This window comes from Leptodactylus fuscus, chromosome 5, assembly GCF_031893055.1.
Source record: "Leptodactylus fuscus isolate aLepFus1 chromosome 5, aLepFus1.hap2, whole genome shotgun sequence".
NCBI lineage: Eukaryota > Metazoa > Chordata > Amphibia > Anura > Leptodactylidae > Leptodactylus > Leptodactylus fuscus.
In genome coordinates, this window is record NC_134269.1 from 43553200 (window position 1) to 43697378 (window position 144179).

The following is a 144179-nucleotide window of genomic DNA, read 5'->3' on the forward strand; positions in this document are numbered from 1 at the left end:
ATGACGTCGTACGTTCTTCCCCCTATTCCACTCTCTAGGAGTTTTAGGAGCAGGCCTGGGTCCCATACTGAGTCGAATGCCTTCTTGAAGTCCACGAAGCAGGTGAATATCTTGCCTCTTCTGGTGTTGTGGACGTGCGTCTTGATGAGGTTGTGCAGGGTGTAGATATGGTCTGTGGTGCGGTGGTTTGGCATGAACCCTGCTTGGCTCTTGCTGAGGACCCCGTGTTGTGTGAGGAAGGTGAGGATTCTGTTATTGATGATGCTGTTGAACAGTTTCCCCAGCGTGCTGCTGACGAAGATCCCTCTGTAGTTGTTGGGGTCATATTGGTCTCCATTCTTATAGATGGGGGTTATGAGGCCTTTGATGCAGTCTTGTGGGAAGTGTCCTGCATTGAGGATGAGGGCTTTGCCAGTGCCGCGTGTATTGCTGGAGGGCTGTATTTGATTATCTCTGGTAGGATGCCGTCAGGGCCACTGGCCTTTTTGCCTTTCAGCAGGACAATTCTTTCCTGTATATCTTTTATGGTGATTGGTGAGTCCAGAGGGTTCTGGAAGTCTTTGATGGCTTTCTCCATGTCCCTCAGTTTGGTGATTATCTGTTGCTGTTCTGGAGTTAGGTCTTCTTCAGGGATATTTTTGTAGAGACCTCTGAAATAGTTGAGCCAGATGTTGCCATTTTGGATGTGGAGGGAGTTTTTCTTGGGCTTTGTGCCCATGTGGTGCCAGGTCTCCCAGAATGAGCTGTCCTGGAGGGAGTCCTCGAGTTGCTCTATTTTGTGGGAGAGGTACCTCTGTTTCTTCTCTTTGAGGGTGCCCTTGTATCGCTTGCGCAGATTGTTGTAGGCTTCCCTCGCCTCCTTGTTGTTGGGCTCTCTGTGTTTTTGGTTGGAGGTTGTTCTTAGGGTACTGCGTAATGCTCTGCAGTCGCTGTCGAACCATTTGTGGGACTGTTTGTTGGTTTGTCTTATTGGTTTGGTTCGTTTCAGGCCTGCTAGTTCTGCTGTGGTCTGTAGGATGTACTTGAGATCCTTCACAGCTCTGGTGACTCCCTGTTGGTCTGGCTGATACGTGTTTGTAGGGAAGTTTGTGAGCAGTGTCTTGATTTCGGGTCGTTCGTTGCGTTGGTATATTCCATGGCCTGGTGGTTGGCCCATTTGAAATGTCTTGGTAGGTTGTAGAGGCCGGTCTGTTGGGGCTCCCGTGGGGTGTTTTGTTCATGTGTCTCATGTAGAGCAGGATCTGGTTGTGGTCTGATAGGTGAGAGTCAGGGGCGATTGTGAACTCTTCAATGTCTGACAGGTCGGCGTCTGTAATGGCGTAGTCCACTACGCTGTTGCCCACTTGGGAGTTTAGTGTGAAGCGTCCTATGGAGTCGCCTCGTATCAACATCCGTTCATTATGTATAGACCTAGGCTGCGGCACATGTTCAGCAGTTGTCTCCCACTCTTGTTGACAATTCTGTCCTGGCTGTTTCTTCTTGTCTGTGTGGGTTCTAGGTGGTGGATCTCACTTATGTGGGTTGTCGCCAGGGGGCAGGTAGTCTATCTCTGTGCCTGTTCTTGCATTGAGGTCTCCGCATATCAGTACTCTGCCTTTGGGTTGGAATTGGGCCGCTTCCCTTTGTAGGACCTCGTAGGTGTTGGGGTCATGGTAGGGGGACCCTGGTGGGGGGATATATACTGCAGAGATAGATGTCTTGTTGGCCGCTGAGGATGGAGCTGCTTATTTTTATCCATATGTGATTGGTTCCACGTTTGGTAGCTTGTACGTGTTCTTTGAGCTCCTCCTTAAATCATATTAGTATGCCTCCTGAGTGGCGGCCTTATTTGGTGGACTTATTTTTCTGGATGGGTATGGAAAATTTCTTGTAGCCCTTTGGCATTAGGGACTCGTCTTCTGGTGTCTATCATAATCGTCATTATGATAGACACCATGATAGTACTTAAGGGTTAAAGTATGTGTGTTGTATACTGTGTGAGTGCTGTACGTTTGTATACAGGTATGTCTGAGTATATACAGTATGCTAGAATGTATATATGTGAGTATATATAGTATTCATACAAGTATATATATATATATATATATATATATATATATATATATGGCTTATATATAGTATATAAATGTGTGTGTTTGTATATATGTGTGTGTGTGAGTATATATGAATGTGTGTATATATGAGTGTGTAGGTACTGTATATAGTATGTACAATCCCATCCACCCATTGCATTGCAGTGGACACAGTGCAATTTCCAAAACTGTTGCGGTTTTGGAGATCGCAGCATGTCACTTATACCTACAGAATCACCTACATTGTCCCTATAGGTATAAAGGAAGCAGAAAGTCCTCAGAGGAATCCTCTGCGGAATTTCTGCAAAAAGTGTTGGGGGAAAAACTGATGTGTTGCCGTCGGGGGTTTTCCTTCAGCGCTTTATTGCTGCAGGACGCTGTGTTAGGCCTTGTCCTTATAGTGTAATGTACAGTATATTGAGATGTTAAAGATGACCCCTCACCTCTGGCCGGTAAGCAACGCCCCCTCTCACAGTACAGCGCTATAGACCCCGCTGTGACTGTCAGAAACGCCCTTCTGGCACTGATAGCTTTTCACCGGGGGCACAGAACGGTAAAGCCGACAGTGCGCTGAATTCAGCGCACTGTCGGCTTTCTAGCGGTATATTAAACTGCATGTGCCCCAGATGGGGAAAGGTCCTCTTTTAGGATTAGGCACAACAGCAAGATGCAGCTAAAAACACTGTGGAAAAAAAAAAATAGCGGTGAAACACAATGTATTTTTTCCACAGTGTTTTTATTGAGTTTTTGTCCCCAGCAACCCGCTGTCCCCGGCCCGTGTCTGTTCAGTCTCATGGTGGTGCCTCATTTCTGGAAATCCTGTATCTAATTGGTTTCAGTGGTCCCATGAGGTGCAGGACTCCCAGCAAGGAGGCGCTGGCACGAGACTAAATGGACACTGGCGGCGGACAACGGAGCAACGGGGACAGGTGAATGCGCTTTTTATTTATTTATTTATTTATTTATTATTTTACACCTCCCTCCCAGCACATGTTTTGCTCCAATTCCTGGACAAATCTTTAAAGGATTTATCCATCTTTGTAATATTGATGGTCTGTCCTTAGGATAGGCCATCAATATTCCATCTGTGATGATACAACAGCCAGGACCTCTGCAGATCAGCTCTTCCAGGACAGCGTGGCTACAGGTAATGGTAACATTTCTAGGAGCCGCGTTGTTCACTTTCCATACAGTGTGTAGCAGTGGGTTTAGGTAGTGCAGTGGTGCACATCGTATGGCGGATAAGCAGCATGGCTCCCGAGATATTACCTTTAGCCGCCCTGTCTCTGTATCGCTGGTCTGCAGGAGTCCTGATGGTGAGGCCCCTAGAAACAATTCCACTGGTGGGCCCTAGACACCCCAGTCCGACACTGGCCGGGACTTTGGCTGAATGGCGCAGATGGCACATGGGTGATATCCGCCTCAACTAACCCATTCATTTGCTTCGGTGAGTCCAACTGCAAATGGACAGGTATAGGATCTGTCCTGAATTTTTTCCTGGGTTCATGGCTCATGATATTACACAGGCATATGTATGGGGCCATTAGGATATAATGGGTGATGTTAGGGTGCATTCACACTGAGTAAACGCGCATCCCATGATGGTACAAACACAGGTGTATGTATGGGGCCATTATAATGGGTCAGTATGAAAAACATGGCTAGCACACTGAATGCACACATTCATGTCCATGGAGCTTCATGTTAGATGTACGCAAGTGTGTGCATGTAGTGGTTCATGAGAAAAAAATCATGGATGGCACATTGATGATATCTTGGTGCTGCCTGTTCCCTACACAGATCCATTCAATTTGCTAATGAGCCAGGCCGCAAAATGGAAAGGAATAAGACCTGTCCTGAGTTTTGCCCCCAGACTCACAGACCCATGATAATACATGGTCGAGTGTATGCGGCCATAAGAAAAAAAATGTAGCCTAATTTGGTCACCAAGTTGAATATGGCTCCCACTTTACAATATCTCCCTCATTGTGGTCCCTACATTATAATATCCCAATCAATTTACCCCCCACAGTATGATGTCCCACTTAATATGACCCTCACGGTATAACATCCTACAATGTGCCTCTTAATAAGACCCCCCCATTATAATGGCCCGCTTCTGGTATAATGTATCAAACATAACAAATAAAACTTCGATTCACCTCACCCCATTCTCTCACTGTCCACTCCTGTCTCTGCTGCTGGTGGCTTCGGATGTAATAATGACACTATGTTACTCCTGCTTACTTCTCAGCTACTGGGAGCAGAAATGGGACAAATTGTGAGGCAAGGATCAGAACCTGAGGACCGCAATGATGGACAGCAGCTGATCCCGAGGGACCCCACTGCCTATTACAGAGTCTATCAGGTGTCTGTTATTTCTTTTACAGACGTCACCAGGTGAAAATTCGACTTGCAGAACTTTTTCGTCCAAGATTTCTGCTGGACTCTGTGCCAGAGGTTCTTAACAGAGACTCTAACGCAGATGTGAATGTAGGTTTAATATAGTGTTATGCTTTGGGTTTTCACCATGTTATTCTTCCCTGCGGAGGTTGAAAGCAGGGGTATACTTGCTGTGGTTACAGTGTGGATCTAGTCTAAAAGAGGGACGCAGTGTGCCAGGGGGAAGGAAAGGTACGTCAAGTAGACTGGAGAGGAGGTCGCATGGAAAAAAATGGGTGACATTTGGACATTAAAAAAAATAGACACATGGAACAATGGACAGTTATACAGCTGAAAATTGTCCCGTCTTTTCCAGCATCCCCACTAATTGGCTGATACACAGGGAATAGAGCAGGCAACTCTGTTCTCTGTCTAATGACCAGACCAGGATTCTGCATATTAGTTTCCATTTACTTGAATGGGGCTACAGTAACTCCGGTTCAGCCACTACATAGAGAACAGAGCGGTCAGCTTCTTGCTATATTCTCTGTATATCAGCTGCTGAGAACTGCCGATATATGAGGATGCTGAGTGTCGGACATCCATCAGTATTATATTGGTCGTCTATCCATAGGGATAGGTCATCAATATTTTTAGCCTGGGAACATGCTTTAAAGAGATCAGGCTGACACTGTATACCTAATCCAACTGAGACAGGGATTGACTGCCGTGAGTGCTATGGGTAACTTTACAGGCAAAGTATCTAGCTGTTGTTGTCCTTTGATATTACAGTTTATGCATATGTCATAATAACAATGAAATCTATATATATATTCTATAATAATAATAATTTTTTTTTTTTTTTTTTTTTTTTTTTTCAGGGAACCAGTTCCTTAGATTTATTGCTGACCATTATTTCAGGCAAGCACCAAAAACCTGTAATGGAGAGAACTATATAAACCTATTAAGCATAAATAAGGGATTTTCCTTACCATTTTGGAAGAGTATATTCACATATATATTTATAAGAGAACCTATGGCAGGTATCCAGTGTTGACCATTGAATTTCTACTGCATATGTACCAGCAAATGCATAAAAGGATCAGCTATGGCCCCACATTGCAGAAATGCAGCATTTTTGGCTGGTCCGGAATGATTTTGGTTAATCTCATCCACACATTGCGGAAAAAAATGCTTTAGGGTAAGTTCACATGGGGTTTTTGTACCTGAACCTGAGGTGGAGGCCGCCTCAGGTTCCGGTCCAAAAGACGGGTAGCCGGTCCAGATTAGGCCCAAATGAATGGGCCTAGTTGGGAGAAGGGAGTGTCGGGTGAAACGGCCTGAAGAATGAGCATCTCGCTTCTTTTTCCAGGGAGCCATCTTTTTGGTCAGGATTTTGAGGCGAAAGTTTTGTCAGTGTTGGGTTATTTTATGGCCCTGGACGCCAATAGTATTTAGACTTCATGGCAGTATAGCACAGTGTGATGTTATTTGTGCCTGCATGTATGGCATGATCAAACACTATAGTAATATTAGGGATGTGTGCTTGTCTTTTGCTCTGATATTATTCAGGTGTGTACGGTATGGTAACATTTTAAACATTATACATTTAATCATTGTATGCTATTAGTAATATAACATTTCATGCTGTACAAGGTATGGCAGTATGACTTGGGGCATTTGTGGCTTTATTAAATAGGTTAGGCCCCGTTACTTTTTGCACTATATTGTATAGTCAGCACTTTGCTGCTATAGTGTTATCTGGGCACTGTATAGCTTTGTTAGTGCCATATACAATTATTTGGGTTTTCTGTGAGGAAGTATAGTTTTTTGAAGAATTATATAGTGAAATTATTTAGCCAGGAATTCTTAATTTATGGCCTATCCTACATGTGATCATGAAGGGATCGACAGACAACCCTCCACAAGGATCTGGTGTTTGGGCCACTTCTGACACCCAAATTTGCACAGAGCTGGAAACAGATTGCTCCATGCCCTGAATAGTGGCCAGAAACTGGTACTGCAGCTCAGCTGCCACTGAATTTACTAGAGTATGAGCTGCAGTCACACAGTCACTATACAGGGCTCCTATTCAGTCACTATTCAGGCTCCTGCAGTGTATAGTATGGGTGTTGGAAGTAGCCTGAAAAGCTGACTTGTGCTAGTCCTCACACTGATCAGATATTTATGGGCTATCCTAAAGCCCATAAATATCTGATGGGCCATAAATAAAAATTCCTGGACAAAGGAGTTGGCTCATTAAAGTCCTCCAATTCACTATGCACAGGATAGGGGATACGTGTCACACCGCTGGGGCTCCAACCAACAGGTCCTCCATTGCTGAGCAGAGCGGTAACAGAAAGTTCCCCACGTCTCCTCCATACAAATGAAGCTCCCATGTATTTGTATGACTGGTGCTCCATTGACTGTGTCTTTAACCGGTTAAGGACCGCTGGCCGTAAAATTACGGCCAGTGATCCTGGTACCTAAAGACCGGCCGATTGTAAAAATACGGCCGGTCTTTAGACTCCATTTTAGAGGGGATCGCGCGTCCCCCCGGCGACAGTCCCGCCCCCACTACCGGCGCGGGACTTGGTGAACATGCCGGGGACTGATCTGATTGGTCCCCGGTCACGTGATCGCTGTGACAGCAAGTCACAGCGATCCGTTCTATTTACAGTAGTGACGGCTGCTTCTAAGTCTCCTCCTTCTCCTCTTCTTCTTACACTTAGTTTCTTTTGTGAGGAGAAGAGAAGAAGAAGCGATATCTTAGAGCAGCAGCTGTCACAAAGCACTATACTTTGTTTCCACTGCCCAAAAACCCATCGATCACCCCATCCACTGCCCCAAAACCCCTAATTCCCACCCCATATCACCTTATACATAGATCATATATATATATATATATATATATATATATATATATATATATATATATATAAAAAAATAAATATATATATATATATATATATATATATCTCTGTATATCAGATCTAGATAGGGAGATATATATATATATATACCCGCCATATAGGTGTATATATATATATATATATCTGTCCCCTGTATAGCGCTAACATATTCTGCGGCGCTTTACAGCCACTGTGTCAAAGAGGGCTAGCAATAATCAGCTCTCTAGCTAAATACATATATATATATATCTACCGTATAAAATATATATATATATACCCGCCATATAGGTATATATATATATCTGTCCCCTGTATAGCGCTAACATATTCTGTGGCGCTTTACAGACATTGTCAGCCAAAGTGTCAAAGAGGGCTCGCAATAATCAGCTCTCTAGCTAAATACATATATATATATATCTACCGTATAAAATATATATATATATATATATATATATATATATATATACCCGCCATATAGGTATATATCTGTCCCCTGTATAGCGCTAACATATTCTGTGGCGCTTTACAGACATTGTCAGCCAAAGTGTCAAAGAGGGCTCGCAATAATCAGCTCTCTAGCTAAATACATATATATATATCTACCGTATAAAATATATATTATATAAATTACCCACCATATAGGTATATATATATATCTGTCCCCTGTATAGCGATTATGGCGAGGAGGTTTTATACTAGTGAGGAGGCATACGCCATTCTTTGGTCAGATGCATCTGACACTGAAACATTTGCAGACAATGAAAATGACAATATAAGTGTCAATTCCGATATGTCTTCAGGGGACGTTCTCCCTGATGACATTGACTCTTCAGATGGTGAAGGTGCAGGAACTAGCAGTGCGGCAGCAGACAGTGACACTTTCCCACTAATTGATGTGCGTTCCCTCCAGTGGGCACCTGCTCCATCTTTTGCCCCTAGAGTCCACCCATTTACTGCATCTCCTGGCATAACAGTGGATGATTCCCAATTTACCCACATGAATTATTTTAGTTTATTTATAAGCGACGACCTCCTCAATGAAATTGTCCTTCAAACGAATTTATATGCCACCCAGTACATAACCCAAAAACCTTCCTCTGCCCATGCCAAAGATTGGACACCCACAGATCTAGTGGAAATGAAAAAATTTTGGGGCCTCACCCTAAATATGGGTATTGTAAAAAAGCCCTCAATTAGATCATATTGGTCAAAAAGTCCCGCACAGTCAACCCCAATATATTCGGCAGTCATGTCCAGGCTTCGCTATGAGCGAATAATGAGGTTCCTTCACTTCAGTGATAATTCACAGGCCCCCCCAAGTGATGATCCAAACCGTGATCGGTTATTCAAACTGAGACCCCTCATAAATTATTTGAACCACTCCTTTTTACAACATTACACCCCAGAGCAAAACGTCAGTGTGGACGAATCCCTCCTTAGTTTTCACGGCAGACTGAGCTTTCACCAATATCTCCCTTCCAAACGGGCAAGATATGGCATAAAGCTATATAAGCTTTGCGAAAGCAGTTCTGGCTACACCGCCGCCTTCAGAATATATGAGGGACGAGATAAAAAAATTAATTCCCCAGGATGCCCCCCAAATTTTCCCATCAGTAGTAAAATAGTGGTGGAGATAATGCAGCCCCTGCTACACAAAGGGTACCACTTGTATTGTGACAACTTCTATTCAGGTGTGGCCCTATTTAGACACTTGCATTGTGCAAACACAGGAGCATGTGGAACCATGCGCAAAAACCGAATTGGTTTTCCGCAGCAGCTAGTGGGGAAGGGCATACAAAAGGGGGAGTCCTGTTCTTATTCTTGTGAGGAGCTGTTGGCGGTGAAATACAGAGATAGGAGAGATGTATATGTGTTGAGCACAATACACCCCACAGGAACAGTGGCAGTGAGGGAAAGAGGGGCAACAGCAGACAAGCATAAGCCAATAAGTGTGTCCGAGTATAACAAACACATGGGGGGGGTGGATTTAAGTGATCAAATCTTACAGCCCTATTTGATAAAAAGGAAAACCAAAACCTGGTACAAAAAAGTGGCCATCTACCTAATACAAATTGGAATTCACAATGCCTTTTTACTTTATAAAAAGAAGGGAGGCACCGACAAATATCTGGATTTCCAGGAGGAAATAATTCACAACCTCCTTTTTGACCCTCAGGACCCCATAGAGAACCCCCAGTCTGAAAATGTCAAACGACTCACTGAAAGGCATTTTATCAGTCTAATTCCCTCCACAACAACACGAGCTAACGTGCAGAAAAAATGCCGTGTCTGCGCCAAAAATGGGCGACGCAGAGATACCCGTTACTTTTGTCCCTCATGCCCCTCACAACCAGGCCTGTGTATTTCTTGTTTCGAGAGATACCACACTGTTCTTCATTATTACAGCTCTTCCCCAGAAAATATTCCACCTCTAATTTTGTGGTTGCCACCAAGCCCCATTTTTTGCATAAACCTGCAGTATTCCTATTGTTATAAACTCTAAATTCCCTAAATTATACCCCTAGATGAATACATTGGGGAACAAAAATACTAATTACATTTTTTGCATCTTTTTCAACATTTCACAAAAAATCTGGATACTCTAAGAAGATGCTAAAGCACTTATTGAATACCTGCAAACTATTCTAGCAAAATCTGGCCTACAAAATCCAATTAGCGCTCCATCCGTTCGTACATTAGATTACCAGCACATATGGGGTATTGTCACGTTCGGGATGAATTGGGTAACAAAATGTGGGGTGCAATTTCTCCTTTAACCCCTTGTGGAAATGCAAAATTTGGGGTTAAAACAACATTTTATAGCAAAAAATGTCATTTTCCAATTTGCTGGGCCAATTCTGTGAAACTCCTGTAGGGTCAAAGTGCTCACTATACCCCTTGATAAATTCCTTGAGGGGTCTAGTTTCCAAAATGGGGTCATTTTGGGGATGTTTCTACTGTTCTGGCACTTCAAGGGCTCTCCAAATGCAACATGGTGCCTGAAAGATATTCCAGCTAAATTTGCCTGCCAAAATCCCAACAGCGCTCTTTCTGTTCTGGACCTTACAGTGTGCCCATACATCACTTTACAGCCACATGTGGGGCATTTCTGTAGTTGGGGGAAAATGCGTAACAAATTGTGGGGTGCATTTTCTCCTTTAACCCCTTGTGGAAATGCAAAATTTTGGGTTAAAGCAACATTTTATAGCAAAAAATGTAATTTTCCAATTTGCTGGGCCAATTCTGTGAAACTCCTGTAGGGTCAAAGTGCTCACTATACCCCTTGATAAATTCCTTGAAGGGTCTAGTTTCCAAAATGGGGTCACATTTTGGGGGTTTCCACTATTTTGGCACCTTGGGAGCTCTGCAAATGGGACATGGTGCCTGCAAACTATTTTATCAAAATCTGGCCTACAAAATCCAATTAGCGCTCCATCCGTTCTGAGAGCGACCGTGTGCCCGTACATTAGGGTAACAGCACATATGTGGTATTGTCGTGTTCGGGAGAAATTGTGTAACAAAATATGGGGTGCAGTTTCTCCTTTAACCCCTTGTAAAGATGAAAAATTTGGGGCTACAGTAACATTTTATTACGAAAAAAGTAATTTTTCATTTTCACGTCTCAATGGTAAAAAAATCTGTGAGACACCTGTAGGGTCAAAGAGCTCACTATACCCCTTGATAAATTCCTTGAAGGGTCTAGTTTCCAAAATGGGGTCACATTTTGGGGGTTTCCACTATTTTGGCACCTTGGGAGCTCTGCAAATGGGACATGGTGCCTGCAAACTATTTTATCAAAATCTGGCCTACAAAATCCAATTAGCGCTCCATCTGTTCTGAGAGTGACCGTGTGCCCGTACATTAGGGTAACAGCACATATGTGGTATTGTCGTGTTCGGAAGAAATTGTGCAACAAAATGTGGGGTGCATTTCCTCTTTTAACCCTTAGTAAATGTGTAAATTCTAGGGCTAAATGAATATATTAGTGATAGAAATTGAAAAATGTAAATTTGACCTCCATTTTGTTTTAATTGCTGTGAAATGCTGAAAGGGTTAAAAACTTTCTACCTGCTGTTTTGGATTCTTTCAGGAGTGCAGTTTTTAGAATGGGGTGACTTATGGGGGGTTTTATTACAGAGGCCTTTCAAGTTCCCTTCTGAACTGAACTGGTCCCTTGAAAATTGTGTTTTGGAAATATTCTTGAAAATTTGGAAAATTACTGCTTGACTTGTAAGCCTTATAATATCTGAAAAAATTTAAAGAGTGATTAAAATTTGATTGCTACATAAATGAAAGACATGGTTAATTATATTTATGAAAAAATTTGGTTGGTATGACTTTCTATTTGGAAGACTTGCAATTTCAAAGTTTGAAAACTGCATTTTTTTCGAAATTTTCGCCAAATTTCATATTTTTTAATAATCAAAGACATAACATACCGACCAAAATTTACTATTGACATGAAGTACAATGTGTTACGAAAAAACAATCTCAGAATCACTTGTCTATGTTAAAGCGTCTCAAGCTTATTGCCATTTAAAGTGACACATGTCAGTTTTGAAAAAAAAGGCCTGGTCTTTAACATACTTTTGGGCCCGGTCCTTAACCGGTTAAGGCATGGGCAGCATAATCTAACATAAGAAGGAAATAAAGATGACGTACAAGTTGCACATCCCACTGTGAATTGAGTTTATTTTGCAGGTACAGCAGTAAAGAGAGGCTCCAGTGGATGAACACAGCGAGAAAGGCCCGTGCAGTAAAAGAGAGATTATGTACATTGTCTTTTGATATCACAATAACAAGGTTATGTCATCTGTGGAGGTTTATATACATAGAGGAGCGAGACACTAAAGAACACCATTGTTACGATTGTCAGACAAGTGGAATACAAGACACAATAATAGCCTATTGGGGCCCATTCAGGCAAAAAGCAAAATATTCAGCGAGGCGCTCAGCAAGTACTGAGGACAGAGGAAGTGAATGGCGGCTGAGCAAGTTGTACCAGCGTCTTATAAGTAAGGCAGAACTAGACTAGTAAACCCCCCTGAGACATAGTCCTAGTACACAGGCTTATGGTAAAGTATACACTTCTTTCCTACATACAGGGGACCGGTCACTTATATGCCCAACTCAATATCAATTTGGTGATTGGCAATGACCACGCCATTGTACCTAAAGCAAATGAAGGCTTCCCACAAGGCCATATGTTGGCAAGGGGAAGGCAGGTTCTACAGAACGGTTGCCTGGATTCCCTTTAGATAACGTGATACTAGTGGGAATTGAGTGCCCATGTTGGAAGCGTGGCCATGTTGCGATTTCTCATTTGGCCGTCCCTATACGCCCTTTTTATGGCTTCCACTGTATACACCTAAAAACCTTTCAGAATATAGTATAGCCATCATTACCCAAATAGTGACACTTGCTTCTCTCAGTAAATACAGGTTTTAATAAGAAATTGCGAGCAAATATCCATGTTTTGCAATGTGGAAAAGCCTGTGTTGTACAAGTCAGACAGTCACTTTATTCCATGCATGTCTCTGCCTACATAGAGCAGAAATATGTGATGTCAACTTTTTCTACAAAAACAAGTGCGTGCAAAACACTTTCGGTTTGGTCCCAAAAGTTACAAGTTGAGAGATACAAAGTGTGTAAACAGAGCAGAATAATCTGGATTATTGAGATTTCTCCTTCATATGCACCATACTTACTCCTCCTTGTTCCCATGTGTTTCTACATACATACATGCATGCATGCATATACATAGGCAGCCACTTAGAATGTATGTGGATATGTTTTATATTATTGTCAGAGTGAAGATATTGGATCAAAGTGACAGTGACATTAATAGATCCCCCACAATGGTGATGTACATAGGGGATCGATAACAGAAGTCAAAATGGAACTGCGTTTTGTCACACAGGATAGAAGGGCCTGCTTGGTTTCCCATCCAAGTTCTTCAGACAATTCGACATCATCTTGTTTGGTAACAATACAGTCTCCCTGGTGAGGCGAGCCCTGCACACATACCCTTGAGAAATAGGACCGACTAAAACTAGCCCCTTTATTTTTAAAGAGGATCTTTCACCATATCCAGCTCTTCATATCCTTCAATAGGCATTGCTTCATTAAGGAATGGTGGGTGCTAGAGAAAAAATTCTAGCTGCATTGGAATCAGTGGAGCTGCGCCTATTGAAGGATATAAGGAGTTGGAGTTCATGGATGTGGTAAAAGGTCTTCTTTAAGGGTAAATTCACACAGGGTTTTTTGGTCAGGATTTTGAGGCCGTATCTGCCTCAAAATTCTGACCAAAAAGATGTCTCCCATTGATTTCAGTTCTTTTTTTCAGGAGTCATTTATTCCGGCTCCCAGAAAAAGAAGTGACATTCTCATTCTTTCAGGCAGATTCGCCTCGCGACATCTGCCTGAAGACACTCCCTACCGACCAGGCCCATTCATTTGGGCCTAAGCCGGAGTGGAGTACGCGACTGGATGTCAATGCAGTGCATCGGCATCCAGTCGCAGCTACCCGTATTTTGGACCGGAACCCGAGGCGGCCTCCGCCTCAGGTTCAGGTCCAAAAATCCCCGTGTGAACGTACCCTAAGGCTGCCATAGTAGGAATATGGTCTGCCTCTATGGTATGTAGCGCTTTCTTAAAGGGATTCTCCACTTTGTACAATTCCTACTTGTTAGAAGGGTCTCTCATAAGCAGATCACGAAATGACCCCTTGAAATCAGCTGTAGGCTGTGGAGAAACACGGCAGAAAGTTTAGGGAAAAAGAAGAAAAAACTCTAGCACTCCTGAGATCTTCATAAAACAGAGCCTTTCTGCAAGTCTTTTAAGACTACATGTATATAGCCAGTCAGTAGATAGGCTCGTTTTCTTGAGGAGTGCTGGATTTTTTCTTCATTTACAGGTGGCCTGTGGTGAGCTAGATGTGGGCGGGACCAGATAAAGTTTTGTATAATGAATACAAGTATTTACTAAAAGTAAGTCTGTCAGCAGAAGCCAGCATGTCAACCCAACCCCACAAATAGATAGGATAGGGTCACCTAAATCAAACAGTCTTGTCCCTTGTGAATCGCTGCCTCTGTGGCCCAGATGTCGCTGTTTTTGTCAATATGCAAATGAGCTTATTTGTGCGACAAAAGTGTTGCTGCTTAGCTCTTTGAAAGAACGGTAAAGCCCTCATCGCTCTGAAGACCTAATATGCATATTAACAAAAACAGTGATATCTGGACAACAGGTCTCAAGGGTATAAAATTGTTTGATTCAAGTGAACCAAATCTATCTTTTTTTTCTCCTCCATCTTTAGAGTGTGGGAGGAAACCCACACAGAAACCATGCAAACTCCTTGCAGACTTTGTCTTTGGCAGGAGTCAAACCCAGGACTCTAGCACCGCAAGGCTGCCCTCCTAACTTATTTATTTGCAGGGTTGGGTTGATATGCTGGGTTCTGCTGATAGACTCCCTTTAATAAGTTGACTGCATAATGCAAGACAGGACAGGTCCTCCACAATGAGAGACACTCTTTATAACCTGACTTTACTCTGGCAACATGATGAAGATCTTAATCTTTTAAGTAAGTATTGTCCAGTGGGATATAAATAAAATACATTTTTTAAAGGGATTCTACCATTAAAACCTCTTTTTTTGTGGATAAGATGTCGGAATAGCCTTTAGAAAGGCTATTCGTCTCTCACCTTTAGACGTGGTCTCCGCCGCGCCATTCCTTAGAAATACCGGTTTTTACCGGTATGCAAATTAGTTCTCTGGCAGCGATGGGGGCGGGCCCCAGGTCTGAAAATGCGATGAGGGCGTCCCCACTGCTGCTCGAGAACACAATCCTGCGACGCTTCTATCTTCGGCTGGATCCTCCCCTTCTCTGTCGTCTTTCTCCTGCGTCACCTCCAACTTCTGCGCAGTTGGCTCTGCCAGTGAGACACCAGCAGAGCCGAGTGTGAATGCCGGCCGGCGGCCATTTTTGGGAGGCCACTCCTGCATTGAACTACAAGAGCAAGAGCGGCCTCCCAAAATTGGCCGCCGGCCGGCATGCGCAGTCAGCTCTACTAGTGACTCACTGGCAGAGCCAACTGCACAGGCGTCGGAGGTGAGGCAGGAGGAATATGACAGAGAAAGGTATTTCTAAGGAACGGCGCGGCGGAGATCACATCTAAAGGTAAGAGATGAATAGCCTTTCTAAAAGCTATTCCGACGTCTTATCCACAAAAAAAGAGGTTTTAATGGTAGGATCCCTTTAAACTAGACAATCCATTAAAGGACCTTCTATCCTCAAGTTGGTTCATCAGCTCTACATGCATTGAACTAGGTTGTGGGGAAAAATTGGTGACTACATCTTAAATGGATTCTTACAGAATTGGGTTATTTCAAGCAGAAGTTGGTTATGGTACGTTCTACTGTTGGGATCCTCTTATCCATCATTTGTTAGCGGGACCTACAGGGGTTTTGTCTGTTATTTTTCTGACACATAAAAGCGAATCCTAGTCCAGGGGGCTATAGGCCTCATATTCATTTTACTATGGCGCTCTTCTTCATGTAAACTCTACATGCCACCTCTATTAAGGAATCTAGGGATCTATTTTCGTATAGCCATAATGTGTAGTAGAAAGCAATATTACCATACACATCTTACGTAAAGTATATATATGAAAAAATAAGTATCACAGGTTACAAAATGGGTGAGTTATGGAATATGATCTTGGAATATTTTACATATATATGTAAATGATGATTGTCTAATGAAATATCTTTGTAGGAAAGCTAGATTACCTCTTCTGGCAAGATGGTGTTACTGGGCATGACGTGTTGGTAAAAAGGAGATTTGTGAAGATGATTCCTCCTCCTGCTCCTTCTGAATATACAGCAACATGGGAAAGGCCCATCAGGTTTGCAGGACTGTCTTATTTTCACCTATTACTTAAGTAAATGTTACCTCCATCTCTGCTTAAAGGGATTGTATACAGCAAAAAGATAAAATTTGATATAACAGTTTTTGCCCTGTAAATATCTGGTGAATAAAAGAGTAATTGCCTCTCCTCCTTCCAATCTTCTGACCAAGGAAGTGTTTGCTGATGGCTCCGGCTGATGTGAGAAGTGAAAACTAGCACTGCAGAAGTTTTAAAGGGGGTGCCAAAATAACCCTGGGCGCTTGAGCCAGAGCAGACCCAATAGGTCTCTATCCCATATCAGAAGACAGTACTATAAATGGTACATGGTAATTGAGGGACCCTGTTACAGATTTTGCGTTGGGTCCCAAGATTCTACATTGCGCCCCTATGGGTTTTCCATAGCAGGGATAAGCTTTGTTTACATGCACTTGATTGGCTAAGTGAGACTCAGCTAATGATTGGTTCATCAGATCATGCTGTGACTTCCCACTGGGTAAAGGATGGAGAGAGCTGCGTCATTCAGTTTCTGGCTGCAGAAAACACACACATATGAACTGCTGATAAATGAAAGAAAACCTGACACATTTCCATGGGGTTCAGATTCGTCATCACATACATAGGGTTACCTTTTTATTTTAAAGGGGCATTTTGTCTTTATAACCCCTTTAAGTTAAGTTCCTGTATATCTAAGTGCTATAACCCAAGTAATCTATTGACATCACCATGAACAGAGAAAATATATAATAAACAATGCATTAAACAATAGGAATAAAATGGTAACTGCTGCCCTACTGAATTCATATAAGCATGTGGTAGTGACTTAATGATTCTTATTATTGCACCATTTTTTGTAAGGGCAGACCCTTGGCAGCCATGTTGTAACCTTCACCACTTTCACATGACTAAAATAAACATGTTGCACTCTTAAATACTCCAAAAATAAACTTTAAAAAAACTCACAAAACCAATAATGTTGTTGTCGATGGAGTCTGTAAAGAAGCCGACTAAGGTGTGGACGATTATAAAAATGTATTTTCTTTGAGAGCTAAGCGGGTATCTGTCCCAAGAGTTAGTGGACATGCTGTGCTGTATGGGCACAGGCAGTACAAATCCCCTATAAAATACACCTCAGGAATAAGCATCCCCTTTAACCACTTGAGTCCATACTTAGCAGTAGTAGATGTAGCTCCCTTTACTGCCCCAGCCTGGAGAGCAAAGGAGCCGGTATATACCTTATCTCACACAACAGTTTCATCAGTCAGAGATCAAGACTCTGCCTTCTCTTTTTCCTTCTTTTTTCCTTTCTTTAGGAAGGATGGGGTGCGGAACTTCTTTTTCTTTTTGGAAGGCGATTTAGTGGGGGAACCTTCTGGAGAGGCATTGGGCACTGTCTCGTTTTTCCCCTTGGGGGTTTCAGTGACTTTAGGCGGCGTCTCCTCCTGAGGAGGTTGATCTTCCTCCTTGCCATTTAGCACCACAGCTGGTTGGACTTTCTCTTCTGTGGCTTCAGTAGATTCCGGAACAGTCTCTTTTTTCTCTGTTTTATTTTAGGAAGACATAACATTGACATTGTATTAACATCATCCATTTCTGGTTATTCTAACATTTACAGGAAAAGTAAGATATCTTCAAAAAGCTAGGCAGCAACTAATATGGTGGCCATTACAGCTCTCATGGGAGTTGCCACCTTTACTTGCTTGGAATGGGAAATCTACCTTGTTATACAGCAGTACTGGAGTACCAGCAACTGTCTCTCTGCTGTCTCAAATATCATGTCCTCACTCTATCTGAAACTAAATCTCTCTAAGACTGAACTACTACTGTTTCCACCATCTAATAGATCTGTCCCTGATATATCCATTGTAGTCTCAGGCCTTACTATAACTCCTAGGTAGCAGGCCCGCTGCCTCGGGGTCATGTTTGACGCAGACCTTTCCTTCACTCCTCATATTGAATCACTTGCACGCTCATGTCACCTCCACCTCAAAAACATTTCCATAATACGCCCTTTCCTTACCAGAGATACATTAAAGACACTTATTGTCTCTCTGATTCATTCTCGCCTTGACTACTGTAACTTCTTACTAATCGGTCTTCCCCTCACTAAACTCTCCCCTCTACAATCTATTCTGAATGCAGCGGCCAGGCTCATCTATCAGGCTAGACGCTACAGTGATGCCTCTGGTCTGTGCCAGTCATTACATTGGCTGCCTATTCATTATAGAATAAAATATAAAGTTATCACCCTCATCCACAAGGCTCTCCATAATGCCGCACCTCCATACATTTCCTCCCTCATCTCTGTCTACCGCCCAACCCATGTTCTCCGCTCACTCAATGACCTAACACTTACATCCTCTATTATCAGAACCTCCCACGCTCGTATACAAGACTTCTCCCGAGCTGCACCACTTCTCTGGAATGCTCTACCCCGGACAATCAGATTAACTCCCAATTTCTACAGTTTCAAACGCAAACTAAAGACACATCTTTTCAGACAAGCCTATCACAATTTCTAACGTAAACCCTTAACCCTCCTCTGTCCCCGCTCCCACATTTCCCCACATGATATGATGTCATCTCATGCTAACTTCATAGGTCCAAGCTCCATCCACATGTTAAAGGACACGACTGTCGACGGCTCATAAAGTCTTATGTTTGTGTAATGGCAGTCACCTCTATTACAAAACTGTCCGACCTCTGCATAAGCAATGCCGCCCCTGCTACCTCTTGTGTCACCCCCTCTACCTCATAGATTGTGAGCTCTTGTGAGCAGGGCCCTCAGTCCCATTGTGTGATATGAATTTCTTTGTAATGTATCTTTCTGTCTGTATTTGAACCCTACAAATTGTACAACGCTGCGGAATATGTTGGCGCTATATAAATAAAATTTATTATCATTATTAGTATTATTATTATTATTACAGATGTATTATTACATGACAGATTTGCCCGGAAAGCAGTGTGACAACCCCTGTGGATTTTGAGCTGCCCATGCTAAGGAATATGTTCGTTAAAGGGAGTCTGTCACCGGTACCCAGCATATCAACCCGCAGTAGACAGGTTAGGGCCACATGAATCTTACAGTTTTTTTTCCCCTTGTGAATTGCTGCCTTTTTGGATCGAAGAGGGGGTTATTGCTTACCTCTTTGGAATATTTGCATAGTGACAAAAAAAGATGATATCTCAGCAACAGAGGCAGTGCACCGGCATCCAGTCGCGGCATTCCACTCCGGATTAAGCCCAAATGAATGGGCCTAGTCGGGAAGGAATGTCGTGAGGCGGACATCCGCTGCTGAATCAACTGCGGAATTCTCCTGAAGAAAGGGCAGGTTGCTTCCTTTTTCCGCGAGCGGGAAAAAACTGCTCGCGGAAAAAGAAAATGACCGGCTCCCATTGAAGTGAATTGGAGGCGTTTTTTTGAGCAGGATTTTGACGTGGATTCCGTGTAGATTCTGTCTGAAAAATATGCCTGTAAATAACTCAGTGTTAACGTATCCTAAAGCTGGGTTCACACGGGTTTTTTTGGACCGCATTTTGACACGGAGGCCCCCTCAGTATCCTGTCCAAAAAACAGCCGCGAATGGATGCCTGCGCAGTGCATACAGTGCACTGGCATCCAGTCGCGGCATTCCACTCCAGATTAGGCCCAAATGAATGTGCCTAGTCAGGAGGGAAGTGTCATACCACAGACTCTGCGGCGGATTCCGCTGTGGAATCCACCTCTTGAAAGAGCAGGTTCCTTCTTTTTTCCGCGAGCGGGCACAAACCGCTCGCAGAAAAAGGAACCCATTGAATTCAATGGGAGGCATTTTTTGAGCCGGGTTCTGACGCAGATTCCGCGTCAAAATCCTGATCAAAAAACCCAGTGTGAACCCGGCTTAAGGAAGAGTTAGGTGTATTGGACGCCATCCAACAATTGACTAAACATTGATCATAGCTTGCAGAAGAAACAGAAATCCTGTATGGAATATATTAGACACTGGGGCGGGGCTAACATTGATTTTTACAATAAAATCGTAAATTAATCCACTGATTAGTCCTATTGTGGGGGCATTTCACACTGTATTCAGCCCACTGAGCTGAAGGTATTGTAGACCAATAATATTAATTTATGACCCCTGATAATATTTTGCAGCTTTAATATTTCCATTTACTAGAACTAAGATGCCCAGCACTAACCAGGAAATACATCCATGACACATAATTCCTCCATCAGCCTTTATAGATGAAGAAGTGTCCTCCTGGTTTCTGCCAAACCAAGATCCAACCCATTGGTGAGCCAGATGATGAAGCATGGGACATTGCTCCGTATCATCTATTTCCAATACTCCAGGGCCAAATATGCTTTACATTACTCCAGCCCATGCTTGACATTCAGTGTTGTGATCTCACAGTTATGTGTTGGCTGGGGTAATCCAATTCATGACAGGGGGACGTCTGGAAATTGTGAGTTCTTTTATACTAGGAATTTTGGCATCCCCATGAGTTGTAAGGTCAGTACCAGTGAGGGAACGCTCACACTTGCGTCCCTGTACGCCCTGTGTCATTCCATGGGGTTTCTGTCCTAAGCCCTGGAGACACTGGTCACCAGTTTTAAAACCCATTCATATGAATGGGCTTTAAAAGCAAACCGCTGGTTTCCGTATGCAGCCTCTCTGTGGGGAACCCGTTTTTTTTTTTGGCTGGACACAAAGTCGTACATGCAGGACTTTGTATCCGCCCCAAAAAAAATGGTTTCCCCACGAAGAGGCTGCATATGGACACTGGTGGTTTGCTTTTAAAACCCATTCATATAAATGGGTTTTAAAACTGATTACCAGGAAGCCGTCCCCTGTCCAGTGTCTCCAGGGCTTAGGACAGAAACCCCATGGAATGACACAGGGTGAACACGGGCGCAAGTGTGAACACCCCCTAACTAAGTTAGGAAGCGTTCAGACTACTGTCAGTGTCCGACAGGTAGTGTCCGCTCCTAGTGTCCGTTCAAAATCTGGCACGGACATTAGGAGCGGACACTAGCTGTGTCCGTGACACTTGTCATTCACTTAAATGGTGATCGAGTGCGTTCTTTTGCACTCCGTGCCCTTCCTCCACTGTCCGTTTGTATAGATGTCCGACTTTTCAAGCGGACAGAAAAACCCGATATGTAGGTTTTTTCTGTCCCCTTGAAAAGTCGGAATCTTTACAAACGGACAATTAAGGACAGGCACGGAGTGCAAAAGAACGCACCCGATCGCCATTTAAATGAATCAAAAGTGTCTCGTACACAGCCAGTGCCCGCTCCTAATGTCTGTGTGAGATTTTGAACGGACACTAGGAGCGGACACTACCTGTCGGACAGTGACGGTAGTGTGAACGCCCCCTTACAGTTGACAAAATGTTGAGTTATAAAGGTGGCATCCTAAAATAGTGCTCGTTAAGAACTGTGAATCCTATAGGAGTCCAGGACTCCTTTATTTAGGAGGCCAATGGCACCACAACTCATAGACTCTATGTGTGACATGTTCGGAGTTTTAACAATGGTCATAGACTTTAAACACTAATATGGCCTGGGAGCTGAGATCTTATAATGTAATACATCAGGCGGATGTCAGGTGTAGGACATCGGACTATCTTACAGTATCTGGTATAAGCACTATAGGAGAAGTCATTGTGACTGCTGCTCTGGATATGCATATACATGACATTACTCATTATTAACCCTCTAGATGAACTACACCAACGTATTTATATAAAGTGTCCTACACATGTGAAGATACACTAAAAATATCCACAACATTTCAAGCTCCATTTTCAAAGCAAGCAGTGAGAAGTCTACACACCAGGACTCCGAGTTAATAAGTGTTATTGCTGCTCCGGCTGTTAGTTCAAAGGGAATGCATTAGTCATTTGTGCCTGTGGCAGAGACATCACATCATAACAACATGCATTTTAGGAGGGTCCTGTCTGAAGAAAATGTAATGCATTTACTCTCCTCCAATTTACAGTCAAAAGGAACTTCAGTATAGGCAGTGGAGGTGATGTGCTGTTACAGTAGGGGTGATATACTGAAAATGAATTTGGGTACCAGGCAATAAAAATCCTATACTGTACACAATGGAACCAATGCTGTTATTCAAGGATTGGATTTGATTCGCAAAGAAAAAATATAGATAGATAGATAGATAGATAGATAGATAGATAGATAGGAGTGAGATAGATAGATAGATATGTTTTAGATAGATGATAGATAGATAGATAGATAGATAGATAGATAGATAGATAGATAGATAGATATGAAGATAGATAGATAGGAGATAGATAGATAGATAGATAGATAGATATTAGTTAGATAGATAGATAATGTTTTAGATAGATAGATAGATAGATAGATAAGAGATAGATAGATAGATAGATAATGGTTTAGATAGATAGATAAGAGATAGATAAGAGAGAAAGTTAGATAGATGGATAGGCGATCGATAATAGATAGATGATAGTTATATAGAAATATAATATATAAAAATTGAAATAGATGATCGATAGATAAATAGATATATAGATTTATAGATAGATAGATAGATAGATAGATAGATAGATAAACAGATAGAAACGATAGATAGTAATATCACAGACAGATATAAAGTGAAAAAAAATCATCAATAGATAGGATACATAGATAGATGGATGGATGGATAGATAGATAGATGGGTAAAAGACTAATTATTAGATAAATAGATAATATCACAGACAGATAAAAAGTGAAATAGATCATAGATAGATAGATAGATAGATAGATAGATAGATAGATAGGAGATAGATAGATAGATAGATAGATAGATGATAGATAGATAGATAGATAGATAGATAGATAGATAGATAGGAGATAGATAGATAGATAGACAGGAGATAGATAGATAGATAGATAGATAGATAGATAGATAGACAGGAGATAGATAGATAGATAGATAGATAGATAGATAGATGATAGATAGATAGATAGATAGATAGATAGATAGGAGATAGATAGATAGATAGATAGATAGATAGAAGTAGGTTAAAGACACATTATTAAATATAGATAGATACAGGGGTGCACACAGCACCTATGGAAATGGTCCAGGGCCTTAGAGGTGCGGGGACCTAGCCAGAGAGCTGGATTATTGGGACAGGTTTATCTAGAAGAGATTTGCCTTGCATGGTAACCAAATGTTTTTAGTAGGTGATTGTTTGAGGAGCAGAAGCATAGGGGGTGAAAGATAACAAGCCAGGGCATCTATACTTACTACAGAGACAGGTATTCAGAGTCTGAGGTGACTCCTGCCATGAGACAGCACATGGAAAGAGAAGGGAAACATTGTGGCGACACACACACAACAACACAATGACAACGTATGATCACAATGAGTACAGATACAGCTGAGGGAGAAAGAAAAGGACAGGACAGAGGTAAAGATCGATCTCTAGGGAGTGACAGTAATATTCTGATACTAGGACCACATATTCCAGTGTGAGCCTACACACAAGCGTGTAAGGAGACCCGCACTAGAGTGGAAGGAGAAGCCACAGGTCGCCCAGACACTTATATCTGGAAACACTTACTAACATTAATATCTATTCCATTACTTTAGATACGGCAATAATCTCAGATCAGGCTTATTATTTCAGGTAGCATAAAATTGCTCCTTATGAGGTTGTATCCATATGTATAGCTCATACATATAAGAACTTACCTTCAGAGGACTTGGAAGGAGACACGATCAGAGTTGTGGTCTTTGTTGGGCTCCTTACAGGAGACGTAGGAGGTGTCACCAGTGATGGTTGAGTGTCCTCATCTACAGCTTCTTTATCTGGACACACAAACAGTGTATTAATGTAATAACAGAGGTGATAAGGCCCCATACACATGACTGAGTGCGCATCCAATGTGGGGCTGATTGTACAGTGGAATGTATAATGGATTACAGTCGGCCCCCATTGTATGCATGCTCAGTCAAGTGCATGGGGTCTAATACTTCTGCGGTACCTATATAGACATAATATAATATAATATTCATTATATTATATTATTATGCCTTTATTTAAATTTCTTTTCTTTTACAATTACTATAATGTATTATATGATTGTATTACCTAGCAACCAACTGTCGTGATCAATAGGCTGTTAGCCAGCATGGTGCACTACATCTATACGTGACTGGTATCCTATTGAAGCCTAAATCTATAGGCCTCCTGCAAATTACCGAGTGTGCAGGCTAAGGCTCTCCCAATTGGGGATCCGATTTTCTGTTCCTATGATTATACTACAGGTCCTATCCTGCTCTATAGCATTGAAACAGATCCCCCCATTGAAGTCAATGGGGGACAGGTGGCACTTGCATGTCATCTGAGGGTAAGTTCAGATGGGGTTTTTTGGACTGGAACCTGAGGCGCAGGTTCTGGACCAAAAACTGGGTAACCGCGACTGAAAGCCGATGCACTGCACCAGCATCCAGCCACACACTCCGCTCCGGATTAGGGCCAATGAATGGGCCTAGTCGGGAGGAGGGAGTGTCTATAGGCCGAAACGCGAGGCGAAACGGCCTGAAGAATGAGTATTTCATTTATTTTAAAAAAACTCTTGATCGGCTCCCATTGATTTAAAAAAAACACCATGTGAACTTACCCTGAGTGTATTCCACTATAAATTCCCCTCCCCCTTGTCCTACACACTCAGTCGTGTGCATGTAGCCTTATTCACATGTCAGCATTTCGCTCCTTCTTTGTCAGTATTTTCTGCCGACCGCACGTGGATGTTTTGACAAATGTATAAATCGATGTGTTTGTGTTCTATGCTTAAAAAATACACATACGAATAAAAAAGGGACATGTGAATAATGCTTTATCTATGTACAATTAGAAGGCTAAGTATCTGCCGCCCCCCTTATAGTTATAGTGTGAATGGATGTTCATTGGCTATTTTACATCTGTCCATCCTCCCTCATATAAAATGGCGCCTTGTCTGCATCCTGCTGGGAACTGAGTATTAAACCTGGCAATGGATTAGTAAGTAAGGCCTTTACAATGATATGGATGAATATCAGACCTAGTTACGTGTTTACCCACCGTCAATGGCGTGCTTCTTCCTTTCCACCTCTTTCTTATACTCCTCCAGCTCTTGGTCTGTCAGCTGACTAAAAGGATTAGGTGGCTCAGGCTCTGGCGGGACCTCTTCTACTGGCTGCTCCTTCAGTTCTGCCTCTGTTTTAGAAGCCAAATGACTATCCGCCGACTTAAAAGATCAATAGAAAAGTTTCTCATTTACTATACACTACCTTATATGTATAAAGCTCACCATTATAGCTGAGAAGGAAATGAGGAGCTCTAAGGGCCCGTTCACACAGAGTAAACGCGCGTTTATTTTGGCAAAATACATGTGTAAAAATAACTCTCATTGACTTCAATGACATTTTACCCGTGTATTTTGACGTGTTTTTTTACATGTGTAAAAAAAATGTCATTGAAGTCAATGGGAGTCTTATTTTTACATGTGTATTTTGCCAAAATACACGCGCGTTTACTCCGTGTGAACGGCCCTTAGTCATGGCTCGGATTTTGGAAATAGTTGAACACAGTTGCATTATGTTGCTTCTCTAACACAACTGAGCCTAGATTAGGCTTCCCACCATAGGTATTCCAAACCCTATAACTTTGTTATTTTTCCATTCACAGAGCCATATGAGGTCTTAATGTTTGCAGTAAAATTGTATTTTGTAATGGTTCCATTTAGTGCTCTGTACTGGGAAGCTGGCAAAAAATTCTGAATGGGGTGCAATTGGAGAAAAATTGCACTTGTGCAACTTTCTTATACTTATTTCACCCATGAAAGGGTTAAGTGACCATACCGCTTTAACTGCATAATACAATTTTCTCGAATATTATAATTGCATGCAAGGGGATTGTGTATATGAAGTCCATGACTCCATGACTGATGGATTGTAGCACCAGTGAGGGATCTATATACTGTACTGGTCAATATGCTTCTCTTGTACAGGGATCCTCTGCTCTCTGCATCAACCCTTGGGAAGATTGAGGAATCATTATAATAATAAAGGTGACATGTTATAGGACTCCTGTACATACCGGACTTCTGCTCTTATCCGTGATCACGCTGGCTAGTAACTGAGATTGAGGCCCTGCGGACTTCACGTCTTGGCGATTTTGCTCCCGAATCTGTTAAAGGTAAATTGACTATGATGAGTAAGGTCAGGAAAGGACGCAGTTTTGTACAGCTGGCATTCCTGATATTATTCATTTTTAAGGGATTTTACTGAAACAAGAAGAATTTTACTTAAAATTGACAATAAAATTTATAAATTATGTGTTGTGGGAGCAGCAGATGATAGCACCTCTGATGTATTTTTTTTGCAGATTTAGCCATAGTTAAGAGAAGCTTTAAAGCTTTCAGACAACTTAAAAGAGCAAAGAAAAGTGTCAAAGAGCATGTGATTCTGGAGACATTTATTGTATTTTAATTAAAATGTTGCTGTTTTCAGCTTCAAAACTTCTCTAAGGTCACTAGGAGTCTTCCTTCTAGCTAATTTGCTGTTCTCTCCTTGTTACTAAGGAAGGTCTGTCCTTAGATACCATCAAAAGCAAGAGGGATTCACAGTGAGTTAGTTGCACATGCCCTGTATTTTCAGTTCACTGTCCCTGAATCTCCTACATTATGGTCACTTGGGCTTTTTTCAGTTATTTGTTGCAATTTTTTCTAGTCAGAATTACATGTAAAGAAACATTTATCACCAGTAGTAGTTATAATGGATAGGGGAGGGGGGCAGACTGCTCCTTATTGTATACATCAGAAGCCTTAGTCAGAAATGGAAAATGGGCTTCAGCCATCATGAGGACTATTAGTAACTGAAAGATTGCTAGGACACCATGTATGAAGGCTTATTTAGCCAGAGAACAGACTGCCCAGCAAGACCCTGCACATATTTCAGCTTTCTATCCCCTGTTCTTCTGATAACTGGGGATTCCAGTGGTTCCTAGCAATCTGAAACATCCCCTATTCTGTGGGTGACTAAAACTTATGGCTTAGGGCTGCCTTCTCCAAAAGGGGTCATGGAAATGGTCTTAGGGTCATTAAAAAAAGAAACAAACAGAATGTTTTCTGATCTTGGATTGTAGATTCAGAATAACTAGGGATCCATTGCGAACTTTTCCCTGGGGCCTTCTTCCTTCTACATACACTACTGATAAGTGTAAGGTTGAATTCACATACAGCAGATTTGTTTAAGAACTTTCCTCAACTGAATGAGGGTTGCTGAAATCCTAATGTGTGCCACCAAAATCCAAATGATCGGAACCAAATGGAAATAAATCTTCCATATCCATAGAGGTAAAAGCACTAGTTACACCTTTGGAAGGACTATAGATGTGACAATAGTCCTATAAGGGCTCCATTAGAAATGTGCCAGCTTGTACCTGAAGTATGTGAACCTACCTTGTTCCTGGTCTCTAAAACCTCCCGAGGATCGGTGAAGAGTGGCACAAACTGGTTGGGGTTCTCTATACGGATTGGCATCCCGCTGCTGGGCTTTACCACTTCATCTGCTTTCATCCACTGAAAAATGGAGGACAGAAAGAACAGATTGGCCAAAATAGTGTCTATAGTCAGTAGATTGGTATGGTCCATATGTCACACATCAAGTCTGTAGGACTTTGGGGCCTCTCAATACAACTGGAAATCCTTCAGGAGACTGAGTGATGTTCTACCTTGTGTTAACCCTCAAAGTAGTACGCAAGTAAAAATCACATGGACCCATTATAGTGAATAGAACCAAGCACACTTTTTTATTTTTTCACAGACGAGAGACCCTGAGCAATAAATTATTGTTATATGATGGTGAAAATAAGACAGAATCTGTTTTTTTTTGTTTATTTTTTTTACAGATGCAAAAACAAAAAAGGAGGACATACAAATGGCACAGGGATCGGATATGGATCAAACATGTAAATACACTAGGATATACAATGTCTATTATGTCAATATCTCTCAAAATGGATCGTTCGTGTGAAAGCGGGCTTAACCCTCTGCACATGACCCGTGCATTGTCAGTGTGCTAGCACACTGACCCATTCATTTCTATGGCCGTATACACATGACTGTGTATTTTCATGGTCCCTTTTATGGATCATGAGCCCGGGGCAAAACTCGGGACAGGTCCTATTCCTGTCTTTTTTTGCAACCTGTATTCACTGACGTCAGTAAATGAACCCATGGAGGCACAGGTGGCACACGGATGTACATGTACCATCCATGCCGTTTAATCAGGGCCAGGCTACATGCACACAGTCATGTGCACACAACCTAACCCTGAGCACACCATGTTTCCGTGTTGCCCACAGTAGTACAATAACAACTATTATAGCAGTATTTATTATATAAGTACCGTATATCAACAAAAATGTCTTCCCCCATGTTAACTAGCTTTTTACCGTGGTCTTGCTCCTCTGGCTGCTGACGTTTTCCTCTGCCACATTGACCCTCAGGTAAGTGTTAGGTGTATTCAACCAGCGGGTCTTCTCCTTCTGCTGTTTCTGGGCGTGTTGGCGTAACGTTGAGATAGGGACAGCTTCTTCTTCAAAGACAAATGCAGTTACTGTGGCGGGTATCTCCACGTCACTCTTGTGTCTTGTCTTTTCTTGTACAAATGGGTGCCGGTATGTATAGCCTGTACGGTAGCCCTAGAGAACATAAGTCACATTTTATTAAATACTGTATATTGTAGGTGGCGTCCCATCATTATAAGGATGAAAAGCATGACTTTAATTTAGGCCATTATACTCCTACAGATTTCATTTTTGGTGACAATTACGGTAAGTATGTATACTATCCAGAATAAGAGACTTAGGCTACATTCACACAACCAAGGCGCATTATGACTGTGAAAAACGTCCACTTTTCATGGCCATCTTGCACCCAGGAGACAGTCATTTTCACGTATTACATTACAGTGTATGTCGGGATCCGAGAAAACGGACAAAAATAGAACATGCCCAGTATTTTGATGATTCTTAAAGCTACATTCGCACAACAGCGATTAATAGCCTACTGACGTCCTTTTTTATAATGACGTCACACGGCTGCATTGTATTCAATGTCATTGAAATGGAGCTATTCACATGACCCTTACTTTGATGGTCTGTTGTAACGGACCGGTAGAATATAGGTCATGTCCTATTTTTGGCCGTTTTCATGGATCGTACCAAACAGTCAAATGTATGAGGGATCCATAAAAACGGGTGCCCCTTGAGAGCAAAACGACCGTGTAAGATGGTCGTCTTGAAGAACGTTTGATCTATTGTTGGCTATAATTTTAGCACAATATTGTAAACTCACCAAATTATCCATCATTCTCATTAAAGCCTCAAACTCATGTTCACCCAGTCGGCTCTTCTGCATGGGTCCAAACATGCTCCCTGCCCAGCCGACAGTGCCCACTTCATGTGGACGATACTTTTCCCGATCTAGCAGGATGAGATTCTCTGGTCCTCCCGCGCTCGGCACAGCTGAGACCTAAAACATCAGGTTTACATTAACATTAAGATCTTCTAATTTCATTGAGTTGTTCAATGCTGTTTTCTAGGTAACGTCTTCATGACTCCCATGTGACTGGTTACTTGCATTGATTTTTATTGATGGACGCATTTGTCAATAGCAATGCTCTTCATGTATAAGACGCTGTGGGTATGTATGGATATGCTATCTTCGAAGGTGAAGGAGCCTTGGAATTTATCATGGATGCAGTTCAGAAACATTCCACTAATGGCACATAGAGGGCAGTAGTGTGGATCGTAGTACAAAGCCGTTTGGTGATCGAGAAGGATGGAGCTGAGATTGCTATCGCTATTGGACCCTGCGACCTCAGGGGGTCCAAAAGGTCCCTCTTGTCCATATGACAAGTATCTGGGCCATAAATTATGCATGATAGTTTAGGCTCTGGTAGAGATTTTGCTCTACAGCCAGAAAGCTTCAAGTTATACCTCTATAGGCCTCAATATATTTTGGCTAACATGGAGGCTGCACACTCTTGAGAACCTTTGTTTATTTAGACTGTAATGGATCCAAAGGTCAGAGACTATTCATTAAGACTTTAGAAGAGATATACAGAGACTATAACCTATATTTTTGGCACTTAGAGCTGAGATACACCATTTATACTACAATAATATATACTCTACCTGAATTTCACAGGCCGCCTGCAGGTGAAAAATTTTATAAAAAGCTTCTTCTACTGATTCGCCCAAAGCAACGACCCCATGATTCCTTAGGACAAGCACCTAGAATGTCAACAGAAAGCAAAACTTGTTAAAGGGGTTGTCCCATCACATGGATCCTATCTATACTGCTAATTTATGTGGATTTAAGGCTTTTCCTAAATGCATTGCTTTATCAAAACTGCTTTGTTTGGCTGCTATCTTAATTTATTCACTTCATTGTTTACACTCCATTTCTATGGCGCTTGGGATTATCTGCTCATTTGTCAAGTGATGTAGCTGCCTGCTCTCAGGGGGGGAGGGAGGGGCTGGGAGCAGCTCTGAGCTGTATGTGTCTTTTAAGTAGCTTTTTAGAGAGCTCCGGGATTTCTGAGCTGTTATCAGTCGGTTTAATTAAATTTGGCTGATAAGGGCTGAGATCGGGAGTCCGTTACCTCTGTATGTAATGCAAGCTGACTCAAATCCAGCTCTGCTACATCAGCTTCACACTGTGGTAATTCATTTACAACCAATACCGTGCAAGTAAAACCCCGCCCACCTATGTGCCGAGAAAAGCAGGAAGTGAAGAGAGCACAACAGCCTGCAGGTTAGAGAACAAGCGTCATGGGAATACCCCTTTAAGTCATTCCCTACAGTACATCAAAAATAAAGATTGTATTGAGAGAGATGCAAAAGTAGAGCTGACCATATATAATAGACCAATGTTGACCGAACCCACCAATAGTGGCAGGTTCGGTTTCCCATATAATGTGCATGAGGGTGTCTCAACTTTCTCCCATGGGAAGATGTTGGGAGAGAGAAGGATCCTTAGTAAGATGCAGCCAAAGATATCTGGCAGTGGTTTACTCTCCTTGTTCTATTGAGGACATATTCACTCTCGGCCAACAAGTGTATGGCCACGTAAGTAATGGGGAAAAGTAATGATCTGACCTTGCACGTTGGTCCCAAACACTTCTGAAGTTCAATCCTGTCCTTTTCTTCTTCCATGTCCCCATTGAAATCATAATATACCACTTCTCCTGCCAGCAGAGCATCATGTGAGATAGGTAGGAGACCACATTTCATTGCCGACACCTGCAATAAACCAGAACAGTTTCCTCCATCAGAAGATCTTTGTGACCACGAATGATTGATCCATCCCCATAAGGAAGGATGTATAAGTCTATTGATCTCACCGCGGTTGTAGCTGCTGTATGGAGCTGGATGATACATCTCACATCTGGTCGCGCTGAGTAGATAGCGGAGTGTAGGCTGAAGTCACTGGTGTCCACCTCAAAGCTGGAGCTACCGACCTCTACCATCTCACCCAAAATATTCACTTTTACCTGAGGATGACATTGTACAAGTCTAAATTGAATGAGATGATGGAGAGATGCTGAAGATACATCCTACATGCAGATTTTACTGACATCTGATTTTTTAAATAACATTAAGGCCGGGCCCCATGTAATGTAATGCTGTGATTTTTCTATGGCGGTAAAGCCACTGCAAAAACCGCATTGTTTTACAGTACCTGCACATTGGAGAAAAGTATCTGCAGTGGACATGCTGTGATTTCAAAAACTGTTGCGTTTTTGTAAATTGTAGCATGTCAATTATAGCTACGTAAACGCAGAAGCTTTCCTATAGGTACAATTGAAGCAAGTGACATAACTACCAGGGTAGCAGCTGCCACAGGGCCCGGGACATTAGGGATCCGGCGACAGCCGCTACTGCAGTGTTTTTGGTTTTCTTTTAATAGGCTATTACCAACTGGAGTTACTCTAGACGATAACAGGCCCTATTTACTTACCGATCCTGGCAGGATCGGTTACGATGGAGTGCTGGGGTCTTTGACATACATAATTTTACTATTTCAAATGTATTTTTTAACTATCAGTTTGCTTAAAAAAAAAATTAAAAAATTGGGTTATTTTAGCTGTATGGTGTCACCACTTAGGCCTGGTGCACATCTGTGTTCGGTATTTGTTTCAGGGTGTCCACTTGGGACCCCTGAACGGAATACCGAATGCATTGACAAGCGGTGAGCAGTGAAAGCACATAGACCCCATAGACTTTAATGGGGTCCGTGTGTTATCTGCACTGTGTCCGTACGAGTCCTGCAGACAGGAAAGTAGTTCATGAAGTACTTACAGTATAGTCTATGGGGTCCGTGTGCTTTCATTGCTCACCGCTTGTTAATATGTTCGGTATTCCGGTTGGGGGGTTCCCAAGCGGACTCCCCGAATAGAATACCAAACGCAGATGTAAGCCAGGCCTTAGGGTGCATTCACATAATGTAACGTGCTGTGTGATGTGGCACGTATACGGCGTGTGAGAGTTTGCGCACCGTAAACGCTCCCATTGATTTCAATGGGAGTTAGGATCGTATACGCCGCGTTATTTTGCGTCCGTGATTTTGCGGACGCAAAATAACGCGGCGTGTACGATCCTAACTCCCACTGAATTTAATGGGAGTGTTTACGGCGCGCAAACTCTCACACGCCGTATACGTGCCACATCACGCGGCACGTTACATTGTGTGAACGCACCCTTAGGCCGGGTTCATACAGAGTATTGTGGCTCGTCATTTGGTATGTACACGCCGCGGGATCTTTTGCGGGCCGTATACGCTCCCATTGTTTTCAATAGGAGCTGGTACTGTACATGCAGCGCTATTTTGCGGCCGTGATTTTGCGGCGGCCGCAAAATAGCGCCACGTGTACGGTACCAGCTCCCATTGAAAACAATGGGAGCGTATACGGCCCGCAAACGATCCCGCGGCGTGTACGTACCAAATGACGAGCCACAATACTCCGTGTGAACCCGGCCATAGACTGTAACCTTTTCCTCCAAACTACCCCCCTTGTTCGTGCAAGTCAAAAAAGTACCTAAAAAGTGTCTAAAACACTTGATAAATGTGGCGCACAGCACGATAAACAGTTATTTTAGGGCAAATTATGCCAGAATTCTAGCGCCTTTTACTTGATTTTACTTTGCGCTCTCTTTGTCACACCTTTGCAGTTTCCAAGATCTCTCCTTGCTGTCTTTCACTAGGAACCTTCATTGCTTACTACTTTAGAGATTGGTGGGTTTATGGGGTGTAATGGGAAAAGAAAACAAATGTCCATATGACATTATTAGGGGTTTTACCTTGGAGATGCAGGTTGGTCTGGCACAATCTACACCTAAATCCTGTTACTTCAAGATTATATCATGTGACCAATGGATAAGACAACATATTGATAGCTTTGACTGTAGTGTTATTGTTTCATACAACCATAGGTATTGTGTAGCAGAGACAGATGTGATAACAAGATGATATACATATACGGTGTGTATATGTATATAGATAGATAGATAGATAGATAGATAGATAGATAGATAGATAGATAGATAGATAGATAGATATTTTTTTTTACGTACACACACAGTGGGTAAATAACTTACTAGGATTGAGGCAGACACTTCATTACAAGCCACTCCTCGCGGGCTGATTAAGAAATGATCCTGTTCTTTATTAACTCTTATCTGAAAGTGGAAAGAAAAAATGTAAAAATAATAGAGAGTGCGACTATTGAAATGAGAAAGTTATCGTAATCCCTGTGAAATCTACATAAACATATTACCTGACTTTCAGGAAAAACGCAGGATCAAATCCTTTCCAACATTGGGATTTTATCACTTAAGGCTAAGGCACTACATTGCTGAAATACCATAGAAAAAATGCTGCATTTTAGAGAAGCAGCAAAGTGAATGAGAAAAACCGCAGAGAAAAATGCAGCAAAAGCACAATGAGAAATGCTGTGGAAAGACAATGCAATGAGTTTCCACTGCATTCTACAACATGGGGGCCTTAGCCTAAAGCAGTGGTCCCCAACCTTTTTTCCACCAGGGACCATTTTCAGCAAGACAATTTTTCTAAGGCCCGGTGGGGGCGGGAAGGGGTGTGGATGGGGGCGGGGAAGGGGTGTGGTTAGGGGCAGGGTTAAGCATGGGGGTATAGATTAGAATCATGTACATATGAAAACACAAGAGAAAGTGTAAACTGACGGACACTGCAGGTTATGAAGATGGCTACTGATGACGGACACTGCAGGTTATGAAGATGGCTACTGATGACAGACACTGTTATGAAGATGGCTACTGATGACGGATATCACTCCTAATGCTGCTATTAGCTTCACTACAGCCTCACTACAGCTATATTACATATCACAGGGACAAGTGACGTGTAATGTAGTTGCCCAAAGTTTGGTAGGTGAGTGCGGGGTGGAGCCAAGACCCGCTGCATGTCCTGCATAGTACTAGAATCCCGGACATACAGCGGGTCCCAGCTCAACCCCGCACTTTGCCCACCTTATCCCGACGAGCAACAACCAAGCGTCAGTGTTGTGGAGCCCGGGCACTCGACGGCTCCACAGCAGTTGCTGACTCCTCGCCTCCAGTACGCGGCCCCGCGGCCTGGTACTGGTCCGCGGACTGGCGGTTGGGGACCCCTGGCCTAAAGGAGTTCTCCCATAACTTATCTGCTGTCCACACAATAGGTGGCAATTGTCTGATTGCTATGGGGTCCAGTCACTGGGAACCCCACCAATCATGAGAATAGGACCCAAATTCCCTGTGTGAAGGGCTGTGAAGTATTAGTTAAAATCATGGTGTCACAATCGGCACCACTTTTGGTTGGAGTTGGAAAAAATTTCCTGACTCCAGCTTCAATATAGAATGAGTAATTACTTTAAATGTTATTATACAATTATGATCATACATTAGTCACCTATCGTGTAGGCTCAAAGGGGACGCAATGACACCTAGACGGGCGAACGGATTTGGCTGCAATTGCGCACATACATACCTTGGGTCCCAGATTTAATGATAGGCTACATGGAATTCCCGTACACCACCGCAATTCACTCCTGTGACCGATGCTTTTCACTTTTGAATTCGCTGCAGGACCTGGGACGCTGTAGGACCTGGGATGACGTCATCCCAGCCCCATCAGCAGCTCACCTGGATGGGTGCCGCTTCTCTATGTGGGCGGAGCTATCGGCCGGCCGGCGTCCACAAGAACATGGCGGCTCTCAGAGCATCCTGAACCAGCGCCCGTACTCTGGGGCAGTGAGAAGTGCGTACGCTGCCCTGCCTGTGTGGGCTTACCACAGGACCGCAGTGCTCTGCCACGGCCAGACAGGGGGTCGCCTGCGCCGCGGTCTGGAACACCGGTTCGGCCTGCTGTCCCGTGGTGGCTGTGGCCTCTGGACCCTGCATGTCCATCGGGGATGTCGCCGATGTCTGCTCAGGGCTATCTACAGTGTCATTCGGCCGCAGGAGAAGGGTTGTGACAACAGGCGAGTTAGGGGACTTTGAGAAGGGAGAGGGGTAGGGTGTTGGGAGTGAGGAGGTTGCCCATCCAGTGGGGACGCGGGAAGGGGGGGCCTGGGCAGGTAAACCCGGGGTCCCCTGGAAGGGGGACGGGGACAGGGCTGCCACAGCGCCCACAGATGGAATGGGGGCACATGGCTTGCCGCGGGAGGGGGGCCCTCATAGGCACCCCTGTAACATCGGTGCACGGGGAGACCGGGGTTTGGTGAGGCCGTGGGCACAGGTTGGTGGGGGGAAAGGTGACACGGGGGGGGGGGGTAAAGGGGTCACTGGGTAGGTAAGACAGGGAAGGGGGCATGGGGTGGTGGGAAAAAGGGGGCACTGGGTTGGGGTTGGGAGGGGACACGAGGCTAGGGGGGAAAAGGGGTATGGGGTAGGAGAAAGAAGCGAGCACATGAGGGAGTGGGTAGGAAAAAAGGGGGTTGGCGTGCGCCAGGGGGGAGATGAGGAAAAGGGAGCCGCTGTGCACACAAGGCAAAGGAAGAAGCCTGTGCGGCGCTACAGGTGGGTCGCGCAGGGGGTCAGGGTTCTGCGGACGAAGTCGCGGGTACTGCTAGTATATAAATAATTTCAGATATCAGCAACATTACTAATATCCTCAGGAGCACGAAAAAACAGACCAATGGATGAAAAAGAACTGCGCTTGCTCCAGATCCGTAAATTCAACACGTTCTTTATTATGGTTCTTAATACACGACGCAGCGGGCTGCGTTTCGGGGCTTCCCCTTTGTCAAGTGTATTACCACTGCACACACTTATCCTCACAGATGGATGACTATCCGAGTGAGCTGCAAGTGTTAACAGTAGCCAGATGTCTGGCTACTGTTAACACTTGCAGCTCACTCGGATAGTCATCCATCTGTGAGGATAAGTGTTTGCAGTGGTAATACACTTGACAAAGGGGAAGCCCCGAAACGCAGCCCGCTGCGTCGTGTAATTAAGAACCATAATAAAGAACGTGTTGAATTTACGGATCTGGAGCAAGCGCAGTTCTTTTTCATCCATTGGTCTGTTTTTTCGTGTTCACTTCACCTCTTGGAGGTATTGGATGTTGCTACTGCTGCTAAAAAGCTCCTACGTGCAAGATACCTGTTCTCCATTGAGAATTGAATCCTGGTGGTTTGCTCGGTGAATTTCCTCTATAATATCCTCAGGAGAGAACATATAAACATAGATTACTTACTGAAGCAAAAGTCCCACTGAGCTGGGCCCAGCCATAGAGGTCTATGAGTCTGTAGATACTGGCCAGTTTACATCTCATGAGTCTTTCACCCTTTGCCAAAGGTACGGGATCATTGCAGTGGAGGTCATTGATGGGCGCCACCATGGACGAGTCTGAAACATAAAGGTTATATTTTCAGAAGCTGTGACTCCTGGTTACCAACTATTTTGTACCAAATTTTTTCCTATATTATTGTCACGACCTGGATAATTGTAAATAATTTGTGTGGTTTTCTGGTGGGGTTTGGAGGGGGATTGATCTGGTGGTTTTCTTGCCATTGGGCCGTCTGTTGGTGTAATGAGTATTGGTCTTTAGAATATACTTGAGGTTCTTTGGATTGAGCCTCAGGTGTTGGCCATTACTAGAGATGAGCGAGTACTGTTCGGATCAGCCGATCCGAACAGCACGCACGCATTGAAATGAATGGATGCACCTGTTACTTCCGCTTTGATGCCGGCCGGCCACTTAACTCCCCGCGTGCCGGCTACGTCCATTCATTTCAATGCTTGCGTGCTGTTCGGATCGGCTGATCCAAACAGTACTCGCTCATCTCTAGTTATTACCATCATCCTATCGGACGGTTCTGGGGCCTTTATTAGGAGGAGGGCTGGCTTCACTAGTTGCCGGTTTTCGTTGTAGCCAACTAGAATTTGTGGCTCAGTGAGGAGGATTCTTTGTGGAATTACAACTGACTTGGAAGCGGTGTGAGTGTTACCTTGTGTGTGAGTTTGGTTTTCCCCTCCACACTTCTACTCTGCCCTGTCCTTCAGCTCTGGTTGCCTGACACGGTATTGGTATTTTTGAGGTTGTTTGGGTTCTAGTTTGTTTTGCCTCAGTCCTGTGTTAACCCTTTCCTCACCTCTCCACTGTCCCTCTCCTCATTCTCTTGTTACGTATTGTGTTGAACTGTGTGTCTGTTGTCCAGCACTTCCCATCCCGTTTGTTTTGTCTGCAGCTGCACCTTGGTTTCGGTAGGGGTGACCACATTAGTATCCCCAGTCCCTAACGCACTTTTAGCTCTTCCCCTATCTTTCGACTAGATCTTCGTGTTAGAGAGCCAGGAGTTGTCGGGGCCAAGGCTAGCTTGGAAACAGCTGACCACCACCCGCAGGCAGGGCCTAGCTAGCCGCTGTAGCGTCAGGGAAAGTCTCCCTCCCCTGTTCCCTTAGCGGTGCAGTCTGCAGTTTGTATTCTGTGTCTGGTCATAGACACAAACGTAACAATTATAGATCCCCATCCTGAATAACTCCTCTTGTCTCAGAGGAAACAACTTTATGTCCGACCCCATAGCACACGTACAAACAGGTTACATATCAGTCCTCTGTCAGATAGTGTAGAGAGAAGTTCTAGTGTGAACAGAGCCAGAGGATCCATGTATATATGCTTTAATAGTGATCCAGAGACGTGTATGGGGCTTCAACGGTACCACTATGTCTCCCTCATGCAGACGATTTTCTGCCACATTTTCCATGAATTTGGTGGAAAAAAAAAATAAATGATGTTATGCTTCCCAGAGGTATTCTACCCTAGAAGCATTGGTATCATTACACATATGGTGGCCTAAAAAACTGTATGGCAGCACATTGAGGTTTACCGCTATGTACTAGGGAGCCATATAGTCCTCATGCACTGCCTTATAGGCTTCACGCATTCTCGTCTACCATATACATATATCACTCGGCTCGTGCGTCGATGAAGAACGCAGCTAGCTGTGAGAATTAGTGTGAATTGCAGGACACATTGATCATCGACACTTCGAATGCACCTTGCGGCCCGGGTTCCTCCGGGGGCTATGCCTGTCTCAGGGTCGTTACCATATACATGAGCCTGCATTCAGATTACCTACTGCTTCCTTTACTTTGCCAGTGTGAACAGAGTCAGAGGACCTCATACCGTACGGGTTCCATGTATTCAGGTCTGTGCATGGGCCCTATAGAGACGTGGTGTGCTAAAGAGACCCTTATTAAGCTCTAGAGAATCCCAGATGTTTAGAGTAGCCTGAATTGGGGGAAACCCTGAATTCCCATGTACCTACTACTCTATGTGCCTGCTTTACCCTGTGCCTCCAGCAGAATACAACTCGGCTTCCTAATGTCCTTTAGAACAAGCAGTTCTGTACTTTACAGTACTAGAGGCACTAAATGTGATACATGTATTATACATATGAAAATCACAAGCAGCAACTTATTGATGGTTTCCAGGAAACTGCAGTTATTTTCTAATATAGGATAAAAAGGACAGTAATTGTAAGTAAAACTTTATGATTATTATTATTCTTATTAGCAATCCTTTAAAATCTGCAAAAACAATGTAATTTCTATGTGTTATTATTTGGAAGCATCCATATTGGTATTTAAACTGGACCCTTTGTGAGAATTCATTGTTATTAAGACAGAAATAGAATGACCACCCATATGCCATATATAATAATGGTATCTTCTTAGAGGAACCTATGTGCCCCTCCGGCTCTAGGACCCAAAGGTGACTGCTATCTGTGCCTCTGCTATAGCTGTGCCCCTATGAAAATCAGTGCAAAGAAGCAAACTGGTGTCTGCTGCAAAGGAGCGACCGCGAGAATATTATATCTGAGTGTGGAAATTTCCTGCAAAAGTTACATTACTTAAAATAATTTTCAGCAACGTCCTGACACTAGATCCCCCCTCCCAAGCCCAACTCCCTAGAGAGAAAGTGGAAGAACGTACTGACTGGACAGGTGGGGAAGACAGATGGTGCAGTGCTGGCCATGAAGTCAGCGATTTGCCTGAGAGCCCAGATATTGGAGGAGTTGTTCCCTTTCTTCATTTGCTCCTGAATTAAACTTTCCAGTTCCTCCCTAAAAGACTGAAAGTAAATGGAAGCAAATGTAACATTGAAGTGAGGAGACAGCAGAAGAAATATAACACAATCACATAATAGGATGCTACTATAGGGTCATTCCATGACCCTATACTGGATATTGGTATTGGCTTTTATTCTGATACAGAATTTATCATGAAAAACCTTGGGCAACACAGTGGCTCAGTGGTTAGCACTACTGCCTTGCAATGCTGGAGTCCTGGGTTCAAATCCTGGCAAGGACTCCATCTGCAAGGAGTTTGTATGTTCTCCCTGTGTTTGCATGGATTTCCTCCCATATTCCAAAGACATACTGATAGGGAAAAAATGTACATTGTGAGCCCAAACTAAATTGATATGGGGGCATTATAGTTATACTGTATGCATGTAGAGTCCCCAACTGTGACCATCTGGATTTATAGGAGATATGATCATTAGAAAGCACTCACGTGTGTAAAAATGGGGTTGTCTGGCCTCTACAAGAACGCATATAAAAGAGGAGACTATGACACTATGTTGGGACCCCTGTTCTGCTTATTTACTCTATTATGCTCACTTATACAGTATATCACCATCATATTCTTTACAAATATTGCCTGTACTGTCCCATATAGAGCTTACAATCTAAACTTCCTATCAGTATGTCTTTGGAGTGTGGGAAGAAACCTGGAGGACACCCATGTAGACATGTTGAGAACATAGAAACTCCTTGCGGTTGTTGTCCTTGACTGGTTTTAGACCTAGGACTCCAGTGCTAACCACCATGCTGTCCTGGTTGGTTACATACTGCTGGGTGGTAGTGGTGGGGAATAGACATGGAGAAATTAAAGACACAATGTCATTGCACGCTGAATGGGAAAATCAAGGACCATAATGGCAACCTATTTTGATTCTTTCTATGGGGCCCACTCTCTTCAATATACAGTCCTATGAAAAAGTTTGGGCACCCCTATTAATCTTAATCATTTTTTGTTCTAAATATTTTGGTGTTTGCAACAGCCATTTCAGTTTGATATATCTAATAACTGATGGACACAGTAATATTTCAGGATTGAAATGAGGTTTATTGTACTAACAGAAAATGTGCAATATGCATTAAACCAAAATTTGACCGGTGCAAAAGTATGGGCACCCTTATCATTTTATTGATTTGAATTCCCCTAACTACTTTTTACTGACTTACTGAAGCACAAAATTGGTTTTGTAACCTCAGTGAGCTTTGAACTTCATAGCCAGATGTATCCAATCATAAGAAAAGGTATTTAAGGTGGCCAATTGCAAGTTGTTCTCCTATTTGAATCTCCTCTGAAGAGTGGCATCATGGGCTACTCAAAACAACTCTCAAATGATCTGAAAACAAAGATTGTTCAACATAGTTGTTCAGGGGAAGGATACAAAAAGTTGTCTCAGAGATTTAACCTGTCAGTTTCCACTGTGAGGAACATAGTAAGGAAATGGAAGACCACAGGGACAGTTCTTGTTAAGCCCAGAAGTGGCAGGCCAAGAAAAATATCAGAAAGGCAGAGAAGAAGAATGGTGAGAACAGTCAAGGACAATCCACAGACCACCTCCAAAGAGCTGCAGCATCATCTTGCTGCAGATGGTGTCACTGTGCATCGGTCAACTATACAGCGCACTTTGCACAAATAGAAGCTGTATGGGAGAGTGATGAGAAAGAAGCCGTTTCTGCACGTACGCCACAAATAGAGTTGCCTGAGGTATGAAAAAGCACATTTGGACAAGGCAGCTTCATTTTGGAAACAAAAATTGAGTTGTTTGGTTATAAAAAAAAGGCGTTATGCATGGCGTCCAAAAAGAAACAGCATTCCAAGAAAAACACATGCTACCCACTGTAAAATTTGGTGGAGGTTCCATCATGCTTTGGGGCTGTGTGGTCAATGCCGGCATCGGGAATCTTGTTAGAGTTGAGAGTCGCATGGATTCCACTCAGTATCAGCAGATTCTTGAGAATAATGTTCAAGAATCAGTGACGAAGTTGAAGTTACGCCGGGGATGGATATTTCAGCAAGACAATGATCCAAAACACCGCTCCAAATCCTCAGGCATTCATGCAGAGGAACAATTACAATGTTCTGGAATGGCCATCCCAGTCCCCAGACCTGAATATCATTGAACATCTGTGGGATGATTTGAAGCGGGCTGTCCATGCTCGGCGACCATCTAACTTAACTGAACTTGAATTGTTTGTCCAAAATACCTTTATCCAGGATCCAGGAACTGATTAAAAGCTACAGGAAGCGACTAGAGGCTGTTATCTTTGCAAAAGGAGGATCTACTAAATATTAATGTCACTTTTCTGTTGAGGTGCCCATACTTTTGCACCGGTCAAATTTTGGTTTAATGCATATTGCGCATTTTCTGTTAGTACAATAAACCTCATTTCAATCCTGAAATATTACTGTGTCCATCAGTTATTAGATATATCAAACTGAAATGGCTGTTATAAACACCAAAATATTTAGAACTAAAAATGATTAAGATTAATAGGGGTGCCCAAACTTTTTCATAGGACTGTATATCACTGAAGGGCACAATCTGTGAGCATACTTTTGCTTGGGCCCTACTGATGTGAAGGAATTTCCTAATTCCTGTCTAAATATGTGAAGCTTCATGAAGGGCTCAGGGGCTCACACTACCAATTCATACCAGAAAATGTCTAATGACCACCCAATAGCTAGTATCAGCCAATATGTACATGTAAATCTTATTTTACACCGCCTAGGAATTGTGCTTTAGGCTAAGGCTCCTACAAGACAACCCACAGCTATAAAGCGCTGCGGAAAAAAAAGTGGCGGCAAAGCATCACGGTTCTTCCCGCAGTGCTTTAAACAGAAAGTTTGCAGAGTTTTCCTCCGCAGACCTTCTGTTACAATTATATCTATGGGAAAACCACTGGCATTTCTGTAGATATAATTGACATGCTGCAATTTCCAAAAATGTGCCGGTTTTAGAAATCACGGCGTGTCCACACCACAGTTTTTACTGCAAAGTGGGCATGGGATTTGCAAGATTCCCATCCACTTTGCCGTTACTGTAAAACGCTGCCATTTTTCCCGCGGCACTTCCGACCTGTGGGGCCCCGGCCATAGGTAGTAATAGTAATGTTGGTAATGGATATTTGGTACAACATGCACATCTTCTTTTCCCATTCCAGGTAACTACTCACTGGGCTCTGTAGGATCATGGTGACACGTTTCTTCTGCTCCATGACATTGAAATCCTGCCTTAGATCTGCCGCCATATTCCGAATTCGAAGATATTCTGGATCATTCTCTGTATATCGCTCAAAGTATCTTGGTTCTTCCGGGGGAGGCGAGGTCACAGCCTCAGGGGTGGTTTGTTCGCTCATCTTTGTGGGTTATCTCTGTCTCCACTGCACATGAGTCCTATGAGATACAAAAAAGATCAGTTAATATCTAATATCAGAAGCACCCACCATACTGATGTATATGGTGTGTAGTATGCTTTCAAGAGAAATTACTGCAGTTTTCTCCTACTACACTGAATTGTGATAGACAGTCTACAAACATGAGATATCCCTGCCATTATATTTTAAGTAGCTTTAATAAACTGTGGTTAAGATATCTAGCAATGGAAATAAACGGGATCAATACAAAATAGGTCCTTAAAGAGGACCTTTCATCACCTCCAACAAGCCCATTTCATTACATCAATTAATAGTTGCTGCATCACTGATTCTGGCACAGTTGGGATTTTTTCTCTAGCCCCCACCGTTCCCAAGTAATCAATGCTGTTAGTTCTGATGTACTATTTAGACTCTGTACTGTGAGGAGGGTGATGTCAGGCAGGAGCAGACGAGGGGTGTGGTTTTGAGCGCTGACACTGGCTGCCTCTGATTGGAGCTCTGAGTCACGCCCCCTGTCTGACACCGCCCTCCTGACATTACAGAGCCTATATAGCACATCAGACATCAAAACTATCTGTCCTTGTTGCTCAGGAATGGTGAGGGCTAAAAAAAAAAATTCCAACTGTGTTGGAATCAGTGGAGCAGAGCCTATTGCATTATGTAAAGAGTTGGACTTGTTGGAGGTGGTAAAAGGTCTTCTTTATGTGGACAGAAGATGGCCTTCATTGAAACCATGTCTCAATTGACTAGCATAATATATTCATCCTTTGTTCTCTGTGTTTGTTTGTATCTAAAATCCAGAAGGTTCATTTTTAAATATCAATTTTCAGTTCACATTTAAGCTACATAAAAGTTTGGTGTCTTTATAAATAACTGGATTAAATACGCACTGTAGTTACAACAAACTTTGAATAAAAGAATAGCACAGGCATAGAAACTTTGTAATATATTTTATCAGAGATAAATGCTGGTTTCTCCTCTTATTAGGATGTTTCTCCGCTCCCCACTCTGTTATACAGAGATTGACTTGGAAAATGCTGCTACATTGTACTGCAGATACAAAATATCTATAGAAGTCTATGGAGAGTGGGGGAGTGATCAGGAAGTGCTACAGATAAGAGAAAAAATACAGATCTGCCCTGATGTTCGAGCTAATTCCGAGCTTTGTATTGCAACCAGAACACACTACTCATATCAGTACAAGTCAGTACTTCTCCATATATGTCCTGTGTCATGTTAATATTCACATGGCTGAATTTGAAGCATATTCTGACTCCAAATTTCACCTGGAATCTTGAAATGAATGGGAGGCAGATTTTTTTCTTTAGTTGATAAGTGTCTCCAGGAAGATTTGGCCTGATAACCTGAAATTTCCCCATTGTGGGACTATTAAAGGATAATCTTATTAAATGGGAGGGGGAAAAATATCAAATGGCCGATACAGGATTTAGAAATTATGCAGTGTATTCCACAGTAGACTCTATAGTGGAATTTGTACAAGCTAAAAATTCAGCATTGGGAGTTGAAATGAAGGGAAGGCAGTTATCAGCAGAATTTGGAGATGAATTTGAGGTGGATCCAGATTCAGCTTTGTAAATATACCCAGAGCAGATTCTTCTTTACTTACTGTGCAGTAAGCTCAGAGAGAACTGCAAACTACAGATAAAGCGTACAGAAGGGGAAACTGCTAAAAATCTGCGGAATCTAAATCATATAATGGTCAGATGTAGCGTTACTCATCTCTCATGTACACACATAGCACATCCTGAGATACAAAGTCTGAATGTGTGTCTTTATATGTGTCATACACCTGCCTATACAATTACACCTAAACCTAAGTGACTATGTAGTAGCAATTTCTTGAAATACCGTAGGAAATTAAAGATTTTCCTAAACACATTTTATCATGGTGAGAAATACAATGCAGGGATCTTAAGTTAAACTTAAGATGAAATCTCCTCCTAATGCGGCGCTACAGCAAACAGTGGTGTATGTAAGACTATTAGCACAATAAGCTTGTGTAAGTCTGTTAAGTGATTGCGACTTTTAATCTAGATCCTGGGAACAGATACATAACATGAGGCTGAAGGTAATGCCGTGTCTTAGACATGGAGGTACGCTGCTGCCTGAGCAGGGACGAAGCCTAAGGACTCCTTCACACGACCGTACTTTTGATCTAGAATTGCAGATCCACAATTGCGGGTAAAAGTACGGACACATGCATTTCTATTGGCCTAGATACATAATCACATTTTTTGCAGTATACAAAGACCGCAAATTATGAAGCAAGGCCCATTTTTACCCAAATTTGCGACACATATAAGTGTAGGGGTTCATACAAGTCTTTTTGAGGATACATGATTGCAGATGACATACAGACATGTTTTTTGCAGATTGTGGATCAGTATTTGTGGACTGTAAAAAGCACTATGGTCATGTGAAGGAAGCCTTAATGGAGTCTAAGGGTAGGTTCACAAGTCATTTTTTGGTCAGCATTTTGAGGCCATATCCGCCTCAAAATCCTGACCAAAAAGACAACTCCCATTGAAATCAATGGGAGCCGGTCAGTTCTTTTTTTCCGGCAGCCGTTTGCTCCGACTCCCGGAAAAAGAAGCGACATGCTCATTCTTTCAGGCTGATTTGCCTTGTGACATCCGCCTAAAGACACTCCCTCCTCCGGACTAGGCTCATTCATTTGGGCCTAATCCAGAGCGGAGTGCGCAACTGGATGCCGGTTCACTGCACCGGCATCCAATCGCAGCTACCCGTATTTTGGTCTGGAAACTGAGTTGGCCTCTGCCTCAGGTTCCAGACCAAAAAACCCTGTGTGAACTTACCCTTAAGATTTACGTGTAGTGCTGTATCCACCAAAAGACATCACTCAACTGGGTATATCCACATCTCTCCCCCAGCATATAGTGTCAGGGGAAAAGAAGGGTAAGGCATGCTGAATTTCAATCTGTCCAATCCTTTGGAAATAAGCAATCTAGGTATATCTGGTACTAGTTTAATCCCTTGCATTTTTGTCATAAATGCCCTACTTTTTTTTTTCACCCCTATCAGTATGTCTTTGGAGTGTGGGAGGAAACCCACGCAAACACGAGGAGTACATACAAACTCCTTGCAAATGTTGTCCTTGGCAGGATTTGAACCCAGAACTCCAGTAGGGGTTATGTAGCGGTTTTTCTGTAAATGTGGTTAATAGTATCCCCTGCACTGCCTGTGATTTTCTATAGTGAGCCACCATGATGCCCAATCCTTAAAATTTTCATTGCAGAAAAGTAAGTGTCATAAACGCTGTGTTTTACAGTCCAAGCTAAGGGAGGCTAAGGCCCAACGTAGCGGGCTGCAGCAAAAAAAAAATCTCTTTTTGTTTTGTAGATTGTGAGCCCCATTTAGGGCGGGTTCACACGATGTATTTTGGTATGTAATGTGGCACGTAGACGCCGCGGGAGCTTTTGTGGGCTGTATACGCTCCCATTGATTTCACTGGGAGCCAGGACCGTATATGCGGCGCTATTTTGCGGCCGTGATTTTGCGGCGGCCGCAAAATAGCGCCGCGTATACGGTCCCGGCTCCCGACCTACATTAACCATACAGAATTTTTCTGAAATTTCCCCAATGTGGGACTATTAAAGGATTATCTTATCTTATCTTTTTGATGTTCAGCATCTCCTCAGTCCTAGATTTGGTGGATCTTTAGAATTTTACAAAATACTGAATTCTAGAAAATATAATTTAGCTTACAATCAGATTATCGGCATGACATTTGACATGCTGGCAGTTGCTCCTCAGCAGCACACGGCCGCCTTCCCAGCATGTGTTCACTATAACAAAGAGAGTCTGCTGTCAGATACTGATATACAGGGTCAGAATCTTAAATGTCAGGCAGCAAATCTCAAGCAAACTGCATAACCCTTTCACAGTCAGATGCTCCTGGGATCCCTTCTTATCTTATGTAGCAGATCAATGCCGGTGACATCATGGGTTTTAACGTCATGGGTTTCCATGACAATTGTTTAAATGCAGAATCGTCCTTCTTGTGTTTGGACTGTATAGCTATATATAGCGCCTGTTTTGGCCGCTACGCTTAGAACTTTTTGTGACAAGAGCTGATCCTGTTCTCTGTGTTTGCTGTATTTGCAGAACGAAACTGCTTTAGGCCGGGACCCCATGGGATGAAATGTCTTGATATGCCCATGGCGGAAACACATACCTCCCAACTTTTGAAGAACCGAAAGAGGGACAAAATGTGCGGCGCGCGTAGCGCGCTGCGGTAAATTTAGCCCCGCCCACTTTTGTGTTGACTCCGCCCACTCGTTAATTTTTCATGTGCCCGCACACAGTATATTCCTCCTACAGTCACCCGTAAATTATATGTCCCCCTTCTATCTCTCCCCCAGTTTCATATACACCCTTCATCTGCCCCCAGTTTCATGTCCCTCTTCCATCTCTGCCCCAGATTCATGTCCCCACATCTCTGCCCCCAGATTCATGTCCTCCATCTCTGCCCTCAGATTCATGTCCTCTCCATCTCTGCCCCCAGATTCATGTCCCCACATCTCTGCTCCCAAATTCATGTCCTCTCCATCTCTGCCCTCAGATTCATGTCCTCTCCATCTCTGCCCCCAGATTCATGTCCCCCATCTCTGCCCTCAGATTCATGTCCTCTCCATCTCTGCCCCCAGATTCATGTCCCCACATCTCTGCTCCCAAATTCATGTCCTCTCCATCTCTGCCCCCAGATTCATGTCCTCTCCATCTCTGCCCCAGATTCATGTCCCCCATCTCTGCCCCCAGATTCATGTCCTCCATCTCTGCCCCCAGATTCATGTCCCCACATCTCTGCCCCCAGATTCATGTCCCCACATCTCTGCCCCCAGATTCATGTCCCACATCTCTGCCCCCAGATTCATGTCCCTCCATCTCTGCCCCCAGATTCATGTCCTCTCCATCTCTGCCCCCAGATTCATGTCCCCCATCTCTGCCCCCAGATTCATGTCCCCCATCTCTGCCCTCAGATTCATGTCCTCTCCATCTCTGCCCCCAGATTCATGTCCCTCCATCTCTGCTCCCAAATTCATGTCCACTCCATCTCTGCCCCCAGATTCATGTCCCCCATCTCTGCCCCCAGATTCATGTCCTCTCCATCTCTGCCCCCAGATTCATGTCCCCCATCTCTGCCCCCAGATTCATGTCCTCTCCATCTCTGCCCCCAGTGTCATGCCGTCCTCTCCTTCATCTGACCCCAGATTCACGTTCCACCTCCACATTAAACTTACCTTCTCCTCCGCTCCCTCGCCGCTCTCTGCCCGCCTCTCTCGCTGACACATGCAGCTGAAGGAAGGAGCTGACACAGGTCAGCTCCTCGCTTCGCCGCTGCCCGCCACTCTCTCCCTGACACATGCGGCTGAAGCTGCTCGCGTGCTCGCTTCGCCGCTGTGTCTCTCTCTCGCTGACACATGCGGCTGAAGCGAGTAGCTGACCTGTGTCAGCTCCTCGATTCGCCGCTGCCACCGGCTCCTGGCTTGTACATCGCGTCTACAAACCAGGAGCCGGCGGCAGCAGCGAAGCGAGGAGCTGACACAGGTCAGCTCCTCGCTTCAGCCGCATGTGTCAGCGAGAGAGAGACGCAGCAGCGAAGCGAGCACGCGAGCAGCTTCAGCCGCATGTGTCAGGGAGAGAGGCGGGCAGCGGCGAAGCGAGGAGCTGACCTGTGTCAGCTCCTTGCTTCAGCCGCATATGTGTTCAACTCAGATCTGCGTCCTCTGGACGCAGATCTGAGTTGAAATCGGGACATACCTCCCTCCAACCGGGACCGTGGGACATGTCACCCAAATCGGGACTGTCCCGCGGAAATCGGGACGGTTGGGAGGTATGGGAAACAGCCTTGTTACAGTAAGGGAAAAGTGGATGGGATTCGCTAGAATACCATGCCCACATTGCGGAAAAAAAATGCAGTGTGGACACACCACGATTTACAAAACTGTCGCGGTTTTGGAAATCATAGCATGTCAATTATACCTATGGAAACGCCAACGATTTCCTCATAGGTATTATTGTAACAGAAAGTCCGCAGAGGAAAATTCCGCAAACTTTCTGTGTGACCCTTCGTTCACATCTGCGTTCGGTATTCCGTTCAGGGAGTCGGCATGAGGACCCCCCGGAACGGAATACCAAACGCAACTGCAAGCGGTGTGCTAGTGAAAGACTATAATGTGGTCCGTGTGCTTGCCCCGCTCTGCCCGCACGAATCATGCGGGCAGGAAAGTTGATTGTGAACTACTTTCCTGTCCGTATTACCCCTGCAGAGATCTGGCGGCAAGCACATGGATCCCATTATAGTCTATGGGGTCTGTGTGCTTTCACTGGCACACCGCTAGCGGTTGCGTTCGGTATTCCGCTCGGGGAGTCCTCATGCGGATTCCCCCAGATGGAATACCAATGCAGAAGTGAACAAGGCCTAAAGCGCTGCGGGAAAAAGTGTGATGCGTTTCCGCCGCATTTTTTTCCGCAGCGCTTTTTTGCTGCAGGACGTCTCATGGGGCCTTAGCTTTAGGCTGAGGCACCATGTTGCGGAAACGCAGCCAAAGCCAGGAGTGGATTGAGCAGAAGACAGAGGCATAAGAACTTCCGATATGTTCCCCATTGCTTCTGTAGCTATATTGTAGGGCCTCAGCCTAATATATTTCCATTCTAGGACTAAGTCATGGTCAGATTTCAACAAAGTGATTTTTTCTATGATATATTAGAAGAACAATTTGTGGATTTCCCCTTTAAGGATTATAGGGCCGCGCAGGAAAACCTAAAAGTAAATCCGGACTTGGCTATTAGTCATTAAACATGATGCGTTCCTAAGAGCCAGAATGTAACCACATTAGTCTTTCTCCCGGTACATTATATCTGCGTACATCACTCTGGCGCTTTCTGGTCCAAGCACTTAGCACAATGATGGTGATGAGCCTGTGAGTCCGGCCTCCCTGCTCCATCAGAATGGTCTGCGGAGAGGATTAAAGCTGTGAGATCAGCCTGTTGTCCCAGAACTGCACATTCACATGCCATTAAAATGCACGCCTCAGCACATCAAAATTATACTATAAATCTAACGTTGAGTAACTGGCACCAGGTTATGAGCTGTGCTGAATGTGCTGTCTGCACAGAGGACAGGGACTTAACTGTTTACATGCTGGAGGTTTGCAAATCTCTGCATATACAAGTCCTAACTATATAAGAGTCAGGAACAGTGAATGCATTTTATGATGTGTATGTCTATTTTAATCAGTGACTTATAAAATAAGCGTTAAGCACCTTTATAAGATGGTGACAATGTGTATTTAAAGGGTTAAAGAGCACCTGTTTTAATAAATATGGGTATTTTTTATAAAGTAATTCTTCTGCCGAATATTTTTCTCATAACGCTCCATTGTGCAGCTCCTCTATTATTATTCCTGGGCATTTACGAATAAATTGACAACTGGGTGGTACCATTTGGGGATGTGGTCTCTGTCCAATCAGTGCTGACCGTGCCAGACTAAGGGGGCATTGACAAGGAGTAAAGTGGCGCTGATTCTGCCATGATAACTCATGGCAGAATCAGCGCTGATAAAAAGTCTCCCATTGACTTCAATGTGTTCTGTGTGGAAAACGGAACCCATTGAAGTCAATGGGAGTCTTTTTATCAGCGCTGATTCTGCTGTGAGTTATGGCAGAATCAGCGCCACTTTACTCCGTGTGAATGCCCCCTAAGGGGGATGTTAATACCCAATTGTCTACTTATGCAAGAGTCCCACTAGTGCCAGGCTCTGTCCTTCGGTTCTGTCGGAGAACCTGAATAACAGAGAGTCAGACTGTTAAAACAGCGGTTATACATAGAGACCCCTTTGGCTATAATGGCGCCCGCTGTCTTAAAACTCCTGTTCCGTGCAGGACTTTTCTTTCTGCCAATTTTCTGCAGTTTCTGCGATGGACTCTGATGCAGCCGTGAACCCAGCCTTATTCAAAAATATTCAGGAGTAAGAACAGAGGAACAACATAATGCCGAGATAAGAAAAAAGGTGACCCAGAACTGTCATATCATAGGAAATACAAGTATGTACAAAAAAAACAACGTTAGGGTAACGTTCACACTACTATTGTGAACATCCAATGCTCTCGTCCATCATAGGACATGTCAATAGAATAATGGACACAGATGGACCAACCTGCATCCGTGTCCAGCCCCACTGACTCTAATGTAAACAATATGGCAGACACTTTCTCCCGTCATGTTGGCTTACTTTTGTAATGGAAGAAAAAGTATAAAAAAACTTAACGGAAGAAAACCTCTGTGTTTTCTTTTTTACATTAGAGTAAATGCAGACTGTAGATGGAGGGGGCTCCATTTACATCTGTTGTTTAATGGCCATTGCTCTCACCCTGTGCTGGATAAGAACAACGGATAATAATAACAGTAGTGTGTTCCCACCCTAAGAGAAGTGATGGGTCCTCTATAACTGAGTGAGCCCTATGGAATCCTCTACAGCACATCACTAAATTCAGAATTTGCAGGTACAATACGTGAATTTTATCTCCCAGATCTAGAGCAGTGTCCTTCAACCTCTTCAAGCGCTTGTAAAAAAAAAAAGTTCCAAAGTACCATCAATGGACACTGTGGTGTCCGTCATGTGACAGATCTGCTCCTAATCTCAGAAAATCCTTTGGCTTGTGGGGGCAACTGTGGCAAACAAACACTACATTTCTGAGGGTCTTAGCTTCCGCCCAGCTGTAGAGAAACATGGATCCCCTCAAATGCTGCACATAGGCACATTTTAATGTGACCACCATAGGTACCCACTACACTGGATCAGCTATCTCTGGCAGTCCCATTGAAATGAATGACCTGCCAATCCATTCAAACAAAGGTCCAAGACACTTGTTCTTGTGGTTGGACACGCACAAGTCAGCAGGTCACCCCCTGTCCTTTAGATTGGAGGCCAGTTCTTGTTACTGGAATTCTCCTTTAAATTTTTGTGCCCAAAGGCCATGGCTAACAGACAGTACATGTGTGAGCCATGCTACATAGACTGCACTATATCCCACCATTACTGTCCGAAGGCACAACCCAACAAAATGGCCTGTACGATCTTGTGGTGCTACCTTTGTGTCCAATTCATGTGGGCAGTTGATATGGTGCAATCATATCTGACTTGGGGTCTCTATAAACTTTTAGTGCCCACTTTGTTAACCCTCTATGAGCATCTCATTGGGGATCTGGTTTCCATTTGAGGCAGAAGTCTCAGGCAGCCTAAGGCTCTGGCCATTTTCCAAGGAAGAAGAAGGATGGACAAAATACATAGCTGGTATAGGCCGAGGTGTTTTTGTCTTTGAGGAACGATCCAGGACAGAGTTTGTCATCGTGAAATGTCTCCAGGACTATTTGTACTGTTTATTTAGTGACATTTATAGAAATTGGAACAATAAATCCAGCATCACGACTCCCATCTTGTGTAATGAGAAGATGTCAGATGACAAATCACCATATGAAGGCCTCAGCATGGCAGTGAATCAGTTACTTGCACACAATTCCCACCGCTCTGTCGCCTCCTCCTTTCCAGGATTGCAGCATCTCTGGAGTTGCTAGGACACAGACAGGCAATGGATGCTCGCACGGCTCCCCATATTACATGTATAAGCACAGCTGCTGCCAACCCAACACACCTATCACTGCCAAACCAAGGCGCACATGCCACCCCAGCTGAACCCAGCTGCTCCGCTGTACATGTCACAACTTCTGAGTGGCGGCCAATTTATTTGCAGATTTACAGACACGGCATTACAGGATGGAAGACATTACATGCACAGGATCACAAATATAAAAAGCTCTATAAAGGCAAATATACATGTATGCAATGCTCTGCAACCAATGCAGGACACATAATACACAGGGTCTAGAGGACTAGTAGAAAACACACACTCCTTTATAGAGGACAGTCTCATGGACACGGCCCTGTATTTCATCTGCATAGAGACAGTATGAACAAACATACAGAAACCCCACTGCCTGCTCAGCTGTCCCCAAGATAAGCCCCCAGAGGATTGCTCTATAGTAATGTATATTAGAAAACATGACCGCTCTAGTAATATTGTACTGATATTCATAAATCCTATATAACTCCTTTTAAGAATCAAGAACGTTGCGGAAAAAATGCTGCGCATGCTTTGAGAAATAGAAGGGTTAATAGTTTATTTTTATCAATTACTAAAATGAAGTGAATGAACAAAAGAGAAATGTAATCCCATCGATATTTGGTGTGACCTTTGCCCTTTAGAGGAGGAGTCCTGACAGTGATGATACGGCCCCCACAGAGCCCTGATCTCAACATCATCCAGTCTGTCTGGGATTACATGAAGAGACAGAAGGATTGGAGCAAGTCTATATCCACAGAAGATGCGTGCTTAGTTCTCTAAGATGGCGGGAACAACCTCCTTCCCTGGAGAGTTACTTCAAAAACTCAACACTAGAGACCTTTACAAAAAAGTCCAGCCTTCATAAATCTGTCAATTGTGTGGTCATAAAACAGACCCTAAAGTATTGGGAAATAACTTGGACACTGTCAAGCTATTGAAAGGTTAGCTGTAGAGATGACTGCAAAACTTAGTAAAGTTCCAAAAAACTCATACCAACACATCCTATACGGTAAACCAAAGAGGAAGGACGTGGAAGTAAGGTGGCACTTGCCAATAATATAGAGAAAGATCTATGCAACTTACTTAGTAAATATCAATACATATATCAATAACATAGAGTGATAAGATATTAATAATGATATGAAATAAAGAGATATTAGTAAGCATTTGGTGGAAAATGTAACAACATGTATAAAGTGCAAGAAAACAAATGTCATCATGGCAGTCTATGGATCCTGTCTAGTATGCCACTGAATAGGGTTTTGCATGTGGTGCACAAAGCAGATATTCCAGGGGCCACACAGTGGCTCAGTGGTTAGCATTGCAGCGCTGGAGTCCTGGTGTTCAAATCCTGCCAAGGGCATAAAACCATATGCAAGGAGTTTGAATGTTCTCCCTGTATTTGCATGGATTTCCATCCCATATTCCAAAGACATACTGATAGGGAAAAAATGGACATTGTGAGCTCTATGTGGGGCTCACAATCTACATTAAAAAAACAACAACAAATAAACAAAAAAAAAGGTCCCACATCGCAACCCGCAGCAAAAAAAGTGCTGCTGTGGTGGCAATACATCGTGGTTCTTGCCTCAGCACTTTGCAAAGAAAGTTTGCAGAGGTTTCTTCTGTGGACTTTCTGCTTCACTTATATCTATAGGGAAACCCCCGTCGTTTCCGTAGATATAATTGACATGCTGCGATTTCCAAATCTGCCACGGTTTTGGAAATCGCCACGTGTCCGCCCTGCGTATTTTACCACAAAGTGGGCATGGGATTTGCTAGAATCATATCCACTTTGCTGTGACTGTAAAATGCTGCGGCTTTTTCCGCCACATGGGGCCCCAGCCTAAAACGCAATTTTTCATCTTTTTAAACTGCATGTAAAAAACCCCATGCAGAGACTTCTATATATTCCTAATGCAAAATAATGCAAAGGGACCCCCACATATCATGTGCTATATATAATATTTATGCTTCTTATATTGAGGCCTTGGGGCCCCCACAAGCTCCAGGGCCAGGTAGTGATCTCTGGTTTTATTTTATTTTTGGTGGGTTTTTTTTTTTTTTTACTTTGTACAGTGCAATGGTTTAGGAGATAAAATAAAAATGCAATAAAAAAAACTCAACTGGAAAAACACTGAATACTTAGCAAAGTACTATGTGTGAATCCAGCCTATGGCAAAAAATAAAATGTGGTGTGAATGTGCCCTTACTGTGCTAGTTCTATTAATACAAGAATACAGATACGTAAAGCAGCACGCTACACCTACAGATTCATTGCAGAATGCCTACATATCTTATCATACACAACACATGGTTGGCAAAACATCTCCATGGCAAAGCTGCCACAACCATTGCACATATATATCATATATATATATATATATATATATATATATATATATATATATATTCCTTTTATTTGTTGTACACCACATCTGAAAGACATATAGCACTGTAGGACTCACCACAACATGAAACAAACACAAAAAACCCAAATGCCTTCTACCTACAAATAATAAGACTGGTGCCCGCCTGCAGTGTGTAGACAAGCATAGTCTGTGATGTATGCTGTATACACATTCCCCATATTCCCTAATGCCATTCACATGATTGATCAGTCATATGGTGCCCACGACATGAATTACTCACTCAGGGTATAAAATAACAGACAATTGGGGTCCGTCTAACGCAGACAACCTGTCCTGGGCTCAGATGGCTGTCCCATGGGGTGAAGTAATATGTATATTCTATGGAACATGCAGAATCACATGTGTCACACTTCTGCTGAGAATTTACTCTGTAATCTGTGACAGAGGGAGGACAGATGGCTGTTTTCAGGAGATAAACCCATTGCCTACTCCACCCACATTTTACCACCCCCTTCCAGAGAATCTTAAAAAGCAAAATCAAACAACACAGAAAAGGAAAGCAGTGAAGACAGTGAGAGTGATATTAGCTGGAGCTGACATATAAGTAGTAATGGGCTGCAGTACCAGGCGCAGCCACATTCTTATATATGGCAGTAAAGACAACAATGAGAGTGATATTAGCTGGAGCTGACATATACATAGTAATGAGCTGCAGTACCAGGCACAGCCACACTCATATGTATGGCAGTGGAGAAAACAATGAGAGTGATAAATGTATATTCAAATGAATGGGTTATAAAGCTAACCGCCAGGAAGACATCCTCTGTCCAGTTTCTTGGGGCTGAGGACAAAAATCCAGCGGGATGGCACAGGGCGGATACCAGTCGCAAGTATCAATGCCCCCTTACTCATACATCCTAATTTTCAAAGGACTGAAAGAGGGACAGAATAAGTGGTTCACTACACGCACCTCTGCAAATTTAGCCCCATCCACTTCCACCCATTTCTCTTTGTGCCCCCACAAAGTAAATTATATTGTCCCCCTCCAGTTGCCTTCACAGCCTAATGCTGCCCTCCAGCTATCCCCCTTTCAGTTGCCACCACAGTATAAATCCTCCTTCAGCTGCCCCACATTTTAATGCCTGCCCTGAACTACTCCCACAGTTTAATGTTGACTCCAACTGTCCCCATATTTTAATGTCCCCCTCTAACTGCCCTCACAGTTTTATGTCCTCTTCCATCTGACCCCACAGTATAAATTCCCCCTGTAGTTGCCCCACAGGATTATGTCCCTCTGCTGGTGCCCCCACAATATCAAACAAACACATAAAAACACTAATACTCACCACACCCGGTTCACTGCTGGAGTCTTCAGGGAGTAGATGGCGCAATGTAAGTGACATCACTAAAGTGACTTCTGCTTGTGGAGAAGAGACAGAGGCCAAATGGTAAAGCAGGGAGTTGATAGCTTCCTGCTCCACCACTGTTTTCAACAATGAAAGCTGGAACATACCTCCTGACAATTGGGACAGCACCCAGAATTCAGCACTGTCCCGCTAAATCCGGGAAGAATGGGAGATATATACTGAATCTTTTCCTACTAACCCATACATCAATCTGCTCAGCCCCTCCTGCTCTATAACATGCCATCTACTGAACAGACTTCACATTCAGCATAAAGAGAGACTAACACTGAGAACACTACACCTTGGGTAGACTCCTTAGGAGAAGGAGAAGGGCATCTTGACCCAGTTCTGCCTGTGCTCCAAGTTCTCATCATCATTCAGCAGTAGCATACAGCAGAGGGATTATCACATCCTTGTACCAGAGCCCAAATTTGCCAGGGATTATTTCAGATGCAGTTTTAAAAGGTTAAGCCCTCCTAGTTGATGCATGTAGACACATTAAAGCTTATGTATTAGTAAAAGTCACCCCTGATAAATATAATGCAACTTGTACCTGCAGGACTAGACTGTACAATCATCCCTAAAAGGTTCTTCATTGTCCAAGAATGAGGACAACGTCATTACACTCTCATCCCCCGCCACAGCATCCTCTAGTTTATGTGATACTATTTTAGTAGGCAGAAAGGTAGAAACATAACACAATGTCTCCTACCAAATATGAGCATTATGGCTGGCGGAGAGGATGTCATTTATCATTATTGCTAAATGTAATGGAATATGAGATATATCAGATACAGAAGCCTCATAATATGATGAAAGGACACAAAGAGAGACTTCCAAGTATCATTCGATTTAGTATACGAGGAGCCAACCATGTAACATACATTATACTATAGTCAGCCGAACCTGGCTGGGCCCTCCATTCTCAACTATAGAGACCAGTTCGATAAGGGGGACCCACCTGTTGTCCAGAAAATCCTGAATTAAATTCCAGCACTGAGCCCCAGAATAAAATGTTCCCGTTATGTCATGTGAACGGATAGGCAAGTCACATAGGCAAGATGGAACTCCATTCACTGTCTATGGGACTGCAGGAGAAAGTTACTTCTCAGCCATCTCTGGCAGTCCCATAGAGAATAAATGGATCAGTGGTGGACCTATCGCTTCATTCCTAAGAGGGATTGGGACCACCGTTTTTCATGAGATTACTAATGGAATTGGGATAGACCCATGTCCTGTATCCTCATCTATAGGGCACATGCGCATTACTGTAGTGGTTTTTACTGTCCACAAATACAGATTCATCTGCAATTACGGATCCGCAATAAGACTTGTATGATCCCCTACACCTGTATGTGCCACAAATGGGGCCAAGAATAGGAAACTGCTTCGTAATTTGCAGTCCATGTACACGACATGACCAACAGCTGTGTGTATGGTCCCATAGAAATGAATGGGTTTATCGTATGCATGAGGCCTAGAACTATATGCACAGGGGTGTAACTTGAGCATAAGCACTGGCATCAGTATTAAGATTGCAGCTTTCATCTGGTCCATAAACCAAGGAGACCCACGGATTACCGGAACCACACTAAGGGGGATTAAACTCCTTAACACCCATAACCATCACTATCAATAATTCACTATAAGTATGAGGTAGGGGGCCCCGGACAAAAGATTGCACCGGGGCCCACAAGACTTTAAGTTACGCCACTGTATATGCATATGACTGTAGGACCTGTAAACTAGCACATGCATTGGAATCTATGTGCTATCCCGGTTTTTATGGACCTATACACTTGAATGAATGGACTGAGTTGCAAAACAAGACAGGAATAAGACCTGCTCCATATTTTGTAGCTCATTTCTTCGGCCCGGACGCTGATGTATGAAAACTATGGATATGTGTATGGGGCTATAGAAATGTATGTGTCCATAGGTTATCCCTTTTTATGGCTCATGCGTACAGTTGTCGGCATGAAGCCTTAGAGTCTATTTGGGCACTTTATATTCCATAAACTTATAGTCAAAACACCATAGAATTGTATGCATAAAGCGAATAACCGCAATACGGGGAAATCACCGGATGAAAACCTCCAATTAAACTGTTCGGAGAAAATGTAAAGTACGGGGAGACGACAAAACAATGTTATTATGTGTAACCTTTCAGAATGCGGCACAGTCACACTCCTGACTATTCATTTAGTACGCCATATGGGGATTGTGTTGTCGCTCTTGTGCCTTAGGGTTGGGGCAGGTTATTTTCAGAGGGTAATTAATGGCTATTAAAGTGGCATAATACAAGAGAGACGCAGCGGGAAGGCTAGCGCCAGGCTGTACACTGTGCCCATGCTAGAATGCCAAGGCTGTTACCAAGGCAGAGACAATTGACTTGCAATGTTGCTAGGTAGAAGCAGCTCCCATTGGGGAAAGGTCTTCTCTCAGGGTTATAAAGTGGTCTGTCTATGACTTCATCCTGAATCCTCTTAAAAAAGATAAATGACTATTGGGGCGTCTCTATGCAGAGGCCTCGGGGGAGATCATAAGGATTTATGGCAGGATGATGGCCGCAGGGCGGATACGGACGTTGCTTACACAATCGTCTATTACACTAATGAATCCATTTACATTAGTTTTGGCACTTTTGTGGTTATTTACGCATGCAAGTAAATGGGGGGAGGTGCACAATGTTTACAAGTGAAACTGCAAAATACAGAGACAATAACAATGTCAAGGAAATGACAAAAATACACAATTAAAGGTCACCTGGGCAGTAACTAGTGGTCACTATGTAATGCCAATGCACATTTACTTAGAATTGCGCATTGTCCTCTGCCTTTGTTATGTCTCTTGGAAGAATAATGATTCAATGGGGTCACCCCAAAATTTATTTTCATTCATTTCCAGGAGGAATAGCAGAGGAATACTAGTAAACTATAAAATAATGAAAAGAAAGCTGTAGAAGGTTTATTATATGAGGAATTTAAAAAAAACACATCAAGAGTTCTGCTTATGTTGTCTGTGGTTATTGCAGATGATGGACCTGGCCACATCACAACCCACCGTGTCATGTGTCTCAAAGCGACATTCAGCGCCACAGGTCACTCCACATCCTCCCTCCTTTCTCGATCTCACAGGTAATTGTTTACCGGTGCTATAAGGATCTGACTATAGTAAAGCCAACCTCCATAGCACAGGTTATGACCTGTGAGACCAATGGAAGAGGGTGTGATGCAATCCAGAAGGCTGATCACTAATTCCGATCACATTACTCATGGGTCGTGCTGTGGTCCATCATCTGTAATAATCCTGGACAGTTTAGTAAATTACCAATCCCTGGACTAATTTTCCCCAATTTGAACATGAGCCTGAACCTATTACAATGACCTTGTCTTTGCTCCGCTGATGTATTTCTTGTATAAACAAGAGGTCAAACTCACAATGTAGGTCTTAGGTCCCATGTATAAGATTGAGTTTGCTGTCCAGGGGATGCTGATTTTGCAGCAGAATGCATTTGGAGGACACTCAGAGTAACCCATCCAAGTATCTGAGTGTCTTCCCTGATGTACTAACCTGTATGGGGCAGGGCGTAACTACCATAGAGGCAGTGGAGGCAGCTGCCACAGGGCCCAGGCCATTAGGGGGCCCGGTGACAGTCGCTACCGATGCTTTTTTTTTAAATTGGCCGTTACAGGCCCTATTTACTTGCTGATCCTGGACATAATACTGTGTGCAGGGGCCACTATTGGGTATAATACTGTGTGCAGGGGCCACTATGGGGGATAATACTGTGTGCAGGAGTCACTCAGGGGCATAATACTGTGTACAGGGGTGGCTATGGGACATAATACTGTGTGCAGGGGCCACTAATGGACATAATACTGTGTACAGGGCTTACTAAGGGACATAATAGAGTGCGGAGGAGGGGGTTGGTCGAGGTCTTCAACGTCAGTGTCGGTTGGGGGGGGGCCCATGTCAAAAGTTCGCCACGGGGCCCCGCCATTCCTAGATACGCCACTGGTATGGGGGCTTCTGATTTATTCTGTTCAGATGACACAGAGCGGGATAAGACTTGCTTTATGATCACTGAAATGGAAAGGAGCATCAGTTGCCCCCACAGGAGACCCTCAGCTCTGTGCATTAAGACTAAGGGAAGTTATATAGGGTTTCTAATAGATTTGCATTCTGGCCAGTTACACATTTCTATGATCTCATACTACATGAATCATAAAATTACATATATAATAGGGATATACAAGTCTTCTCAGCACTTCCATTATAGTAAAATTAGCTTGAGACAATAAGACACCCCAAAATGTCATCTTTGTCCAGTTATCGCCCCATTTCAGTTCTTCACTGGTGACTATGATTTGTCTTCCAACTTCTCAGTCAGCTTTTGACCAGCTACAATCTGGCTTCTGAACCAGTCACTTTACCGAAACCTCCCTAACCAAAGTTTCTGATGATCTGTTAGCTGCCAAAACCAAACAGTATTAGTATTTACTCCTTTCTATAAATCTTTCCCCTGCCTTTGACACAATTGACGACTCTCTCCTGTTACAAGCTGTCATCCCTTGGCATCACAGATTTGGCCCTCTCCCAGATCTCACCAACCATTCTTCCATTCACACACCGCTGTCTCACACTCTCTCGTCTTCTCCTTCCCAATTCCTACATTGATCCAGATCCAGAAAATTCAATTCAACACATTAACAATGACATACAAGGCTGTTGTGAACCTTTCCACTCCATTCATCTCTTGATACCTCACCATGTGTAGTCTCCGGTCCTCACAAGATCTCTTTCTCTGCTCTCTTGACTGCTATAAGATTTTTCTTGTACCTTCCTCATACTATGGAACTCACTATCCCAACACATCAGATGGTCTCCACAATTTAAATCTTCACACGCAAGTTGAAAACCCACCTATAACCCACACTAACCCTGCGGCCCAGGGGTGTACCAAATAACCATGGGGTCGCATAGCAAACTTATAATAGAGCCCCATAATACTATGATCACCTTAACCAGCTAGTTCAGAACTTGAAAAGTGAAGGATTATTTTGGAGTCATGATTTACATACATGAATATCATACATTGTAAAGTACATATAATGCACATAGTGATATCAGATTACCAGGATAATACACACAGTGATGTCACAGTGCAGGGATAATACACACAGTGATGTCACAGTACAGGGATAATACACACAGTGATGTCACAGTACAGGGATAATATACACAGTGATGTCACAGTACAGGGATAATACACACAGTAATGTCACAGTACAGGGATAATACAGACCGTGATGTCACAGTACAGGGATAATGCACACAGTGATGTCATTGTACAAAGATAATAAGCACAGTGATGTCACAGTACAGGATAATACACACAGTGATGTCACAGTACAGGGATACCCACTATGACATCATAACAAAAATATCACTGTGTACACTGTGACATCACAGCACATGAAGAAAGTAATTATAATGATGTCACTTGCAGAGATTATGTCCTAGTAAAATAATGGAGGCACATTCTGCTTTCCATATACTCTTCCATCAATCATAGTTATCACTAATTGCACCCTAGATCTCGGTGGAAATGGCCCCCCATAGTTGTTGGGTCCCATAGCATCTGGTATGCCGCCACCCCGTTACTTACAGCCACGCTGCTGCCTCTATGCTGTCATATGAGCAGCTTCTGCCCTGACCTACTGTCTCTGTCCTTCTTCCTTTGTGCGTCCTTGCTGGCACAGTCCTCTCCCTATTATTGTGCTTGTGTTTTGTCTCATGTTATATTTGTGAACTCTTTTCATATGCTCAGTATTCTGGAATGAATGGCACGAAAAAATAATAATAGTAATTTGAGATAGCTGTATAGATATATAGCCTTCAGGCATGAGCTAAGTAATGTGTAATACATATGAGCCAGGCCGATGTATACATTTATATATACATAGGCCTCTATATACATATGTATGAAGTTAATTAAGAGCATTGGAAGAGATGTAATTATAATCCCTCTGCTTTTAGCCATCCATGTTGCCTGCAGCGGTTGCAGAGCTCTTGAGGTAGAAATAATCCTTTTATGTTCCCTGGTTCGCTACCCGTCTGACAGCGACTTTTTCTGAGAATGTGAAATTCATGTTATAATAAGCAAACCAATAAAACAACACTGAGAGAACAAGTACTGTATGTAGTTACCATCCACAGTGCTAACAATATGCATCGCTGGGGAACCAACCAAACCCATACCACCCGCACCAATGCCAACATGAGACTTATTGCCAACCTGTCAGATAATTCTACCAACTAAAAAGTATATTGACCATAAAAACAGATTAAGGATGTAAAGATTAAGGGTTCAAAGGGGTATAAACTTTAGCAAGTAGTGCTTTAAATGGTAAAACTCTAAGTATGTTCCTGTGTATGTTTTCTACAAAAGGTGGATCTATACACCTGCTGCATGCTTAGTCTTTTGTGTATATGAAAAATCTATAGAACTGCTGCTATATGGTGGGTGTATGGACCTGCTGCCACATTCTTAGCCTGTGATATCTATATAGTGGATGTATGGACCTGCTGTTTCATGCTTAGCCTGTTAAATCTATATAGTGGATGTATGGACCTGCTGTTGCATGCTTAGCTTTCTATATTTATATGCTGTGTGTATAGACCTGCTGCTGCATAGTTAGCCTACTATATCTATGTGGTGGGTATATGGACCTGCTGTTGTTCTTGTTTAGCCTGTTATATCTATATAGTGGGTGTATGGACCTGCTGTTTAGCCTTCTATATGTATATGCTGGTTGTATAGACCTGCTGTTGCATAGTTAGCCTATTACATCTATGTGGTGCATGCACAGACCTGATACCTATACTTTTATATCTATATATTGACTATATGGACATTCTGCTGCATGTTTAGATCTCTACACCTATATGGTGGGTCTACAGAACTGTTGCAGGCATTTGCTTCTGTATCCATTTAGTGGATCTATAAAATGATATGAGCTTATGCTTCTGTGTCAATATGGTGGGTTTATTGGTTTAATGCACGGGTAGCCCTCTATGTCTATAAGGCTGGTGTACAGACCTGCTACATACTTAGCCTTCTCTATGTTGGGTCTATAGAAACACTGTATTCCTAGTGTATGCCTAGTCTTCACTTCCTTTTATAGTGAACCTAGGAACCTCATACATACATAGCCTTCTATGTCCATGACCTACACGTGCTTACTCTTCTACAGTCTATGCACACGGTATCTTTGTGTCTGATGTCTATGAGCTGAGCATTACTTATGGCGTTCACCATGAAGGTTACTTTTGTGTATTTGGAGAAAAGACCTCATTGCTAGTAGTGAGCTGTCCAGAGTGCTGAACTGAGAGGCCGAGCTCTCCCAAATCTTATAACCGGACATTATGGTCCATGTCTAGAGCTGTAACCTTGGGCTCTCCAGCTGTCATAAAACTAAATGTTCAGCATGTTGAGGGTTGTATTCCCCTTTGGCACACTTGTGGGCAGTTGCGTTACACAGTATATGGTAGAGAATACTGCTAATAAACCTGGATAGTTGTAGTATAGCAGCACAGAGGATGTTTGGGATATAAAACTCCCCTTTAAGGATCTTCATCTATTAACCAAAGCAGACAGTAATGTATCATTTACCCTGCGGGGAGCTACAGGGAAGCTGAGTGGAGTTGGAATGTTTTTACATTGTTCAGATTAAGACACACACCCCATTGCTACCTGGAAACTGTCAGCATGTAGAGTAATGACTGCGATACAGCTTGGCTTTGTTTTTATTCTAATAATGACTTGTGGGAATATCCCAGTGACCCATGATAATTCTTAAGGTGTGTTCACATATGTTTGCACCTGAGTAGTAAATGTTGACAGCGGTGTTGTTGGTCCAGTTGTTGTGGTGCCATATTTTCATCTGTTGTGTTCAGGTCATACATAAGACAACTGGTTGGACACAAACGGTAATTGGGATCCCCATTTTACTAAAGCTGCTCATGCACATAAAGTAATTGGCTGAAAAAGATGATTTTGATCATTTTCCCCAGAAATTGTTAATAAATTATATGCAAATGTTCATTGTCAGACTGTTGTGATATGTCCGGCTGTATGGTGAGTGATCCTTTGCCACTTTGTGCAAAATCATTGTGTTATACTTATCATAGCCAATGCCTGAGCTATTAATTTGGTCCAATATATTGGTGGTTGATGGTTCGTACGAAGAAGGACTGACGTACTGATCTGACATGCTGACTTTTCCTGCAGGTTGTGTTCCCTCCTCATATTTCGGTAGGTTGGATGATCCAGGACTTACTTCATCCCCCTGTTAATTGTAAATGATAGGAGCTTTTCTGCTATAATATCACGTGTTAGGCAGCAAGGCTGCAGGGTGTAACAATATGTTCTTGGGTCAGTCATAGCACAGACCATTCCCTACAGTACACCATGATGTTCTCAGGCTACACAGGACAGATTCATCATCAGTAACATCTTGTACAAATGTCACTGGGAAAGGCCATGACTATTGATCTGATGATATACGGAGATGTCTAAGTACTGGTTCCCAATTATTGCTGGCTGATATTTCCATGTATATTATATTACAGATATACAATTTCACAAAATCTAATCTGACATTTTAATAGGTGATATCATCTTCAGGAACAATAAATGTGCCCATCTACACAGAGACAAGGCTCGGTTCAGCACTACCATATAGTACAACAGATGCCGCCTGCGATCAGTGTATCTCACTCAGGCTATGTTCATATCTGTATTGGGACTCGCCACAGAAACTGCCGAAAATCAGCAGAGAGAAAAGTTCTGCACAAAGGACTTTCTCTCCATCAGTTTCGGTATAAAAATGGAGGACACCCGACAGACACCCGGTGGAGCCCATTATAGTCTGTTTTGGCGGTCTGGCTCTTCATCATTTGGTTTCTCTGACAGCCCTGGGTGACAGAGGGCCTAGCGCAGGTGTGAACCTAGCCTTACCTCTAATGGAGTCCATTGGGTTCCACTGTAGTTTCAATATCTGTTCAGTGGTAGTCTGTTACAGATCATCTGTTTAAGGTGACAGTGATGTCCGGGTGAGTCTATCAGTCCTATTCAAGTAAATGGGTCTGAGCTGGAACACCAAGCATAGCACCTGCGCAGTTTATGGCTATGTGCTTGGTGTTCAGAGAAAACATGCAGCGCTCATCTAAATCCTGTAGTCTCTACAAATAGCTGATCTGTGGAGGTCCCAGGCATCGCATCCCTTAATGATAGGTGATCAATATGCAAGGCCTGGGTCTTGGAGAACCCCTTTAAGGTTTTCACATGCCTAGGCCCTGTATGGCAGCAAACACTGTCCCTACAAGTTGGTATTACAGATCTGTAGATGTTCTGGGTTGCACCTTAGGCTGCCTCACACAAATTCAAAGACTCTAAATGAGTTTGATAGAAAAAAAATATCTGCGTGTCACCATATATACAATCAGAGACACACTGAGGTACAGTACAGGACCACAGCATAATATGGGCACCATACTACAGATCCTCACAACTGAGTCACTGGGACCAAGTAACCAGACTGAGCCAGGTCCTGGACGGGTTGCCCTGTTTAAACACATATACAGAGATATATATTCACATGTGGCAGCTTGGAAGAAGTTTGTAAGGGGGCGTTCACACTTGCGCCGCTGTCCGCCCTTTGTGTTTCTGCCAAAAAGCCAGGAAAAACAGATTGGGGACAGCTTCCCGGCGGTCAGTTTAAAAACCCATTCATTTCAATGGGTTTTTAAAGCAAACCACCGGTGTTCGTATACAGTGGCGAAATCACTTTTTTTTGCACAGACACAAAGTTGGAAATGCAGTTCCATCCACCTTGCAGGGTTGTAAAATAACACGGATTTTGCTGTGGCATTTGCACCCCTGCCAAACCATAGCACTTACACCACGTGGGGCCCCGACCGAATGGAGTTTTCCAGAATTGTAATTTATTTTTTTTTTCAGTCGACCGGGGAGCCTGGGCCGTGCGTTTCGTCTGGTTGGGCACATCGGAAGGTAAGATAGTTATTCGTGGGCTTGCCATGCTCGGATGCCGCCTCCCGTCATCGAAGCCCGTCGGCCAGGGCAGGGGGGTCGTCGAGCATGGGTGCTGAGTAAGCTTGGACAGTCTTACGGAGATGTGGAGGGCAACCTGAGCGCTTGGGCGCCAGGCCGGCTGAGGAGCCGAAACCAAGGGTCGGACGGCGAGCCCGGCTGGGTCGGATTCGGCGAAGAACCCTGGGCACCTCATTTCTGACGCTTCTCGTGACAGTTAAAAGGCAAACTATCACTTGTCCTCCTCGACAGTACGTGCCGCAGGCGTCTTCTGGCGAAACAGCCTTAAGATGCCGCTGGTACTCGCAGATCGTTACGCGCCTCCGGAGCTGAAGGGAAGGGTATAACCCATGCTGTAGCCGGCACGGACCCCCTGGACCCGGCTGAGCGAGGGTCCCTTCCCGTCGGGCCGGCGGTTGTCAGATCGATCGGTGTGCAGAATTGTAATACTAATCACCTATTGTTAGGAGAGGTCACAAATATCTGATCGGTGGGATCTGAAGACACTACAGCATTCAGGCAAGTCACGTGGCCTCCTCACAGTGCTGTACAATGCTTTAGGGATCTGCTTGGTATTGCAGCTCAGCCCCATTCACTTGAATGGGACTAAACTGCAAATAGGCCATGTGACAAATGAAAGTGACAAAAGGTTAAGAGGAATTTCCATTCTGTATGCAAGTATGCATGTAACCAACAGAAATAGCAAATTTACGGAATTGTTGGATATCGTCCTGACTTGCTAAACCCTTTTTGCAAACTGCTTACGTATCTTATTCCTTCTACTTGCTGACCTCTTCTCCTTTCTATGTTTATGTTTGCCTGCCAAGTCTGTAGCAGGCAATTACGAAGTTACGACGATACTAACTTACCGATGTACTTTATGGTTTAGCCTACATATGCTTGATTTAATACACGGAACTATTTTGTAAACTTATATATAATATAGCTCTATGTCAATACTTTATGATAATAATAATGATAAAAAATATGGAAACGGAAAGTGCCATGACCGGCCTGTGAAGCGTTTTCTTTCCCACAATGTGTGCATGGGATTTGCCAGAATCTCATTCACTTTGCAGCGTTTTTTTTCTACTATGTTTCTACAAAGTGCAATGTTCTTTGTGGTCTTCTGTGATGAGATATCAAGCTGTGACAGTTTAACCAATTACAGAAGTTTGGGTTAACTCAAATGTAACTTGGGTTACATCTGTACATCTAGAAATAAATGACATTCCACCCAAAACCTGCTCTACCTATTGCTTGGTAATTTATTTGATATTCATCCAACTATACTGAAAAAATGTATGTTTTTGCTTTTGAGCGGAGTCCCCCCCTATAGAAGCGTCAGAATGATCTAGATACATCTCTGTACCATTCCATTTGTCTCTTCCAGGGGGGGTCGGCTTCTTAAGTTGTGCCTATTAAATGAAAAATGTGATTACCCCAAAATGTGTTGACGAAACAAGGATATGGTGTAGACATATAATGATGGGCTTGGAACACAATCTCCATCTACACAATCGGTGATGAATGGGACGAGGAGGTTTGTGATGGAACCAAGTGGTAAATACAAATGAAAATTAATAATGCAGCAATCCCAGTTCCTGCTGACATCCTGCCAGACATTATAGCGGAGCAGACTTAACCCTGTCCTACCGGGATGGATGGTATATTTAGTAGGGGGACATGTAGCAAAGCTGTTTCTTTTATGGGCGTTGTTATCTATGCTGTATTCCTCAATTTCACAATGCATAATATTAAAGCAACCGTCCACCTTGCTAAGACTCCATATACTGAAAGGTCTGCTTTGTATCTGCCATGTTTTTCATGGCTAGCACATTGACCAGTCATATTCTATTGGAACCTTGCACATGCCCGTGTATTGTCCCAGGTCAATGTATGGGGCTCTCTGCCTGGCGCAAATGAATGGATATCATCCATGTGCCATCTGTGCAGTTTTACTATGGACCCGGGACATGCATTAGTCTGTGTGTATATAGCCTTAGGCTCTTTTGCCTCGGTATATGTTTCACTCTTACTGAATGGTCATTTCTTTCTCGCTGCTGGTTTAGCATCCTGTTTTTGCCATAGAAAACATGAACTCTTCCTGAAACCAATCTGCACAAAGTTCTAGTGTGGAGGGAGGGAACAGAAGCCTGAACCAATGATAAGGCAAGAGACGTGTCTTAGGCTACCTCGGCCTCCCTATAGGCACTGTAGGTATACTGTAGTCACAGATCGGAGCTCAGTCCTAATGGAGACGAGTATAAAGAACATGGAACAAAAGAAGGATTCCTAACTATTCACCTTCCATTGGTACTAATATACATCATTTTTGAGCTTCTGACTGAACAGTCACTTTAAACCTTTATCTATATAGACAGAGGGGGACAAAGTTATGTCCTATCACTATGACACCTAGGTCTAAACATCCCCCAAAGAAGGAATACACTAAAGTACAGCCGCTGTAGATACCTAAAAATGAAGCTATTATATTACATCATTGAGGAAAGCCGGATGTTTAGGATGAAATTATAATATATATAATGCCCAGATAGACTGTATCCACCTGATCAAGAACTCCTCTCTAATCGGGCCTATGGACATGATTCGTCTTCAAGACACAAACCTTTAATATGGTGCAACTTGCAAGGCTACTTCATTAGCCTTTCATAAAGGGTTAAAAAAGAAAAATGGAGTAAAACTACAAGAAGACATTGTTTTCATCACTAACCTTTCCATTTACTATCACTTTATCCATGTTTGATGATTTCATAAAAATGTATGAGGTCTATGTAATGAGACCTCAGGAGCCACGTGTGGAACAAGAGTGGTAACAATCACTACCGGGCCCCTTGAGCCTCAGGGGGCCCAAAGGCTTCTTTACAACATTAAAAGACACCGCAATATAGATAGCACATGATAAGTAGAGGCCCATTACATTTATTGTATTGGGGCCCAGGAGCTTCAATTGATATCTCTTCATAATATCCTTCCATATCTTAGGAAGAGAGGGAGCAAATATACTACAGCTCTCCATTGCATACCAAGATATAACATGCTTGTTTCAACTTTGTTCTTCAGTCACATGGTCACAATTCAATAGAGCCAAGGAGACTACAACTCCCAGCATGCTCTGCTATTCTTGGAACTCGAACAGAAATGAAGAAAAGAATGGAAGTTATTGAGCCCTGCTATAGGGTAACAACCTTCTACTCTTTAGTAAGTGCTCAGTTCCTACATTGAAATATTTGTTATCAGAAAGCACATAGTAGACGCTCCCATCTAATATTATGTATATGGAGCGAACCGCTGAGACACAAGCCGGGTTTGACCTGAATATGGCAAACTGTTTGGTTTTCCACAAATTGGGGATTCATCTCGAATAAACTAAAATGTCATGATATGACCAATCACAGGCCTCACCGGTGACCCCGGGTGCATTATGTCACCGAGACGACAGGACGCCGCAAGGAGGCACAAAAGGGTTGAGAGAAGGTGAGAATAAATGTTCTTTAATTTTTTACGCCTCCACCTATTATACTTTGGGATCTGAAGAGACACCACAGTATAATAATGTCACTTTCTAGTTCTATCTGAACCCGAAAGGAATAGGGAACCTGAGCCACCCAAACCCGAAAAAAAACTAAATTTGTGGGGGAGTTTGCTATTAATGTAAGGTCATAGTGTACAAAATACCACACCATACATTAAATATATATATCATGTCTATATAACAACTATACCATACACTGCAAAATGTATATACTGTATAGCTCCTAAGTGGCAGTGCCAGACAATGTGTAAGTAAATATCACCATACAGTGCTCAGACAATACCAACATAAAGTGACCAACCCACAATAATGCTCAAATAATGCCAACATAACAAAAATACCAACCTCAAACATAAAGTTATCTAATATACCAGTTCTACTTAATAGTACTGTACAATTAATATTATGGGTGGTATCAGCCGCAAGCCAGGAGTGCCAGGCCTTCTATAGTGCCACCTTCAGCAGGGGTGGCCGATGTGCCTGTTCACGTGGCATGTGAACGCACAACCCCGAGGGCAGATCCTGTAGTTGGCCTTTTACAGTTTTTGCATCTTCACCCACTTTATACCAGTATACCCAAGCATGGAAGAACCAGCTCCGAATTAGATATTGAAGGTCTACAGTAAATTAATGAGTCTGCAAAATTCCCTCTAGGGTCATTAATTTGTGCAAATGGAGGAGGAGAAAGTGTTTTCATTAGGCCGGATGTGTCTGATCTTTTGTCATTTTAGTTGTTACTTAAAACTTTTAGCCTTTTGGTCTCTTCTAAATGAATTGCAAAAACAAAAAGGAGAATGGAGATAAAGGTATCTACAGTAACCGCCACAAAAGCCGTGCGTAAGACAATTCACCTGTGAGCCTGTGAACCGAATATCTTTTGCTATCTTGTTAGGAAAGAGATCTATAAAAAATATATTTGCCGCAATAAAAATGATGGGACATATTGTATCTTGCCCTTCCCCATCATGTATTTTTCTCTGGTGATATTGAAAAAGGAGTTTTACCATCAAGACATTTTCCCTATGCGTGGGATAGAGGACTAGCGTCCAGGTGGTAAAGGTCTAACTGCTGGGGGTCCTATTGATTAGGGGAATGGCGGTCCTGTATAAATGAAGTGACAGGTCACACGTGCATTGCTGCTGCATTTATCTGTATGGAACTACCAGTGATATGACAGTGACAGTAACGTTCTTGGCTTCTTAGAGATGGATGGAGTGACAGTGCGTATGTGCGATCTTCTGTTCAATGTTATGGGGAACATCCTCTAAAAATAGGATACATTTCATCCTTGGTACAGTCCCTTTAATGTCCACAAAAGCATTCTGAATGATCTTGGTATAAACTTCAGATGTATACAAGAATGTTGGTTGCCTACTTTGGCTACTGGGCATCTTTATGGATTACTAGTTCCAAAGTGTAATATAGTTATGTCTGGTTGTGTATGAGAAGACAGAGCTTTTATAACCAGAAGTATATCACTATTGAATGCCGCCCCTGCTACCTCTTGTGTCACCCCCTCTACCTCATAGATTGTAAGCTCTTGCGAGCAGGGCCCTCGGTCCCATTGTGTGACGTGACTATTTCGTTGTAATGTATATTTTTGTCTGTACTTGAACCCTACAAATTGTACAGTGCTGCGGAATATGTTGGCACTATATAAATAAAATGTATTATTAATGCCTGGGAGTCTCAGAATGAATTTCCCGATGACCACAGTATCAGTAAGATATGGGTTTCTATTAGGTTAGATATACACGCGATTCGTGGTGCCACGACCTTAACATACCTTCCTGGAGCATGTATATGTTTCTTTTTTATATTTAATGAAGTAAAAGTTACATTTTAAATAATCTGATTGCCGGACGAAATCCTTTTTGAATTAGTGATCTTATCTTATCTGATCTTATGTCTGTGGTTTTAGTCTAGAACTGTGATGTATTGAGACAGCATATGGCGGCATATGGAGTGATAGAATTGTGGCTATTATCTAGAGTAGAAACAATTTCTAGTATTATATATAGGAATAGTTTGTATCCAAAACCAAGATCTTAAATATAGCAAAACTGCAATAAAAACCACACACACGTGGACAGTATTTTTGCAGAAGATTTTCATGGTTTGGTAGCGCTTTCCATTACAACAATCTGCCTGAATTCCAAAAACAAAGGAATTGGGTATTAAAATTCAGCATGCCCAATTATTCTTTGCTTCAACATCATCTGTCACTGGAGGCCCTATAAAAAAAGTTGTCCGTTCCAGCCAAAAACAGTTGATTTGGCCAACATTGCTGTAATGTATATGGGCACCTTTAGGCTAAGGCCCCACAGGCAGGAAATGCCACGCTAAAGTGCTGCAGGAATGACCGTGGCGGGAATGCATCACGGTTCTTCCCGCAGCGCTTTGAACACGGACTTTCTGTTACAATTATATCTATGTGAATGCCGCCGTTGTTTCCATAGATATAATCGACATGCTGCGATTTCCAAATCCGCAGCATGTCCGCACTGCGGTTTTTACTGCATGAATCCCATCCGCTTTGCAAGTATAGTAAAATGCTGTGGGTAAATCGTGGCATTTCCGGCCCGTGGGGCCCCGGCCTTAGAGTTCCCTCTCTGCTTTCCGGTCCTGGGCTTTCCACCATGACTTTTACTTGCTGATCCCCCTCTCATGATTGGGCAGAGTGTCTCGTGCCACAGGTTCTGCGGATAAATCACCCACCGGATCCACAGCAAGATTGAGCATAACGCTTAATTTTTCAGCATTCTGCTTCAGTCACTACAACCCATTGAATACATAGATGGAATCTGAAGGCAGAATCAGCTCCAAACTCCTCCATGTGAATTTACCCCTAAAGTATCAACTGCATTCAATTCCATATACAGGTAATGTGCAACATGTATAAAGACATCCTATATAGTGACAAGGTTTGGGAACATCATCTCATGTAGACAGAGTAACGACTGCACCAAGGTTATGAGGGACTCCAGATGGGGTTTGCTTCATCCTTGTATAGAGGCAACCAGCTCTCTCTTAAAGTGTTAATTTTTCTATTAAAAATCAATGTGATCGCTCCCCACAGCAGAGACTTTCAGATTGTCATGAGGAGCTGGCAGATTGGTATTCACACAGCTGCGTGGGAGGACATAGGCGTGAATCTAAAATAACTCCAGTGAGTCAGATTGGAAGACGACTTCTATGTAACCCACTCTGATAACAGTGAAACACATGGGGTACTTGGTCATATGCAGGAGAGAAGGGGGGATAATGTACGGCCCTAGCTACCTAGTAGGGGATGACTCCCTGCCAGAAGGCAAAAACTCATTACAAAAACCCCAAAACATTTTTATGAATTGGATTAAGGATTTCCAATAATGAAATGAGGATCTAGTTGGATTCCCCACATTGCAAAAAATAATCTCAAGTCATATTGGTCTTACAAGACTTTCCCCCCCGGGAGATGCTCTGTAACCATTACTAAGAACTAATATTGCATCACCAGCTTCTTAATCCATTAGTCCGGGCAAATTCAGGACTCTTATGAAATGACATTGGGTTAATGTATACAGCCATTACTACTTATACACATTACATTCAATCAATATAGTATTAGTATGCCATGTATGTGGTGAAACCAGCATTTATGACGACATGCGACCGACTATATTAACCTTTCCTGTCCTCCATGCGAGTCTAGCCGCTCCCGTCCATCCCCAGTTCTGTATGGGTGTGGACTACTGGCCTTAGACTGGACTGTATTGCAGATACAAGACTCCTGAAACTTGAATGGGTAAAGTAATGATGTCATTATACGCGATTATTAGAAATAGTAATAAAAATATTGGTATAAATTATAATATTACCTATATATTACAGCTATCATTACTAGACACAGGTAACGGGGTCCCCAGACTGAAGACAATTAATAGGACACAACACAATATTCCAAGCCATCCAATATGGTCTCTTTTCATGATTCGGGTACATTTTACACCTTATTTGCTAATATTTTGGCATCTGTGCAGACCGTATCCCTGCACAGGTTCTTACCGCTCATTAAAGTGGATATGTGACCCACCATCATTCCGGGGCCCCATCATCTGCCTTCGTGGTATATACGCCTTTGCAGTTAATACATGACATAGCTACTTTTTGATTCATCTGCAGATGTCTAATAAAACTTTCCAGCAGATGATAAAACCTGTTACATGTCCCGTTATTATATAGACAATGAGAAATCCATTGGCAAGATGAGTATAAGGTTTCCTCGCATTGCCAGTAAATGCATCCTAAGGGGTTAAAGAGATCCAGCTTTGACATCCATTATTGTGCTGCAACAGATGACCTCATGCAATGCTGCGGGCCAGCAAACTATTAATGTCCAGAAATACGACCCAAGCAGTAAAGGGAGACATATAGTATATGAGCAATGAATGCAGCAAATCTAACCCAAAGTCATCTCTGCGTCTTCAGCGAGGAAGTACCAAGTGATATTAATTAAATAACATTTCCCCTAAAGGGGCATTCCAACCAATAAGTACTAACTAGAAGGAGGTCCAACCACTAGGACCCCCACCACCCTTACTATAGTTCCCATGGAGTTGTATGGGACAGCAAAAGTCTTGGTGGGGAAGATAGAAGACTAACTGGACAATACTAGATATGCCTATTACTAGTCACACAAGGAGTCTTTTCCATATTCTTGCTTGGACTTACTGGCATGATTAGACAGATTTACTATTCAGGAGCCTAGGAAAGCTGAATGTGTAGGAGTTAATGATGGTTATACTGGTTTTCTAAGGGCGTAGCTGTGTGCATGGGAGGGCATATGAGATAAGGGCTAGTGGGTAAGGTTGAGGGGATGCAACAACCTTACAAAGTATTGGCACTGGACTAGACCTTCGCCCCACTTTTTTGTTATTGAGAATATTCAACAACTTGATGAATAAATGACTCAAGGACTTTTTTTTTTTTTATAGGCGTAAACGTCCATCCATTCCTATAATACCCAGAGACCTAGGCTACAAGCAGTGTTGGACTGAACCCACCAGCTAAAATGCTTCTGGGGCCCCTCGAACCCCTAGGAATAGATCACATTACCCTTGGAATATGGATGTCTACTACTGGACCATTATTGTTTTACAATGTGGGCCCACCGCATGATCCTCTGGCACCCCGATGGGCCAGTTTATTATTGACATGCACCGGTCACTCCCAGTATATAGTCACAGCCACATTGTTGTAGTCACAGTTGGCAGACCAATACGGTCACACCCTGGTCATGTATTTCCCCAGTAAATGAAGGGTTAACAATGTCATCTCCATTCATTTACACATCTTGATAGCGTTTAGAGACACCGCAATGGTTAAAACTGTGGGCACATAGCAAGGGCGGGCAACTAGGGCATGTGCCCTAGGTGCTAGTTGTCAGGTGGGGGCACCAATCCACTTTTAGGTAGTTATATACAGAGTAAGCACAGTAAACTAAATCTTTGCCCAGGGTGAATGGAGCTACGGATCTGTAAAATGAGTCCTCCTTGTTAGTCTAGGAGCAGCAGGTATCTCCATGGCATGCGACTACGCCGCGCTCTAGGACTAGTGCCTCTCCCGTCCTCCCACTCTATGGCTGCATTCATTACTGCTTCTGCATTGCAACAAATGGAAGATGCCGGACAGCTTTGTGATGAAGCAAACGGGCATGTCTCTCCATCATCTGTTTTGTGGTTATTTGTATTAATATAAATGACATTATTTCATTATGCTCAGGTCTCCCTCTGCAGCCTGCATGCGCCCCAGTGGCTGCTGCCAGTACTGCAGCCATGAAAGGTATCTCAGCAGGGCGCTTTATTTCACAGCTCTGCTACATTCATTTTTTTTTATATTCAGATGTACACAACTGGAAAGAAAAAAAAATACATATGCATATATATATCTCTGTACATCCGCCTGCCACCCAACAGTATGAAAATGCATTAAGGGAGACTGAGTGACTATAGGGCTGAATGCCGTAGCATCATTTATCCTATGTAAAAGGGAATGAACTGGCCCTACAGAGTGTAGGAGTGCTCATGAGAGGCATATGGGATTGTAAGCCCTATTGAATACATTGATTGTCACCACAAATCAATCTCTGTACAGCGCTGCGGAATAGGCTGGTGCTATAGAAATAGAAAAAAAAAAATCAATAGAAAAGTCATGCATCAATCTAGTAACATACACAGTGGGTAAAGGGAAAAGCCCGGATCTCGTACTGCACCTTTGCCTTATGTCGGTTGCATCAGACAGGATTTTCATTACAGACCCATTATATATAAGGAGAGGATGTAGACATACCTTTAATCTCTGCAATGGGAATGTTATCTCCTGCAGGTTGGGAAGCCCATGTTATCTCCTCCTGGTTTCTGGCTATGGAGCAGAAGCCCTGCCCCTCTCTGTGTACAGCTGGCAAACAAAAGGCAGTGACAGTGATCTCCGTGTGCCCTCCCCCTACCACACCCACCCACCCAACAGCATCCCAGGGATGCGCTGTACAACCTCATCACAATAGACCAGGGAATATCCCCACTGGAAAAGGCACAGAGCAGGGATTCTTATCAGCAGCTGAGGGGTTAATATGATCTTCCCCATCCCTCAATCACACTTGGCAGCGATTGAGTTAAATGCACCTTCAGGAAAAAAAAATTGTCCGTCTAATTTCCATGAAAACAAACAAGGAAGAAGTGAAATGTGTGGCGGAATTATTTGCAGAAATGAACATGCAGCCGGGGCTGTAGATACAATGTACTGAAAAATAATCGGTAATAACACTACCTTCTTATAGCCATAGGATGTCATTGTTGATTTTTGATTTGTTGCAAAAATTTCGGAGACAATCAATGACGCTTGCAGAAATCCATGCACATGCCGCAGAAATAACTCCATTCACGTGGATGAAACTAGCGACTCCCTATAAGTATAGATAAGGGAGGGGACGTGGGACTGTTGGCTTGACGTATCTCCGGTTTCCAGACCAGGACTGTATAACCAAATTAAGACACATGCTAACCATTTGTGCTCTCTGCTGGTGAAATCCGCGCTCGCAAATATGTTTTTAATTGCTCCAATAAATTTAAATTGAAGAATTAACCAACTTTGCCGATCGTCTTAATTAAAAATTTCCTCTTATTTATCTTCAGCTTCAATCAGAATAAAACATCCCCATGGGGACAGACTACAGATAAAACTTATGTACCTGTTTGTCTGTCTCCTACCCCTCTATCTATGTACAAACGTCAATAGTTGTAGGACCAAGACAGTGGTTAAGGGGGCTTTCACACTTGCACTCCTTGTTCAGTTTGTGCATTCTGCCGGATTTCCATCTTCAGCCCCGGCGAAACTGAACAGGAGACGGAAACCCGGCGGTCATTTTTAAAACTCATTCAATTGAATGGGTTTGTAGAGGTGACCACCCGTGTCCGAATTCTGCCTGTCCATGGGAAAACAGTTTTTTTTTGTTTTTTTTAACCAGACACAAAGTCCTGCATTTCCGACTGGTGGTGATTGGGGTCCACTTATGTAACTTATACACTGGGCCACCAATCCCGCCTAGGGTAACTTGGGCAACATCATCAGTGGGTAGTTCCACTGAAGAGCAACACACAGCTTCTCCCATGATAAAACTCATAGACGAAATTCTTAGAAACCTCCCTGAGCATGACCGTGTTATGGCCTGCACCAACCAAAGTAACATTCAATAATCATTACAGATCACAGTGCAGGTCCTATACAAACACAGTACATTATGCAACACAACTTGGGTATCAATGGCTACTGTGGCCAAGCTGTATCACATTGCTTCTAAGATGCACCTCCATCAAAGTGCATGCATAGTGTGAATCATAGTTACATAGTAGATGATGTTGGATGAAGACGCAGTTCTATCAAGTCTATAACCCTACAGTCTTGATCCAGAGGAACGCAAAAAAAATTACGCTGATGCCAATTGCTCGATATCAGGTGAAAAAATTCCTTTCCGACTCCAAATTTGGCAGTCAGTATAAAACCCTGAATCAGCTTGTTCTTACCAAAATCCAGTCTACAACCCATAACCCAGGAGGGCAATAACCTTTTAACCCGGAAGAACAAATCACACTGCTACCTTAGTTTCCTTGAGCAGATGAGCAGGTTGGCGGGACTTTATCATATAGATATTATTTGTGACATTTACGTTTGTACACAGTATGGTCTGCGCAATACTGATATAATTGTTGACTCTATAAATATGGCTACAGAAGGTGCTTCAGTTTTAATGTCAGCCGCCCATTGGAGTGAGACAGTACAAAAATTTTGCAACATTTTAAAACATTGCATAAATGTGCCAAAATCCTGGCCAAGTAACAAGCCATGCCTGCTCTTCATTTCACTTTTACAAACTGATATACATGGCACAAATGCTCCTAATTCCTGGTATAAACGGTTAATAAATGTGTCCCCAGCACATAAGACATTATTTTGACAAAAAAAAAAGCGCAAAATACAGTGATAGCTAAAAAGACTTAGTAGGCAATGATAAGTGGTAAAGTAGCCGTATTTATCTAACTATGACCTTTGGTGTGTTACTTTATTTTTCATGGTGGTGACTACAGGTGAGATGTATTGTCTTGTACTGTAATGTGTATTCACCAACTCAACCAAATGTCATGTGATCTCTGATCTGTAAGGCGTCAGTAACTATGACATCTATTCTTAGGGACTAGCAAAGACAGCCCTGATGAAAAAAGTGAAAAAGTCTATGGTAGAGGGGAGGACACATGCTACTCTCTGGCCTTTACAACCAGGGGTGCAACTACTGGGGTGGCAGTGGTAGTGGCTGTCACAGGGTCCGGGACATTAGGGGGCCCGGCGGTAGTTGCATCCACTGTGGATTTTTTTTTTTTTTTTTTATTAGGCCGTTACCTGCTGGAGTAACTCTTGCAGGTAACGGTCCTTTTTACTTACCGATCAGTCGGAGAAGGAGGCCCAATGTAAAGTGTTCACCTTGGGGCCCCGCCATTCCTAGTTACGCCACTGTTTACAACCCCATGCATCCAGGCCAATCCAGACCTGCTGGATTTCTTGATCTGAACCAAGTCAGAAAACAGGGCTCGTTGCATTATAGCAATACTGTCCATACTATACACAGTACCCGATGGTAAACCCATGAGTAGTCATTAGATTCTAGGATCATAGAGCACTATGATGCTCGGAGTCTTGTCTCTTGGCTAGGCTCTTGACTTTAATGATCCACATTTGGTTTTGGCTTAATAAAATGCACCAATGAAGTCTGAATCTGTGCCCTTATCCTAAGTCACCATACACACTCCATATTTTTCACCAATGGGTTATCCTTTTTTTTTGAACGGATCGCATACTGACCCATTCATTTCTATGGCCACATGCACTCCAATACCAAGAACTCAAGCTACAAAACTCGGGGCAGTTACTATTTCAGTCATGCTACGTTTTCCACAGACTCGTACAAGCCAATGATCATTTGTGTATAAAAGAGAGACCAGCTTGTACAAAGTGGTATCCCCTTCCAAAATGAGACCCGCCCTGGGCCATCATCTGGTAGACACTGGAAGTCACTGGGGAAGGTAGCAGCCAGCCAGCATTCTCTACAGTGGCCACTGCAGGTGAAATGGAATATTACACAGGGGCATTCAGATGAATAGCTACAATAGGGCAAGTATGACTTATGTCTGCCAGAACGTTAAGTCTACCACTTATACAGAGCAGCTCTTCATTCTGGTACATAAAGGAGGGGAGTCCTAAGCAGGGGACCCAATTCTATGACATTCACATTTCCTAATAGGACACAAACTGTCTTCATGAGACAACCTGTGTAGAACGCCTGTACAACCTAAATATCACACTGTGTTCTTATGTCTTTCAGAGTGATCATTTGCATAAGATCTAACCGTTTACTTGCCGTATTGAGCCTGCGAGTGATTCTTAACATACACCATTCATTTTAAGAATAAACATTTTGCTTGCCCTCTCCATCATGGCAACCCATCGTATGCTTCAAGGGTTCCAATTTGCGGAAAAGCGTAGGCGAGCTGCTAAACAACTGTTGTTTACTAAGCCATTGCAATTGTGTCTCTGAACAGCAGGCGTCATTTCCATTAACAGAAAATCGGGACTTTATACTTCATTGAGATCAACAGCTCCGGCCTACAAAGGGTTTAAGCCTCATGTATACAGCAAAGGCTTAGACACAGAGGCTATACAGAGGTACATGGAGTCTAGGAGCATAATACTAAGGAAGTGTAGGTACTTTCACTCTGACTGGCCCCCTGGTGAGTTGGGGGCCCACAACGGCCTAGGGCCCATCCTGGTATCACACAGTGCTTCATACAGATACTCATTGTACATCATCTCAGCCAGGCTATGCGTGAATATAATATACTGGGTAGATTATTTGAGAAAGTGCCCGGTTTACTTTTATATACTGTAGACACACTGGGTGGGATCACATGTAGGTGCAGAATCAGGCCATCCAGTATCCACTACCATGGGCCCCAATCACCTTGCAGCATCTTTCTTGTTTCAGAGAGCTGATGTACAAAATAAAATAAATAGTATGAAAAATGCTAGGAATGAGGGCGGGTTCACACCTCCGCCCAGTCTCCGCTTTGTGGGTTTCCATCTTCTGCCAACAGGAGACGGAAACCCGGCAGTCAGTGTCCGCCTGTGAGCGCCCATGAGCGTCTTCTGGTCTCCACGGCGAAACCGTTTTTTTTTTAACCAGACACACAGTCCTGCATGTCCGACTTTGTGTCCGGTTAAAAAAAAACAAAAAAAACAAAACGGTTTCACCGCGGAGTCCAGAAGACACTCATGGGCGCTCACAGGCGGACACTTTTGAAACCCATTCGAGTTAATGGGTTTGAAAAGTGACTGTCGGGTTTCCGTCTCCTGTCCAGTTTCTCAGGCAGAAGACGGAAACCTGAAAGCGAGACCGGGCGCAGGTGTGAACCCGCCCTGAGTGAATTTTTTGTAAGGGAGCGTTCACACTACCGTCAGTGTCCGACAGGTAGTGTCCGTTCAAAATCTCGCACGGACATTAGGAGCAGACACTAGCTGTGTCCGTGACACTTGTCATTTATTTAAATGGTGATCGGGTGCGTTTTTTGCACTCCGTGCCCTTCCTTCACTGTCCGCATGTAAAGATGTCCGACTTCTCAAGCGGACAGAAAAACCCTACATGTAGGTTTTTTCTGTCTGCTTGAAAAGTCGGACATCTCTACGTGCGGACAGTGAAGGAAGGGCACGGAGTGCAAAAGAACGCACCCGATCGCCATTTAAATAAATGACAAGTGTCACGGACACAGCTAGTGTCCGCTCCTAATGTCCGGGCGAGATTTTGAACGGACACTAGGAGCGGACACTACCTGTCGGACACTGACGGTAGTGTGAACGCCCGTTTACAAGACTATAATAAAGAACCCTTATGGCACTATATTTTGCAATTATTCTCCAAATCTTAAATATACAATATCAAATGCCTCATTTTATTTTGTTGGTTTTATATATGAACAAATAGAAGGATTCCATATAAATTCAGACAATTAGAAATGTGGTAGGGAAATCTATGGGTCTACGTTTTGGCCTCTTGCTGGATATTACATTTGCAGCAGGATGACAGGCTCCCTAATGTTGCAGACTCCATAGCAACCATTAGAATTTGCGATGTGAGTTGTTCTGTCCCTGAGTACAAGGCAGGGCAGTAATATGTTCATATACACAAGGTCTTACCATCACAAGTTGCCTACCTCTTCTATATATGTACCCAAGTGGAATCCAGTATAAAATTCTCATTGTGTATTCTTATTAAAGAGCTAAGACTTGGGTGGTATAAAAACGGAATTTACGGTATATGTTATGGATAGGATTGTAGTATGTATAACCCTCAATCGTATCAAATAATCATAGTGCAATGGTAAATACAGAATAGGAGTTGAGGCCAATTCTTCCACATCAAACTCCCCCAACCATGGATCTTGTTTTGCAAATAGTGTAAAGCATACAAAACATAATAGCAATCGGAAGCCCAGAGGTTAGTAAATAGGGCGGGGTGGCCCTGTCCTGTGAGTATCTTCAAGTTTTCTGAATGATGTCAGGGGCCATATCACAGGCCTCAGGGGTAAGAGGATGGGGCCCTGTGCCGGAGCCTAGGGGAGGTGAGTAGCACTGTTTGATAATGTTTACACCCCTTCCCTGAGCCTCCATTTATTATAATAAAAGTATGATAGCAGCCGCTGTGGTGTGGACATGTTGTGTCCAAATTAAACCACCGATTGAACCTCAATACTTCTAATACAAAGCTCGGGAGTTTCCACCCAACAAATACTCACCTCCAGCAGTCTCCTGTGCCCCGTCACAATGATCATCTGTATTGGCGGATGCGGATACAGTTGATCATGTGGTTGGACTATAATGGGGGCAAAACAATGGCATCCCATCAGGTCAGCTGTACACGTGCTTCTACGGTCTCAATACAGTCAGTATATTGAATGTATTTTCTGGACTGTTCTCTATGAGGAAACCCAGACTTATGGTAGCACTTACCCATGACGCTGTCAGTCTCTGCCTCAACAAGGGACTACTGTCCCATACTGGACTCATGAAGGGACAGTAGTCTCATTGCAAAGTATTGGTATCTTATACATTGCAAAACATGTAAGGAAAGTGAAAACATTGTAATGGGATACCATCCAGATCTATCAATGGTGAACTACGCTTCGAAAAAGCGTATATAGTCAGAGTGGACAACCTACGGCACTTGCGCCTTACTTCCATATATCTAAAATCCTCTTTTTCAAAGAAATGGAGTATCAGCAGGTATGAATGTGCACATCATAATGTCCTCTACAATAAGCTATGGAGCGTCAGAGTTTCCTGGTGACAAACTCTCTTCAAGATTCACAACACGATCCCAAAATTACTTGTAATGTTTCAGGACGACATGGTGCGCTTTAATGGCGGCCACTACATAGCCGCACTTTCTACTTCAGTCCACAAAGAATGTGTAACGACAATGCTAAATACTGTTCTGTATCCCAACAGCAATATCGATGAAAAATGTAAGTAACGCAGAACACCTGGCAAAAATAAGAATATATTTTAACTTAAGGGAGCAATTTTGCATTTCGTTTTTTTGACATAATATGAATATGGTGATTTCTTATAACAAAAATATCTTCAGAATTCATGCGATTTCCACAGGAACCTGTAAAGAGACAAAGTTATTGAGGGAGTTATTTAACACGTACAATGCAGCTATGAACAGATTTAGCATGTAAAGGGGGTATGGAAGATTTACATATACATAAATGATGGGAGTATGGGCGGGATTCAGATAGCGTTGTCCTTGTAGCCACAGTGGCCATGACTTGCACATACATTAAAATCTGTAAACCTGTTTAGCAAGGGACATTATTGGATATGGAGAGTAAAGGTGGATTTTTACGCCATGTTCAGATCACTCTACATGTCTTTGAAATCCAAAACCCTCAGCCTGTTGATCTGCGCTGTTTTGTCCATGTGAAGCCACATAAAAGATAACTTGCTAAAATAGAATTCATAATATTCCAGAGTGATAATATATATCAGACCTTAATCAATATATAGGTGTTGGAAAAATATAGGAGCTTTTTTAAAACAAACACAAAAAACAAACACACAACCAAAAACCCTCATGACAAAATATAACAAAAAAATTAAAATGTATACACTGCTGCCACCTAGTGATGGTTTTAATGAACTGAATCTCAGGAACAAATGTAATGATATTCACATGCATGTTTTAGTAGTTTTTTTTTAAAAAAAAATCTGAGTAATTCAAAAATTTTATAAAGTGTCCAGAGGCAAAATAGGGCAATGCAAAATTCATATCCCAATGGAATCTTCTGATCTTGGGTGCGTTTATTTCAACCTCTAACAAGCATTTCATTAAACCTGTTTCCACTTTATCTTAGTTTAGGGTCACACACCTTATTTTAGTTGAAAGGGGTTTCTGGCGCTTCCACAGATATAATTAGATATAGTGGACATGCTGCGATTTCCAGAACTGCAAAGGCTTTGGAAGTCGCAGCATATCTGCTGAATGTATTTTCCCTGCAATGTGGGGGATGAGATTTGCTAGAATCTCATCCACTACACAGTGACTGTAAAACGCTGAGTTTGTTTCTGTCACGTGGGATCCCAGCATTAGGCGGTAGAGGTGGGTGGCTGAAGCTTACTCCCCTAGGAGCCAGGGAGACATTCTGGGTCTAACCATATTTAATGATGTCCACCACCAAAAGTTCTCAGAGTAGGGAAATCTGAGAAAGACTCCCTCTGGCAGGTGGGTCTTTAACATCAGAAATTCTGTTATCTTTCCTTATTGACTACTTGAAAATTCATAGAGGAATCCCTATCTGAAGAACTAGCACCTCTGCCCTGACAGTGACCCGGCTAAACCATTGTGGAGATTTCTCTAGTACAACTATCTATTAGAACTATCTATAACTTGGATGTCTTAGTAAATGATTTTTTTTGTCAATGCCTTCATTAGGTTATCCAACTCTAACATTTTCCCCAACAAAACAAAGTCCAGGTTGTAATGTCCCGGTGCTGCTCGTCCAATTCCCCTTAATAGTCCTTGCAGACCGAGATGGTACGGACATTGGCATATAAGGTAAAGAGTTTTCCTCCCCCTTCATTCCTTCTATATATTACCAGAGCCAGCATACAGGGGGTCTAGGATGTTGTTGTGAACTACATCTGCCTATACTTTGCCATTGTAATTTGAGTTGTCACTGTAAAGGGAGTGTCCATTATGATTAGGCAACCTCCAGGACCAATCAGGCTCCCTTGATTGGCCTGGAGGAAGAGTTGGATTACAGCCTCTCTAGAGAGGGGGTTGGAAACTTTTTGGTCGAGGGTCTTTTGTGTACAGACAGCTGCAGACAGAGGACATGGAGAGCTGAGAAAAGATGGCAGCCAACCCTCACGGCACTGCAAGCAGAGATGGCTTCTCCTCTGTTCTCAAGATCCCCCTCCGAGATTTATTTTCCTCTGAAACCCTAACCTACAAGCACTAAAAGTTGATGAACCTGGTTATCCATACATCTGGGAAGTCTACACGTATCTCTCTATTCAAGTAAGTCTTTGGGACAAATCTATATTTAAGAAGCCCATAGCTAGTCTGGCAGAAATCAAGGGTCCCCAGCTGCTAAGAAAAATTGTATTTGCTATTCTACATACGTGTACCCAGTTGTTGAGGACTAAACCCCTGGATATAGGTCATCTTTACAAGTTTAACTTCCCAAGCAACTGCCAATTAAGCTATCCAAAGCATTTCTGCTCCAAACTCTATCAGCTGCTCAATTGGACACTGCCTACAAAGATCGCTGTATTGTATCTGAAGAATTACTCCATATGTACATTTGTATTACCTTGCCCTGCTAGTAAAAAGAGCAACGATTACCCCCGAAGCCTGGTTGTCTGTTGTCATTGTCAGATATCAGAGTGGGGGTGGGTAGTCGGGGACATCAAAAAGGAGATTTTGTGCACATTTGGGACCCAGGGACCCCCTGAAATCCGGCCACATCTGGTATATTACCCGTGATACCAACCCTGGCCATCCTGAGTGTTGCACAGGTTGTATTTGGAGGACTCATCGGCCTATAGGTTCAGTCACGGGGTACTTTACTTGCTGTGGAGAAAGCCATAGCTTGAGGCAAACTTGACTTGTCGCATAGTCTACTACCTAAATTCTAAATTTAAAGGTGGAGAAGATACAATTCCCTTACACACACACGCACACACACACACACACACACACACACACACGTCTAGCTCATCCCAAACCTGGTTATTTTCTTACACTTTCATAGACAGCGGACAAAGCAATGGTCACTCAATATCCAAAACCTCAACTATTCTTCAAGGTGCCGGGCCATTGGGTTTCAAATGTTGGACCATAGTCAACCAGGAATATACTGTAGTTCTTCAGCACAATTTGGAGACTGCCATGTCAGGATGTATTTCCAGTCCTTGGACTGATCTTAAACCAATGGATAAACAGTAAATCTTTTTCTCAACATCAAAGGCTTCTTGAGGGTTCTTCCACCCAAGTCTTTAGTTCTCTAAAGGGGCTGTACCAAGTTACAAACTTATGGCCTATTCAATAGGTTATAAGTGTCTGGTAAAACCACTGGGACCGAAACTATTCACGAGAACAGGGTTCTTGCGCTGGGTTGTCTGTCTTTCAGGCATGCTCGGTATCTCAACAATAGCGAGCCAGTCATCTAGAACAGTGGTTACCCACAGACCCAATAGATTATAATGAGGTCTACTGGGTGTCCATGAAATTTCAGGACTTTTCTCTCCACTGATTTTCAGAAGTTTCTGCGGTGGAGAATCGGACGCAGATTTGGACCTAGCCTTATGGATCTAGTCATCCAGAATAACAAGGGGTCATTTGTATACTCACCATGTATATAGAATAAGGGACTAACGACTGCCCTGAAATGCCTGATAAAACAAGAAACCACAAATAATAGATAGGTTAGGATCACCTGAATCAAACAGTGTTATATAATTTATGGGGTTTTTTTAACTTTAATTTTATCTTATTTTAAAATTATTATGGCGAGACTATGAGGATATCCCTCAGCCAGAAAGTAATAAAAGCCATTTTTGCTTTTTTCTTTTGTTTGATTCTATGCAATACAGTGTGTATACACTATTCCACTGTAATATAACCCGCAAGTAATTAAAATCACCAAATCCAAATAGGTAGCAAATAGCACCCATATCCCTTGCCTCATCCTTTTTGTCTCTCTCCATTAGAAGCACCCCACCCACTTTAAGGTGCCAGCGCCCTATCATCATCTATTGTCTTACCCTGTACTTGGCCGCCCAGGGCAGGCTTGGGTACAGCTTGTTGGTACCTCTAGCCTTCCCAATGATCCCACTAGCCAAGTTTTTTTTTTTTTTTTTTTTTTTAACTATAATTTTTAATAAATTTTCAATAAAAGAGAAGACAATAGAAAAAACAGATACGAAAACAGCTGCCGAAACAATAAACGGCAGTGGAATCGATAGAAAGTCAATAAACAAAGCATAACCAATAAGTAACGAAGTAACAAATGACAAAGGCATAGGGGAAAGGGAGGAGTAGACAGGCAAACGAAGACAGGAAACGTAGAGGGAAGGGAAGAAGGGGGGGGGGAATTAGATCAGAGACCACATGAAGAACAGTATAAGTCCCATGGGGCCCAGATAGCTTGGAACTTCTCGACAGCGTTATTCAAGGAGGCCGTGAGGAACTCCAGACATTTAACATCCTTGATACAAGCTAGAAAAAAGGGGGTTGAAAGCGGTTGGGTACTCTTCCACTGGCAAGCTATAAGGGACTTAGCTGCAGTACAGATATACAAAAATAGCAAAGATGAGTTCTTGCTCAGGGATCGAGGGGGGAGATTAAGGAGGTAGACTAATGAGTCTAATGGGACAGCAAAGAGGAGAACATCCTCTAGCAGAGACTGAACCTCCAACCAAAAGAGATGAATCTGACTGCAGTCCCAAAAAATGTGATAGAGAGTCCCTACATCAGAGAGGCATCTCCAACAGGTGAAAAGGACAGTAGGGTTCAGGGCATGGAGGAGGGTCGGTGTGTGATACCAGTGGAACTAAATTTTATACTGGGTTTCACGATAGGTGATGCATGTGTAAGACTTAATGGCACGAGACCAGATAATCTGCCACTGAGGAAGAGTTATCTGCCTTCCCAGGTCAGACGACCACCGAGTCATGTATCTATTTTTTTAAATCCTGTGATCATTAGAATGCAATACTGAAGTCTACGGTATGAGCAATGTGAGGTGAAATCACTACCTTATTATTGAGCTCTACCAGAGGGAGAGCTCAATAGTGATTTGATAGGGACATTAAAGTGTCCTCATAAGAGTATATTGCAGAGTTCCAAATTAGATAATTAATTAACAGGCCTAGATGGCCTGCAGCCATTTTCTTTAAGCCTGGAGAACTGATTAAACACAAGATGGTAGTGTATCAAAAGAGTTCTGCTTTATTATAAGAAAAAGGTAGTTTAAATACATTACAGACAAAGAGCTGGCTTGGCTATTCTAATCAGGTACAACACGATTGATTATAGAGATATAAGACAAGCCTGGCACATGGCTATTGGCTGAGGCTCATTATAATCTGCATCTCATTATAGCTTTCCACACTGGGATGGACTTTCCCATGAAACAAAGAAGGATTCAAATACTTATGTGTGAGCTAACATCCCAGACTATCTATATGTATATATCATGGCAAAAGAGATAAGATGACATGTTCCATAGACCCTGTGTCTATACACTCTAAGTGACCTTCATATACCATAAAATATGACAGAGTGCCCAGATACCATAAGATTAATACTTTTGTTGGTTATGTGTCCATACATCATGTAAAGGAGGTAAGAGATATACAAAGTCAGCTGCATCTTCTCAAAATGAGGCCCTTTAGAGATAATGATTAGCAACCTCTGCATTAACGTTCATTATCACATTCCTTAAAGTCTAACAAAGGGCCTCCTTGACTTAAGCAGAAAAATCAGTTTATATGTGAAAGAGCACAAGATGGCTGCCAAAATACAAAGATGGAGGACTTAACTCTAACAAATGTTAGTATGGCATCCCAGAAAGACTTCAGAGGGCTCCCAGCTTCCATAGCAATGTAATGGCTCCCATAATCTCCCTGTGGTAGAGTTCCATTGCACAGAACATAAATAGAAGTGAAACTAACTCTGAGATGCTACAGTCACATCTGATCACAACATCTAAGTGGTTAATGGTTTACGATCACAGAAACCACTGAGACCGGACAGCTATGGCTCCTCCTCAGCTTCTAAGCTGGCACCATACATCTCCACATGACCCAAGACATACATGTAGGTCCTGCACTTCTGACATCATCTTTAATGAATTTCCCCCTGGTGGGACTATTAAAGGATTATCTTATCTTAAATAACAGATTCACCTCTGGTAGGTAAAAGTTTACTATTTGAAATGTGTATAGGTGTTGTCAGTTCTCTTACCAGTTTGCCATTCTTCTGAATCTGTACAATGCCTAGGTAGCCTGGAAACATGCCCGAGGCCCTCCACATACCCATGGGCTCTTCAGTCTTAACCATAAATGGCATTCCTGTCTGAATATCTCCAAGAGGTTTTACATGGAATTCAGCAGATACAGAATTCATGTGGTCTGGCCTCAAAGGGAATGGTCCCATATACCTATCGTGAGGTCCTACATCAGGAACATCTTCAACTTTCTGAAAAGGACAATCGAAAGACAATGAAGCATTAGTGACCTAGAAGAAAGATTCTACCATCTTGTGTTGTACACTGCAGAGGTAGACCATAGGTAGAGCAGCAGTCAGGCCGTAGTAGCCATCCTGACAGGTCTTAGATGCAGTAGAAGTCTTGCATGGGATAGTTTTGGTTTTTTGGGGGGGAATTTTAACAATAACAAAAAGGAATTTCAACTTCTTCTTGCCCTGCACACAGGAGTTGCACCTGCACCATCAGCAGGTCTAGATGTATTACACTGTAATCTTTTCCCAGACAACGGTGGAGAACTTGTCTCGTTCCACTGAAATTTAAAGCAGGACAAGGAATAAGTATCTGATCAATGGAAACCCAAACGCTGGATCCCCTACAAATCAGGAACACGTCCCCCTAAGGCCTCCTTGTGAATAGAGCATCTGTAGACCGGCTCTCTACTCACTTCTATGGATCTGCAGGTGCTCTCGGAGATTACAGTCCTGGCAGTCCCACCAGAAGTGAATGGAACGCCACAATAAGTGTCCATAATGGCACAACCTCTTTAAAGGGATTCTACCACTAAAACACTTTTTTTTCTAGTTACCACGTTGGAATAGCCTTTAAAAAGGCTATTCGTCTCTTACCTGTGGAAGTGCTCTCCGCTGCGCCGTTCGTTCAAAATACCGGTTTGTACCGGTATGCTAATGAGTTCTCTCGCAGCGATGGGGGCGTCCCCATTGCAGCTCGAAAACTCACCGCAGCGCCGCCTCTCTGGTCTTCGGTGTCCTCCCCTTGCTTCTTCAGCGTACTGTCGGACGCCTGCGCAGTACGCTCTGTTCGACGAAGATTGCCGAACGTACTGCGCATGCGCGAAATTGCGGTCCCAGCCATAGTGCGGGCACCGCACATTCGCGCATGCGCAGTACGTTGGGCAATCTTCGCCGAACAGAGAGCATACTGCGCAGGCGTCCGACAGACGCTGAAGAGGCAAGGGGAGGACACCGAAGACCGGAGAGGCGGCGCTGCGGTGAATTTTCGAGCTGCAATGGGGACGCCCCCATCGCTGCTCCTGCGATGGGGACGCCCCCATCGCTGCGAGAGAACTCATTAGCATACCGGTACAAACCGGTATTTTGAACGAACGGCGCGGCGGAGAGCACTTCCACAGGTAAGAGACGAATAGCCTTTTTAAAGGCTATTCCGACGTGGTAACTAGAAAAAAAAGTGTTTTAGTGGTAGAATCCCTTTAAGCATACTAGTCTTTTCAGAGATATCGGTACTGCTAGTTTTGGCTACCAATATCACTGCACTGTTAGTGGGGTCCGCTTCACAGCTCAGCGTCATCGTACAAGACTATAGAAGAGTACAGCCAGCGGGATGTTCCTCACCGTTAAGTGAGGATCTGTGAGGTTGGCCCCTCCGAAAGTGCAGGACTAACTAACAGCACCGATATCTCTGGCACATACCCCCGAAACTGAAAGTGCAATGAATTCGGCAAGCTGTCAGCTTTACAGCGGTATGTAAGATGCACATTGTAGAGGACATGTAAAATCCTCCTCAGAGCACTGTGTGTGGGATCAGGGTCTCAGTAGGCAGACCCTTATTTCATGAAACACTTGTTTGTAGCAGCGCTTTGGGTTTTATTCTATGTAGTTCGCCAGGCTATTCTAAAATATGGATCACATAAATGATATCGCCACTAGTCTTTACCTCAAACCCTCCAGTTTCCACCAGGATGTCATGAAGGAGTCTTATGTATTCTGTGGCCGCTTTTAGGGTGTCCACTTTACTTGGTTTTCTGTCCTTAGGTATCAGCGGCACAATAGTTTTTAACTTCGAAAACCCACTGTTAATATTTCTGATCTGTAAATATATGTTACATATTAAACCTCCAAAGTCATTCAGTAACAATGTGGGACATAGGATAATAGTGACCCCCCCCCCCTCCCCATCTCAGTATAAGTAGTACCCTTGTTCTAGAGTGCTCAAACAGCAATAGTTCTCCATGAGGAAGGGGCAGGTAGGTTTACTGTGGCTTAGTCACATTTTACTTTGGACTTGAAGGTTGCTTTAAGAGGTAAATGGCGAATACTGCGAATACTGCTCCTAAGCCATGGTGCTTGCTGGAGCATAGGCCATGCAACTATAAACCCAGAACGTCCATTGTGCACATAAATCTAAGGGCCTGTTCACACGGAGTAAACACGCATGTGTTTTGGCAAAATACACATGTAAAAAATACACATGTAAAAATAAGACTCCCTTTGACTTCAATGACAGTTTTTTTTACACGTCAAAATACACGTGTAAAAGGTCATTGAAGTCAATGGAAGTCTTATTTTTACAAGTGTATTTTTCCAAAATACACGCGCGTTTACTCCGTGTGAACGGGCCCTAATAGATTTAAAGGGGTTTTCCAGGATTATGATATTGAACTCCACTTTCTGTTGTCAGACATCACATCTGCTGACTAATCTCTGATCATCCAGCGATTAGATACTTATCCCCTGTCCTATGGACAGTGCAATAATGGGAGCTGTAGGCCCTGCACCAGTTTATTCGGATATTGGTCTGACTGAACAAGAATTGATTGGTTCAGGTAAAATGACCCCTATAGAGTTAAAGGGGGTTCACATATCCCAGTTTCAGCAAGTTTGCCTGCTGACTCTTCTTCTCACTACCTATATTCTTCAAACAGTTAAAGCTGCCTCCCCCCAGCTTGCTAAACAAGACACTATCAAGTATCACAATATAGAGTTTTCCCTTAACATAAGAGATTATTTATTATGATTACTAGAAATCTAGTATAAATGCAGATCATATAATATGTATGCACAGTAAATGCATATTACATTACACAGGTTTGTATAGAACACTTATGCTACTACAGAGAACAGACTTTCTTTGTTATCTTTTTGTTCACATTGAGAGATAAACACTATGTGAGCCTTTATAAGTAGAGATGAGCGAACACTATTCGAAACTGCCGTTTCGAATAGCATGCACCCATAGGAATGAATGGACGCAGCTGGCACGCCGCTGTGCCGGCCGCTTCCATTCATTCCTATGGGAGCGTGCTATTCGAAATGGCAGTTTCGAATAGTGTTCGTTCATCTCTAGTTAATAAGTAAACTGCAATTAACTGACATAACTGTCCTGCTGGCAGAGCTGTAAATAACAAGAGAATTATTCATCCCCCCCCCCAGCAACTGACATCATTTGTCCTGTGTTATCAGACAGGTCTAGCTCCAATATGTAAATAATGGGAGGAATAATTTCACATAGCAGGCAAACAAAGCAGCATTGCTAAAGCAGTGTATTTAGTAATATCTCTTCAATTTACATAAGCTAGCAGTATAGATAGGATCCTTGAGATGCGAATACCCCTTTAACAGAAAAAAAAAAAAAGTAGAAAACAAACAAACAATCCCCATTCTCCCATCCCAACTTTTTATAAGAAAATTTCAATGCCATTTCAGTGTAGGGTAGTGTAGACAGTAAAAGTACAGGCTTACCCGCTCTCTTTCCTTGGCATTGGCTGCGTGCCGTCTTTCAAGAACTTCCTCATAGTTTTCCAAGCATAAGTAATGACCAGACGGCAATCTTTTCATCTTATTGATGGAGGCCACGTATGGTAGGTTTTGGTAATGGTCCTTGAGAACATCCCCCAGTAGCTCAGGACGGGGCGTAGTATAGAAGTGGGGCATGTCCAGTCTGTTCTGGGTTTCACCAGAATGATCTTTGTCCTGAAATAAAACCCAGAAGAGGATAAATCGTGATCATGGGCCCTTTACTTGAAGGACTCAGGACTGGAGGTGGGAAGGGACAGATGTTCCCACAACCATTCTTTCCAGTAATGGGACCATTGGAATTTTAACTATTTCATACCATAAGGAAGAGAAATCAATACAAACTATGCATTTGGTCAACAGGATACAGGAAATTACAGCGCTAGTACAAAGAAATGCAGTAAATGGGGAAGATTTACCATTAAAATGCACTAGAAATAGGGTTCAATTTGTGGCCAAAAATTGACACAATGAGTAGAATTTATTAAGGCTAGAGTTTCATCCAACAGTCTTGTGCCATTTCTTCACAAATACACAATGCTCCTGGATCATTAAAGGAGCTGTCAATGATGTTTAAGTACTGGGGCAGGAGGATGGGGGAGGTGAAACCTTAAAGGGGCTCTATCATTGGGAAAAGTCATTTTTAATACATCACATCCTTGCATAGGCTTTAGAAAGTCTATTCCACACCTACCTTTAGTATGTAGATTGCCTCAGTGGTTTCAGAATAAGTCCATTTTTATTCATATGCTAATGAGCTTCCAGCCAGTACAGGAAGTTCCCAGCAGCACACATCTCTGCTATTATCTCCTATGTGTGTGCAAACATGAAACTGAGTCATCATCATCAGCAGCCTGTGCTGTATACTCCCATAGGAAACTATAGCAAAGAGGGTGCACGATGCATCATGCACCTAGTCTAATTAGCATATGTATAAAAACGGACTTATTCAAAAACCGCTGAGGCAATTTACATACTACAGGTAGGTGTGGAATAGACTTTCTAAAGGCTGTGCAAGGATGTGATTAGTTAAAAATGACTTTTCCCAGTGATAGAGCCCCTTTATCCCCTTCCCGACATCCGCCGTAATAGTACGGCGCATGTTGGGTGTGTAACTATGGAGACCGCCTGGGAGCTTTAAGCAGTAGACAACCGGCTCTAATGCCTCCCAGGCTTGTCTGCAAGCTCTTACTTTTGCAGGCTGGTGTATGCAGCCTGCAAAAGAAAGGATGATTTTTTGCAATGCATTAGCATTGTAATGCATTGCATTAGTGATCAGACCCCCTGGGGTTCAACAACCCTAGGGGGTCTAATAAATGCAAAAAAATTTTTTTAAAAAAAGTAAAAAAATAAATAGTATTAAAATTTCAAATCACCCCCCTTTCCCTAGAACACATATAAAAGTAGTTAAAAACTGTGAAACACATACATGTTAGGTATCCCCGTGTCCGAAATCGCCCGCTCTACAAATCTATAAAAATATTTTTACTGTTCGGTAAACGCCGTAGTGGGAAAAATAGTCAAAAGAAAAAAAATTTTCACCGTTTTGATTCTGATAAAACTTTGAATAAAAAGTGATCAAAGCAATAGCATTTCCCGAAAATGGTAGAACTAAAAAGAACACCCAGCCCCGCAAAAAAAGACGCCCTATACATCCCCGTACACTGACGTATAAAAAAGTTACGGCTGTCAGAATATGGTGACTTTTAGAAAAAAAAAAAAAGTTTATCACAGTTTTGGATTTTTTTTAGGGGTCAAAATGTAAATTAAACCATATAAATTTGGTATCCCTGGAACCGTTCCCAAACACAGAATACAGGGGACATGTCATTTTGGCTGCACAGTGAACGCCGCAAAACCAAAGCCCGTAAGAAAGTCGCAGAAATGCATTTTTTCTTCAAATCCACCCCATTCTGAATTTTTTTCCTGCTTCCCAGTACATTATATAGAATAATTAATGGTGGCGTCATGATGAAAAATTTGTCCCGCAAAAATTAAGACCTCATATGGCTCTGGGAGCGGAGAAATAAAAAAAAGTTATGGGGTTTAGAAGGAGGGGAGTCAAAAATGAAAAACGAAAATCAAAAAAATGCCATCGGCGGGAAGGGGTTAAAAGTAAAAAAAAAAAAAAAAGCCCACACTCACCTGTCCCAGGGCTCCGATGTTCCCTGTCACTTGTCCCAAGGAGCTTGTGCTTGTTCCATTGGGACTTCACTTGCATAGGTCCCTGGTGACGTCCTGGGTGTTCTCCTGTGACCAGTGAATGGCCTCAGCAGTCACGTGTGCCGAGGACTTTCACTGAAACAAGCACCTGCGCGCCACTGTCCTGTCCGGGGTACACTGGAGTGCCATGGACAGGTGAGTACAATTTTTTTGTTGTTGTTGTTTCACCTTCCCCAGTAATAAAGTATCCTGGACAACCCCTTTAGGCTAAGGCCTTACGTAGCATCCCGCAGCACTTTTCACAGAAGGCCTGCAGGTTTCCTTTGCGGACTTTCTTCTTCAATTATACTTATAGGAAAACCTCTGGCGTTTTTTGTAGGTATAATTGAAATGCTTTCGATGTCTAAAACCATAACGGCTTTGGAAATTGCAGTGCGTCCGCAACATGTATTTTCTCACAATGTGGAGATGGAATTCGCTAAAATCCCATCCACTTCACAGTGGTTGTAAAATGCAGCATTTTTTTTTTCTGATTTGTTTACGCCACGTGGGGCCCTGGCCTTAAAGATCTCTGACCTCTCTGGCATCTTGTGCAAAATTTTAAATCTAAGCAAGTCAGGGCCCGGTATAGATTTCAGATATAACTCACGCCAGTTTCTCGAGAATGATTTTTTTTTTTAGTCCAATAAATTCACACAAATGGATATGGCTCTGAGTCCAGGACTGTGGAGTGGGAATAGTAGTTTTGTTTGGGGTTTGAAAAGAAAAAAAAAAAAAAAAAAGTTACCAGCTTCAAAATAAAGTGATTATTTTATAACATTATTAATATTGTAGAATTAATTAGATACATTGTTTGAATTCCTTTGAAGCTAATTAAGCAAATCTCTAGGTTGTTAGTGAATTCAATTGGCTGCTTCTGACACTAGGTTCACATCAGCATCTGTTATCCGTTGTTCTGGTCCTCCGCCCGCTGGAGGTCAGACTCCACTGACTATTTTTTTAGTTGAAGAAAATGGCTTTATTTTTATATTGTCTTATTTTTCCAGGTTTTCCTTTATTTTAATATTTTAGAAAAAGTAAATTAAAAAAAAAAAAAAAAAAAAAGGGAGGGGAAACGGGTTTGTGTTACACACTTCTCCTAGAACATTAGCCCAGTTACAGGAAAAATGCAGCCTCCTATCCTTTAGGCCAAGTTCACACGGTCAGGATTTGATTACAGTTTTTTCTTCCCAGGAGAGGTTTGTTTTGGCTCCCAGAAAAAAGAAGCGACATGCTCATTCTTCAGGCAAATTCGCCTTGCGACATCCGCTTGAAGACACTCCCTCCTCCCGGGCCTAATCCGGCACTGCACCGGCATCCAGTCGTAGCTACCGGTCTTTTGGTCCGGAATCTGAGGCGGCCGACTCCTCAAATTCTGGACCAAAAATCCCCGTGTGAACCTGGGGCTAAGGCCCCACTGGGCAGAAACAAAGCGTTTTTGGGTATAGCGGATACAAAACTCTCCGTTTTACAGTACCAGCATAGTGAATGCAATTTTGTCTAATCCTAGCCCCACACTACAGAAAAAGACCGCTGCAGAAAATCTGCGTTTTTCAAAAACGTTTGTGTTGTCAATTATAGTTGTGGAAATGCTGAGTTATTCCCTCCATAGATTGCTATGGAGAGTGTGAAAACCGCAGCATGATAAATGTGTTACGGAAACTCCGCAGAAAAGCATCAAAATCCGCAGACAAAAACTCAGTGTTTTGCTCGGTTGAGGCTGAGGCCCCACGGGCCAAAACTGGCACGCATTGCAGTTCTTCCCGCAGTGCTTTGAAAAGAAAGTTCATGGAGTTTTCCTCCGCGGACTTTCTGTTAGGGTGCATTCACACTGAGTAAACGCTAGCTTATTCTGAACGTAAAACACGTTCAGAATAAGCGGCGTCTAAAGCAGCTCCATTCATTTCTATGGGAGCGGGGATACGAGCGCTCCCCATAGAAATGAATGGGCTGCTTCTTTCACTCCGTGCAGTCCCATTGAAGTGAATGGGGAGTGCCGGCGTATACGGCAAGCTCTGCTCATGCCGGAGCGTACACGCCGGCACTCCCCATTCACTTCAATGGGACTGCACGGAGTGAAAGAAGCAGCCCATTCATTTCTATGGGGAGCGCTCGTATGCCGGCTCCCATAGAAATGAATGGAGCTGCTTTAGACGCCGCTTATTCTGAACGTGTTTTACGTTCAGAATAAGCTAGCGTTTACTCAGTGTGAATGCACCCTTACAATTATATCTATGGGAAAGCCGCTGGCGTTTCAGTAGATATAATTGACATGCTGCGATTTTCAAAACTGCGATGGTTTTGGAAATTGCAGCGTGTCCACACTGCGATTTTTTCTGCAAAGTGGGCATGGGATTCGCGGACAAATTACTGCGTTTTCTGCCCGTGGGGCCCCGGCCTAAATAACAGAGGACCAGAATTCCTTAGGATTTTCAATATAGCCTTTCAAATACCTTTATTGCACATGAGAAACTCGAGCAAAAACACAATGAAAAAACTCATGAATTTCCACTACACAAAATTGAAAAACGCGATGAGAAACGCATGTACATGTGCGTTTTTTTTCTGCAACAGAAAACACAGCGTTTTCTGGGTTTTTTTACACTGCGGGTTTTTTTTTTGCTGCATTTCCACCCAGTGGGGCCTTAGCCTTCAGCTGTGTTCACAATGAGTTTTTTGGTCAGGAATTTGACTCAAAATTTTGAGGCGGATTCCTGACCAAAACAACTCTGTGTGAACTCAGCCTTACAGGTCATGCAGGTCCGACGGTGACTGCGGGGCCACATGTGGAGCCGTATCATGGTAGCTCCATAGCGGTGTACACAGCAATAGGGAAGGCAGGAATAGTAATAAACTGTCCCCGTCTTACCTATAGGAGGCCTGGGCTGTAGTAACAGCCAAAATGCACTCTATCTATACACACACATTTTATATACACAGCCATTTTCTGTTTTTTTCACACACAGTATTCAGACAGATACATGGTTTGTGTGTAAGGGCCCTAATAGAAAGTTCTGCTTCTTGGTCTGTATTCACACTACCATAACACATCTATAGATATTGCACCATATTATAGCTACAAGTTTGTAGCCACAAGCTGCCTGGTTGCTACAGGAGACTACCGTACTCTATTGTGTGGCCACCATAACACTCTCCCCTTACACATTGAGCTTAGCTCTTCGTCCTACCCTCTCCTCCAGACTCCGGCCATCACTATCACTGCTGGTTGCGGCCTCCGCGGGCTCCACAGCTGCTGCGGCAGCCGCTGCCTCTGACGCCATGATGTTGCTGCTGGCGCTATTGGCGGGAGTGGGCGCCATGAGTGGCTGATATACCGCTTATGGACGCGCACATCTCACAGGCGCCACCAATTTACATAAATGCAACTGATACAGCTGACGGGGATGAAGAATTAGCGGTATATGAGGCAGCCATAGTGTTGGAGCTGCCGCAGGTTACCTCATAGAGCGACCAGGTGCTTGTAGAAGGCCTAGTTACAGGGCCAGTGCTTGAGAAACCATCAGTAAGCCATTACAGGGGACGGGTGTGTCGTCAGGCTGCAAATGTTGTATATTAGGTCTGATATGGTGACCTGGGGTAAGGCTGACTTGTAGGGAATGTATATTGTGTCTAATAGGTGCAAACTACTGCAAATATCTCTACCTTCTCCCAATCTGGTTCTTTCACACACAGTATTCAGACAGATACATGGCTTGTGTGTAAGGGCCCTAATAGCTGTATTCACACTGCCATTACACAGCTATAGATATTGCACCAGATTATAGCAACAAGTTTGTAGCCACGAGCTGCCTGGTTGCTACAGGAGGTGACTACTGTATTCCATCATGGGGCCACCATAACCTCCTCCCTTTACACCTCTCACGCCCATATTGAGCTCAGCTCTTCCTCCTACCCTCTCCTCCATACAAGCCAGCTGGATATTGAGCAGCTATGTGTGGTTTGGAGTCCCTTCCCCTCTGCTGGCTTACCATTCATTGGTTGGCCTGGGGAGGGGGCGTGGCTTCCTGCAGGAATATTCTGTGCAGTGCAAGGGCCCGTTCACACAGAGTAATCACGCGTGTTTTTTGGCAAAATACACGTGTAAAAATAAGACTCCCATTGACTTCAATGACATTTTACACGTGTATTCTGACGTGTTTTTTTTCACACCTGTAAAAAAATGTCATTGAAGTCCATGGGAGTCTTATTTTTACACGTGTTTTTTTTTTACACATGTATTTTGCCAAAATACATGCGCGTTTACTCCGTGTGAACGGGCTCCAACAAATACTTTCACTTTCTCCCTGCTTAACCCTTGCCCTGTCGCCTTCCAACCCCCCATTATGGAGCAATCACAGGAGCAGCAGCTACATAAAGCATACCTCCCAACTTTTAACCCCTTAAGGACCCGGCCATTTTTCGTTTTCGCATTTTCTTTCTTCCCTCCTCACATTACAAGAGCCAGAACTTTTTCATTTTTCAGTTCACAGTCACATGACAAATTGTACTTTGTCATGGCATCGTTCAATATGCTGTGCAATTGCAGTGTCCCAGAACAAGATGTTAATGTTCTGTTTAAAAAGTCATTTTGTCACCATATTATCTCTTATATTGTCAGGTGGTAATCTCTAATGCCAGCCATTCTATTTGTGTGCTGTATATTGTATTGTATTGTATTGCATTACTTAGCATACAGTTAGCATTGTCTGCAGCAGTGTAGAGGTTAACTAGCTTTGCACCTTGTTTTATCTTTGCAAACCCACATGTTTTGCAAACCCCACATGTTTTAGCATCTTGCAAACTTCAGTCACATGTTTTGCTCTCAGCCTATAGGAGCACAAGCTGCATCTAGGGCGAGCTGAGACTTGTCCCCAGTCTACCCCCTGTGTTCACAGAGAGAGGACTGTAGAAGAGGGTCTAAGCCTGGCTTCCAGCCAGTCCACATGTCTGCCAGCATTGCTCCAGGCTGGTCATAACCTCACATGGGCTACATACAGCTACCAGTCCATCCAAACTACTGAATTCCTGCCAGCCTACACCTGGGAGATCATCCAAAAATCTATTCCTGTTCTATTGGCCTAAGTCAGAGGAGTTACCTGTTGGATAAAGAAGTCCTCTGCCTGGATCCACGCTTCTCATGGGTTCCCCAGCTGGATCTAACCTAAGCGGCTTCCACGTCGTTGATTCACTGCTTTAGCACCCTGCTATAGGGCATTGCTCTAGCACCTATTCTGTAAGTACACTCTTGCATCACATTGCACAGTATAGCCAAGCTGTGACACATCTCCCAAGGTAGAGCTAAAACTGCACTGGACTGTATATCTATTAACTATTCCCTACCCCAAATCTGTATACCTGCTATTGCAGTGGATATGGGACTGTGACTGAAGTGCTGCAATTACATGTGATAAGTGTAAAAGCTATACTGCTATTTGCTACTAAAGAGACTGTGATATCTGTACATTGCATGCACAAGTGATCTTTCAAGTAAAGTTCTGCAAAACCGTTGTTACTGGACTCTTTGTCACAGAAGTCATCCCAGCCTGTACACTGTAGAAAAGTAACAGCTAAAGTGAAAGAAAAGGTACATGTATGTGACAGGGGGACAGGGTTGGATGCCACTTAGGCCTGTGACATAACCGTGACTACTACCCCCATCAGCCCTGGACTACCATCACCACCGAGCACCACCTTGTTCACTACACAATGTACTGGGAAGTTGGGAAAAAATTCAGAATGAGGTGAAATTGGAGAAAAAATGCATGCGCCATTTTCGTAAGAGTTCTATTTTTACAGCGTTCACTGGTAAAAAATAACAGGTTACCTGTGTTCTGCGGGTCAGTACAAACATGGAGATTACAAATTTATATAGAATTTGTAATGTTTTGATATTTTTTAAAAATGAAAAACTTTGCAAAAGTTTTGAAGGTTTGATCACTCTTTATTCAAGTGTTGTAAAAAATGCTATTTGGCAATTTTGATTTTTTTTTTTTTTTTGCTGCACACTACATTCACTGTATGGGATAAATATTTTAATATAGTTCGAGCATTTTGGAGCGCGGAGATACCTAATGTGTTTATGTTTACTTTTCTTTATTTACTTTTATGTCTGATCTAGGGAAAGGGGAGTGAGTTGAACTTCTGCATTTTTTTTTTTTTAATACTTTCAAAAACTTTTTTTCTTCTTTTACATTTATGATCAGACCCTCTAGGTACCTTGAAACCTAAAGGTCTGGTCGCTCATACTATCGCTCAAAATGCCATCAGTTCTATCAGACACTGCTTCTGGTAGTGATCAATAGAACCAATGCTATGACAAGCATCTTTGCGCTTGGGCCTGGTCCTGACTGTTTTTCGTATACCATGGACAGCTGTTATTCTATGGATGGTCATGGTCTTTGGTCTAATGCTCATTTTCTCTGCTGTTCTCTTATTTTGCCTATGGTACTGTTGTTGTTCTCTGTACTTTGAAAAAATTAATAAAGTTTGAATTAAAAAAAAAAAGCCTGGGAGCCTTGAATAGGCTGTCATAGCAAACGATTCCTGCTCTCTGGTGACATTCAGGAGGGCGGCGATTGGCGAAAAATGGCGGCGCCTGTTCCGCCTGTGCAATTTAGGCGCTGTGGTTCAACCTCAGCATCTAAAGGGTTAACAGCTGTAATCGGTGCAGGCACTGACCACTGCTGTTAGCGGCAGATGCTGACTTTATTATACAGCTGGCATCTACCCTGTATGGAGAGAGCTCAGCACCTGAGCTCTCTCCATATATCCCCATGCGACTCAGGACATAGTATTATGTCCTGGGTCGCTAAGGGGTTAAAGGACAGAAAGAGGGACAAAATGTGGGCAGGCTATGGCTTATTTAGCTCCACCCACTTCTGATTTGACTCCATCCATTCCCATCCATTTCTCATAGGGTACACCCTGCACCCCACATCTCCCCCATACAGTACACACTGCACCCCACATCTCTCCCCATACAGTACACCACTGCACCCCACATCTCTCCCCCTACAGTACACCCATGCACCCCACATCTCTCCTCCCACGCACAGTACACCCTGAACCCCACATCTGCCCCCCCACACACAGTCAACCTTGCACCCACCTCTCTCCCTCACAGTACAGCTTGAACCCCACAACTCCCCCTCACACACAGTCCACCCTGCATCGCACATCTCTCCTCCACACACAGTCAACCTTGCACCCCACATCTCCCCCCACACAGTACACACTACACGCCACATCTCCTCCCACACAGTACACCCTGCACCCTACATCTCCCCCCACACAGTACACACTACACCCCACATCTCCTCCCACACAGTACACCCTGCACCCTACATCTCCCCCCACACAGTACACACTACACCCCACATCTCTCCCCCCTCCCAGTTACAACAAGCGAGGCTACGCCACAGTAGGATAAGGGCATGTTGATAAAGATGATGAGGGCAATGCTAGAGAAGTTGGAGACCGCCTCCCCTCCTAAGGCCGCAACAGGTGTGGCTGCACAGCTACCAGAAAGTTGGTTATGGAGTTACACCATATTCCGGTGGCATGTTGTCAAGACCTTGTTCCCTCCTCCTTTTGGCTTCTGGAGAGAAGAGGAGAGGCGCGTTACCTGCTGAACATATCGGACATGCACAACGCAAGCGGTGTCGGGGCATTCTAGTGATGCGCCTTACATTTCATTATGGGGTAGCAGGGTTCTGCTGATATGCTTACATTGTTTAATAAAGCTGTGGCCGACCCCCACTTTTTTACCCAAGACTTGTGTCCATGCCTTATTTATAGATCGGTCATTCAGGTGCCGGGAGAGGGAAGTTTTCCTGGTGTTGCAAGGCCATTACGCTTAGTCTAGCATTACCTGTATTTGTCCAGGTAATGCATATGAGGTGCATATCTGAGCTGTTTTTGCTAACTTCCATCGAAGTGACGTGTTTATTACAGTCATTGGGCTTCATTCACACCTAAGAAAATGAAGAGGAATTTGGGGTGGATATTTACTTCATATTCCTATTCAGTTCCTGCAACTTTCCTGATACTTCTGGTAAGTTTGTTACTGTCACTTGTATGGTAGCAACATGGCTAAAGAAGTGACATGTGAAAAACCTTTTGCAGCTTACATGTTGATGCTGCCAGCATCAGCTAAAACAAAGACCTGAACAATAGAAAGTCCTACCATTGTCTGTATTGTAAGCGCTTGACAGATGGGGACCCATGTACTTTGAGTAATATGGACAGAATACATTGGCCAGATTTCCCGGTCTGAACCTAGTCAGGAGACAGGATTTCTTATATTATAGTAGGACTGGCTGATTATGACCTTAATAAAAATAGCAATTAATTGGGCATTTTGTCTCCATTACGAGTTATATTGATTACTTAGGTCATGCCTCTTTTTTACAGTACGAGTATGAACCTTGAGCCAAAACCGCTATTATACCATGGGGTATTTTCAGACTATAGAGTATAATAAGTGGAGGTCCAGGGGAGGTGATGAAACCTAAAAACTCACATTTCCAGGGCTCAAATTTCCCTATTTATTTAGGGGTTCTGCCTGACGTCATGGACCATTGAAGTGTGTGGTCCTTAGCAGTTACATGGGTCACACAGCCTCATGTCGCTTGTATCTATGCATCACAACCGCTGAGTCAGAATACCAAGCCTCATGGTTCCTGATGTCAGGCAGAAGTACTGAAGAGAACAGGAGAGGTGAGTAGCACAGGTTTTTATGTTTGGTCACCTCCCCTGGGCCTCCGCTTATCATACTTTGGGATCTGTAGACCCCACAGTATAATAAAAGCTATGCCAATTTCAGACGTGTTTGGTCCAAATGAAACTGCAGATAGAACCTCGAAAGTATTGTGACAACCAACGTTAACAAAATCACATCGGTTATCCTGGTTGATGTTTGGTTTTGGTTATTTTTCGATTACTTGTTCAGCCCTACATTACTGTAATCTACAATGCTGACAGTCTCCTTGCAGCTTCCCATGTTATACACAGTCCAGGGCAATGAAGTGTCAGGCTCTGACTTCCAACATGACAGGTCACTATTGATACAAGGAGTTCTGGCTCTAGACTAGGTTTACACTGGCATATACGGCTGCTATACAGTCTGGATTACCCCATGTGCATGGCCCAGAAAATAGTCAGGGAAGCCTTTGTTCCTCCAGTGCAATGTGGAAGTTATATAGTAAGTACATTGAAAAAAAGACCATCAAGTTCAGCCGTTTTGTACTGCGACACCGATCCAGAGAAAGGGAAAAAAACCTCTCTGTTAATGGCCCAGACCCAATAAGCCATTAAGTGGAAAATATTCCTTCCTAACTGCTGGCAATTGTCCCAATCCCCGGATCAACATTCTCCATTAATACCAGTAGTCCTGTACATTGTGGTTTACCAGATAGATATCAAGTCTTGTTGTAAAGCTTGCCAGACATTCCGCCATTACCAATGGAGTATATTCAATCATTTTACAGTTCAGACAGTAAAGTAACGTTTCTGAACTTTGTGCCACAGTTGCAGTTGCCTTAACCGTAAGCAGTGATTCCTTGTTTGCAGAAAAATAACTTGCAACTAGTATGTTTTGTTTTGTTTTTTTTTGTACCCAAAATGTATAACCTTATACTTATCAACTTCAAACCTCATGTGCTATTTTACTACCTGCTGGATTTTTGCCATTTTGCTGTCCAGTTTATCCAGAGTACCTTGTAGGGATTGGCCAGTCTATACTGTATTTCCAGCGCTCAAGACCTTAGTACTATCTTCAAATCCAGAGAAAGTATTGTTACAGTGATGTTCCCAAATCTCTGCCAGAGAGGGAATAGATGGTGTGAGAGAGTGAAGGGTGTGGTCTGGGAGGACAGGTATGTCCCAGCCAGGCAGCTAAAGGGTGTTTGGTCAAGGCCCACACCAGGGAGGTCAGCTGACTAATCAAGGCCTGATAATAGTCTGTGTGTGAAGACTAGCAGGGTGGCACCACACTGAAAGAGCTGACCTGTCCAGACCTCCAAAGCAGGTACTGTGCCACCTGTTTCATGTTACCAGAGCAAGAGTCTGGCAGCCAGGCTCCTGTATAGTCAAGGAACAGTTTCTTAAGTTATAGTTAGTTCTTACCCGAGAAGGTTGTTTTGTTTGTACCTTTGCAAAGGCAGTTAAAGGGGTATTCCCATGACGCTTGTTCACTAACCTGCAGGCTGTTGTGCTCTCTGCACTTCCTGCTTTTCTCGGCACATAGGTGGGCGGGGTTTCACTTGCACGGGATTGGTTGTAAATGAATTACCACAGTGTGAAACTGATGTAGCAGAGCTGGATTTGAGTCAGTTTGCATTACATACAGAGGTAACGGACTCCCTATTTCAGCCATTATCAGCCAAATTCAATTAAACCGACTGATAAGACCTCAGAAATCCCGGAACTCCCACCTCCCCTATATGAGAAGCTCCGCTACTTAAATGACACAAACCGCTCAGAGCTGCTCCCAGCCCCTCCACCCCCCCCCCCCCCCCCCCCCCCCCCCCCGAGCAGGCAGCTACATCACTTGACAAATGAGCAGATAATCCCAAGGGCCATTGAAACTGAGTGTAAACAATGAAGTGAATAAATTAAGATAGTGGCCAAACAAAGCAGTTTTGATAAAGCAATGCATTTAGGAAAAGTATTAAATCCACATAAACTAGCGGTATAGATAGGATCCATGTGATGGGACAACCCCTTTAATGCACTGCAAGTGAAATAAACACTGAACTTGTATGCAACCCAGTGTCTGTGTCCCTGTTTACTACACTGCTACCAAGCATCTACCTGAGCGATTCCCCACAATTGCTATAAGTGCTGACCAAAAAAAGGACTTAGCAAACTGGTGAATGGTGCTGCTCTATATTGCTTATGTCACTGTCATAGAGCTCAATAGAAGTTATGAAAACTGAGTATAGCGGCGACACAACTTTTCCTGTAAATCCCACCATGGTTGCAGACTGTTATTCTTGTCTTGGCATTGGTCATCTCAGGTGGGAATATGAAAACTCGGGTATGATACACTCAGTGATGTCATAACTCAGGTATAATACTCAATGATGTCATATTCTGGGACAACGTACTAAAAATGTTATATCACCAATCCTGACTGGATACTGTACAGTGAGTGACTTACCCTTTAACCAATGGCCGAATGAGGATTGCATGGAAGGTAAATATATGAAATAATTCAGTGTCAGCAAGTTCACATCGATTCTTTAAGCTGTTGCCATATTTCAGGTATAATCTAGTTAGCGATGCCTCAGCTAAGGTATTACCACACCTACACTTATCCATAAAGGTGTAATGACAATCCTCAAGAATACATTTCTGTAGAGAAATCTCATCTAATGTTTTATGTCGCTGTCATAGTCCTCTCACTGGGGATGACAATGGGGAATGACTTGTAGTTTTAGAGGTATAGTTACCGCTACATAATGGAGCAGTAATCTGGCTGTGGGCATGAGGCTCTAAAGGTAAAGTCACACGAGGTTTGCTCATGTTGGAATGAGCTTTCTAAGACTCTGTGCACATGCTGCAGAAACCATTTACTGTAGATTTTTAGTTGCAGACATTTCTGCAATAAATCCTATGATGCATTTTATACCCTGAGGCTTGGTCCACACCCTGCATGTTTTCTGTCATATATGTAAATCTGCATGTACTAACTTGTAAAATGTGCCCATAGAACTGCATCTGCACTTAACCGGTTTCAGCGTAGACAAAATGTAGAAAACACAGCAAAATCTCAAAGAAATCCAAAGATTAGGAGGTTATTTAGATTTTACATTATAGACCCTTATCAGATTATATAATAACTTGGTAAAAAAACCAGAACCACACTGTATCAGAGACTAAAAAAAATCTGTAAAAAAAAAAAAATACTGTTCAGTATAGAATAAAATATAAAGTTATCACCCTCATCCACAAGGCTCTTCATAATGCTGCACCTCCCTACATTTCCTCCCTCATCTCTGTCTACCACCCAACCCGTGCTCTCCGTTCACTCAATGACCTAACACTTACATCCTCTATTATCAGAACCTCCCACGCTCGTATACAAGACTTCTCCCGAGCTGCACCACTTCTCTGGAATGCTCTACCCCGGACAATCAGATTAACTCCCAATTTCTACAGTTTCAAACGCAAACTAAAGACACATCTTTTCAGATAGGCCTATCACAATTTATAACGTAAACCCTTCCGTACTATAATTAAAATCCCCCAAATTTAACCCTCCTCTGTCCCCACTCCCACATTTCCCCACATGATATGATGCCATCTCAGGCTAACTTTATAGGTCCAAGCACCATCCACATGTTACAGGACACGACTGTTGACAGCTCATAAAGTTTTATGTCTGTGTAATGACAGTCACCTCTATTACAGAATTGTCTGACCACTGTATAAGCAATACCGCTCCTGCTACCTCTTGTGTCACCCCCTCTACCTCATAGATTGTAAGCTCTTGCGAGCAGGGCCCTCACTCCCATTGTGTGAAATGACTTTCTTTGTAATGTATCTTTATGTCTGTATTTGAACCCTACAAATTGTACAGCGCGGGATATGTTGGCGCTATATAAATAAAATGTATTATTATTACTGTATTCAGATATTTGAGAACTACTGAAAATGTTTGTGTAATTTTATAGCAAAACCACTAGGTGTCAGACTTCTAGCAAATATGATGAGCTGTAAAGTTCCATACTGTAGCAGTAACTCCAATGCTGGCCTCAGGGTTCCAGAACTGATTGGTGTAAGGTACAAGCCCCTGCTACCACAAATTAAGAATTTCAGGAGTACAGGAAGATGAGATTTGGGTTGCTATTTTGCAGGTATTAACACCATAGGCTAGAGAATAAATACTTGATCGGTTGTCGACTGACCACTAGGACCCCACATTGGTCCCAAGAGTGGAGGGTCCTTTTCCCCTGCTGTGCCTTCAGTCTGACCGCAGCTAGGCTGAATGCAGGTGTGACTGGTGGTTTATGGTGGCTGCTCTCATTCACTTGAATGGGGTGACTGGAGATATCCCATCAGCTATCTGTGGTGCTCCAACACCAGTCACGTACACATTCAGTCTGGCTGCATTAAGGCAGAATATAGTGGGGGGAATGGACCCTCCGTTCTCAGGATTGATAGGGGGTCTCAGTGGTCAAACCTCAATTGATCAGGTATATATGTAGTGCTCTTTGTAGCATAAACCCTTAAATTAGATGTATACAGTAGATTGTTACATATTTACTTTCCTAAGAATCAGTCATTGGCTTTTTCCATGAATTAGTGGAGCTACTGTATACTGCATCTGTCTGATCATCGCTGTTATCCATTATGAAATCCGAGTCAGTGGTTGGGTTGTAGAGAAATTTCTCACACCTATTAGTCAGGTGATTTGTATGGACTATGATATTGATGAGCCCTCTTTGGCATAGATCAGCAATATCAGATTGGTGAGGGTCCTATATAGGGTCCCCCCAGAGATCAGCTGATGGAAGTGGCTGTGGTGAGCTCTGCTTCACAGACTATGTGATGTAACATCCATTTACCATATAGCCTTTTTATAGCTCAGACCCATTCAAGTGATTGAGGCTGAGCTACACTACCAATACAGCTGCTATACAATGTAAGGGACTGTGCTTGGTAAGTAGTAACAAGGATGCAGTGATTGTCTGAACACCAAACAGCTGATCTGTGGGGGTGCTGGGTGTCAGACTATCCCTCCACCCTGCAGATATGATATTGATGACCTAGTCTCAGAAAACCCCTTTAATGTAATATGATCAAAGACTCTGTGTAGCCATATTAAAGAGGCTCTATCAGCATAATCATGCCTATAGAGCCCCACATATGCGTGAATAGCCTTTAAAAAGGCTAATCAGGCACCGGTAAAGTTATATTACACTACCCCCCCCCACCCCTGTTTTAAAATAAAACCCTAAAAGAGAATATGTTGTACTTACCTATAGAGCACGGTGGGCGGGCATTCAGGGTCCGACAGCATCTTCAGCCACGCCTCCTCTTCCAGCGATGTCCTACTACTACGGCTACTGCGCATGCACCCGCGACATTATTTCTCAATGGCAGTTTGCGAGCGCCGGTGACACTATGGTGACAAAAGTGGAGAGTGGAAAATATACCCACATTTCCAAATCTCTACACAGAAATCCTTTGTGATCTAGGGTGGTTTGTATTATTCCACCTTATTCTGTTTATTTCTTTACCCTCCCCCCATATCTCTGACATGGGTTTTCAATGTGTTAGAGCAGGGATAGGGAACCTTTGGCTCTCCAGCTGCTGTGAAACTACAACTCCCAACATGCTCCATTCACTTCCATTGGAGTTCCAAGAACAGCAGAGCAAGTATGCATGCTGGGAGTTGTAGTTTTGCAACAGCTGGAGAGCCAAAGGTTCCCTACCTCTGTGTTAGACTGTGTTCGCCTCACACTTGTGATGTATACTTACGTGTCTATTCACTGACATGTTGAAAACGGTGATCACTACAAAGTATATTGGAACATTGCAGAGCTTTTCATCATGTGCACAGTGTAGTGACTATGACTAGTCCTTGCTCGATCACTGCATCAGGCCATAGAATGAGACCACATGTGACAATTATACTGTATTACAATATTACTAACTAACCCTAATCGATGTTTGCCGTTATTAAACCTAAGTAACCATCCATTTATACTTTTCATAGATCAATACTGAAGGCGAATGGAAACAAACTTACAATACGGGTCTGTGTCAGTACACTTAATATCTTTGGAAAGTTCATTTATTTCAGCACCTCTATTCAAAAAGTCTTTATTTCCTAGATTCATGGCACACGGAGTGATCTATGTCCAGTGTTTATTTCTGTGAATGGCGATGATCATGGTTTACAGCTAATGAAGACTCAGACATTTCAACCCTACGTTATGGTCACACACAGTTTTCTGTCGATGAGGTCTGGTGATGGTGTTTCAGTTCTTCCTGTAACACCATCATCAATATGGGCAGGCGTCCTGCGGTGATATAGCTCTGCTGTGCACTGACTGGCGTCACAGTGATGACCTGAGCAGGCCTACCCATAATTCATGAGAGCGGAGTTGGATATTGCGTCAGAAAGCAACAGGATGGATTCACATAAGATGAAAAAATTGTCTTAAACACACAGTAGATGTAGTGCGTACTATGTATGGTAGTATGATGGCATGAATTAAACCAGACTCTGGTGCATTTCACTTAGTAAGTTTTGCCTAATGTGTTGGATACCACCCATTTATCCTAGTGTGTAATGTTTGGTTCCGTTCCAGTATTTCTTTTTCCGTTCTGATAATTGTGAACGGAACCTACCGTAAAATAATGGAACAGAAAATTGGGACACACTAGTATTGCACACTTGGTCATGTGCATGAAGCCTATGGGGACGTTCACACTTGCGTCCCTGTGCGCCCTGTGTCATTCCACTGGGTGTCCTTCCTAAGCCCCGGCGAAACTGCACAGGGGACGGCTTCCTGATGGTCAGTTTTAAAACCCATTCATTTCAATGGGTTTTAAAAGCAAATTGCCGGTGTCCTTATGCAGCCTCTCCGCGGGGAAATCGTTTTTTGGCCGGAGACAAAAGGCTGCACTTGCGGCCAAAAAAGACTTGTTTCCCCACAGAGAGGCTGCATACGGACACCAGCGATTTGCTTTTAAAACCCATTGAAATGGTTCACACCTGCGCCCGGTCTCCGCTTCGTGGGTTTCTGTCTTCTGCCCGAGAAACTGGATAGGAAGCGGAAACCTGACACTCCGTGTCCGCCCATGAGCCTCTTCTGGTCTCCGCGGCGAAACCTTTTTTTTTTTTTTTTTTTTTTTAACCGGACACAAAGTCCTGAATGTCCTACTTTGTGTCCAGTTAAAAAAAAAAAAAAAAAAAAAAGGTTTCGCCGCGGAGAGGCAGAAGATGCTCATGGGCGGACACTTTGCAAACCCATTCAAAAGTATGGGTTTGAAAAGTGACTGCCGGTTTCCGTCTCCTGTCCCATTTCTCGGGCAGAAGACTGAAACCTGCAAAGCGCAGACCGGCGCAGGTGTGAACCCGTTCAAAGCTGTCCCATATCCAGTTTTGCCAGGACTTAGAACAGAAACCTGGCAGAATGACACAGAGCGCCCCCTAAACTTGATAAATGTAGCTTGCAACGATATATAATAGTAACCTGGCTCATATCAGGGATATAAGAGCTTACTGTAATAAATACAGGCACTGTGTATTCAAGTATCTTTCTTAGCTCTCTGAATGGATTAATCCAGTATTAATGATCTATACGTAATATTTAGACAGCTTCTAATGTAGAGGTCGCACCACTGAGGACAACTGGAGGAAGATGATCCTCTGCGTCTAGGAGGTCATGCCAGAGTTATTGATATCTCTGCTAAATGAAAACCCATTGACCTCATTTAGAGCTTCCACATTTAGCTTGGCGATCCTGTCCTTGAAACCATGTGATTTGTGACGGACGTAAACTAGGAGAACACACAGCACCAATGTAACCGGTACTGGAAGGCTGCGTGCCTGATCTGTCACATCATTTCTATAGGTCTCAACTTTACAGTTGTATAACTACAAATACCTAAAATAGATTTAGAGGAAAGGCATCAGTGCCCTATTCAGAAGAGGTCAAATGGAAGAACAATAGACCTATACAAGAGGGAGATCTGTAGAAAGAAACTTGTCTTGAGATGATATTTTATAGACTTTCATGTTTTCAATAGAAGTTTGGAGATATTATATTATAGGAATAGTACAGGCCTTATATTGATAAGACAGTATGTAATATATTTTATTTAAGAAATCTCTTTCCTATACATTAGGTTGAGTTAGTTTTTACATAGAAGTCTATGGAGGGGGCAGGAGGGAAAAGGCTGTTGGAAAACACACACAAATTGCTGCTGCTACACTCTGATATATTGCCCCTGCAGTTTAGCAATTAACAGCCCTCCCTCTGCATAGACTTCTATGTGTGACCTGGATAGACAGGCAATTCTATGTAAATAAGGAGGAGGAGAGCAGCCTAATAAGTGAAGAAGGAAACTTTGTCTATGATAAAGTGTATTGTAGAAATGTACTAGTCAATTCTGAAAAGTGGGTATACTTTAATGTAGACCTCTAATGGGTGTCTGTAGCTATTTGAGTTCTTGATTTATTTGGCAGTATTATTTGGGCACAGTATCATAGGATTATATCATACTGTGTTGAACTATACTATGACTGAGGTGAATCATGTTTCATGTTTTTTTATTTCATTTTTATTATTTTGACCCAGTTTCTGTTTCTGGCTTAAGGCACATGTTACATGTTTTTCAGAGAAATACTGACTCTCCTTGGGCCACTTTATACCGTCTGCAGTGTAGTTTTTTTTTTTTTTCCTTGGCTGTGTATTAAAAAGACACAGTGCTAATAACATTTTTCAATTTCTTATGATGGCCTCTTTAATATTAATAAAGGGGTTCTCCAACAACAATGTAAAGTTACGAAATGCATAATACCCTGACACTTACTTTATGGAACCCCTGCTGTTCCCATTCTGATGTTTCCTAATGATAATGTGTTACTGGTCTCCTCAGTAGTTAATGTCTGCCTAAGTCTAATGGTGAGAGAGAATCTATAAAGGGGTTATCCGGGGACTTGAAATGAACTTATTCAGTCTAGGTGGATGTTGCAGCTGAATTTAAGAGCTGGTTCTGGTTCCTGGTCACATGATTGGAATCAGCCTCTGTCTCCTGGGCCATTCCACCTCCTCTACTGCTTGCACAGGTAGTGAATTACCTGTGATGACTATAGAAAATCCTCCATAGGACAGGTAAGTTAAAGGGGTTCTCCCATCTCAGTCTTTCAGCCAGGCTGTATGCAGTGTCTGCTTCTCACTTCCTATATTTCTCCTCCCTCACCCCCCTCCCCTTCTGAATTGGACACAGAACACTTAAGCAGATCAGATAGTATGAAGATTCTTGTACAGAACTCACTCAGTGTTATCTGTGTGTTTACATAGAGAGATAACAGACTCTTCTTTATCAGCAAACTGCAATTAGCTGAACGGATTGTCCTGTCGGCACTAAGTAAATGACTGAGTAAGTGACGTCACTTGTCCTATCTCCCAGGTCCGTGGTTATAGCAACGCAGTGTAAACAATGGGAGGCATAAGGTCACATAGCAGGCAAAGAGAGCAGAATTTCTAATGCAATGTATTTAGGAAAAGTCTTTAATTTACATAAGCTACCAGTATAGATGGGATCCTTGAGATGGGACAACCCTTTTAAAGGGGTTTTCTCAACACTTACACACATGCACCACTCCATTCATTTCAATGGAAGTGCTGGAAACAGCTGCAGTACAGTGCTCGGCTATGTCCTGAAGGCATCCCATTCTCCTGAGCCACAGCCAGATCTGTTATCCAGAAACTTAACTTACGTGAGAGACCCCTTGTGACTTATCCTTTCTATGCCACAGCCAGCATTGAGTGCAGCATTTAAAGGGTTACGCAGTAGAGATCAGAGGTTTCTCTCGCCTCTGACATCAGAGCGGTCGGTCGGCTCAGTCATCAGTGGCCGCTTACACAGCTTACTATGTAAGCGGCCATTTTCTTGTGGCCGCGGGCATGCACAATCGGCTTTGCCCCAAGACCGAGCCGGCTGCAAATGCCTAGGAGATTGAAACCCAGGATGGAAGAAGACACAAGCAGAGGATGTTCCAGAAGAAGATGGAGGCGTTGCTGTAGAGTTTTCTCGCAGCATTGGGGATGCCCCCAGTGCTGCGAGAGAACTAATTTGCATACCGATGAAAAACAGATTTTTAACCGAACGGCGGCGCGGAAAAGACATGTAAAGGTAGGAGAAGAATAGCCTCTCTTAAGGCTATTCCTACATGTTAGAAAAAAAAAAGTTTTTAATGATAGAATCCCTTTAATGTAATGTAACCAGATTTCACAGTTCTTACATACTTCTTAAAAATCTACCTAACGATTTATGGCCTTTTTTATTTTTAGAAAAAGAACCAGAATAGTAAATAGTTAGGCTTGTGGATGACAATCCTGTAATAAAGTGACATTTATTCCACAGGTGCTTAGAATTCATGCTGAATGCCAGGACCGCTGTTCAGTGCAGATTCCCTTGGCGTGCATAGGACTGAGCCGGCTTCATCCCCTAGCCCTCGATCAGGCACTAGACCATGAGTTAATCCACTTTTTTTTTTTTTTTTTTCACTTGACTTTCTCTCCTCGCTCTGTTGAACGTATGTGCAGCCTGTCACGTCCTACACATAAAATCATGTCTGCCTTCACTGTATACCCTGCTGCCCAGACCTGAAATTACAGGCATTTTTTTTTTTTTTTTTTTGTGTGTGATTTCATTTTAATATCAGATAAACCCACAATTCCTGGATATAATGTAGAATGATGGGATTAGCAGAAAACGCCAAGCTGAATTATAAGAGATTATGTGAAGAAGCAGATTCTGGTGTATCAAGATATTAAAATTGTGTCCACATGACGTGTATAGGTAGACTGTGAGGAACTCAGTTGTTTTAGAACAATAGCAAGTTCATGTGATATTACTGCATATTCTGACTAGGGAAAGTAAGATTCCTCTCTACTCATATGGGTAAGTTCACACGTATTTTTTTTTTTGGTCAGGGTTTTGAGTCCGTAATCACCTCAAAACCCTGACTATAAAGACTGATCCCATTAAAATCAATGGGAGACGCTCAAGAGCTTTTTCCGGGAGCAGTTTCTTCCGGCTCCCGGAAACAAGAAGCGAGGTGCTCATTCTTCAGGCCGTTTCGCCTCGCGATTCGGCCTGAAGAAACTCCCACCTCTGGACTAGGCTCATTCATTGGGCTTAATCCGGTGTGGAGCGCGCAGCTGGATGCCAGTGCAGAGCATCGGCTTTCAGTTGTGGCGACCCGGCTTTTGGATCGGAACAGGTTCTGATCCAAAAAACTACATGTGAACTTACCCTAAAGATTTCTCAAAGATGGGAGAGGGATGTTGGTGTGGTGGATGAGGATACATGGGGAGAAGTGTTAGCCCTGACCCCTATACTGTCCCCAAGTGAAGCTAAGAGATTGTCTCATCTTTTTTTTAATTAACTTATTTTTTTTAAAATGTAGATTGGGAGCCCCATACAAGGATCACAACGTACATTTTTTTCCCCCTAACAGTATGTCTTTGTAGAATGGGAGGAGATCCACGCAAACAAAGGGAGAACATACAGACTTCTTAGAGATCTTGTTCCTGGCAGGATTCAAACCCAGGACTTCACTGCTGCAAGGATGCAGTGCTAACTACTGAGCCACCGTGTTGCTCCTGAGATTGGCTCATATTTATCTCTTACATAGGGTCTATAGGACTGCACAGAGACTGTTCCATATGCATATCCGTTCTGATGCCAAATGCCCCCGCTGTAGTATAGAACCCGCACATCTCTTGCATATGATGTGGGAATGTCAGGAGTTAGCCGACTACTGGAATCAGGTACTGTCCTTGCTTGGCCGGGTATATTCTATTGCCCTTCGGCGCTCACCGTTAGTTTGCCTCCTAGGTCATTTGGGGGAGGGGGTTTACCTGTAAAGCCCGGAATTTATAGGGTTGTCTAGAGCAGGGGTCCTCAAACTTTTTAAACAGTGGGCCGGAGGCAGAGCAGGTCACACAGACATCAGGAGCGGTGCCCTCCAAATTTAAAGTGAAGTGTGCTCCATGGCCTGGCCCGAGCTCCCCAGGAGCTTCATTATAAATGCACGCCTGCCGGCGTTGTCGGCGGGGCCAGACAGAAGTGCTTGGAGGGCCGCATGTGGCCCTCGGGCCGCAGTTTGAGGACCCCTGGTCTAGGGTATTGTACATGCAATGTGTAGGCAAGAAAATTGATTGCTTACCACTGGTTGGACCCGAGCCCTCCTTCTCTGGTGCAAGTGATATCTAGAGTTAATAATACTATTAGACTGGGGAGGGGAGCATATACACAAAGAAACTAAATTTGAAAAAATTTGGGAGACATGGTTGGATACTCCTGGTCTTCCCTCCCCATCTCTAATTAGGGATAGATCTCTCACTTCTACTGTATCTGTTTCCCTGATCCCATGAGCGCTATTATTTATATGTACAGTACATGTAGAGGATGTACATGTACAAGGATTGAAAGATTTATGAAGAGGCTTCTTCATGAATAAGTCAGCTGTCCCCGTGCCACAATGTAATCTACACCAGTTAAGATCTCACTGGTATGATTTATTATAAGTCTGCCAGCCCGAGGTGTCCTTGACCTGCCCCGGGCTGTCCACATTTATACAATGAGGAGAGTAGGGCCTTGCACTATATGTTTAGCACAATATCAATCCTCTATGCCAGAAAACTCTCGTAGAGGCATTGCTCAATTTCCTTCAATGTGCACAGAGTAGTCTAAGAAGATAGTGACCATTTTACAGAAATAAAGAGGAACTTGGAGGCACCAGAAACTTAAAAAAGGAGGGCACCAGGTATATTAACTATATATTATGCATTTGTACAGCATCCATTGTCTCCATAAAGAGTCCCCTCCATAGAAAGCCCCTATAACCAGTGTCAGGCTGAGTATCCCTCAGGTGTGCCCAGCTTAACGCTACCAGCTAGAGGATCGCTCCTTGTAACAGTGCCAGTATGTTTAATGAAGACTCTGAATTTCCCAATAACGGGACTATTAAAGGATTATTTTATCTTATTTTAAAAAGATAAAGCTATGTGGAATACTGTTCTTCATGGAGGGAACAAATGGTGCCAAGCCTAATCCAGATGCTTTGTGAACCTCCTTAGTTATTCATGAACTTCTTTATAGTTGAGAACATTGTAGGTTACTTTTATCCATGGCCTGGTTATGTCAGATACAAGGATACCATCTCTCACTGAGATCACATGGGTTTCTCTTGTCACTAGGAATAATCATTTCCATCATGATCACATCTATGGGCTTGCTGCCTCTTAGGTCTATTTGCTTTCTTGTATGCCTGCCCATGGGGATGGAATATAATTGAATGATTGCGGACTCTGACAGGAAATCAATGGCCACTTGTAGTGTACTGGAATGAATCCAGTGGTTGGTATGCTGTGCTATTATATACCCATCATGGCCAATTCACACATTACAACAGGGAATATGTATCATCAGCAGTTTCCTATCAGAATCTTATTATTGATGCTTCCCCTCACATCAGGACATGTTATAAATGGTGAATCCAGTCTGCTCACAGTGCCAGTAGGATAGGAGAAAAGCGTTAGCGCATACCCAACCTTTCAACAGACCGCATCAATCCGTAGTACCGTGTCTTTTATTTAAAGGGAGGTTATCATTGCGTATTTTTTTTTTTTTTTTTTTAAGTAAGCACACGTTGAAATAGCCTTTAGAAAAGCTATTCTAGTCTTACCTCTCTTTTTGAAATATATCGTTTTTGGCAAATATGTAAATGGAGTACAGGCGGGCGTTCCCCCTATGCTCCGAACACAGCAGCGTCATACTACTGACGCCGCCTCCTGGCCGATGCTTCATGTAGACTAGCTCTTCTAGTCATCCTCTTCAATGCCTACTGTCTTCAGCGACATCCAAATTCTGCGCATGCGCACGCCACTTCGGGTTTGGGCTAAGCATATAGCGCATGAAGATGAAAACTTATTTAAAGAGTGACATTTTCAATGTACACTAAATGATGAACTTTACTACAGATCTTCCGAGAGAGGACTTGTTGTCAGGTCTCAAAGCCAAAAGACATACAGTATCGTGCTAATGTTTTAGGCAGGTATGGAAAATAAGAATGCTTTCAAAAATAGAAGTGGACAAAAGAGAAATGTAAATCATATCAATATTTGGTGTGACCATGTGACCACCGTTTCGAGGAAGAGTCTTAGAGCTGATTATATGACCCCCCCCCCCCCCCCCACAGAGCCCTGCTCTCAAAATCGTCGGGTTTATCTGAAGCTACATGAATAGACAGTAGGATTTGAGCAACTCTACATCCACAGAGAATCTACATGAAAGAAGACAATCGCTCCTCAGTTCTGGACTCTAGCTGTCTCCATTTCCTCTGATTTTCTGTCCACTGCCTATTGTCCAATGAAATCCGTCTCTAGCAGCAGACACAGATGGATTGCAGGAAGTCGAGGGGGTCTCTGCTTGCCTATAGGTGATCCTACTTCTAGCAATAACTCTCGGCAGATTTTTACAGAAGGATGTCAGTGAGCATATTGAATGGAGGAGGCATGACTTCAAGGGTAAGAAGGGGTCAGCATGTGTGGTGTACATAGTGCACTAAATTCCTACAGCAGAATCTAAATACCAAGGGTGTCTTTAATCTAAAGACTCCACTTGGAGTAATAACCAACAACATAAGCTATGGAGATGGATTTAGAGGAGAATTACTTTGTGATATGGATTGGACATGTTGAGTTGTGTTAGTTTTGGATTCATACAGTATGTTGAAGTGTTACAAATGAGTCACATTGGGACACCAGTACAATGTTTATACCTACATGATGTTCTAGGATAAGCATCCTTACAAGAGAGAAAAATTAGGCTGAGGACAGCGGGAGAAATAGCTGAAGAGATGTCATGGACGGACGTGGACACGTCATGCTAATGTCAACACTTTGCCGTTTACTGTATATAGTTAGTTTTCCAGATCTTTTGTTATTATATCCTGCTGTGTTTATGCATATTTATGTCTCAGATTATTTGCAACACTTACGATGAGTTCATATCAAGTATACTTGGCATGTGACTCTGAAAAGTATACTGTAATATCCCAGTTGGTACCCATGGGCCAGATATATGCCAAAAGTATTTGGTTAAAGAGAATCTCTCACCACCTCCCCAGATTACATCCCTTTGCATCCTTTAATAGTTGCTGCTCCACTGATTCTGACACAGAATTTTTTTTCTCTAGCTCTGATTGTCCCTAAGCATACCAGCCTGATGAAGGAACCAAGTTGTCCCGAAAGCTCGCAATATGTCATCATTTTTTGTTAGGTATCAACTACTAAGGACTCTCAACCTTTACATTTCACGTCCCTAAGCAATCATTGCTGTTAGTTTTTAGCACCCAGTATGCTGCAAGTGGTTGGGATAGAGACACGGGCCGCCCAGAGAGCCTAATTAACATGTTGGGTGCTGACACTAACACCCCTTGCTCAGGAACCGTGGGGGCTGGAGAAAGATTCCAACTATGCCAAATCAGTGAAGGATGCAAAGAGTTGGAGGTCGTGATAGGTCATCTTTAAGTCTAAAAATACTGGTTTATAACTGTATCAGAAAGAACAGTCAAATGTGTTTTTACTACAATTGGATTTCTATAAAGAAAAAACAAATCGCAAAGGAAATGTATCACCAATACTGTTTCCAACGAAATCCAAAATTTACTCTCTTCCAATCTGTTTACTATATTTTTTTACATTTTTAAAACTGTTTTCTGTACATGTATATATGGGCTGCCATATAACGGTATTCAGAATTATAGCTGCCATATGTACTATAGACGCTAAAGTCTGGAGATGTTCATTGAGGTCTATGGAAGAGTTTTCTAGACCTAGTCTGTGACCTGCATAGAGGTCATTGTGCAGGGAGAGGGAGCAGATAAGCTGTGACTGTCACCAGATATGAATGATGGCCCATATGTTATCTGTATATAGATAATATCTGTCATTATAAGGTGTCCTGATAATGAGGTGACTGCTGAAGAGATCTGCTACAGAAGGGCAAGTGTTTAATGGCTGGAGAGAGAACTGGAGAAAAAAATAAAATAAAAAAATAAAATATTTTAAAAAAATCACCAAAGCAATATGTATAATTTTAAAAACTTGAATACCTTGATGAAAAATTAGGTCACTTTCTCATGACACACTTTCTTTAAGACTTATATGGATAGTACAATCTAGTGAATGGAGTTTTTACAAAACCCCATTAACATATAGTGGATTTTACACTGCAGAGGCCTACCCTGTTTGCAGTGCAGAGTTGCATATATTGCTCATGAATCGAATTGTCCCTTTTTATTAGGAAGTGATTTACTAATAAAGCTGTGTGTAACGATACGGTCAGCCTCCATTTATATACTGCTACTCTATGTGACAGGGGAAGCAAAGCACATGCAAAGTGAGATCTCCTGAGACTGTCGTGAAGTCTCGACTGGTTGGTGTATATACAGGGAGCATTGATGGCAGGAAATATTCGTCATGTGTAGTCGTATGGAATTGGAGGCGCAATTCGGTGTAGTACAGGTTATGTAGGATCCCTCTATATGGCAGTGAGCATTAGCCCTCACGCAGATTTTTTTGGCGAGGAAAAAATCTGCTTCAGGAATTAGAAAATGGTTTTTGGAGCGTTTTTTGAGGCTTTTTTTTTTTTTTAGGTTTTTTTTTTTTTTTTTCCCTCCAGCTCAGTGTATGTACCTTGAAAAAAGGTTTTTGACAATTCCTCGCCCAAATCCATGAAGTAAAAGGACCAATAAATCAGATATTGAATCTGATAATCAGGAAATGCGCTCTCCTCAAAGGTTGGAAAATACGGTTTTATTGGAATTAAAACTCGCACAACGCGTTTTGGGCGTCTGACCACGCCCTTCCTCAGGTGCAACAGTTTTTCCTCTGTTGTTTTGCATGCGATAAACCCAGGGGCTCCAGAACCAGCACTCAGCTTTCTAGTTATTCCGCCTCATCCCTCCTTAGTTTCACCTGTATCTAAGGTGAAACTAAGGAGGGATGAGGCGGAACAACTAGAAAGCTGAGTGCTGGTTCTGGAGCCCCTGGGTTTATCGCATGCAAAACAACAGAGGAAAAACTGTTGCACCTGAGGAAGGGCGTGGTCAGACGCCCAAAACGCGTTGTGCGAGTTTTAATTCCAATAAAACCGTATTTTCCAACCTTTGAGGAGAGCGCATTTCCTGATTATCAGATTCAATATCTGATTTATTGGTCCTTTTACTTCACTATTGTACGCCTGCAAGGTGGTAGGATTATTGCTGCTCTATTCAACCACTTGATCACCGCATGCACAGAGTTGTGACTTGGGTTCACAACTCCTCAAGGTGAGCGTCATTCCTTTGTTATAAACATCTCCTCTTTTTTTAAATTACTACACTACGGTTTGCTCGGTGTCTGTTGTTCTATTTTTGTCTTCGCCCAAATCCATGACGTGGACTTTCCGCCTCCCATTGACTGCGTTGGATATTGCATGAGGATTCCGCCTGAAGAAAGCTTTTTTCCGCTAGTGGAAAAATTCCACGAGTGGAAAAATAAAGCTAGCGAAACCTAAGGAACTCTATGGGGAGGTGTTTTGTCCACAAGGATTCTGACGCGGGTTCAACGTAAAAATCAGCACCCATAAACTCCATGTGAATGGACCCTAGTCATTACAATTGAGAGGGTACATATTCCCACAATTATTTCGAGGGTAGAATCACATGGATTTTCTATGTCCTTTCACTTTCTATGAATAGACTCTGGTGACTAATTCACATGCAGGAAATCCAGGGTTCAAATGAGCTATGTCTGACTCAATGAATAGAAAGGGACATCTTTATTGTCACTGACACTGGAGAATGTCACCTCATGATTCAGGCGCACACTGCAGATGCGGGAAGTGAATGACCGTCACTCGGAGACTCCAGGCCTCGCTTCATTAGGTTGTGTCAGAAATTAAGAGACTTATGTCATTGAGAGCGGCTGGTGACAAGTCACAGCTAACTGTAGAGTGATATCTTCCAGAGATTGCTAGTTTACTGCCACATTTCCAAACCCTATGACCACATATCTAAAGGATGAGAAAATAATCTTTTATACACCCCTCCTCCGTATTAAAATTGTAACAACGAGAAGGGAAAGTCTCAGAATTATGGAAATCGCCGGATTGAAAGACATGTTAATGATATGCAAATGATAAGACTGTAGAAGTGAAATATTCAGAAGAGCTCAATTTATTCAGTGTTTATTCATGCCTCGGCATGTTCTCATTGAGGTTATTAATGGTTGTCTGAGGAATGTTATATAGCAAGATGGCTGCGGGAAATGATGTCACAGATGTGCTCAATGGGAAATCAGTCTGGAGATGCTACAAACCATGGTCACATGTTTAGACCTCAGCTATTCATTCAAGTCATAAAAAAAAGTGTCTAAGGCCACAGCAAAAGAGCGTTGGAAAACTGCAGTGGCAACGCATTGCCGTCTTTCCCGCAGTGTTTTTTACAGAAAGTCTGCAGAGGTTTCCTCTGCGGACTTTCTGCTTCCATTATACTGTAAGCCAATGACTGGTAATGGAGGGGGTGTACATCTCACCCAGACTACGCAGGTGGGTGAGATGAGAAAACTCCAGAAGGAACGTTTGTTCTCAGCAGACAACTTTCGTCTGCTGAGCATCTTGGTAAATGCTCAGTATTGGGCTGGGTTTTTAGGAATGGCAGGTAGGTTGTTAGTGGGACCTGTCATTCCACCCCCCTCCAGTCCACACTTTGGGGATGTTCCGGCAGTGACTCAGCTGCAGAGAGTCTACTCATCAAGTAGGCTTAAGAAGTTGTTACAGCAGCAGACTTTGGGCAGAGCTTGGCTGGAGAACCAAAGAGAGAGGTCATATTTTTGGAGTTGTGTCTTGAATGATTCTACTGGCTTTTGGATGTCTGTTACTCTAGGTGAGGTAACCTATTCTATGTTTAGTTAGAGCCTAGCCAGGCAGGGATTTATTTTTGTATTGTTTCCTTTTGTTGTTGCACTACCTTTTTGAGTGAAAATAAAACTCTACCTTTGTCTTGGACTAAAGAAACTGGACTTGTGTGTCTATGCCACCCCACCTAGCAACCCCAGACCCGGACTATACTTATATGGAAACCGCCGGCATTTCCGTAGATATAATTGACATGTCGCGGTTTTCAAAACAGCGACAGTTTTTGGAAAGCGCAGCATGTCCACTGCACGTATCTTTCCGCAATGTGTGAATTCCATTCACTTTATAGTGACTGTAAAATGTGGCAGTTTTTTTAAAAAAATGTAGATTGTGAGCCCTACATAGAGCTCACAATGTACATTTTTCCCTATCAGTATGTCTTTGGAATATGGGATGGAAATCCATGCAAACACGGGGAGAACATACAAACTCCTTGCAGATGGTTTTTTGCCATTGGCAGGATTCGAACCAAGGACTCCAGCGCTGCAAGGCTGCAGTGCTAACCACTGAGCCACTGTGTGGCCCCAATGTGGCAGTTTTTGAGGTGCATCACTTTTTTTTTTCATTGCGTTCACTTTCTTCCCTTATTAGACTTATTGGGAAAAGCTGCAGTTTCTTAGTTAATCCTGTTTTGCATTACACTCAGTGGCGTAACTACCACCATAGCAGCGGTAGCAGCTGCCACAGGGCCCGGGACATTAGGGGCCCGGTAACAGCTGCTACTGCTGCTATCATTATGCTCGGAGGTCTTTTCGGACCCCCGAGTATAATGATCGGGGCCCCCTGTTGGTGGAATACTTTCCACCAACAGGGGGCCCCGAAGCTGCTGCAACGGAGACACAGGAGCTGCAGGTCTGGCTCCTGTCAGCGCTGCAGGACGCTCCCCCTCCCTTGCCCCTCCCTTTCTCTGCTGTCCTCTGCCCACCAATGAGAGGAGGAGGCGGGGCTTATCCCTGCCGAGCTCCTGCACAGAAGAGAAAAGGAAGAAGCTGCTCCAGGAAAATGAAACTGAAGATACACAGGTACGTACTGGGGTTACTTATTACTATCAGGCATTTGGGGGGATTACTTGTGTTTTAGTAACTCCATGTGCCTCATAGTAATAGCAGTTAACCCCATCATCTCCCTCACATTAACCCCTGTTTGCCTCACCATAAGAGTTACTGATATGTGAGACATATGGGGGTAATAGTAATGAAGATACTTTATTATTACCTCCATGTCTCTCACATATCAGTAACTCTTATGTGAGGTACACAAGGCTTAATGTGAGGGACATGATAGGGTTAACTGTTATTAATATGAGGCACATGGAGTTACTAAATTGTAATGCACAGGACCAGATTTTTTTTTATCCACAATTTGTCCTGGTATAGCGGTCAGCGGTGACAGTATTTAGTCCTGTAGGGGCCACTAAGGGACATAATACTGTGTGCAGGGGCCACTATGGGACATAATACTGTGTGCAGGGGCCACTATTGGGTATAATACTGTGTGCAGGGGCCACTAAGGGACATAATACTGTGTGCAGGGGACACTATGGGACATAATAGAGCGCGCAGGAATGCGTAGGAGGGACTCGGTCGAGATCTTCGGTGTCGGGGGGGCCCCATGTCAAAAGTTCGCCACGGGGCCCCGCCATTCCTAGTTACGCCACTGATTACACTGTATGGCTGTATAATGTTTTCTATAAAGATAATATTGAGTATTAATTTCCAAGACAGGCATAGTTAGAGATCATAGTTATAATAAGTGTTCATGTCCCCCAAAACAGGGTCTTGGAGACGTCCTCCCATCTTTCCTGTCTTTACTCAATTCCAGGCAACTTCTCCTGAACATCTCTGAACCACGCATGAAATCTGGGAGAGAGCAAAAGGTTCTGAGGAAATGGTTCCCCAGGGAAATGAAGGTTCATATTTGGTGTCTCTGTATTTCACAATACACTATGACAGAGCTCAGGAAAAAGTCACAGGTTCTTCTATTTATGTCCCTCGGAAAATCCACATGGATACTGGCCATTCTTAAAGGTATACCCTCATAATCAGGGGCGTAACTTGAGAGGGTGCAGTTGCATCAGGGCCCAGGAGACTTAGGGGGCCCATAAGCACTGGCATCAGTATTGGATCGTAGCTTCCATCTGGCCCATAAACCAAGGAGAGCCACAGATTACCTTAACCACACTAAGGGCCCCTTCACATGGTGTAAGCATGCGACTCATTACTCCGTGTGAATGCCCCCTTAACCTAACCCTCCATATAATTTGGTGCTGTGTATAACACACATTTCAGCCCTTTTTAGTAATCTTAGAGGAGTAATTGGTAAAAGTTTCTATCTACTATGGGTCTGAGTCCCAGTCAAATAATTTTTTTCTTTTTTTTTTTCTTTTTTTTTTTGTAAAATATTTTGCAAAAGTCATGTTATGACTGTGAATAGACCCTAAGGGCTCGCTCACATCTACGCCCGGTCTCCATTCTGCAGGTTTCCGTTTCCTGCACAAAACAGAGCAGGAGACAGAAAGCTGCAGGACTCTTTCATGCCCATTCATTTGAATGGGTTTGAAAAGTGTCCGACCGTGAGCGCCGGTGAGTGTTTTATGCTCTCCACTGCGAAACTGGGTTTTTTAAACCGGACACAGAGTCGGACATGCAGTATTCTGTGTCTGGTTTAAAAAAAACCAGTTTTGCGGCGGAGAACATAAAACGCTCACTGGCACACACGGCCGGACCCGGTCTGACAGCTTTCCATCTTCTGCATGCAGAAGACGGAAAGCTCAGAACGGATTTCGGGTGCTAGTGTGATCCCAGCATTACTCTTCCTTCTCTAGTGTAATGTTATTTGTAATTTCCATGTGACTTCTGTACAGTGTTATGTAATATTCTTGGCATTACCTTATCTTGCATCATTCTGGAATGTGGGGTGAGGAAATGAGAAATGCCACAATCCTAAATCCTCCTACATGGTTTCCCAGCACAAAAGTTTTGGGTCTACACAGCAATAACCGATTCTTTTAAGTACAAGTTGCGACAAGACTTTATTTTTAAGCTTTGATGTGATGAACAAAACCTCTCTAGGCAGAAGAAGATATAAAGGGAATGTGTCTCCAGGTTTGGGGCCCTGAGCATGTGTTGGTAGCTGCCGGAGAAGTACCTGGTGGACAGGACTGGGGTTATCCGGTTTGTACTCCAGCTGTATAAGGATGTGATCCTGGGTGAGGATCCCCCAAACCTGATGACACCTTCCCTATAAAGTGTGTGGTGCCCTCTGGGCTGGGGCTTTGCTAGACTTTCAAAACACCTGGGACACTTTGGGGCCAATGGTTCTTTAGCGGAGAAGGATGATGGACCATGCGGAGATGGGTTGGATTATATGTGACATCCATAGGTTTGTGTCCTACTTTAGCTGCAAATACAAATAGTTTGGTTTATAATATTCAAGTACTGACTAAATATTACCGTTGTGCAAAGGCTAAATAATACCTCTACACCAGCGTTTCCCAAACTTTGAGTCGTGGAGCACTGTTCAGGACAGAAATTCTGTTCTTGATAATCACAACATCCAGATTTTAACTTTTTAACCTAAGGGTGCATTCACACTGAGTAAACGCTAGCTTATTTTGTAGAGTAAAATTACACTTGTAAATTTTGCTATCCCATTGACTTCAATGACATTTTACAGGCGTATTTTTACAGGCGTATTTTTTACAGGCGTATTTTTTACAGGCGTATTTTTACACTTGTAAAAAAATATCATTGAAGTCAATGGGATAGCAAAATTTACAAGTGTAATTTTACTCTACAAAATAAGCTAGCGTTTACTCAGTGTGAATGCACCCTAATATTTGAACATTCCTGTTGGATGTTGAAGCCGTTGCTCCTATGGGAGGGTCTGTGTCAGTGGTATTAACTGCTTTTCTGAAGGATCCAGTTTTTAACCAGTGATTCATTGCTGAACACCCAAATTCAACTGTGAAGTGTTAATCCGCCGGCCACTTATATATTCTTGTTGTACGACTCAGCCATTCACCTTACACTAGGACTAGGACAGGACTTGTTTGACAAGGCTATTTAGACTGAGTTCACACATTATTTATGATTTGATTGTAGTTCTTTTTGCAGTCTATGCTTCTCAATATTGCAGGAAAAATGTGGTGTGAATAGATCCTCAGGGCCAAAGTAGTTAACCTTTCTTAGACACATGAGACTTCCTTTTCCAGTTTGTGCCTTTCCTTTGTAGATGCACTTTCTATATCTATGGAGTTCTGGAGAAAGTATGTGATTCTTTACTACCCAGCTACAAAGACTCATGAAGACTTATGCAGTATAAGGGTCACTATGGTGGTGTTGGAACACGGGGTTAAATTCCCTCTCCTAGTAGTTCACTTGTTTTCCTAGTACTTACGTGGTTTCCTTCTAGTCCCAAAACAGATGACTTGCCTTCCGCTGAAACTGTCATTCATGTATGAGCATGGATTCCCTTGCATGGGAAATTACATGGTATGTCCCACTGGGACGGGGAGGTAAGACTGAGAATCTACATAAAGCATTACATCACAAGAGTAAATGAAATAAAAATGCAAGTTGTGATTCAGCTTTATGGTTGTCTTTAAGGGCCAGTAATTTGGCAACTGAATAAATGTAGCTCTGTCAGTTATATGTAGTTACATTTATAGACGTTTGAAGGCAACGATAAGGCTGATGTTAACTTATGGTTACTACATACACATAGGTAATAGTGTGTCCCTCCGCCTCAAATTCCGGACCAAAAAACTCCATCTGAACTCAGCCTTAAAGGGGGTTGTCCCATAACAAGGATCCTATCTATACTGCTAGTTTATGTGGATATAAGACTTTTCCTAAATACATTGCTTTATCAAAACTGCTTTATTGGCCGCTATCTTAATTTATTCACTTCATTGTTGACACTGGCCCTTGGGATTATCTGCTCATTTGTCAAGTGAGGTAGCTGCCTACTCTGGGGGGGGAGGGGCTGATAAGGGGGAGGGGGAAGGTGAGAGCTTTGGGATTACTGTGCTGTCTATCTTCAGCTTTTCCACTTATCAGCCAGTTTAATTGAATTTGGCTGATAAGGGCTGAGATAAGGAGTCAGTTACCGCTGTATGTAATGCAAGCTGACTGAAATCCAGCTCTGCTACATCTGTTTCCACATCAGCATCATACTGTGGATCATAGCAGATAGCAGAGCAAGTGAAACCCTGCCCACCAATGTACGAGAAATCCAGGAAGTAAAGAGAGTACAGAGCCTTCAGGCTGCAGGACAAGAGTTATGGGAATACCCCTTTAAGGGTCCAGCGTAAATAAATTTCTTTAATCTGCTATATACCGTAGCTTTTTCTGTTTCCATTTACAAAGAAAATGTATACTTTGTAAGTGTTGAGTCCCCTACTGACCTCCTCTTACTGGTTAAATTATAATGTAGCCCTACTGGGTATAATGTAGTGTTACTGTGAAAACCCTCTCAAACTTACAATGTAGCCTTAGCATATAATACTGGTGATAATAATCTCTTCTCGGCCTTTTGGCTAAGATCAAGTGTAGTATAATACTGGTGATAATACTGTTACAATATAGACTTACCGTAAACCCGCTGCAGGTAATACGGTTTACTGTCAGGAGATGATTATAAGAGCAAAATAAGAACACAGTCTTGTCATCGCCTCACCCCAGGAACATTATTAAAAGCATGCCAGTAAGGGAATAAACACCAATAAAGTGCAATTGTTCTACAGTCAGAACAACAGGAGCTATATAGGAGATTACAGAGACATGGTATTATGGAAGAAACCACAGTGATGGGTAATACCTAGGTTATATATAATTTATGTGCAAAATTTTAAAAAAAGGTTCCTATGAGGACTGATACGTGGTGTACTGCTTTTCCAATAAAAGGAGACATTTTCCATCTATACAAGTTGCTGGCAGACCGGATTGTTTTTTTCTATTGGGAACCCGCTATGCTGGACAGGGGTTTCTGCTGTGCAATTAATAGGATGATGCCCAGATTTGCTGGTGTGTGTGTGTGTGTGTGTGTGTGTGTGTGTGTGTGTGTGTGTATAGGCTGCCGTTCCAATAATGGAACTCTAGGCATAAATGGGTTAATGTTACACAATATTTCTTTGGTTTTTAACAGCATTTAAAATGGCACGCTGAGCGGAGTATCATCGCGTGGACATGAATGTTCCCCAACTGATTGAACAAGTGAGTCCACGTCAAGTTTTTTTTTTTTTTTCTATAAAATTTCCCCATAATTTAACAATGTGTAAACAACTTTTTATTAAGACTTTGTCATAGGGAATCCTCTCTACCATACTTAACTGCATAAACATTCCCGTCTTGAGTCATTGCTTTTTTTTTAATTAATTTTTAAAATCTATTTGTGTTCTTTTTCTTCTTCTGTAATGCAGGTTCATTCACACCCATTTCTCTGGAACAAAACTGTTGCTTCATATGTGGACAAGCATGCCAGGCTGGATGTATGTCAAGGACTGTATCCGGATTGGGATGACTTGGTTGCAGAGGAGAAGGATCACACTGGTGAGTTAAAATTTTCCATACATGTTTGCAAAAGTTTTTTTTTTGTTTAATCAGACTTAATTTTTGAAATTGTAAACAATATTGAATAACTTTATATTGCTTTAACAGCGAACGATATCTAAAGCCGGTAGAAGAGTATATGGGACCGGTTCATGAAGGAGATCTGTAAGGCTAAGAAAAGTGGGTCCTCTCCATCTAAACATAAGATCACCAACTACAAGACGCTTCTGTTCCTTCTGCCCAGCAGGGGACAGCAACCATAAGTATTTATAATTTAAATTATACCCAATGTTTTTATTATTATTATTATTTGTATTGTTTTTAGTTATATTTTGTTGTTTTTTCAAACAGAACCTCTGTGACTTATTGGAACCAGAGTCTGTTGCTCCACAAGAGAAACAGGAGCAGTAGGAGTGTGATCCCACTCCATCTACATCTCCGACTGTCCTTCATGAACTGCAGGAGGAGTCTGATGAACCTGTGTCTCCATCTAATGTGTACCGTATATACTCGAGTATAAGCCGACCTGAATATAAGCCGACCCCCCTAAGTTTACCACAAAAAACTGGGAAAACTTATTGACTCGAGTATAAGCCTAGGGGGGAAATGCAGCAGCTACTGGTAATTTTTCAAAAATTAAAATGGTCGGAGATTTTGGGTGCCGTAGTTGCTGGGTGCTAGGGAAGTGGAGGGGGTGTTTCGGTTGTGTCTGCCCCTTCCCTGAGCTTGAGGACTGGGTTTTTTTTTCCCCCACTTGGAATTCAGCCTGGCTGAATATAGGGTATCTGCAGTGCTCCTATTAACCCCTTCCCGACAGAACAGGAGCACTGCAGATCCCCTATATTCAGTAGACCGGGCACTTTCAGACACACGGATACCTAATGTGTTTGTGTTTCACAGTCATTTTCTACTTTTATATGTATTCTAGGGAAAGGAGGGATTTAGAACTTTATTTTATTTTTAGCTTCTTTTTTTTTTTTCACTATATTATGGGAGATTCTTTACACCAGATATCTGCTGGCTGGTGCAAGTTCATATTGGCATAAAATAATGTTTTATAAACTGTAAAAATTGCTCCCAAATTTATATCAGTATTAATTCACATTATATTTGTCCTAAGTTCCTGCAGTGCAGTCTCGTACTGCATCATACTGTATTGTGTGTATGGTGATAAAGGGCACTGACAATTTTTGTCAATGGAAATTCCAGTTGGTTGGGGCAGTCTGCTCCTGTCAGTCTTGTGTGTCCTCTTCCTGAGCCTTTCTCACATTACACCCTCTTACAAGGCTTACCGCTTTCTTATGTATGACTGCTTGTCTTTTCCATACGTTTGCTTTCTGGGCTAATTTTACCAGCTCACAACTGAAAAGGATTTCACTTCTATATTTAACAAGAGGTTTCACACGGCAATAAATTACCCTGAACTGTAAGTGTTATGATTACATAGAGAAACACTGTGTAGTAATACATGTAGCATTGTACATGTAGCATGTACAGGCCATATGAGCGACAAACATGATCTCAAGTGAGCTGTGAATTAAAAGCGCCCCCCGTAGGGGGATGGATAGGATAGGTCATGAAAAGTATTTAGGCTAAGGCCCCACGTAACATCCCGCAGCAAAAAAGTTCTGTGGGTAAAACCGGGTCAGCAACATATCACAGTCTTTCCCACAGCGCTTATTCACAGAAAGTCTGCAAAGTTTTCTTCTGCATACTATCTGCTTCAATTCTACCTATACAGAAACTGCCAGTGAGTCACAAAAAAAGCAAAAGGATGCCGTAAAAATGAAGCCCGTAAGAAAGTCCGTAAGAAAGTTTTTCTTTGTTTCCACCTCATTCCAAATTTCTGTCCAACTTTCCAGTTAATTGTACTGAATAGTAAATGATACCATTATGAAGTACAAATTACATACCTCGCAAATTTTGAAAAACGGAAAGAGGGACAAAATGTGCACCTCTGCAAATTTAGCCCTATCCATTTTTTACGTTGGCTCCGCCCATTCTAATTCATTTTTCATGTGCCCCCGCACAGTATAATCCTCCTACAGTCACCTGTACATTATATGTCCCCACATTATAATGTCCCCATCCAACTGCCCTGAGTTCCTCTCCTGGTGCCCCAGTGAAACTGGAGTAGCTGGACAGGGAACATTAAACAGTGGGGGTAGTTGGAGGGGGGCCATAAATTAATGGCAGCTAGAACGGGACAAGAAACTGGGGGCAACTAGAGGCAAACAGATCCCCCTCCAGCTACTTCCATGGTTTAATGTCCTCCTCCATTGACCCCCATTGTTTAATGTACCCCTCCAGTTTGTCCCCATTTTAATGTCCCTCTTAACCCCCCAGTTTAATTTCCACCTTCATCTGTCCCCAGTTTAATATCCCCCTTCATCTGCCCCCAGTGTAATGTCCTCCCCCCATGTCTGCCCCCAGTTTAATGTCTCCCCTTTGTCTGCTCTCATTTTGATGTCCCCTCCTTTCTCTGCCCCCAGTTTCATGTCCCCCCTCCATCTCTGCCCCCAGTATAATAACCTCCCTCCATCTATGCCCCCAGTATAATGTTCCCCTTCCATCTCTGCCCCCATTATAATGTTTCCCCTCCATCTCTGCCCCTAGTATAACGTTCCCCTTCCATCTCTGCCCCGGGTTACTGTTCATAACATAAAAACACTGATACTCACCTTTCCTCGACCCCCTGCCATTCTTTCTGCAATCTCAGCTTCAGTGCTGAGCTCCGACTCCGGGCACGATGTGATGACGTCACTCACATCGCGCCCAGAGCGGAGCTCAGCGCTGAAACAGGAGATATATGCCTGCATCCTTCAATACTGTATTCAACTCATCTGCGTCCTCCAGACGCAGATGAGTTGAAACCGGGACATACATCCCGCCGACCGGGACTGTGGGACATGACCCTGAATTCGGGAATATCCGGCAGAATCCGAGACAGTTGGGACATATGAAAATTGTCCTGCAAAAACTAAGTCCTCATATGGCTCATAACAGTCATCTCACATCATGTGATTAAGGCCTGTGTCCTGCTGCAGTGAGGGGAATGCACAAGTCTATCACAGGCTGTTCAGGAGGTCACTACATGGAGGGCAAGGGTAAAATGATCATAAAGATTGCTAATCTACCAGAAAAACATAGTTACCAGAAAATTTCTGTAGGTATACTGAGGCAGATGAGCCTCAGTGGGGGAGAAGGAAGGGTTTGCAGAACAATCGGTTTACCCATAGTATTGTGTTCTTTTTGCCAGGGCTGTTTACACAGCAGACACACACACACTTTGATGCATTGTTCACACACTGCAGTACATGTCTCCATCGTTATATAATTTACCCGCCATTAACTTGTCCTTATAGCCTTACAATATACTCCATATTGACAGAAGCCATAAGCTCTCAGGTGACCGCGCTATCACCTGCAGAGTAAATATTTGACCCCAATCTAATAGACTGTTGTTGGCAGATAGTGAGAGTAGAACAAATATCCCGGTGGTGCTATTAGCGGTGTCCAGCCTGTCTCTCTATGTGTACATTGGCTGCAGGCCGCCTTCTTTATCAGTCCGCTGTTGCACAAATGGGTTGAAATTAGAGGACTGGTGATAAGTGAGTAGAAGATAATATTGCCAAAATCACAAGGCAGGTAACTCCAGTAACAAGACGTAATGGAGCATGTTACGTCAGAAGGGCTGTCTACAAAGAGAAAGCAAGGTTTAACTGTAAAGGGAGTCTACCACCTCGCCCAAGTACCGTCCACTGCCTCCACCATGTTACATTGATAAATAATTCTCCTCTGTTACGTATGCCACTGTCGTAGATTTGGAGGAAAACAATTTTGAAGTCTTCTACAAATAAGGCAGTTGGTGCACTGGGGGCGGGCCTTCCTGCTCAGACTATTACTGTCTCCTGCCAGTTGGTGCACTGGGGGCGGTCCTTCCTGCTCAGACCTTTACTGTCTCCTGCCATTGGTGCACTTGGGGGGGAAGGCCTTCCTGCTCAGACCTTTACTGTCTCCTGCTAGTTGGTGCACTAGGGGCAGTCCTTCCTGCTCAGACCTTTACTGTCTCCTGCCATTGGTGCACTTGGGGGGGGGAAGGCCTTCCTGCTCAGACCTTTACTGTCTCCTGCTAGTTGGTGCACTAGGGGCAGTCCTTCCTGCTCAGACCTTTACTGTCTCCTGCTAGTTGGTGCACTAGGGGCGGGCCTTCCTGCTCAGACTATTACTGTCTCCTGCTAGTTGGTGCACTGGGGGAAGGCCTTCCTGCTCAGACCTTTACTGTCTCCTGCCAGTTGGTGCACTGGGGGCGGTCCTTCCTGCTCAGACCTTTACTGTCTCCTGCCATTGGTGCACTTGGGGGGGAAGGCCTTCCTGCTCAGACCTTTACTGTCTCCTGCTAGTTGGTGCACTAGGGGCAGTCCTTCCTGCTCAGACCTTTACTGTCTCCTGCTAGTTGGTGCACTGGGGGTGAGCCTTCCTGCTTAGATCTTTTCTGTCTCCTGACAGTTGTTGCATTGCGGGCAGACATGCCTGCTTACACCTTTTCCCGTCTCCTGCCAGTCTTATTACTGTGCTGTGACAAGTTATTCAGCTGTGTGTCCATCATATGACCATGGACTTGAAGTAAACCAAATGAATGACAGCAAGCAGAGATCTAGAAAACCACAAGGGATTGATAGAAAAAGTATATTGTAAAATTGTACAACTTATCATACAAAAATAATGTTTCTCAATATTGGTCTGAAACTGGACAATCCCTTTAAGTAGTTCAGATGTAAAACACTGAAAGATAGGGCAATGACAATACGTACAGAATCCATAGGGGTTATGGTCATGTTCTATTTTGGTAGTGGGCTCTGTGTGACTGTGTGTAACAATAACAGCCATGGATAAGCATTGTCACAGTAAAACAACTGGGTGCAATATCCAATTCATACAGGAATCACACGGCACATTGCACACAGGGCATTCTATGTAGGGTGGCTTATGCATCCACCTTTTACAAAAGAATGGGACAGTAATTTTCCAAGAATCCCAAGGTCAAAGGACATACATGATTTCAGTCAGCACATTTTTCTCTCTAATCGTTTCATCCATGGTTGACTTTACGCACGAGATCCATGTTTATGCAGTATGATGTATCGGCCATACCGTGCTTTATATATAGACTTTTTGTCATCGGACCTTTTGAGTGTTGCTATCCTTTACTGCGGCAGTCCTTTGTGACCCATATACAGTATCCCGATGCTTGCTTTAGCCAAACATTGTCTCTAAAATTCCATTGACTTATTTCTTCATAGAACTTTCTAGTCCTGTTGATATTTTGGTACAGCTTGTCCTTCCTTCATGTCTGGCTATCATATCCATAAGACTGGTAAAGTCCACCACGTTACACAAGGCTTGTGCAGGATTAAGACAAACCATGGCTGACATTATCTAGATGGGTCTCTCTAAGGATGAACTGCTTTGGCGATCAGGGTCATATTGAACTACTAACATAGTGAGCCCATGCTATGACACCGAACAGTTAAGTTTGTTTGTTTTAGTTTTTTTGGGGCAGAACCAGTAAAAAACAAAACAAAAAAACAGATCTGTTGATTCATTTACATCAGTTTTCATGCTGTTTTTGTAAAAAAAAATAAAATACAAAAAAAATACAAACCTGCCTTTTATTTGCTGGATGGACTAGCTGAGATATCAGTTTTTTGCTCGTTGTTTAAAAAAAATATAAAAATTTGGTGATAAAACAGGCTCATGGGACAGTCACATGACACATACGTTGTGGTCTAGGGCTGAAAAGTTGACCGGTTGCCAAATATCCAGTAGACTTGGATTTTAAGAAACAGTCTAGTTGTGGTCAGTTTATGACACATGTTGGAGCGATGCCACACTGATCGTCATTAGATACAATGAGACATTGCAGCCTGTGTTATGAGACCAAAGTTGACCCAGCCTTCGCAATCTTTCCAAGACCCTTATCTGATTCCTCACCTCTTGGTGACCAATAATACAGGTACTCTGGACAGTGAAGTCATGTATAGAGCAAAGAGATGGTGTGATGAAAGAAGCCCACTTGTGTATGTATCATTACTGGATTAGGGCGGGTTCACACATACACGGAAACCCGAAAGCGGAGATCGGGCGCAGGTGTGAATCCACCCTTATATTGTTTATGTATATATCATTAGTGAATATTGTGTGTATGTATAATACATTGGCATGTGTCTATACAAGTAATGTTGGGGGAGGGGGGTTCAAAGGTGGTCACAAGACCTGATTTATTGTTAGGGCAGGTTTATTGCTTTTCAATCTATTGGGCAGTTAGCATAAAAGAGAGGTAGTGACTAGACAGCAACCTCAGTCATCTGCAGGGTATCCATATTTCCAAAATGCAGATGAAACAGTCATTTCCCAGCTTTCCAAAACTTTGAAATAGGAAGGAGGAGTAAGTCTGTATCTCGCACTGGGCCTGTGATTGTTCTACCATCTCAGCAGCTCGCTGGGACGCCATATAATGAGCGTGTTGTTAGTGTCGATGATCCGCCTGCTCCGATGTTTTGGCTGCTCAATCCCCCTGAGCTCCGCTTGAGGAGAAGTCTGTGACTTCTGGCTACCTTCATAGCTCTTGTTGTTTTAGAATTTTGCAACAAATAAGATTTTCTTTTTTCCAGCATGTTTAAAATTCAGAAACTGCCTATTTGGATTAAAGGGGCTGCCTGGAGCAGATCAGATAATATGCAAATATTCTCAGGGTATCTGTATGTTTACATACAGAAATAACAGGGTAGCTTCATCAGCAATCTCCAATTTTAATAAGTATACTCTCCAAGTTTAATATAGTATATGAACATAAATTCATAATGGTCGTGAAGTCATGTCAATTACCGGGATAAAAAGTAGCCTATGTGTTAATCAAGGTTACGAACTATGTGCCATATTTCATCCAAATCCGTTCAGCTGTTTTTGCGTGATTGAGTAACAAACACACAAATATCCAAACCTTCACATTTATAATAATAGGATTTATAATATTAATAGGATAGGATAAAAGATAGGGATAAAGAAAGACCCAAACTTCTGCAATTGGTTAAACTACTGCAGCGTGGTATCTTATCAAAGAAAACAACAAAAATTAAGTGAAAGTGATTGGAAAAAGAATATTTTCCAGTGACTTTTCATTGTTTTTTGCTGTCTTCTTTGATAAGCTATCATTCTGCAGCAATCTTACCAATTACTGTAGTCCGGGTTAGCGCTTCCATATCTGTACGTATATATTCTACCTAGGAGTAATGAGACAATACGATTTCTTTTCATGCCATCTTATTGTTTTCAGTGTAGCATTGCGTCTGCATCTGTGAACATATAAATTCACCCAAATGGAGGATACAGTACATCACCTTGGATTCACTGTGATGTGAATGCTCCGTAAGCACTTTCAAGGTTGCACACTGTAGATCTTAAGATGCTTTATGGCCCCAGGAGAAATTCATGCATCTCTGGTTCTGACAATATAGTATTCACATCATCGGGTATACTGTATTCAGTCATCGTGCTTAGTTCTCCTATATAGATTTATTACTGGCATTAAGATTAAACTCTTTCATCTGTTATATATGCCTAGGAAAGTATTAAATGTTATGTTTATTTCTAGGTATAAGGAGCTGAAGTAGGTAGGATTAAAGGTGTTGTCCTATCTGGAGAACCCTTCCGTAGAATAATGCTGCCCGGGGATGTTCAGTGCCAGGTTAGCTTCTCTAACCCCTGACCACTAGCTGTTATAACCAGTGGGCACTCACAATGCTCTCATAATTCAGTTTCACATGTGGGGCTGTAGCGTCAGAGTCAATTTTGGGTAGACTTGGAAAAGTTTGGATTCCAAATATAATGAATATTTTTTTATTATTAATTTAGACAATTATGAATATAATTATTAAATTCATGTATAATTTATTACATATTTGCATTCTGAGTGACCGTGGTGGTCAACCATTTATGAATGAATCAGTCGGTGGTTTGGCCTATCGACAAAGCCATGATTACATGGAACCCAATAGAAAGCATCGGCAGTCCTAAAATATTAAAATGTTTAGAGTTCATAACTCACTGCATATGGGGAGGGGTCCTGAGCCGTGAATGGAAATATGGACAAATGTAAGAATCAGAGTACATATAGCAATGGCTAAATTCTGACTGGGTGAGATCACCTCCCAAACAGCAGGTCTTCTTGGATGTTCTAGATATACAGTGGGTAGTACTTTCCAAAAGCGATCTAAGGAAGGAAATCTTGTGAATTGGTGTACCGGGTATGGTTGCCCAAGCCTCACTGTGTGTCCTAAATGACTCAAATGCTGCTACTGTCTTTGTGAAAACCATATAACCAGAAACCATATAACCCCTTGAGAGGTCTTTTGGAGTCCATTGCTTGATGGATCTGAGCTGTTTAGTGGCTTAAAAGGGACCTATGAAATATTGGGTTTAATATTATGGCCGATTGATGTATATCAGATGCCCATAGACGGGTGTCATCTGAGTGCATCCTGCTGTAAAATGCTCCTCAGCCTACACACTCAATCTGAGATCAATTTGTGCGCCATGAATGGAGACGTCTTTGAACCCTCTTTCACAGTCTACTTAGGCAGAATGTAACAGATTGAAGTAACATATCCTGAGAGTGAATGAGGTGCTGACTACCATTCAGAACAATGGAGTCCTGAGCATAATCCTTATTACTAAAGTTTGTGTGTTTGGATGTTTGTTCCGCTATCACGCCGTAACACCCGAATGAATTTCAATCAAATTTCGCACATACCTAGAATGCCACCCGGAAAAGAACATAGGTGCCTCACAATCCCCGTATATTACCAGGTTTGCCGACCACGAGCACCGAATTCACAGTCCGTGTAGGCTGCAGGGCCTGAGCTGACGTCACCACGTCAGACGTGGGGCTCTGATTGGACCAGGTCACTGTGGGGGCTGAGCTATAGAACTATAATCCAGCTGCACACTGACATGAAGAACATGGCGTGCTGCATGCCGAGAGCTGCACATGCCGGCATCGCTGGAGCCAGGTGTGCGGCGTAGACTGGTGAGTCTGCCGGGGGTACGGAAGGGTTAGACGTAACAGTGACTTAACTCCTGCAACTACCTGTGCCGCACGCTGTGCATGACTGCCGCAGCTGCGCAGCGCAGTCTGACAACTGTGGAAGGGGCCTCAGGGTTGGAGGGAGTGAGCGAGCGAGCAAGTGAGGGAATGGAGGAGCGGGTAGGGAAAAAAGTTGGGTGGCTAGGGGTGAGGGGAGGGGAAGTGGGTCGGAGGGGCGTAAGGTAGGGGTCCCAAGACAGAGGCGGGGGGTCCGGGGCGGCACTGCAGGGAGTGAGGGAGCCGCAGACAAAGTCGTGAGTATAGCTAGTACAAAATATGTGAGACTCGGGCAGTACAATGTGATCTGGCTCTGCCTGGCTGAGTACAGTGTACACCGGGACCTTTGGATCACCTTTTTGCGTATACTTTCTGAACTGAACATGTTCTCCACAATATAAGAATGTGATAATGTGTAGGTGGGGTACAACATATATTTATTCTTTACATACTGTACCTGCTTAGGCCGCACCCTGAACACACATACTTGGCGCCAAGTGCTGGCACAAATCCTCTAGGAGTCCAATAATACATTTAACTCTCTGTTATTACTACTTACATTCAACCCTGGATTAAGGTTTTATTCTATTTTGCTTTTTTTATTTTTAACAAATTTATTAAGTATCATTGGTGTCCTCTTGTGCAGTCTATGGGTAGTCACATAGGTTTGTGTCCATTGCATTTTGTTTGCTACATGAAGCAGAGATGAATTTATCATACAGAACTTTTAGGCTGCCTGCATGAGGAAAGCAAGACTGGCTTTAGATGAATTTCTGTGTAAAATTGCAGATGATATACTATGATATCAAGATGTATTTTTCAGAGAACCAAATTTGTCTACTGTTACAGTTCTATCCTGTAGGGTACTCACCAGATCGCATAATCCGTGATCGGTGGTGGCTGGAGTTGTCCAGGAAATACACTTTTTCCTCAAGTCAGGGGAAGGTGAAATATAATAAATAAAACCTACTTACCTGTCCTTGGTGCTCTGGGGTCCCATGATGCTCTCCAGTCCACAGTGCCCTGGTACTTGTTCTGGAGAAAGTCCTTGCTATACATGACTGCTGAGGCTAATCAGCGGCCTAAGAAAAGGACTTAAAGAGGACCTTTCACCATATCTGGGCACAGGCAGTGTTATATACTGCCAGAAAGCTGACAGTGCGCTGAATTCAGCGCACTGTCGGATTTCCCGATCCGTGCCCGGTGTAAAGCGCTATCGGTCCCGGTACCGTAGCGCTTTACAGTCAGAAGGGCGTTTCTGACCATTAGCCAGGAACGTCCTTCTGCCTCGCGGCGCCTATCGCGCTGTGCTGTGGAGCGGGGAGGAACGCCCCCTTCCTCTCCTGATAATGCTAGTCTACGGACAAGCTGTGTGAGCAGAGGGAGGGGGCGTTCCTCCCCGCTCCACAGCACAGCGCGATTGGCGCCGCGAGGCAGAAGGACGTTCCTGGCTAATGGTCAGAAACGCCCTTCTGACCATAGAAGAGCTACGGTACCGGGCCGTAAGCTCTTCACACCGGGCACAGATCGGGAAAGCCGACAGTGCGCTGAATTCAGCGCACTGTCAGCTTTCTGGCAGTATATAGAACTGCCTGTGCCCAAAAGTGGTGAAAGGTCCTCTTTAAGACATCACAGGTGACGTATACAATGCCCCATTTCCTTTCCTTAGGTCACGTGTGGCAAAGACAGCCCTGGGATGCTGTGGGACCAGACAGTGGCCTGAGCGAACACTATTTGAAACAGCCGTTTCGAATAGCACGCTCCCATAGAAATGAATGGAAGCAGACAGCACGCAGACTTTGCCGGCGGCCAGCCGCTTAACCCCCCGCGTGCCGGCTATGTCCATTCATTTCTATGGGAGCGTGCTATTCGAAACGGCTGTTTCGAATAGTGTTCGCTCATTTCTTGTAGCCATAGTTGGAACTGGAGATCAGAGATGTCAGGACATAGACAGGTATAACCCTAGGACCACTTCCACACTATACCACAAGGACAAGTCGTCTAAACTGAAGACCTAGTGGTTAGATGGTGAAAAGATCTATAAATACATCTCACTTGAAAATTCTATTTAAAATGATTCCTGACATTTTCTGTTGAATAAAGCCACAACATTCTAAAAAAAAAAAAAAGCAATTGAATTCTCCATTCAGAAACCAGACGTCAATATGACAACACAATATAGCCCACGATTAAAAAAAATTCTAAACAAAAAACTGATAAACTGCATTCTGTTTTGTGCAGGGCTTGTGGGGATGAGGCATGACCAGTGGCCTAAGTACCACCGTAGTGGGTGCCATAACCTTAGGGGGCACGGTGGGCCACTGTTGTGTTTCTTTTTTTTGTTTTTTTTTTTTAATAGGCCATTACCTGCTGGTAATGGGCCTTATTTACTTACCGATCTCAGTTGCTCCTCACGGCCGTCTCTGCTTCCCCGTCTGCCCTCCAGGGGCCCCATGCATCCCATATCACGTTGCTGGGAACCTCTGGAAGAAAGAATAGGAAGTGGAGGCAGCCGCAAGAGTATTTGTTGGGCCCCAGAGCAAACACACAATTTTTGCAATGACCACTGCAGGGGCCACTATGGGACATAATACTGTATATAGGAGCCACTGTGGAATATAATACTGTGTAGAGGGGCCACTATGTGACATTACACTGTGTGGATGGGCTGCTATGGGACATTATACTGGGAGGAGGGAATACTATACTATCTGGAGGCTTGTGTGTGCAAATGGGGTATTATATTATGTGGAGGCCAAGAAATTATTTCATCTGCCCGGCACTTCTCAGATCAGGCTATGCCATTTTCCTCAATTTGGTCTTTGAGTCTCATCTGTCAGCATATCACATAGCTCAGGAACCTGGTAAAATTAGTAAAATAGTGTTTTAGCTCTGTCCTTCGTGGGGCATTACCTGAGCAGGTAGTAGTATGAGGCTAACCTGGGGTGCAGTCTAAGGGAGTCCTTGGTTTCACCCTTCAAGCCCTTGATGAAATTACGCCCTTAGCTTCCTGAGTAATTTGTAGGTCACAGGTTCCTAGGATAGTCTGTGACTGGTGGTAGGTGCACTACATAAACAATCAAACAAAGTAAATGCTGGTGTTTATAGAAAGGCTGGAGCCAAATTTCAAGAGACAATAATAGCATATGGCAGACAAACTAAGAACACTGCTCTGGGTCGGAATTCAGGAATGTGGACTGACCATTGGTACAGTCTGTGCAGCTGTAAACGGGCCCAATAGGTCAGGGGGCCCTATATCCTTACCAGCAGCTTTCTATGGTCTATTAGATTGCGGGTAAATGCCTAAACTGGATTGTTAGAGAGAAGTAAGGGAGTGCACTATGCTGAAATACTGTAAAACAAGGGGTCTATAACTGTTGTTGCAAAGGGGGCCCTCAGTTATTTGTGTCCGGCCCTTTTGTGATCGGAAGTCAGTGATCATATATAGTACTAGCTATAACCCACGACTTCGTCGGCGGCTGATGCCTGCGCAAACCACCTGCAGCGTGGGCTGTTGGCTCCAACGCCCCTCTAGTTGTGGCCAGAGCGGGCCTGCCCCCAGTATCTTGTCCCCTCCCCCATCTCGGCCCCCAGTATTTTGTCCCCCCCATCTCGGCCCCCAGTATTTTGTCCCCCCCATCTCTGCCCCAGTATGTTGTCCCCCCCTATCTCTGCCCCCATTATCTCCCCCCCTTCTCTGCCCCCAGCTTCATGTCCCCCCATCTCTGCTCCCAATTTCTTCCCCCCCATCTCTGCTCCCAATTTCTTCCCCCCCATCTCTGCTCCCAATTTCTTTCCCCCCATCTCTGCCCCCAGATTCATGTCCCCCATCTCTGCCCCCAGATTCATGTCCCCCATCTCTGCCCCAGATTCATGTCCCCCCCATCTCTGCCCCCAGTATCTTGTCCCCCCATCTCTGCCCCCAGTATCTTGTCTCCCTCCATCTCTGCCCCCAGCGTCATGTCCCCCCTTCTCTGCCCCCAGTTCATTTCATGTGCCCCCACCCCCTACATCGTCCCCCGTGTAGTAGCACTCACCTTTGTCTCTCTCCTCTGCTCCCTCTGCTGGCTGCCTGCACACACTTCTCGTGCTGCTCCCTGTGGCGTTTATGTAGCATAGCAGGCCCGGCGTCATAGCAACCTGACGACGGAGCTCGCTGTGCTTCATACAGGACACAGGCAGCAGCACGGGAAGTGTGTGGAGCGGAGGAGAGAGACAAAGGTGAGTGCTACTACACAGGGGACGATGTAGGGGGGGGGGAACCAAAGCTGGGGACCTGGGGAAACCGACCTGGGGACAACTCCTCCCCCCTGGGATCCCCCCCCCGGAACACCCCCTCCCCCCGCTGCACTGATCTGTATGTGTAGTGTCGGGTGCAGCAGCCTCCTCTGCGATGTGTGTAGGCAGCGTGGTATAGCTGGGGCTCCGGGACCCTGTGGGCGGCCGCCATCTTCCTCACTGTGTCCCTGGTGAATCGCCACACCCACATTGAGTCCCCAACCTATGGTGCCGCAGTCCTCGCTCTATAGCCCGCCCACAGCCTGCCATGCACCAATAGGAGGAGCGTGGACAGACCAGCGCTGGCAGAATGCCAGCTTCTACAGCCGAGCCCGGAGTTGAGTGACCCACATTTAAAGTAGCCTATTGTACTTTCGTGGGAAATATGTAGGTGTGAAATCCATTCAGCCGTTTGGCTGTGATTGAGGAACAAACATCCAAACATCCAAACACACAAACCCACAAACTCACAAACATTCACCTTTATAATATTAATAGGATAATAAGTAGACTACATCTTAGAAAAAAGCCTTCAGGTACAATGCAAAACAATAAATTATAGGTAAAAACTAGTAACGGCCATAAAAATTTGTGAGAATACAACATTGAAGGTCGAAGTAACATGGCAATGTATGGGACCTTATGGGAGCTCTGACGTTTGCACAGCGCAGAAGAATAAGGACTGATGTGATGATGTGTCTTGACTAGCTCCATGAATGAACACTATCCATAGTATATGAGGCCTGACTGACTAGTGCACACAAACAAAGGGCCAGGTAAGCTGACACTAGATATGGATAGCGTCTAGGGGAAGTCTTTAATTAGAAGTCTGGGTGGCAATGTGCGCCGCATCACGTCTGCTCGGCTGGAGAAAGCTGCTCTATTTCCTAGGCACTTCACATGAAGGGTTGTGCTTTCACACTAAGCTCTCATTAAATTTC

At 43.2% G+C, this 144179-nt stretch overlaps 2 protein-coding genes, 1 non-coding gene and 1 pseudogene across 4 annotated transcripts; 2 read left to right on the plus strand and 2 right to left on the minus strand.

Moving 5' to 3' along the window:
* Positions 1-15876: 15876 nt before the first annotated feature.
* ADD2 (adducin 2) lies at positions 15877-76866 on the minus strand. Of its 2 annotated transcripts, none has more exons than XM_075273023.1 (15): positions 76770-76866; positions 43122-43341; positions 39802-39940; positions 37061-37212; positions 33946-34026; positions 31692-31841; positions 31447-31590; positions 30481-30579; positions 29639-29815; positions 28735-28983; positions 27740-27859; positions 26377-26466; positions 25360-25525; positions 23988-24104; positions 15877-17812 (listed from the first exon to the last, which is right to left on the minus strand). In XM_075273023.1, exons 2-15 carry the CDS (start codon positions 43302-43304, stop codon positions 17541-17543), a joined length of 2139 nt encoding a protein of 712 aa, XP_075129124.1. In that variant the 5' UTR covers positions 43305-43341; positions 76770-76866; the 3' UTR covers positions 15877-17540. The 2 variants fall into 2 exon arrangements, with proteins under 2 accessions (XP_075129124.1, XP_075129125.1); XM_075273024.1 differs by lacking the exon at positions 15877-17812 and adding an exon at positions 23474-23673.
* Positions 38758-38909, plus strand: LOC142205495 (5.8S ribosomal RNA). Its single transcript, XR_012716484.1, has one exon. It is a non-coding gene; the product is annotated as a 5.8S ribosomal RNA (ribosomal RNA).
* On the minus strand, positions 66892-98870 carry FIGLA (folliculogenesis specific bHLH transcription factor). The gene is made up of 5 exons (XM_075275806.1): positions 98739-98870; positions 93295-93525; positions 91490-91642; positions 89554-89787; positions 66892-67212 (listed from the first exon to the last, which is right to left on the minus strand). Exons 1-5 carry the CDS (start codon positions 98868-98870, stop codon positions 66892-66894), a joined length of 1071 nt encoding a protein of 356 aa, XP_075131907.1.
* A 29916-nt stretch (positions 98871-128786) lies between these two features.
* LOC142205750 (U2 spliceosomal RNA) lies at positions 128787-128873 on the plus strand (annotated as a pseudogene).
* The last annotated feature ends 15306 nt before the right edge of the window (positions 128874-144179 follow it).

What these genes read in the sequence shown, in the direction of transcription:
- FIGLA (XM_075275806.1), bottom strand. Translation starts at nt 98,870, where the DNA reads ATGGCGCCCACTCCCGCCAATAGCGCCAGCAGCAACATCATGGCGTCA. An exon ending in GCCGGAGTCTGGAGGAGAGG is followed by an intron (nt 93,526 to 98,738) that starts GTAGGACGAAGA and finishes GTTTTATTTCAG; the next exon opens with GACAAAGATCATTCTGGTGA. An exon ending in TTCAGAAGAATGGCAAACTG is followed by an intron (nt 67,213 to 89,553) that starts GTAAGAGAACTG and finishes CCTTCCCTTCAG; the next exon opens with CTCCGGAGGCGCGTAACGAT.
- ADD2 (XM_075273023.1), bottom strand. Translation starts at nt 43,304, where the DNA reads ATGAGCGAACAAACCACCCCTGAGGCTGTGACCTCGCCTCCCCCGGAA. An exon ending in TCAGTGGGACTTTTGCTTCA is followed by an intron (nt 34,027 to 37,060) that starts GTAAGTAATCTA and finishes TTCCACTTTCAG; the next exon opens with ATAAGAGTTAATAAAGAACA. An exon ending in AGGCGGCCTGTGAAATTCAG is followed by an intron (nt 29,816 to 30,480) that starts GTAGAGTATATA and finishes CTGATGTTTTAG; the next exon opens with GTCTCAGCTGTGCCGAGCGC.